General features: G+C 42.8%; 2 protein-coding genes across 3 annotated transcripts; one reads left to right on the forward strand and one right to left on the reverse strand.

Moving 5' to 3' along the window:
- Positions 1-14,127: 14,127 nt before the first annotated feature.
- LRRC63 (leucine rich repeat containing 63) lies at positions 14,128-65,040 on the reverse strand. Its single transcript, XM_073344530.1, has 10 exons — positions 64,806-65,040; positions 53,887-54,033; positions 45,575-46,324; positions 42,413-42,550; positions 41,393-41,553; positions 38,733-38,831; positions 32,045-32,181; positions 21,830-21,913; positions 18,653-18,892; positions 14,128-17,745 (listed from the first exon to the last, which is right to left on the reverse strand). Exons 2-10 carry the CDS (start codon positions 53,972-53,974, stop codon positions 17,580-17,582), a joined length of 1,863 nt encoding a protein of 620 aa, XP_073200631.1. The 5' UTR covers positions 53,975-54,033; positions 64,806-65,040; the 3' UTR covers positions 14,128-17,579.
- Positions 65,041-100,148: 35,108 nt separating this feature from the next.
- On the forward strand, positions 100,149-140,250 carry LCP1 (lymphocyte cytosolic protein 1). Of its 2 annotated transcripts, XR_012158976.1 has the most exons (17): positions 100,149-100,292; positions 115,435-115,524; positions 118,085-118,248; positions 118,782-118,911; positions 119,259-119,391; positions 121,367-121,448; positions 123,784-123,949; positions 125,723-125,865; positions 127,359-127,454; positions 128,033-128,228; positions 130,926-131,004; positions 131,210-131,324; positions 132,928-133,061; positions 133,888-134,011; positions 135,571-135,695; positions 137,414-137,694; positions 140,211-140,250. XR_012158976.1 is itself a non-coding variant. In XM_073344553.1 (16 exons), the coding sequence occupies exons 2-16, from the start codon at positions 115,458-115,460 to the stop codon at positions 137,544-137,546; spliced, it is 1,887 nt and encodes a 628-aa protein (XP_073200654.1). In that variant the 5' UTR covers positions 100,149-100,292; positions 115,435-115,457; the 3' UTR covers positions 137,547-138,941. The 2 variants fall into 2 exon arrangements, 1 of the variants encoding a protein (XP_073200654.1); XM_073344553.1 differs by lacking the exon at positions 140,211-140,250 and having other exon boundaries at positions 137,414-138,941.
- The last annotated feature ends 3,929 nt before the right edge of the window (positions 140,251-144,179 follow it).

Below are 144,179 nucleotides of genomic sequence, written 5' to 3' on the forward strand. Positions count from 1 at the left end.
ACTTGGATGCGACCGAGTCACAGCCTGCGACATTACATGCGCACACGCATAGCAACATAAATCTTGAACTATCTGTTGTAGAAACAGCTCTTTAACTGCTAAAATTCCACATCCCTTTGCATTTAAAGTTTATTTTGTACACTGTATTACAAGTCTTCATTAATTTAAGGTTTCCTGTGCCAGTTATAAATTTTATATTTACCTGAGCCCCCCACAGAACCCCAGAATGACAGCGGGCTAAGTGGGGCCAATAGCTGGGACCCCGTCTGGCAAGGGGCCAGCGGCCAGAACCCCAGACTCTGTCCGCCACCCTGCTCAGCCCGTCGCCGGACTGGAGTTCTGGCCGCTGGCCCCTTGCCAGCTGGGGTCCCAAGCAGGCAGCGTGCTGAGAGGGGCCAATGGCTGGGACCCCAGCTGGCAAGGGGCCAGAACTCCAGTCCAGAGGCGGGCTGAGCGGGGTGGCGGACAGAACCCCAGACCGGCAGTGGCTCACCCGCCACTGCTCTGGGGTTCTGGCCACCGGCTCCTGCCAGCCGGGGTCCCGGCTGCTAGCCCTGCTCAGTTCTGTTTACCCAGGCAGGCAGCAGGCTGAGTGGGGCCAGCGGACCCCGGCTGGCAGCAGCGTGCCAGTAAAACATCGGCTCGCCTGCTGCCTTTGGCAGGCATGCCACAGGTTGCCGACCCCTGCCCTATTATTTTCTACACCATTTTATAAGATTAAGATTATTCGTTTTAAGATCATTTTATAACATTTGTTTTCCTAACAATTTTTAACATCCAGTTCTAAAACTGCTTCAAAAGTTAGCAACTGGTTCCCAGGAACTGGTGCGAACCGGCTCCAGCTCACCACTGGACGCAGGGGCTTCCCTGCCAGCCTGGCGCTCCTGCCGTCGAGCAGGGTCAGGGTGGGGACACCCATTTTTCCAGGGCCCCCCATTGGTTGGGGCCCCTGGGCACAGGCCCCATCGGCCCAGTGGCTAATCTGCCACTGGTTATGATATATGGAGACATGGCAGCTATGTGTCTAAATAATCTGAGTAACGACCTTAGATGTGGAATTAGAAACCCTGGTCCTGTGAGTCTGCAAGTGTCCTCAGCACCTTGCAGGACTGAAGTTTAGAGACAAGTGGGGGGACATGGCTGCCCTCAGGATGCTATTTGTCTGACCAGCAAATTTCAAGAACTTTTATATGTTCTGTCTATGGCCATGAAAGCAGCTTTAAAGTGGTACACCACTGTACCAGGAAACCCCCAATCACTGCGGTCTCCTTGACAGGAGGAGTGCATTTTATCCATGGACGTGTCACTGTCCTACTTCAACAGCAGGTGGCAGCAAAACTTGCTTTCCACTGGTGCTGATCATGTTCATCTACTGCAATTTGTTTCACACTTCTGCCCTCAGATTAGTAATAATATTAGTCTGTTCATGCCAAACCTTCTCACTTCCTGCATGGCAAGGGCTGTTGTGCAAAAGACCCTTTGATTTACATAGGGGGCCTCTCCCACAGCTTCTGCTTAAGCCAGGTGAAGTAGGATCAAGAGGAAAGCAACAAGCTGAGATGAAATATTTTCCCCACAGCCAAATGTAATAGTTGTTGTGCGCTCTTTTACTTCTCTATAAGAGTGGCAGCTGGGGAAACAACTTCCTAGACCTTTGGTTACTTGGGTAAAGTTGTTTGTCCAGCTGGTATCACATTTTTATATCATCTTTCAGACAAATTGCACTCATATTTTGCGGACTTGAATTCTAGAAGGCAGCACACCAAATGTGGTGTCTAAGGAAGAGTTCTAAAACATTTGTGAAGTTATGTAACTTATTTGTGCATCCAATTACCTTACTGCCCATACAAATTGGGGGTTTGCACATGTAAATAGCCGCTGAAGCATCTAACTGTCCATTTTTGCAACCAAATGCACCTGTACAAGTTCAGTAAACACACATACGAATTAAGTGCACAGATTCTGAAGCTCTGACACTGATATAAATGACAGAAAACAAGACATTGTATCATCACTTATATTTGTGTCCTGTTCAGTACCAGGTATGTTAATGGTCCTTAACAAATAATAATGAAACACCCAATCAAAGTCAAATAATAGAAGAAGGGAGAACGATTAAGAGGAATAAGCAACAGAGAGATAATGGGCTTTCAGCTGCAATTTACAAAGAAGTGTAGAATCTTGCCTACACTGGAGATTTGCTCCGGATACAGCCATCAGTGGTCAGCAACCTGTATAGCTGCAGCAGTGCAAACCCCAAGTGCAAACCAGGAAAGCTTTGATTTGACATTGTGGGGGACTGCATAGTGCAGCAGGATAAACTTCACCAGGGCAATCTCCACCTTTCCTTGTCTACAAGAGGAATTTGCCCTGATGCAGCTACACTGGTTGCTGGACAAACATGGCTGAATTAAAAAGTCCTTACCATAGGCAAGGACGGCACGTTAGGCTGGGACACGTGTAGGCTGTTCCAGATAGCAATAACTGCTGAGGAACAGACTGTCACACTAAGGTCCTGTCTACATTACCCACAGGATCGAGGGGCAGCGATCGATTCAGCAGGAGTCGATTTATTGCGTCTAGTCTATCGACTCTGGTACTCCACTGGAGCGAGAGGTGCTCCCTCTCCCAGCAGGGGAGTGTCAGCTGCCGACTCACGGCAGTGAAGACACCGCGGTGAGTAGATCTAAGTGCGTCGACTTCAGCTACGTTATTCACATAGCTGAAGTTGCATAACTTCAATCGATTTCCCTCCCCTTCCCACCCGCAGTGTAGACCAGGCCTAAGAGTAGCGAAGTTGTGAGTAAGTACAGAAAGAAGGCTTGCATCTGATGAGCGAGAGAAAGTTTAATAGCTGCAGCAATTTTGTTGACAGTTTTATAAGCCAGCTCAGGCAAATGTGTAATATCATTAGCCATTAAGCATAGAGCTGTTGTAACTTTTCCTGTTTTAATTTTTTTCCCTCAGCAGCTTGCTTGCCCAATACGCACGTGCTTGTAACTGCACTGAGTTACAGTTTGCTCTGTCTGCACATTTGTAGAGGCCTACAGCAAATGATCACTCTCCAACAGAAGAGGTCTTAACTTCTGGGATGAGTTATAGGATGTACCAAGTAATCACTGTCTCAATTCTTCTTGACTGGAATATAAATGGTGTAAAATCTGCTAACAAACGAAAGAAATACACATTGGAGAGGAGCCTTTACTGCAGGGAAGTAGTTAGTTGTCAAGAGTCCAGATACAATCCAAACCTAAAACATTTCATTTCAGAATTAATGTTGCCAAGTCAAGACTATAGCATCAGGGAAAAGAGACCATGCACTTAAAAGCAGAAGAAGTGAAAAGATAGGAACATCATAAGACTCATGCAGCCCATTGGACATGCTTCTTTTGTATGTTGAGGCAGCTTTGCAAGCCAGTGTCAAAGTGTACCTGTATTAGGTGCAGAGCTGCAGCCTCCCGGCACAAGCAAACAGCCAGCACATGGTCCCAGAACACAGGCTTGTCCTATTTAAGGGAGGTAAATCTGTTATCTATTATCTATGGCCCAGATTTTCCCTCCCTTCTCCCCTCCCCACCAGATCTCCACATGGGAATGTGGGTCTTCCATGCGCAGATCTCCACCTCTGTGTGTAAAAGAAGAGGGTGGGGGGATTTCAAGTGCCTCCACAGTACAATTCCCCCTCCCTGCATCCTATGAAGGAACCTTACGTTCTTTCTAAACTACACTCAACCATTAGGGATGGGGATTGGGGCCATGCATGTTCATACGTGTGCGGAAGGGCCTTCTCACAGAGTCCCTCCTCATGCTCAGAATTGCTTCGGTTTGCCCACTGCAGACCATCCTCCCCAGACTGGCAAGGGACTTTGGCTGGAGTCCGCCCCTTCCAATGCAAATGTGCAACCAAAGCAAAGTTCAAACAGAAAGCAACAAAACCATCCTTCCCCATTGGTGACAGAGGTATTCACAGTCCTCCTGCCTCCCCAGGCTAAATTCTTTCCCCTCACAGGCCTACAGTGATTTACACAGTCTCCTTGTTCTAAGGTAACAGGGTGTCCTCACATCTTTTCACTCTTTGGTCATGGGATTTCACCACTGTTTTTAGGTGGCATCATAAGGGCGCCCGGGCCCTCTCTCTCTCCTTTGACCTTAGGACTCCATATGTCCAAACTGCCTCATTTTCTAGTCTCCAAGGTCACTTCCTACTATTGCCCGTTTCAGTCTGTATTTGGGGTATTTTCCCTGACCTCTTCCCAATTGTGCTCCACCAAACCTCTCCCAGACTCCATTCCTGGCTCCATCTCAACAAGCACCCATTGCTAACCTCAGTTCAAACGCTGGATCCCTATTGAGCTCTTCCTCCACAGCATTCAAGCCCCTCACAAAGACCTGCCTCATCCCTGGTCTCACCTAGTAAAAAAACTAGGTCCCTCTTATATAGGCCTGGGCCCTACCCTTTGGCCACAGCAGGCCATGCTTACAGTGCCCGCTCCTGCTCCCACTGAAGTCGATGGCAAAAACCTTTCATTGCTCGCTGTCAAAAGGAGCAGGGTTGGGCCCAAAACTAATCACACACAAAAAATCTCTCTATTAAATATAATTATTTGCTTGATCAGACCCTGTTTTCTTCAAATCGAACCACTGTGTGAGGAAACTGAGTTGTAAGTTTGAAGGGTCAATAGCAAGCCATTTTTGCGCTAGAGGGCAACAAAACATTAGAAAAGTGTCAAGATTTCAAATCAGGGTAATATTCTTAATGAGTTTTAGCTAACGAGGTTTCTTCAGCTTTCACAGAACAGTTTTCTTTGGCTTCAGGGTAAATGGGGCAATTTTAAAATCCGGAGTTATAGGGAAACTAAAATAGAGCCATATAATATAAGCTGGCTGGGCCCTTAACTCTCGTACCATCTGTCCATAATGACCTATGTAAAAATGAAATGTATCATCATGCACCAAAACTGCTGTATCAGCAAGGCTCCTGCTTTTTTAGGATTTATTCATTTCATTTTTCAGGGTTTATTTTTTTTTACCAATTTTTATATACTTTACTCATTACAGCAGTATATGTTGTCATCAGTAATCTCTTTGTAATGTCCCCTAGTGTGCTTTAACATAGTACTTTTCAAACAGCACTATGCTAAAGCACACTAGGAAACCTTCAGTGTGCACCAGCAGGGTCTACACGGACTAATTAATGCATAAGACATTAGCGCGCTTTAACCAGTCACACCCCGGTAGTCCGTGTTACTGTTCTGTGGAGAGAAGCCCTTAGATACAAGTAACCATTTCCAGTGTGTGTTGGATAAACACCAATTTCAATTTTTTTTTTGGTATTTTTTTTAAAGTCTGTGTTTATCACTTAAAAATAAAAAAAACCAGAAGCTCTATGCAGAAGTTCCTGAAGTAGGGACAATACAGTTAATACTGAAATAAATTAATCTAGCAAAGACATTGAACAGATTGGTCATTGTTGCCTTATTAGCATGGCATGGTCAAGTTTGAGCCTGATTTTCCTCTCATACCAGTTTGACACCTCTGTTACCTATTGGTTTGAATGGAGTTTCTCTGGAAGTACAGATGTATAAATACCCTACCAAATTCACGGTCCATTTTGGTCAATTTCACGGTCATAGGTTTTTTTAAAATAGTAAATTTCATGATTTCAGCTCTTTAAATCAGAAATTTCCCCATGTTGTAATTGTAGGGATCCTGACCCAAAAAGGAATTGTGTGCGGGGGGGGGGGGGAGAGGGGGGAGGGGAGGGGTTACAAGGTTATTGTGGGGGGGGGGGAGGGGAGGGGTTACAAGGTTATTGTAGGGGGGGTGGCGGTACGGCTACCCTTCCTTCTGCGCCGCTGCTGGCAGCACCGCTGCCTTCAGAGCTGGGCACTTCACCAACAACCACCGCTCTCTGGCTGCCCAGCTCTGAAGGCAACACAGAAGAGTGGCAATACCATTACCCACCTAGAGTAGCCTTGCAACCCCCCTGCAACTCCCATTTGAGTCAGGACCCCCAATTTGAGAAACGCTGGTCTCCCCTGTGAAATCTGTATAGTATAGGGTAAAAGCACAAAACAGACCAGATTTCACGGTGGGAGAACAGATTTCACGCTCCATGATGCATTTTTTATGGCCATGAATTTGTAGGGCCCTAGGTATAAATGAGAGGAGAATCAGACCTGAACGATTTAGCAGAGGCGGTTAGAAAAAGTAGTGTGATGTGAACAGGTGTCAGTGTTTATTCAGCTGAGACGCACCAGCTTTATTTTATATTTTGATTACATTTGTCAACTCACCTTGTCAGATAAACGATGTGGAGTTGCTCCTGCTACCTTGTTTTTTAAGACGAGAATGATAGCAAACAATACAGCTTCAGATCTTTTTTTAGTAAAAACTGTTCACATTGTTCTTTAAAAAAAATATCACAGGTGGTTAAAGCTCCAGCATAAAACATACCAGTAGGGGATGCTGGTACACAAGTAAAGATTGTCCTACATTAAAGGCTTAGGAACAGGTCCTTCCTTTCTCCTCGCACTGCCCCCCCCACTCCCTGTTTTCACAGTGAGTGGTCGGGAAGTAGATGTATGTAAGTGGGCGAGTAAAGCCCAAGTGGCACTGGTCTGAGCTTGGTCCTAGCTTCTGCAGAAAGAACAGCTGGATTTTTCATGCAAGCCCTGAGAACACTTCACATCAGCGCTCTACACTCTCCAATTTTCTTTACCTTTGTCCATCCTTAGACTATTTTTTTTAAAGTTTATTCATGCATAACAGACACCAAGCTTTTCGCAGTGTTAATGTAGCTGTGTTAGGCCCAGGATATTAGCAAGACAAGAGGGGTGAGGTAATAGCTTTCATTGGACCCAACTTCTGTTGGTGAAAGACACTTTGGCGCTTACATGGAGCTCACATAGAGCTCTTGTTCAGCTTTAACACTGTCCATTGCCACCAGGCTAAGTAATGCAAACGCTCAGTTTTCTGCCCCTTGGAACCTGGCAGATGTGACTAGAAGCTGGCCTTTATTCATATACTACAGAAATGCTGAGCAATGCAGCCTCTCATTTGGAATTCCGTTAGCCTAGAGTCTGTTGCTGAATTACCCAGAGGAAGCCTAATCACTGGTCGTAAAAAAAAAAAAACCCCAAAAAACCAATGCTAGAAAAACCTCCATGTCATCTGATGTTATCAAATGTTTGGTCTTTGGAAGAAATGGGAACACAAGTGCCTTAATGATCTTCAGTTGGCAGAAAATGCCCTTGTGACCATAGTTGTTTGCAGTGGTGGTGTAGCCGTATTGGTTCCAGGATATGAGAGAGTCCTGAAGAAGGGTGCTGTGTAGCACAAAAACTTGTCTCTTCCACCAACTGATGTAGGTCCATTAAAAGACATTTCTTCATCCACTGTGTCTCCCTTGTGACCATAGGCAGCCAGGCATAAGTAGGCGAAGCTTCAGGCTGCTCTAAGCTTTGATGGTGGTCAAGTTGGCCGTTGGACGGGAGACAATAGAGGTGGTTTAAACTGACTTTTGCTTCCCCATCTTTGATCCTGCAATATGTGTAGCATGATAGAACTAGAATATCAGGCCCCAAGAGCTTTAAACCGTTAAAGCTCCCTCCTCAATCACTGAGCTTTTTTCTCTTCACTATTGTGATGTCATAATCTCAATTCAAGATGCTCATGTGCCATCAAAATTTATTTACACACCACTTCTTGTGACCACATAGGTCCTCTCACACAGATGTAAATCAGGAGTAAATCTCTTGAAATCAGTGTGGGTTGGCAAAGCTAGTGTGAGAACACCATCTTAATATAGGTTTCTTGCTACACAGTCACAAAACATCATCATTTGCAATGGTGTTATCTCAGGCCAATCTTCATTAGACAAAGCACCGATGCTTGGGGTGCTCTGCCCTTCCTCATGTAATGAGCTCATTCTGTGGTTTGCCAAAAGCTAGAGCGTGGGTGTGTCGCAACAAATTTCTACAGTAATGAAAGTTTTCAGAGTAACAGCCGTGTTAGTCTGTATGAAGTGACCCAGAAATATGCAGCGATGGTGTCAAAATACAGCAACACCTTTGCTAAGTGACTAGAAATGTGGCTGTAACATGCAAGTCCTCTGCTGGGTAAGTTGCTGGGTGAGGCATTTCATTTCAAAGTTTGCACTTCTTAGCATATTGAAGCAATCCCTGCTACATGTACGAAACTGCACGTTGCTTTCCTGTGCTGCTGTGGTTTCCTGAGCAGAGTTCGCAGAAAAATGTGAGGGGCCTGCCTATCCCAGTACAGGCTACATTTCCTAAAGGTGATAGTACTAATACTTTAAACAAAAAGAGAAGAAAGAAAGAAAGAAAGAAAGAAAGCCTTTTCTGGAGATTATCCCCTCCCCCATTGTAATCAGTGCTGACATGCCTCAATTCCGGACCACAAAAATAACATCTCCTGCAGTAAACAGAGCAATCCATTTTCTACCCTGAAAGTTTTATGCAAATAAAGCTATGCCCTGTTTTGCATATCTGAAGAGTATGTATTCTTTCATTTGCATAAAGGCTCCACCCTCAAATCCTTCAGTTCCTTACTCCTCCTCCTCATAAAATCCATACATTTTTCTTGTCAAACCCATCAAGTCCCACTTTGTTTCCCCTCCCTTTCCTGCCATGCCCACATCTGGTTCTGCACTGGAATTTCCCTAGGTCCCTCCCAAGTCTTCCCCCTGCCCAGATCTCTGGTTCCCCGAGGCTGTCTCTTCACGAGGAAAAAGGTGTGCTCCTAACCTGAGTTAGCTAACTTGAGTCAATCTTAGGGGACAGAGCGCAGTCTGTAGGCTGTGCTGCACACAAGTCAGCAGGTCAAGTTAAAGACCAAGGCCCAGATCCTCAAATGTACGGGCCTAACTCCCATTGAATTGATTCAATTGAGTTCAACAGGAGTTCAACAGGTGCCTAAAAACCTTTAAGGATCTGCTAACCGCCTTCCCTTCACTGACAGGTTTCAGAGTAGCAGCCGTGTTAGTCTGTATTCGCAAAAAGAAAAGGAGTACTTGTGGCACCTTAGAGACTAACCAATTTATTTGAGCATCAGCTTTCGTGAGCTACAGCTCACTTCATTGGATGCATAAAGTGGAAAATGCATATAGTTATGGAATACCCCATTACACACCAAAAACAAGGTACCTTCAGCTGAAAACTGACAAAGTGCTAGCCTGCGGCTGGGACTAATGTGGCCATGCAGGGGACTAAGCTCCTCCCCCGCCCCGACCCCCTCTTCTGCATGGCCACCTTAGACCTGCCTTGATTCCACAGGGGAGGGGAGCAGAGACTATTTCTACTACTTCCCCCTACAAACAAGTAGGTGGCAGAATTGTGGTTTTTGACCTTCTAATGAACTGGTGAGCAGACCTGGCCGGACACAGGTAACAGGATTATGTTGCACCTGAAAGTACTGTAGCAGATTGTTCCCTGTTCCAGCACAAGAGATGATCACTGGAGAATCTGTGCCTCAGAGGGGCATCACTGAGGAGCAATGCCTTGCTAGGCTACTGTTGGGGCAGTACTTGTGGCACCTTAGAGACTAACCAATTTATTTGAGCATGAGCTTTCGTGAGCCACAGCTCACTTCATCGGATGCATACCGTGGAAACTGCAGAAGACATTATATACACACAGAGACCATGAAACAATACCTCCTCCCACCCCACTGTCCTGCTGGTAATAGCTTATCTAAAGTGATCATCAAGTTGAAATGGCCCAACTTGATGATTTACCAGCAGGAGAGTGAGTTTGTGTGTGTGGGGGGGGGTGGGGGGGGCGGAGGGTGAGAAAACCTGGATTTGTGCTGGAAATGGCCCAACTTGATGATCACTTTAGACTGTGTGTATATAATGTCTTCTGCAGTTTCCACGGTATGCATCTGATGAAGTGAGCTGTGGCTCACGAAAGCTCATGCTCAAATAAATTGGTTAGTCTCTAAGGTGCCACAAGTACTCCTTTTCTTTTTGCGAAGACAGACTAACACGGCTGTTACTCTGAAACCTGTTGGGGCAGTGAATCTTCTGCAGCCTACTCCTCCTAACACAGGAGTTAATAACAGATCTCACATTGTCTCAATGTGGGGAAGGGTCAGGTCCAAAGTTTGTCTGCAGGTGTTTGCTTGAAACCCTTGTGTATAAGGGCTTCTCAACCTTATGATACATTAAGTTTGTCCACTAACTGCTAAAAACTATCCTCATATTATCTCACCTCCCTTTGTCTCTCTAGTATCCTGGGACCCATGCGGCTACAACACCACTACAAAAACTATCCTGAGCAAATGGTAAGCTCTTCAGTATTCAGCTAATAGCATTTTAGTTACAGGGAGTTTGATCCCTGTACAGTCACTACCCCTCCTGTCAGTGAGCCAGTTAAAGGGGAAGTACTGTATATGCTAGGAGCATACCACTGCTTCTTTCTTCCACAAGCCAAGAGAACCACATAGAAATGCAAATTCAAGAATGTAGCAGGAGTTAACCCTACTCGGAAAACAAACAATTGAAAATAAAACTAAGGCTTTGATTCTGATGTTGGCTATCTGGGAACAAATGAGAGAATATTTGTTCCTGAGACTGGAACAAAGCCCTTGAAGTTTAATTGTAAAAGAATTTCAGATTCAATTTTTCTATTTAAAGGAAAATGCTAAAGAACGTTACTGTATTAGAGTGAAAAGCTCTGGGTAAGTCTTGTGAGCTAGTTCACATACAAGTCAGGGTTTTTTAAAAACACAAGTTTCACGTAGTTGTTGATTGTGTATTTCAACACTTGTGTTGAAACTGTGAGCAAAAATATACAATTAAAAACTCTGCATTGTTAAACAGCATTGTGGTTAAGATCCAAAACCAGAGGTAGGAGTTTTGGATTCTGATCTCAGCTCCATCACAGATTTCCTGCGTGATGTGAAGACAACTTACGTCAGCAGTGGATTTACCATGAAACAAACCGTGGAGTGGCACAGGGCCCCCAGTGACAGGGGGCCCCCCGAAATGCAGCACAAATATCTGGCAACCTGCCCCCGAGTCGTGGCCGGCAGTGCAGCAGGGCTCAGGCAAGCAGGCTGCTTGCATGCCATGGCCGGTGGCCCCACGCCACTCCCAGAAGCGGCTGGCTGCTGGCATGTCTCTGTGTGCCCCTGGCAGCGGAGTGGGGGAGGTGGTTGTGTGCTGCCTTCACCCCAGGCAGCCCACAGAGACCTGCTGCCCCCCTCCCTGCAAAGTGCACACAGAGACGTGCCAGCAGCGGGGCTAAGATGGCTCCCTGCCCGCTCTCTGCGCCACTTTGCTCCCAGAAGCGGCTGGCATGTCCCTGCGGCCACTGGGTGTGTGTGTGTGTCCACGTGCTGGCCCGCCCCGAGCACCAATTCTGCAGCTCCCATTGGCTGGAAACTGTGGCCAGGAGGAGCTGGGGGGTGGCACCTGCAGGCAGCGGCGCGTGGAGACCCCCCTGTTCCCACCCCCCGGCCTAGGAGCCACTGCACGAGGGGTATGTGTGCCGTAGCTTTGGGAGCCACGCTGCCCAAGTTTCAGAGTAGCAGCTGTGTTAGTCTGTATTCGCAAAAAGAAAAGGAGTACTTGTGGCACCTTAAAGACTAACAAATTTATTTGAGCATAAGCTTTCATGAGCTACAACTCGACAGCTTATGCTCAGATAAATTTGTTAGTCTCTAAGGTGTCACAAGTACTCCTTTTCTTTTTATGCTGCCCAAGGTAAGCGCTGCCCCCCCGCCCCAGCCTGCACCCTGCACCCCACCCCCTCCCACACTCTAACCCCCTGTCCCAGCCCAGAGCCCGCACCCAAACTTCCTGCCAGAGCCCGCACCCAAACTCCTGCCAGGGCCCTCACCCCTCCTCCCACATCCCAACCCCAACCCCCTGCCCCAACCCAGAGCCCGCCCCCGCACCCAAACTATCTCCCACAGCCTGTCCCCCATACCCCCTCCTGCACCCCAACCCCTTGCCCCAATCAAGGTACCTCACTTTATTTTCATTTACTTCCCCTTATTTAAAATATAGGAGGAGGATGAAGAAAAAAAGAATGAAAAACGGGAGTGGGGGAGATAAGAGAGAGCGTTATTTTTCTTGGCTGGGTCCCCGGTGGCGGGAGAGGAGGGCTGAAAATGAAGCTGCACATAGGGCCCCACTAACTCTAAATCCGCCACTGAGTTACATGGTCCAAACTTTTCAAAAAAAGAGGTATCAACAGTTGGCTCATTAAGTTTGGAGTATGAAAGTTAACTGACAACATTTTTTTCCCCCCATAAAAAAGGTCATTTTGCCAAAGCTGAAATGATTTTCAGAAACGTATCAATATGGTCTCAGGCCCAAAATAGAAATTTCTGATCAAAACAAGAAAGCCACTTCTCCAGAACAGTCACTAGCTGGGTGGATAAGGCATGCACCTGGAATGGGGAAGACCCAGGTTCAAGCTGCTGCTCTACCTGAGTCTGAATGCTGTAACCTCCAGGCTGTTCTGGGGTGCATTGGTCAGTCTCTCTTGAAAGATTTCAAGAGGGCTCGTTTTTGTTCTGTATCAGAATGAAAACAAATGTCAAAGCCTCAACATCTGGTGCAAAATGGAACTGTTGTCTAGCCTGCACTACTGGGTACCACACTTAAGTCCTCTCCGGCCTCTTTTTCAGTGGTATAAAACATTCCCAACTCCAAATGAAACCAATGGCAAAAATAGTTACCCTACACCTCTGAAAATCAGGATTTAGGTGTGTTAAATTGGGCACCCAAAAACAGGAGCACCCAAAGTCATTTGACATTTGAAAATGTTCCTTTTGGTTCATCACATCTTTTAAGGGCCCAGTTTAAGGGTGTGGCAGATCGTTTGCCACCTCTGAAAAAACAAACAAACTGGGCCATATCTTTAGCCGTTGTAAACTCTCATAGCTCCATTGACATTAATAAAGCTCACTGATTATCTGCAACTAGGGATCAGGCCCGCTTTGTTGAGTTGAATAGACTGCTCAAATAAGAAAGGCTGAAAAAGTATCTGGGGATATAGTGGGAGGGGAAGCCATTTGCTGAAGCACACTCTCACTGCTGGCGTGCCCCCTTGTGGCTGAGTGTGGTGTAACAAGCTTTTCCCCATCTGGTGCCCCCAGCTGACAGCTGCTTCAGTCCTGTGTTAGGCTCTCTTCCCATCCCTCGTCCCTCTGGCCATGTTTACTTCTGGAAGAATTCTGAGCCACTGCACACACATAGACTTCATGTCCCCCACAGATTTATTTTTTCTCCGCAGAAAATGCATTCTGCTTGAGAGGCACTGGAGTTACAACTTTCACCCAGCAGGGGCTGCTGTGGCACCAGAACAGAAAGCAGCTGGCTCACTGTAGCAGCCAGCAACCAATGGGAGGAGGAGTGGCTGTGTTCCTCAGAGCGCCCTGCCTGAAGGGCCAGGTGAGGAGGCATATGATATTGAGGGGGTGGGGGACACAGAGCAGGGCACACAGGGTTGCTGGGGTGGGTCACAAAGACTGGGGGGCTGAATGGGACTGGGGGTGCAGGGACACATGGAGATGGGGGGGCATAGAGGCAGGGCCACATAGGGATGGGGTGGTGGCTGAGGGGGGGTGCAGAGACACATGGGGAGAAAGGAAGCTTAGTGGGGGTGCAGGGACACATGGGGATGGAGGGAGGAAGGGTGGCTGAGATGGGGGTGCAGGGACACATGGGCACAGGAGCAGATGTGCCTGACTGCTAACCACTCCCATTCAGTCATTCAGGGTCTGCATGGGGGAGGCTCCCAACTCTCTGACAATGCCTCCCCCCAAAAAAAACCAAAACAAAACACTGTTCTATACTTCTCCCACCCCCACCCAACAACCCTCCAGGTTCACTCCCAGCACTTACTTCCCTCTCCCTCAGCTCCTCCATTATCCCTGACTCCCCCAAGCCTTTGCACTGCTTCTGAGGGGTTCTGGAAATACATTTCTATATTGCAGTTTAAATGAATTATTACTCAAAGGTCTGTATTAATAGGCCTAGTAAGGAATCTATCTGTCAAAACCACTTCCTGAATCTTTTTTGTTGTCTGTATTGTTAGACATACTTGTCGATAGGTATTTTGAAATAAATTACCAAAATAATTGAACGGGCATGATTATATTGTGTTATTTTGACAAATAAAATATACAGAATTTTGCAGAATTTTTAGGTGCAGAATTCCCCCGGTGTACAGGTCAGTTTAGTCTCACCCCTTTTGGGGTAACAACGTCCAACAAATACGAGTTCAAATATGCTGACAAAAAAATCTTCAGTCCTCAGAATCCTGTAGTCCTCACACCTTTCTTTCAGGGCTTTCCATCATCCCTGGCCCCTTCTTAGGGCTTCACACCATCTTACCAGTGGCTACTAGGGAAACCCAGCCCTCCTACTCCACTGGGCTCTAGTCCAGGGACCAAAGGACAGACTGGCAAAGTTCACAGCCCCAGACTTCTTGCTGTCACCTCCTTAGGGCATGTCTACACTTAAAATGCTGCATTGGTGCACTTGCGCTGCTGTAACACTTTAATCAAGATGCTGTAAGCTGACAGAAGAGAACTCTCTTGTGGGTGTAGTTAATCCACCTCCCTGAGAGGTGGTAGCTACATTGATGGAAGAAGCTCTCCCACCAACACTGTGTTGTCAACACAGGTGGTTAGGTCGGTATAACTATGTCGCTATATTTTTCACACCCCTGAGTGATGTAGTTATACCAACATAGGTCTTAGTGCAGACCAGACCTTAGATTTCTTCCTCCCATGTCTCACTCATGCTTTCTCCCCTACTACCTCTCTAGGTTATTCCTACTTTCAGGGCCCTCACCTGGAATCCCCCAACAAAATCCCAAACCCACAATTAAAATTTAATCCCACTTCTGCCTTCCTTGGGCTTGACTTTCATCCCTCTTTCAGTTACCCTGCTGTATTCCCTGATTGATTGACTCCCAGGACTCTCTTCTTAGAAGACCAGCTGCTGCTTTCTTTCATGGCATACCTCTAGAACCAGCTCCACCCCCGTGGCTGCTCCCTGTCTCTCTTGGCCACATACCAGCCTTCTCTACACACAGGCAAGGATCCCGGGGCTTACTCCTCAACTGTCCTAGTCTCTCTAATGCCAGAAAGTGACTGCAGACTTACTTTTTCTCCCCCTGCAGCATTCTTCTACTGTGGGTTCCTTCCCTTTCTAATAACCACAACCCAGCTCCTTCCCCAATTCGGCTTCTTCTCTAATTATGTCTGGCTCACTCTCCAGTTACAACCACGTGGGTTAAAATTGGTCTCAGGCCCACATTAATCCCTTCATGATTTGTGTGGGATAAACACACTATCACAACTTCAAACGAGCGAAATGCTGAACTATGAGCATTTCTGCTGTGACTATACTTCTCTGAAATAGAGGAGACTTGTTGGAAAGACATCAGCCATAAAAGATCTCTCTACAGATGCCACCAAAACCTTGTGTTCCTATTGGTGGCTGCTGCTGCTACTAGTCATTTTAAGGAGAGCAAGCCCAAGCCCATCAAATCAAAACTGGTGACTGAGGGTGAAGAAATTCAGACTTCCTACTTAGGAAATCTGATAAATAATCTTTTGAAATTTGCAGAGCAAATTTTTCTTCAGACCCCCAAGTTTAATTTTTTATTAAACATTTTCCACCAACCAATGTTTTGTATTTGACAATGTCACATTATATAATTAAAAGCAGACATAGCCCAAACATCCTTTAAATACAAATTACAGGGTTCCTTTGGAAAGCTCCTATCTTGGATTTTGACATTAAAAAAAATTAAGGACTATACAAAAGTATACATACCTATAATCAGCCAGACATTAGATTATTGGCGTCTGTCTCGTGTTCAAATAAATGAGAACACTATCTAGCAAACTTCACTTTAGCGTGAATTTCCTTTGTCAAAGCTATTTGTAATAAAATATGCACTACAGCTAAGATTTCCAAAAGCAACTAGTGATTTTGGGTGCCAACTTGAGACAATTTACCGAGGTCTGATTTTCAGAGTGACTGCTCAGCACTTTCAGAAAAATCAGGCCTCCTGGAGGTGTCTCCAGCTGGTTATCCAAAAAATCATTAGTTGTTTTTGAGAGTCTTAGCCCCCATATAAACTCTGCACCTGGATTATCAACAGTATATTAAGTCTGGGTTGAAGACATGTTCAAGAGGCACCTTTTTGTAGTTGTGCCGTTTAACAATTACTAATAGCCAAATTAGTGTTTTGTATGTGGCAGATAGTGTAGCACTTTAAACCACTTTTTATACCAGTGGAAAAAAGCAGTTTTGCTAGTATAGTTTAATCATGTTCAGTTCAAATCAAAACCAGGCTACTACAGCCAAACTACTCCTCTGGGAACTGTGGCTATGTCTACACAGCAGTTGGGATGGCGCTTCCCAGAACAGGTAGACAGACACGTTACCTCTGCTTGAGCTAGCAGGCTAAACATAGCAGTGTGGCTGCTATACAGCAGAAGGTGGCTCATGACAGCCACCTAAGTACAACCATCCCACCTACCCCCTCTGAGCAGACATTTCTGTCTACCAGTGCTGTGTAAATATACCCTGTGTCACAGCACAGTGACATGGTTCCTGGAAAGGTATGACCCACGCTAGAGCCTGAACTTGCAAATGCTTACTCCTGGACAAATGCAAATGCTTACTATCACAAGTAGTCCCGTGTATGTGAATGGAACTCTTTGCAGCAGTAAGTACTGAGGCTGAAAGTGACTTGTGCAGAGGACCAACACCAAGTCCTATGCATCATTTAAATCCTACTTAAGCTTTGTTTTGAGGGCTTAAGCAGATCTCAAGTGGTGCAAAGGGCTTGCACTGGCTCTCTGCACATGGGTCAATTTCACTCTAAGGCCAATGGCATGTGTTTGTGGAACTGAACACTGAATTAGAACCATGTTCGAGACTACTCCTCTAGCAGGGCTTGAACAAGGTTTTAGGACAACGTTATAGAATGGTGTTAACGTTGTGTTACAGGGATACAAACTTTGTTGTCCGATTTTAAACCATGTTAAGAACCAATTTATAATATGGTGTACTATTGGTAGGGTGAAAGAGGATTAAAAAATTCTTTTCTATGAATTATTACTCCAGGAAGTATGGGGCCAAAATCATCGGTGGTACAATTTATAAACTTCACTTGGCTTATACGGCAATGAATTTGGCCTGCTATATTGTTGATTCAATTATTCACTGGTGTCTAATGAAACATAAGCAAGTTATGAATTGTGGATTTAAGCTATTTGTATAGAACTTGTCATGTCTTAATAGCTAAGCATAAGCAGTTCTTAAAATCCTTCCGAGAAGGCTAGTGAGTGATCCCAAACAAACCTAAACAGGCAAAGACTCCTTTCCAAATAAAAATAGAACATTTAGGCCAGAAAGCACATTAAGGAGGATATGATAACTGCACAGAGAAAGTGATCCCAAACACTCCAGTATCACAAGCTATTTTCTTGTACAACATGACCTAAAAAACCTCATATTTCTTAACTGCATTATATCACCGGTTTCTCTGCTGCAACCCAGATCAATTTCCATAAAGCATTCAAGTCTGAGAGTCAGTCTGAGACATGTACCTGCTGTAACAGGATGGTGAGCAGGCATTAAAGAGAAAAGGAAGTTTGCGGAATCTAAATATGTTCCTGCAAGATCGAATGAGACGAAGTCCTTGACCATACAAGGGTCCTTTGCAGCAGTCACAGACTCTACAGCTAAGATGGAGAGAAAAATGAGTCAGAAACATTGCACATGACTATACACACACAGTACATTCCAGTTCACTTTCTGCATCTTCAACTAGAAATTAAGGGATCTAGCTGGCCTCAGATTGATTTTGAGACTGATGGTTGTGGAAGGTTCCTGCACTTCCAGAACTACATTGTGGTGTAGGCTGCTCTCTATTCCATGGGGGTAATGACTCTAGCCCTAAGGGTGTAGTTATACTTGTATGGCTCCAGTGGGGAAGGAGGACAAGTGGAAGTCTGAGGCAGACAAAGTGAAAATAGAGAGATGCAGTGCAGGGGTGGGGATAGCTCTGCCACTCCCAGAAATTGAGCTGGTATTTTTTTCAACTTAGATTGTTCTGAAGCTCACAGCTCTCTTGAACAGACTGGTTCAGTGCACAACCTCAACATGACGATGCAGCAAACATTTTTGGCTGGAATATACGATGGTAATAGGTGACAGTACAGAACTAGTTAAGCTATTTAAATGGATCAAAGCAATAATTTGCACATGTTTGATGAACTTGATTAAATGTACAGTTCCATATATTATCAAAAATACATAGGCCTGGTATGCATTCAGATACATAGCTGAGTATACCTGCATGAGAATTGTTATAAGTAACTGCACTATTATTGATCAGCATTATTTTAATGTGAAGATGTCAATAACTTCTCTTAACTTATTCTGTGGCTCACAATGCATGGCATGGAGTTCCTACAGTGGTGATCTACAGAGGTGGTTTCATGATGGAGAAAGTATACATTACCAGGTCTAAAGCCGGTGTCCTTCTGACATTGCCAGAATAAGTAATTAGGGGCCATTGGTACATTTCTTGTGTATCCAAAACTCCCATGGAAGCCAGAGTGTCATCTAGAGATTTCTGTCACTTACTTGTTTAATATTTCTTGAATATCCTTTGAGATCTCAGTATATCTTTGCCACATGTGGTTTCTGGAGAAGTAAAGGGCAGCCAGATCAGTAAGTCTCTGTGGCTGGTTCTGGCTGTTTTCTTTCCATAAAGAGGGATGCATCAAATTATTTTCTGTGTTAAGGAGTTTCACAGGAAGCTTCAAAACCCCACAAGGCAAAGCACACAGCTGATTTCCTTCAACATTCAGATATTCCAGTGCCCTGTAATTTTAAAGACCACCAAATTATGTACACAATTCATCTCAGCTATAATTGTATACATATCCTACTTCCCACTTGCTGAGTTACTGCACCTAGATGGCACATGTATCTGTATGTATAAAAGGCTAAGTTTTAAAAAATAATACATTTTAAGTGTTGATTCAATGATGCAATTATGTGCACAAAGAGAATTATTTTCTGAAGTACAATTTAAACAACTAGTGCAACTGGAAATAAGGGATTGTGTGTGTATCCAACTGAAAGCTTAAGACAGGTGTCCAAACACACACATAGGCCATCATCAGATTTCTCAAAAACTTAATGTTAAGTGTGTGTGTTCTCAACTTCACACTCTTGTTTATTAACATGTAAGTATACTTCTATATCTGCCCTCCTTCTGCTCATATAAACAGCTGCTGATATTCCGACAAACTTTCTCACCAAAAACAGCGACAGATTAACTCTTTGTGGGAAAAAAATTCCTCTTTCATAGTGTCACAGTTTAGGGCAACTGCACCTGTATTCCCCCTTTACAGTGCAGCAAGGGCAACCATTCTCAAGTTACCAGCTCCCCCAGTCATCACCTGTCCTGGGCAGAGACCCATATTTCTCTCCCTTCTGACTGGAGTATCTCCAGGCTGCACAGTTCCCTGCTTTCACTGTGTTACTACCAACACAGACAAGTTGCCCAATGGCACCTACATGCTTTCTCATTAGGGATGGTTAACAGGTATAATTGTTATAAGGCATCATACAGCATAAGTGCCGACTTCTGCTCTCGCAAATGGGTGTTCAACCCCCCGGCCTCATCCCGACTCCACTCCTGCCCTGCCTGCGCCCCGCCTCCATTCCAACCCCCTCCCCAAAGTCCCTGCCCCAACTCCGCCCCCTCCCTGCCCCTATTCTGACTTCTTCCCCAAATCCCCACCCTGGCCCCGCCTCTTCCCCAACTCCTCTGCTGAGCGCACCATGTTCCCACTCCTCCCCCTCCAGCTGTTTGGCAGCGGCAAGGCGGGAAGCGCTGGGAGGTAGGTGGAGGAGTAGGGACGCGGCGCGCTCAGGGGAGGGGGAGGAGGAGTAGGTCGGGTGTGGGGATGCGGGGGAGCTTGGCTGCTGGTGGGTGCAGAGCACCCACTAATTTTTCCCCATGGGTGCTCCAGCCCCGGAGCACCCACGGAGTCGGTGCCTATGTCATACAGCACTTCCTTCACAAACCTACTTTATCCTTCAGGTACAAAGCATTACAAAAAAAACCATATTAAAACAATAAAAGAATCTTACACACATACTAATAAACTGACTAGTCTTCACCCCAGCCCTAACATGGGCTCTGGAAGGAGCAGTCCTTCAACACCCCATACTAAGGGTTTCCTTTTAGAAACAAATTCATCACAGCTTCAGCTTAGACCATGCCAACAGTCATATAGGCCTCAGTGGGCCCTGCCCTTTCAACCTTTCCCTAGAGCAGTGGTTCTCAACCAAGGGTACGTATACCCTGGGGGTATGCAGTGGTATTCTAGGGGTACATCAACTCATCTTGATATTTGCTTAGTTTTACAACAGGCTACATAAAAACACTACCGAAATCAGTACAAATTAAAATTTCATACAGTGACTTATTTATACTGCTCTATATATTATATGCTGAAAAGTAAGTACAATATTTATATTCCAATTGATTTATTTTATAATTATATGGTAAAATGAGAAAATAAGTAATTGATCAGTAATAATGTGCTGTGACAGTTGTGTATTTTTACGTCTGATTTTATAGTCAAATAGATTTTAAGTGAGGTGAAATTTGCGGGTACAAAAGACAAATCAAACTCCTGAAAGCAGCACCATAGTCTGAAAAGGTTGAGAACCACTGCCCTAAAGGACTGGGGCCCTCCCTGGACCAATGGTCCTGTCCATTTGCTGGATCAGGAAGAAAGTCATGAGCCAGTTTAAAACCAGGCTGTTTATTCAAAAACCCTTTCTCTGTCTGTTGGTGCCTGAAGAATCCACTCTGAACTGGTATATGTGCACCTCTCCAGAGGGTGGCTTCAAAGGGTTTATAATGGAAGAAGTATATTAGCATCCCCATCCCTACTAGAGAAGGTACATGCAATGCCACAATAACACATATACAATTGCTTTTAATACAACATACCTCAAAGATGTTAACCGTCATTCTAAAAGGTACATTAATTCCATGTTTTTTTCAGAAAAACCTTTTCAGTCTATCACAAAATTTCTACTGTATCATTCCCTTAAGGCCAAAGTATTAACCTCCCCTGTCTACCACACACAAACACACTGAGGGTATGTCTACACTGCAAGTGAAGGTGTAAGTGTGGCATGGGTAGACATACCTGTGCTAGCTTTAACCTAGCTAATGTGTAATAATAGTAGTGAAGAAGTGGGAGAACAGGCTAGCAATTAGTGTACAAGGGGATCCCGGGTATGTCCTCTGGTGCCCATGCCAAATTCCCTGCTCCCACATCCTCACTGCCACTGTTACATGTGCTAGCCGGATTAAAGCTAGAGCAGGTATGCCTGCCCACACTGCAATCACACCTTCATTTGCACGTTCTGGGAATGACAATGTGGTTTACATGATTTGAGGGCATACAATTACAATGATCATGCGTGCAAATTAGGCAAGTGCGCATGCATATGGGCACAATTAACAAATGATCATAATTTGTGTGAAGTTACCTGATTTACAAGCATAATCATGATATTTAAGCAGTTGGACATGCATTTAATTTTTAAAATCAGACCCCCATTACAGGGCAGTGGGCCAGACTGTGATCTCTGTTATACCGGTGCAAATCCAGAGTAAATCCATGGACATCAGTGGCGTTACTCCAGATTTATTAACAATCGACTTCCTAATAGGCTCACAATATTTTACACATAGGTCTGGTTCCAGTGTATATTATATATCAATACCTGAGATTCCTGATTTCATGAGGGATAACACTAATATCATTGTAGGAAACATCCAGATAACTAAGATATGGTAATAAAAACAGCCTGAAAAAAAGAGAAAACACAGTACATTACAGAAGAACTATTTAAATACATTGATCTATGCTAACTGATGTATATATCTCATTTATATCCACCTATAAAATCTGTGATGGGGCAGCTGCTATCAGTGTTAACTGTTACGAGTTTTAAAAGACTGATTTACTCCCACTGGACAGACAGGTTTCTGGAAGGGAACAGGTCCTTTCAAGACCATCCATTTCTTAGGTTGATGTTGGCCAAAATGAGCAGAAAACAGAAAACATTCCACTAAGATATGGTGTCACCCCAAAATTAGAAATAGCTCCATGCACAGAAGCTAAAGTAGTGCTGACAATATAAAGCAATATTACGAATGAAATCGCTGCATTATGAATTTATTCCTAACAGGATTCCTCCCCCCGCCCATGCTTCCTTGGTGTGTGTGTTTGTGAGCCAAAATCCCCACCCAGAGAGAGCAAGAGAGAGAGAGAGAGGTTGAAATACTGGTAGGTTAAGAGTCCCAAAGTGTACTCAACTCCTATATTCTGCAAATCCTCAGAGGAGTCAGCTGAGTGAAGCCAGCAAATGGTACACAATAGCAGCAGACAATCAGCCAACTGTACTGCCACTGCTGGCAAGAGGTTCAAGGAGCCACACAGAGACAGACCTGATAGGATGTGCATTTGACAGGCCAATGCAAGAAGTAGAATAAGCCCAAGCAGTGGCTCCACTAGAGACCTCTAGAAATTGTGAAAATATTATCCTCCAGGACTATTCGTTACTAGTTGTGATGCTGGCAGACCAGGTGCCAGCTCATGCTAAGGCCCAGGGCCTCACTGAACACTAACAAATACATAGCTGGAAACCAGTCTGACTTACCTGGGTGCTCGTAGTGTTAAGATAAATATTAGAGTTGTAAGAATGTGTTTGGTGTTTAGCCCCTATGAACAGTGTAGGATGCTGCATGTATTGATCTCACTTATAACCTCTGTAGCCCATGGTATAAAATTAAATTGAGTGTTTGCACTGTAAACATCTGCTATTGTGTAACTCAGGGCAGGTCTACACTTAAAATGCTGCATCTCCCTTTTAAGCTCCCACGTTGACATAGCGCGCTGTACACAGGGGTTAAGGTCAGTATACTACATCACTCAAGGGTATGGATTTTTCACGTTCCTGAGTGATGCAGTTATATGGACATAGGTCTGTAGTGCAGAACTGGCCTCAAACAGGAAAGAAGTATTAACTCAGGAAAAGTGTGAGTCCTTCAAACAAGAGGCCTTTGAAACCAAATGAGCCATTGTAAGACATCAAAAGGACAAAGGTTGTTGATGGATGTCCCCACTCACATAAAGAGGAATCAGGCGCCGACACTTGTTCTATCAGTGTGGGCTCTGGGGAGAAGGGGATAAAAATCCCTGACAAGGAGAAACTGGATCTTTATGCATCTGGACTCTGAAAGGCAAGGATTCCTAAACATAAGCAAGCGATCCCCATGCTGCTTGGCATGGGTCAGTCCTAAAGCATATATAGAGCTGCTTATTATAGAAGCGTATATTACCTTATTAAATCCAAGACTGTATCTCATTTGTGTTTGTATGTTTCTTGTTTTAACCTTGTAAATAACTCTTTTTTTTTAATAAAACTTTGTTTTATTACAGGATTGGCTATTGCCTTGGTTTGAGATCGGAGTACAATTGACGTGGTCCTTTGAGTAAGAGACTGGTCCTTTGACATTGGAAGTAACCTGAATATTGTTGTGATTTTGGTGTAAAGTGACCATCTGTCACATAGTCCAACTTGCCTGCTTGGCAAGACAGATTGGAATGCCCCCGGCCACGGTCTTTGACTCCATGATAAGACTGTTATAGTGCTTTAGGAGTTCACACTTGTTACTGGGTTGGTGAAATCTAATTATAGAACAGACAATCAGTTTGGGGCGTCTGCCCTGCTTTTTGACAGTCTTCCCTGAGGTTGGCACTCTCGGTCAACAGTCACTCCAGCCAGTGCGACATGAGTACTAACATAGAACTGAGGCCTCAATCAAGGTCAGGCACTGTGCAACTACGTAGTGAGAGCTAGAGCTTACAAACCAGATATGAAAGATGAAGTGTAGAGGAAAAGGGGTACATACAACTAAAAAAGCAAAGTGAGCAGAGGAAGGTTGGGAAAGCCATGATCTGAAGTTTGGTTTATTGCCTATCTTATGGGGAAGGGCCCAAGGATGGTGGATATACAGAAGATCCACAGCTTTGTACATATCTTTATATAGCATAAATATAACAATGCATCCTTCCAATTTCAGTGAATGCACACTACTACTTTGCATCCAGTAAATATATTATTAAAATTCTCCAGCTCCTTGTCAGGCAATTAGGTTGCTTGGTTTCACTTCTACAGTAGTTCTTCCCATATTGTAATGCATCATTTGTTTTGCAAGATATCTAATGTTCTTTCCTTTCCCAGCCACCTGTAAGCTGTGTTTTAGGGAACTTAATGTTAAATGGTTTACAAAGCAATCATTTCAGGAGTAGAGAAGAGCATTATTTTTGACTATTGTTGATCAATGGAAATTAGTTGTGTGTCTTTCTTTCACTTTCTGTGCCCTGTCTTCTCAACTAAGCCCAATAAATACATTTGCCAGAAGAGTAGTGGTTGAGTTACAGAATTCCTTAAGATATATCCAGAACTAACAAGGACAATACCAAAGAAGGAAGAGCTACAGATCACTTAAAGAGGCCGTGCCAAGAGAAAAGAGGTTATATGTAAATATATAAAAATTTCAAGATCGTCATCTGGCTGTGGCCTGGCCTTCACTACAAAGCTAGATCAACCTTGCTTTGCATCGACCTAGTTGCACGTATGTCTACACTTAAATTTGTCTCCCACCGTGTGTAAGTGCCCCATTACAGGGATGTAGTAACACCACTTCCCCAAGCAGCATTGAGCCATGGTAACATACTGGGGTTGACAAATCACAAGCGTAGACACTGCATTACTTATGTCAACCCTAACAGTCCTCCTGCAGCTATCCCAGAATGCCTGACACTGACCACTCTGGTCACAATTGTGAACTCTACTGCTCAGGGGTCTGGAGACCTGAAGGCCTCCTGACCCTCTAAAGTCCTGTGAGTTTTTGAAATACCTTTTCATGATTGTCCAGCTTGGTAAGCACACCTACCAGCTCTCCATTGTTGTATGCAACTGCCCAACTGACCATGCCAGCTACACGCTCCAGAGATGCTCTGGCTTGGAGTAGACAGGAGGTATTGGATCTCCTGGGGCTGTAGGGAGAAGAGGCTATGCAGGCACAGCTACAGGCTAGCCATAAAAGTGTGGACACCTACAAGCAGATTGCACAGGGGATGCAGGAGAAGTGGTATGGCAGGGATCAGCAGCAGTGCTGCATGAAAGCAGAGTGTGGCAGGAATACCATAAGGCCAGGGAAGCCAACAGTTGATCCAGTGCCAAGCCTCAGACCTGCCGTTTTTACAAAGACCTGCATGCCATACTTGGTAGACACCCCATTACCCGTAGCCAACCTTGGATACCTTTGAGGAGCCCGTCACGGGTCTCTGGCGTGAGGAGAAGGGTGGGAGATATGCAACTGTGGGGGTGCAGCTGTGCCACGGTCCAGAACCTGTTTGAGATTTGATTGCAGACCAGTGAGTCCTGGCAGTTGAGCACAGGTAAGCCCAATGCAGGGGAAGGAACCTTGGATAAGTGTGTAAATGTATTTCCCATTACAGTGATGTATTAATGAAGTGCCCAACTTAACAGGACACAGCTATCGACTTTTCATTAAATTTACTCATACTAGAAGAGGTAGTGGTTCTACAAAGAGAAGTAGAATTGTTTATGTGCTTTTTTCATTTCCCTGTACAGTTAGGCAGGGTGGACCATGTGAAACAGTTTGTTTATGTACACAGGGGTGTCCCTTGAATCCTCCAGAGAGATCTTGATGAAACTTTCATGGAGGTACTCTGCAATCCTCTCCTGAAGATTTCTAGGAAGGCAGCCTTATTTCTTCCTCTGAGGTAGGATTTTTTTCCCAGGCCAGTCAGTGATTACTGCAATGGTGCCTGCCCAAGTTAACAGGCCAGCAGCATATGGCCCTGAGCAGCTTCGAGAAGTCAGCAGCAGCTGTGCTCTCTGTGCCTTTGTTACTCTCAGGAGTGAGATATCAGCTAAAATCACGACCACCTGTGGACAATGGTGCCACTGTTCAGTGCCATTGCCATATACTCTTTATACAACTGAGCAATTCCTGTCTCATTTCCCTCACCCCAGACGGGCCATGCTCACCCTGTTTGGTGCTGTGAGTGGTGCCATGCACAAGCACTCTGAAGCAGAAGTGGCGATAAGCATGTCTGGTTTAAAACTTTAGGGGAGCAAGGGAAGGGAGTTCTGAATCTTAATGTTCACTTTCTTTTGTGACTATATTGACACTAGTACCTCTGTGTGTTTTGTCTGTAGCTGCTGCCATTGTGGCTTTGAGGGGTTTCCCCCTCCACACTGATGGAATGCCTGAGTCAGACAAGAAGGAGAAAGAAAAGGACTCAGGATAACATGTTCAGTGAGATGCTGCAAGCCAGGGCTGCATCAGACTGTGAGCAGAGTGCCTGGAGGGTGAATATCACAGACTGTATGGAGAAGGAAAGAGCAGATAGGAGAAAGGCCCAGGAGTTGCAACAGGAAAAGGGAGATGCGCTAGGATATAATGGGGCTTCTCCAGCAGCAAACACAGATGCTGCAAACTCTTGTGGACCTACTGATTCAACAATCCCAGCTCACTTCCCTTTGCAGTGTCTGGAGAACTCAATTATAGCACCTCCCTATTTCTCTTTCCCCCAGCATTCCACGTGGCCTCTGTGGCCACATCCCTACCCTACCACTCCACCCCAGGAGACAAACAACCACAGCTTCACAAGCACTGACCTATGGAAGCTCCAGTTGCTGTATGTGTAGCTAAAATGGACATGAACATTCTTTCCCCGTTAAGTTCTGTTCTATTAATTTAGTAAGTTTTTAAAGTATTTGCTTTTAAATTGCACAGATTTTTCTTTGTACTGGTTTTGTTACTCAAATTCTGTTATTTGGAGAATGATTCATCTTTATTAGTTCAGAACATATGCAGAGTCCTTAGCAGTACTGAAAGCAACCACTTACTGGTTTCCGTACAGTGTGACACAAAACTCAGAATCAGTGACGAACAGTGTAATAATCATAAATGTACAGCAAGCACCCACAATTCCTAACAGGTCCCCACACTGCAGAGCCAGGCAGAGCACAGTATATCACAATGCATGACTGTGGCTCACTGTTAAAGTACTCTTTCAAAGCCACCCTGAGCCATATAGCTCCATTTGAGCTCTTGTAATCACCCTTGTGCCTGACTGTTCAAACTCAGCAGACTCTACCTCTTCCCTCCACCCCAAAGGCAACTTCCCCCCTTGGCATCACAGATATTATGAAAGACACAGCGGGCAGCTGTAACCACTAGGATATTTTTTTCACTGAAATCCAATCTTGTGAGTTAGCATTGCCAGCATCCATTCAATCTACCAAAAGCATACTCAACTGTCATTTTGCATTTGCTGAGTCAGTAGCTGAATCTTTCCTTGGTGCTGTCAAGATGGCTGGTGTATGGCTTCATGTCCAGAGGAGCAAGGTATAGGCTGGGTCCCCCAGGATCACTACTGGCATTTCAATATTGCTACTGGTAATCAGCCAGTGCTAAAAGAAAGTCCCTGCTTGTAGATTTATGAACAATCTTATGTTCTTAAAGATATGAGAATCATGCTCTTTCCTGACCAGCCAACACTGACGTTGGTGAAACGTCCCCAGTGATCCAGCAATACTTGCATAACCAGAAAAAAGTAGTCCTTTCAGTTGAGTGGCAAGGTGGTCTGGTGCCAAAATAGGGATATATGTGCTCTCTATTGCCCCACTGCAGTTCAGGACCCCCATTGCTGTAAATCCATGCACTATGTCCTGCACATTGCTGAGAGTCACAATCCTGCATAGCAAGAAGTAATGAATGGCCCTGCACACTTGCATGACAATTGCCCCGACAGTCAATTTTCTAACTCCAAAATGATTACCCACTGACTGGTGTTTGTGACTGCCGCTTGTTTCTTCGCTCTCAGTGTGGCACTCATTCTGGTGTCCCTGCGCTGGAGGGCTGGAGCAAGCTCAGCCCACAGATCCAGAAACGTGGCCTGGCACATCCGAAAGCTCTGCAGCCACTGCTCATCATCAGCCCGAATTACGATGCGATCCCACCAGTCAGTGCTTGTTTCTTGGGCCCAGAAGCAGTGCTCCACCATCTGCAGCTGCTCCATAAATGCCACCAAAACACTTGAACTGATTCTTGCTATGTCCCACAGCAATCTGTCCTCCATAAAATTGTGATGTTCCCTGCTGATTCAGTTCTTCTTGCAGCTCTGCAAATACTGGAGGATCGGCATCTGTTCTGTGATTGCAATGCTTACGACAATAGTGCAGAGATGTGCAGATTCCATGCTTCTGTCAGAGATGGTGGACAGTGAGGAGGGCTGTGCTGATTCATGGGATTTTTTTAAAAAGCTGTGAAAATTATGGGCTATGCGTGACATTATGGGATGGAGAAAATTGCACACTGGAAAGTTGACCCCTTGCTACCTGTTACCCCTCATGACTCATTTTTTCCCCACCATTCATTGACAAAACTTCCCAAAAGACAGTGCACGGGATGGTGGCGCGTTGCACACTGGGATACCTAGCTATGGTACACTACACTGTGCATTGACACAATATGCTTACAAGGTTGCTTCTTTCCTACAGAAATCTTTTCCTTAATTCCCTTCTCTGGGCCTCCCTCTAGGACACATCTCTCTATGCTCACTAGAGCAGGATCCAGCCTTTGTTCAGCTGCAAAGGGCTTGCAGCTAACAGCTGAAACAGTTCTGTCAGTGACAGGCACTCCACCCCCACTCTCTCCTTTCCTGATGAGGTGCTGCCTTCAGCTGCAGTGCAGGAGACAGTCTCAACTCCATCCACACTTGGAACCATGCTGCTTCCCTTTGCTGCAGAGGAATCAAAGAGAATTGCTCCCTTTCCTCCAGCACTTCCTGGGACTTTACTCTTTTCCTCTGGGGTCCCACCATAATATTCCTTCTTGAGAAACTACATGGAAAAAATCATTCCCAATAAGCATGTCAATGGGGATATTTTCATTCTCAACTGATACTCATAGTCTCTCTCTTTTTCTGCTACCTGCAGTCTGTACAGCTCTAACTTTGCAACTGCATCGCTCTCATCCATTTTTATGCCTTTCTGCTCCTATTTCCCTTTCCCAAAATAAGAAACAGAAAATAACAAAAGTGTAACTTTTTTTTTTTTTTTACTGTATTCAGCCAACCCACTTAAAATCTCGGCACCAGTGTATGAAGTGCAAATTTCATTCAGAACAACAAGCTGTGCATTTCAGTCTGCTTGCTGCACCACTATGACATGTCCCCGGGGTACAATCTAGACTGTGAAACCACTGTGTCCCCTTAAATTCCCCAGCCTGGGCTGACTCTCAATATGCTATGCTAGTGACAAGCAATAAACCTCTCCAGAGGCTATGATCACTCACCCATCAATATGTGGTGACACACCCAGTTGAGTTGTATGACTGCTCTCTAAGCCACTCATGAACTGTATAAAGAGACACCAGCAAATGTCCCAAGCCCCAAACCTTGCGCTCCAGTAATGTGCCATTTTACACTGCTCAAGACTCCCTAGGCAGTGCAAGCTCATTAATTAGTTAGCCACTTCGTCAAAGGAAAGCGACCATGCACCAATCTTTGTAATCTAAGCAGATTCCCCAAGCACTTCAACCCAAAACACACTGTTTTAGATCAAATATAAAAAAGAGATTTATTAACTATAGAAGGATAGATTTTGAATGATTATAAGGGGTAGGCATAGAGATCAAAGTTGGTTACATAAGAAATAAAAATAAAATCGCAGCCTAAATTCTACAGGCTAAGCAAGATTTGAATCAAGCACTTTCTCGCCCCTCTAGATGTTCCAGCAGTTTACATTTCTTATTACACAGGCTGAATTTCTTTCTTAGCCTGGGACCAATCTCCACAGTTCAAAGTCTTTGTCTTCCTAATTTCTTGTTGCCTTCAGAGTAGGTGCGGGAGGAGAGAGGCCAAGTGGTGATGTCATCGATCCTTGTTTATACTTTCTCTCTAACAACCTCACACTTGGTAAGGCAACTCACATCTTTTCACATATTTATAACTGCTCCTGTATTTTCCACTCCATGCATCTGATGAAGTGGGTTCTAGCCCACGAAAGCTTATGCCCAAATAAATTTGTTAGTCTCTAAAGTGCAACAAGGACTCCTCGTTGTTTTTGCTGATATAGACTAACACGGCTACCACTCTGAAACTTATAACAATAGAATACCAATTGAAATTTATTAAATATTTTTGGATGTTTTTCTACATTTTCAATATTGATTTCAATTACAACACAGAATATAAAGTGCACAGTGCTCACTTTATATTATTATTTTTTTATTACAAATATATGCACTGTAAAAATGATAAACAAAAGAAATAGTATTTTTTAATTCACCTCATACCAGTACTGAAGTGCAGTCTCTTTATCGTAAAAGTATAACTTACAAATGCAGATATTTTTGGGTTACATAACTGCACTCAAAAACAGTGTACAACTTTAGAGCTTACAAGTGCACTCAGTCCTACTTCTTATTCTACCAATCGCTAAGACGAACGAGTTTGTTTACATTGACTGGAGATATTACTGCCTGCTTCTTATTTACAATGTCACCTGAAAGAGAGAACAGGCATTCACATGGCACTTTTGTAGCCAGCACTGCAAGGTACTTACATGCCAGATATGCTAAACACTCGTATGCTCTTTCATGCTTTGGCCACCATTCCAGAAGACATGCTTCCATGCTGATGATGCTCATTAAAAAAATAATGCATCAATTAAATTTGTGACTGTACTCCTTGGGGGGATAATTGTATGTCTCCTGCTCTGTTTTACCTGTATTCTGCATATATCATGTTCTAGCAGTCTCAGATGGTGACCCAGCACATGTTCATTTTAAGAACACTTTCACAGCAGATTTGATAAAAGGCAAAGAAGGTACCAATGTGAGATTTCTAAATATAGCTACAGCACTCAACCCTAGGTTTAAGAATCTGAAGTGCCGTCCAAAATCTGAGCAGGACGAGGTGTGGAGCGTGCTTTTGAGAGTCTTGAAAGAGCAACACTCTGATGTGGAAACTACAGAACCCAAACCACCAAAAAAGAAAATCAACCTTCTGTTGGTGGCATCTGACCAGATGATGAAAATGAACAAGCGTTGGTCCGCACTGCTTTGGATCATTATCGAGCAGAATCCATCATCAGCATGGATGCATGTCCTCTGGAATGGTGATTGAAGCATGAAGGGACATATGACTCTTTAATGCATCTGGCACGTAAATATCTTGCAATGCCAGCTACAACAGTGCCATGCAAACGCCTGTTCTCACTTTCAGGTGACATCGTAAACAAGAAACAGGCAGCATTATCTCCTGTAAAATGTAACCAACCTTGTTTGTCTGAGTGATTGGCTGACCAAGAAGTAGGACTGAGTGGACTTGTAGGTTCTAAAGTTTTACATTGTTTTATTTTTGAATGCAGTTTTTTTTGTACATAATTTTACATTTGTAAGTTCAACTTTCATGATAAAGAGATTGCACTACAGTACTTGTATGAGGTGAATTGAAAAATACGTTTTTGTTTTTTACAGTGCAAATATTTGTAATAAAAATATAAAGTAAGCACTGTACACTTTGTATTCTGTTATAATTGAAATAAATATATTTGAAAATGTAGAAAACATCCACAAATATTTAAAATAAATAGTATTCTATTGTTCTTTAACAGTGCGATTAATCACGATAAATTTTTTTAATCGCTTGACAGCCCTACTATGTATATACATTCCTAGAAAGCCTTTCTGTAGGTGTAATTAACAAAGCCAGTATGGAAATGAATTAATGAATGAATATAATGTAGGTCACACAAAAAATTTAATCCTTGTTTGAGCATAGAAATAGTGTAATCCAATCTATTAATTAATAGTAAACACCTTACCCAGTGGGAAGGGCAGATAGTAAATTGAAGGACATGTTAAGTATTCTAAGTGTCTTGAGTTTGTGGACATCATCAGGGATCTCTTTGATGGGGTTGTTTCGGAGCTTCAGTACTTCTAAGTTTTTAATATTATATACCTTCGGGGGGGAAAAAAGTAATGGAAAAAAAGTTGTTTACCACAAAGATAATCTGATTCTTGTTATGGTAAGAGTTTCTACATTTCTAACATTAGTAAGTGACACTGTAATAACTAGAAACAAGGAAACTGTCCTAATATTGTATGAATCTTGCATTTAATGTACAGCAGTAGCTAATTAGTAATGTTATTTTAGTTAAAGTACCTTATAAAAATGTCATGTGGTTTCTGGGCCTGCTCCTGATCTCACTTACACTGCTGTAGTATTATAGGTTGGGCTGGTAGCACCATCTACTATTAAGGTTGCCCTACACTTCCCATTACAAAAACATGTTTCCAGTTGCTTATAACTTAACCAAACTAACTGTTTCGGCTGAAATTTTCCATGCTGGGTGTCTGCCACAGGCTGAATCTTTTTGGAAAATTTCAGCCAAAACAGTTCAGCCATTTTGAAGAATGGGGCTAGGGAAAAATACATTCTTTTGACCATGTTAAACATCTGATTAAAACCTTTTTTTTTTAAGTTCTAGCACCCTGATACTTTGGGATTTAAAATGTGGCAGAGGGGTGGCCTTTGTGTCTTGGATGTGTTTTTTGCTGTCCCTATGAAAATCAGCCCTAATTTGGCCAAGTTATAAGCCTTTGAAAAAAATCACAGGTCACATATGATCAGTAGAGACTTCTTTAGATTTTAGCAGTTAATTTCCCTAAAGATTCTGTCTGCACTGAGTATGCTCCAGCCCAGGTCAGAGCAGGACCTTTCCAGTGATTGAAGCTCTGGGCTGCTGCAACCCATACCATATCTGGGTCCAAGCACGTTAACTGAGAGATTGAGAACACAGGTGAGTTAATGACACACCCACACACACACACACCGCCTGGCCCATGCAGCATGGAGGAGACAGAGACTGGGAGCCAGGAGGGAGTTCGGGAACTGGTTGTGCACAGAAACTGGGACTTGGTTGGAAGGAAACTAGGAGACAGGAGGGGACAATGGGAATGGGGATGGGGAATCAGTATCACAGAATAGAATCATAAAATATCAGGGTTGGAAGAGACCTCAGGAGGTCATCTAGTCCAATCCCCTGCTCAAAGCGGGACCAACACCAACTAAATCATCCCAGCCAAGGCTTTGTCAAACCACGCCTTAAAAACCTTTAAGGATGGAGATTCCACCACTTCCCTAGGTAACCCATTCCAGTGCTTCACCACCCTCCTAGTGAAATAGTGTTTCCTAATATCCAACCTAGACCTCCTCCACTGCAACTTGAGACCATTGCTCCTTGTTCTGTCATCTGCCACCACTGAGAACAGCCGAGCTCCATCCTCTTTGGAACCCCCCTCCAGGTAATTGAAGGCTGCTATCAAATCTGCCCTCACTCTTCTCTTCTGTAGATTAAATAACCCCAGTTCCCTCAGCCTCTCCTCGTAAGCCATGTGCCCTAGCCATTTTCGTTACTCTCTGCTGGACTCTCTCCAATTTGTCCATATCTCTTCTGTATTGGGGGGACCAAAACTGGATGCAATACTCCTGGCATGGTCTCACCAGTGTCCAATAGAGGGGAATAATCACTTCCCTCGATCTGCTGGCAATGCTCCTATTAATATAGCCCAATATGCCATTGGCCTTCTTAGCAACAAGGGCACACTGCTGACTCATATCCAGCTTCTCATCCACTGTAATCCTCAAGTCCTTTTCTGGACAACTGCTGCTTAGCCAATCAGTCCCCAGCCTGTAGCGGTGCATGGGATTCTTTCTTCCTAAGTGCAGAACTCTGCACTTGTCCTTGTTGAACCTCACCAGATTTTTTTTGGCCCAATCCTCCAAACTGTCTGTGTCACTCTGGACCCTATCCCTATCCTCCATCGTATCTACCTCTCCCCTCAGCTTAGTGTCATCTGAAAACTTGCAGAGGGTGCAATTAATCCCATCATCCAGATCATTAATAAAGATGTTAAACAAAACCGGCTCCAGGATCGACCCCTGAGGCATGCCATTTGATACCGGCTGCCAACTAGACATCGAGCTGTTGATCACTACCCATTGAGCCCAACAATCTAGCCTGCTTTCTTTCCACTTTATAGTCCATTCATCCAATCCATACTTTTTTTAACTTGCTGGCAAGAATACTGTGGGAGACCGCATCAAAAGCTTTGCTAAAGTCAAGATATATCACATCTACTGCTTTCCCCATATCCACAGAGCCAGTTATCTCATCATAGAAGGCAATCGGGTTGGTCAGGCATGACTTGCCCTTGGTGAATCCATGTTGACTGTTCCTGATCATCCTCCTCTCCTCCAAGTTCTTCAAAATGGATTCCTTGAGGACCTGCTCTATGATTTTGCTGGAGACTGAAGTGAGGCAGACTGGTCTGTAGTTCCCTGGGTTCTCTTTTTTCCCCTTTTAAAAATATGGGCACTATATTTGCCTTTTTCCAATTGTCCGGGACCTCCCCCGATCGCCACAAATTTTCAAAGATAATGGCCAATGGCTCTGCAGTCACATCAGCCAACTCCCTCAGAACCCTTGGATGTATTAGATCTGGATCCACGGACTTGTGCATGTCCAACTTTTCTAAATAGTCCTTAACCTGTTCTTTCACCACTGAGGGCTGCTCACCTACTCCCCATGCTGTGTTGCCCAGTGCAGCAGTCTGGGAGCTGCCCTTGCCTGTGAAGTCTGAGGCAAAAAGAGCACTGAGTACTTTAGCTTTTTCCACATCATCTGCCACGATGTTGCCTCCCTCATTCAATAAGGGTTCCACACTTTCCCTGACCTTCTTCTTGTTGCTAACATACCGGTAGAAACCCTTCTTGTTACCCTTCACATCCTTTGGTAGCTGCAACTCCCATTGTGCCTTGGCCTTCCTGATTACATCCCTGCATGCTCTAGCAATATTTTATCCTCTTCCCTAGTCATCTGTCAAAATTTCCAGTTCTTGTAAGCTTCTTTTTTGAGTTTGAGCTCAGTAGGTGGGGGATGGGAGAGACAGAGATTGCATGAGGAGCTGTGGGGAGTGCGGGACTGACTAGGTAAAGAGACTTAAGATAAGAACCTGCTATGTGTGTGTGGGGGGGTGAACAACACTGAGATTGGATGAGGAGGCTGGGAAGAGAAATTGGAACTGGACTGAAAGCCAGTGGGGATGGGGAATGTGGATGATGAGACTAGACTGGAGGCCAGTCTGGGGGAGAGAGACAGCTTAGATGAAGGTCTGGGATGGACTGGCAATCTCTGGGCAAGGAGACTAGAACAGGAAGCTCCGAGGGGTGAGGTAGGGCTTGCTGGACAAGGATTTGGTGTTTAGATGAAAAGCCTAAGAAGTAGAGACTGGGAGTGGCTAGATAAGGAGAATGGGACTAAGATGAGAAGCCGGGGTGGGGAAGAGGCAGGACTGGGACACGGACCAGTGGGAGAGATGAGGTACTACAGATCACGCTTGGGGGAAATGGACAGACCAGTCTGGAATGAAAACCAATATTCCAGAGTCCCACCATTCCTCTCCTGTGAATAAGTACTGGTGTAACCCAATGGCAAAGTGTGCTGGCCTCCTCGAATACTGCTCCACAGCAGTTGTATATTATCATCTGTCAGTTACTCTGTTAGTTCAAATGGCAGAGGTTTTTGTGATGGATCCAAAGATTCCAACCCTGCTGATGACCCATTTGGGCCTCAGTACAATGTTTTTCAGTTTGCTTTTTCAAAAACCTAGGAAATTACACAAAAACTATGTTAAGCAAACATTATTTGGCTTGCACAGTCAAACACTCAACATTTGGAAATTCCAAAATTAAGATTGCCAGCACAACCTTAATTTGGCCCTTATGGGTATGTATTATGATCAGTCTAATTACACTATCACATACTATTTTCCCACAGGACCCCTACCTCTTTCAATGCACAGGATGAACCTGCTCTGGGGATGAATCAGGGTTGTGTAGTACAGGAGGCTGTGGTCTGCAGGCACCCTGCTTCATTTATTGCAGTTGGAAGGTGTGTGGTGAATGAGACAGGGGATTGTAGGAAGAGGAATGATGGTCTCATAGAATCATAGCAGTGTAGGAATGGAAGGGACCTCGAGAGGTCATCCAATCCAAACCCCTGCACTCAGGGCAGGACTATGTAATAACTAGACCATTCCTGACAGGTGTTTGTACAACCTGTTCTTAAAACCTCCAATGATGGAGATTCCACAACCTCCCTAAGCAATTTATTCCAGTGCTTAATTACAGTTAGGAAGCTTTTCCTAATGTCCAAACTAAAGTTCTCTTTCTGCAATTTAAGTCCACTGCTTCTTGTCCTATCCTCAGAGGTAAACAAGAACAATTTTTTCCCCTCGTCCTTAGAACCATATTTTATGTACTTGAAAATTGTTATCATGCCCCCACTCAGTCTTCTCTTCTCCAGACTAAACAAACCCTATTTTTTCCAATCTTCCTTCATATCTCATGTTTTCTAGACCTTTAGTAATTTTTGTTGCCCTTCTCTGGACTTTCTCCAATTTGTCCACATCTTTCCTGAAACGTGGCACCCAGAACTGTACACAATACTCCAGCTGAGGCCTTATCAGCACAGAATAGAGTGGAAGTGGAGAATTTGATTCTACTCCTACCTCTGCCATAGAGTTCCTATGTGATACTGGGCAAATCACTTAAACCAAACTTTTACCAGGTGGTCATTAATTGTGTGTTCCTCATTTTCTGGGTGCCCAGAGTGAGACCTTGGGGCTTTATGTGCAGAAGTGCTGAGCACTCACAGCTGCAACTGAAGTCAATGGAAGCTGTGCTTTGGACCTACATAGCCTACCAAATTCATGGCTATGAAAAACGCATCACAGACCGTGAAATCTGGTCTCTCGCCGTGAAATCTGGTCTTTTGTGTGCTTTTACCTATACTATGCCAATTTCATGGGGGGGGGGGGAGAAGGGGGAGGAGACCAGCATTTCTCAAACTGGGGGTCCTGACTCAGAAGGGAGTTATGGGGGGTGTCATAAGGTTATTTTAGGGGGGGCGTCACGGTATTACCACCCTTACTTTTGTGCTGCCTTCAGTGCTGGGCAACCAGAGAGTGGCGGCTGTTGGCCAGGCTCCCATTTCTGAAGGTAGCTCCCAGCCAGCAGCAGCACAAAAGTAAAGGTGGCATACCATACCATGCCACACTCCAGCTGCACAGCTCTGAAGGCAGCAGCGCAGAAGTGAGAGTGGTGGCTGCTGACTGAGGGCCCAGCTGTGCAGGCAGCAGCGCAGAAGTAAAGGTGGCAATACCATACCATGCCATCCTTACTTCTACGCTGCTGCTGGAGGCAGCTCTGCCTTCAGAGCTGGGCTCCCAGCCAGCATCCACCACTCTCCAGCTGCCCAGCTCTGAAGGCAGCACTGCTGCCAGCAGCACAGAAGTAAGGGTAGCAGTACTGCAACCACTCCTACAATAACCTTGTGACCCTCTCCCAAACTCCATCTTGGGTCAGTATCCCTACAATTACAACATAATGAAATTTCAGATTTAAATAGCTGAAGTCATGAAATTTATAATTTTTAAAATCCTATGACCATGAAATTGATCAGAATGGACCATGAATTTGGTAGGGCCCTAAACATACATATACTGTGCTATATAATGGTAAGTACTCTGAAAAATCAGGTTCCAGGATCACAAACTGGGCTCCCAAAATTAGTGGATAGTTTTGACTTTAATCTCTTTGTGCCTCAGCTCTCCATCTGCAAAAGAGGGATAATAAATACGCACTCATCTCACAGAAGTGTGGTGAAAATCAAATCACCAATGTTTGTGAAACACTCAGATACTATAGTTCTGAGCATTAATCAAAGCCCCTGAGAAAATTAATACTTCTGACTTCAGAGTAGGATCTGAATAATGTGCAGTAAGTAAAGCCTACAGTCACACACTGAACAATGAGGAAAAAAAATATTGACTAGCTGCTTATTAGTTGAGTACTGTCTGTCCTGTGCACTGAACGAGGCATGGATCCTGTGGAAAAAGTAGTATGTGATCATGTAATTGAGGACTGGATCATAGCATATGCACAAGAGAGTTGCATTAAGATTGCACAGGCAACTTTAATTCTGGAATTTCCTAACTTTTGCGTGCTTGACTTTGCAACCGGATTAAGGTTCTTTCAGCGTATTTTTTGTGCAGAATATTAGTATCAACCATAGATTGGTGCTCCATAAATGAGGATAAGTTTAAATCAGGAGTCACTTCCCATTGAAGTCAACTGAGTGACACTAGTATAAAGCAAGATCAGAATGGGACCTTCAGACACAGATGCAGAGATATTTCTAAATCTTGTTGGAATCTTTCCAGGCTCACATTGATTCTTACTATCCCATAAATAACCAGAAATGTAAAGGAATGATATTTTTCTAATATCTGAGCTATGCAATTTGCATCTCTTATTGCATCTCTTATTAAATCATTGTTGTTTGAAAGTTACATTTTTTTATGTTTAGTTTAATATTAAACTGTAAAAATTCAGACAGTCTTACAGTTTTACTCTTAATAACGATAAGGAAAATAACTGGTACATACCTCCCTGGGAAAGAAGTGTAAGTCATTGAATGATAGGTTAAGATACAACAAAGTGTCGACTAAAGGTGTCAGGTCTGGAAGGAGAGTCAGGAAATAACCCTAGAAGACATATTCAGTAGAAAGGATATATTAACTAAATTAAAAAATCAACATTTTTTATCAATGGGGTGGGGGAGGGGCAGAGCTAAGAACTGGCTCCATCAGGACGTAATTTAAAAGATTTAAAAAAAAATAGTTAGACAAAACACCAAAATGACTCCATTGATGGATACAAAGAATCATAGAAGTGTAGGACTGGAAGGGACCTCAGGTCATCTAGTCCAACCTCCTTCACTCAAGGCAGGACTAGGCAATTTATTCCAGTGTTTAACTATCCTGACAGTTTGGAAGTTTTTTCTAATGTCCAACCTAAACCTCCCTTGCTGCAATTTAAGCCCATTGCTTCTTGTCCTATCCTGAGAGGTTAACAAGAACAATTTTTCTCTCTCCTCCTTTTAGTAACTTTTTATGTACTTGAAAACTGTTATGTCCCCTCTCAGTCTTCTCTTCTCCAGACTAAACAAACCCCATTTTTTCCAATCTTTCTTCATAGTTCATATTTTCTAGAATTTTACTCATTTTTGTTGCTCTCCTCTAGACTTCCTCTAATTTGTCCACATCTTTCCTGAAATGTGGCACCCAGAACTGGACACAATACTCCAGCTGAGGCCTTATCAGTGTGTCTTGCTTACAATACTCCTGCTAATATATCCCAGAATTATGTTTGCTTTTTTGCAACAGTTTTACACCATTGACTCATATTTAACTTGTGATCCACTATAAACCTCAGATCCCTTTCCGCAGTTCTCCTTCCTATGCAGTCGTTTCCTGTTTTGTGAGTGTGTAACTGATTATTCCTTCATAAGTGGAGTACTTTGCATTTGTCCTCACTGAATTTCACCCTATTTACTTCAGGCTATTTCTCCAGTTTGTCCAGATCATTTTGAATTTTAATCATATCCTCCAATGCACTTGCAACCAACCCCTCCCAGCTTGGTATCGTCTGCAAACTTTATAAGTGTACTCTCTCTGCCACTTTCTAAATCACTGATGAAGATACTGAACCGACCCATTACCAATCCCTGTGAGTCCCCACTTGATATGCCTTTGCAGCTTGACTGTGATCCACTAATAACTACTCTCTGGGAATGGTTTTCCAACCAGTTATGCACCTACCTTATAACAGCTCAGTCTAGGTTGTATTTCCCTAGTTTGTTTATAAGAAAGTCATGTGAGACAGTATCAAATCATTATGCAAGGAGCATCAAAGGATTTGCCTAACTGAGGGCCACATTGCCTCTCACCTCCCACTTCATTGATCTCCTCTTTCCTCTTGCATCAAATTTAAGCTACTTGTTCCCACTTTCTATGCTCTGCATGGCCTAGTTACTACTTTTATCTTTTATTATGCCCTCTTTGTATGAAATGTACGGGGCTGTTTCCTGTGATCTTCCTAAGGTGCACGGGATGTGTACTCTGGAGCTGTCTAGCTAAATAGGTTCTGGAATGTACATGATGTTTGCAACTCAGAGATCCAGAGTCTTAGAAAGTGAAGCTTCCTCTTTTCATTTTTTAAAACCCCTTTCTTTCAAAGCTAGGAAACCCCATACAAAAAGCTATGGTAAAAAAATATGAATTCCTGATCAGGAAATTAAGTCACGATTGCATGCACAACCTTTGTCTACACCCTTGGGTATAAATAGTTGGATACAGTATTTAATTATATCATATATTATAATCTTAATACATTAATATACTTTTCTCTACAACCTTAGAGAAATTTATATGAAGTAACTATTTCCTTGTAAGCTAGAATTGTGAGTCATTTCTATGAAAGTTACTTAGTAAACTGTACGTTCCTAACAGATACTACAGATTGAATGTAAACAGGGAACAATAATAAATAGTTGAATAAATATTAAGCATTATTATACTGACAAACAGATCAATTGTCAATGCTTTGACTCAACAGATCCATGCATTACATGAAAACAGAAATAATTAAAAACAGCATCTACATAACAGGGCCAAATTAATGCCAGGCAGGGTTCCAGAAACTTTAGACTGTGAAGTCTCTGGCCTCCTAGAAAGAGGGTTGGGCACCTTATCCCACCTTCAGGATCTTGCCACTCCTGCTTGCATGGTGCTGAAGCAATCTGATGGCACTATATGGAGGAGAAGAAGTAGCAATGTGTCCAAACTCAGTCCAATACTGCAAGAGGTGCTAGGGCCAAGAGATGTCACATAAATCATGAGGTGCATCAGAAAAATGAGGAGAGACACACAATATAAGGGAAGAAGAGTGAGGGTGAAAAAGGAGAGGAAATAGATAATAAAGAGGGAGATCAAGGTGAGGCAAGAGAATTAAAAAGGCGCATCTAGAACAACCAAGCTTAAGACTAATCTAAAATTGGTAAACAAATCTTAAGTTATTTTAGCCATTTTTAATTTTTAAAAAGTGACCATATACTGACAATTTTAATACCAGGTTCTAGGTGAATGAAGTTAAGAAAGCCAAGTTATGAATCCCAGGGAAACTGTGTTTCTAATGAAAGCAGCAGTTGATCATTAAGGATAGCGATATGGAAAGTGGGTGCAGCTGTAATTTTTGAAAGGTATACCTTAAGATTAAGTTCAGTTCTTCTATGGATTGTGCAGTATAAAACTGCCATTCTGGACCTGGCCATCAGTTTTTCTTGTTCATCCTGATCTCTTAACAAATTCTGGTACCCGAATCCCTGGATACCCTTTATAGTATCATCATCAAGGGCACGATCAGGTTCTGCAATTAAAAATATATGTAGTCAAATAAAGAAATAATCATTGAGATTAGGAAATAAAGAACTAAAGCTTCATTATGTAGATCCCAAATTTATAGCCAAATCCTTCCATGCACTGTCAGGCCTTACTCAGGCAAAATTCCCTGTTACAAATCAGTATCTTAGCATTACCTGGATAAAGACTGCAGAATTTGACCCTTTAAAAGCATTCAAATTTATTCAACTTTTTTTTTTGAAGGGGGAGCAGCAGAATGGGTTTCAGCTATTGATAAAAGGGCCTGAGCAGTGATGTTTGGATTTGGAGCAGAACTTTCCTAAAGTTTGGGAGCATCTTGTTCAGGTCCATCTATAGCTTCAACCCACAACAGATGATGTTAAAGAGATTGAAGATTTTGATTTTGTTTAGATAAACCATTAAAGCCTAAATTTTCAGAAAGTGGCAATTGATTGAGGGCTTTAATTCTGGGTGGCTCAATCCATGGCACAAGCTTGCGATGAATTTCAGGTTTGGTTACAAAAGCTTTCTACCACTCTTACTGTTAATAGTCCAAATGGATTCCTCACTCACTGGTTTAAGACCCTACAATCCAAAAGCCCAACAGGGTGAGAGTGAAAAGCTTTGGCTCTGAATTTCCTTCCTGTCTTGGTTTTATTGTAATTGTACATTTCTATTATTTATTATGACAACATCCATTATAATTTATTATAACATCCATTTCATTCTCCCCTTAAAAATGGCATGCAGTATTGGGAGTTGATAGTAGGACTGTTCTTCATCTTTTATATTGCCATTACAAAATTCCCACTACAGTGCTGTACATAGTTTATTTCATAATTGTAATGTATATATCTTACCCCTACCTGAATAGGACACTTTTTTGCTCTGTCTATGAGCGTACAGCTTTAAACTGTCCATATAAGATTCTTCCCCTTCATCACCTTCTTCTAAAATCTGTTCCAATGAGTTAGATTTTCTTATTTTCTCCTCCAAAGCCATTTCTGAAAAAAGTTGGGAGTGGTGGTAGAAGAGGTATGTGAGAAATGTATTAACTTAGTCAGACTAGCCCATTTCTCATTTACCCAAAGGATCATTTACACAGCTCTGGCAGCATAAATGGACCATCAAGTCAACGCTTACTTTTAAGGCCTCTTTACATTACCAGAGCAGCATAAAGGGACATAGTATAAATGACCATCAGGGAACCAAATTTCTTATCATAGCTTGCATGTGTCATAGGACAGCTATCTGAAATTCCTGATACACTATTTCTCTAGTATTCTCAGCAGTCATTTAAAAAAAAACAACAAAAAACCACCACCACACCTATATTCCCACTAAAATGCAATATAGGCTTATCTTAGAGTTAAGATTGATGCACTTTATTTCCAGCCATGCAAACCATAAGAAGAAAGGAAATACGCATCTATGTCATTCAACAGCCCATCTGCACGCCACTCATCAGTTCCCTTTCTCAACCTCAGCTCCCTCCCTTCCACCAACCACAATCCACTTATCTCCACCCATTTTGAACAACCAATGTGCAGCCTCAACACCACAGCCACATTAATGGTTACGTGTTCATATGATTAATATAGAGTTGGTGTGGTTTCATGTTCCATTTTACATAATTCTGTAAATAGTTTTGTACTGGGGTGTGTAAATGAGATAGAGGGTAAGACTGCAAATGGTGGCTGCAAACCATGTTTTTATGTAACATTCAGGAAATGTTATGTAAATGGGTGATTTATTTGGTTGGTGATGGGCCCAAATTTGGAAGCAATTTTAATGTAAAAATCACAGAATTGAAATATGCATGTGTGTCAGCTGGTGTGTTATATTTACAGTGGGAGTTCAGTGCCTATTTGTTCAGGATGAGGGTGGAGATATATATTAACATTAACAGTTCTGAACTATAGATTGTGCAATCAATTTAACGACAAAATGCCATAACTATCTGGTTACAGTGTATACTCATTTTAACGTTCCATGCAACCCTTGAAATAAGTGTCTCTCTAAGAAATATTTTAAGAAAATAATGGGTGAATGTTGCCTACTCACTTTTTTCCACCCATCACCCTTCCCCAGAAAAAAATACATTAAAAATGTTTACAATGTTTCAGGTCATAAAAGGCCAAGCCTGTAAATTAGCACAGAGAAATAATAGAACTGGACTGTCTGACCAGTCCTAGAATCAGATTCTTAAATTTTCATTAGCAAACAAAAATTACATTTAGCAACAGTTAAGGCTTGCTTATTTCCCCTGTGTGAATCACTACTAACTTAGCTACAGGAATAATTGCTCACCCTTTTCTAGACCAGCCATCAGAGGAGACGACACACTTTCACAGTGGATTACCCACCTATTTAGTAGCTAATATAAAATTGGTGACTGGAAATCACCAGTTGATTCTATCCCTGGCTTTGGGAGTGAAGTGCAGTTTACAGTTTAAAGATAGGCTAACTAAAAGTAGGTTAGTTGCTCTGAAAGGTCATAGCACAGTGGCTAAACTTGGGATTGCTCATGCCATAAGCTTGGGTTCTAGGCCACCAGTGATTTCACATTAAGTCCTATCTCTTGGTACGTTATTTATTGTTGAATTAAAATTCAGTAGGTTTGCTTTGGCACACATTTTCTGTTACAGCTGAAGAGGTATAAAATATTGATAAACAATACCGATGTATAACTGATATTCTAGGAATCAGCACGTGAGGAGCAACAATCTGGACAAAAGATAGGTCCCAGAGAGTTGCAGAGTTTTTGCAAAAGGTATACAAAGAAGAGTGAAGCAATCCAGGGAGGCAGTGGAAGAAGGAATCATCAGAAAGAGAATAATAATAAAATTACCCTATCGATTCATTTTTCATCACACCATCATGGAAAATTCAAACAGTGCTCAAAGTTTATATTCTATGTTTTGATTTTTGCCTATTCAATGAGATATCAATATCTATAAATAAATAAATAAATAAGTAAAAGGTTAAAAGTTATGCTGTAACACAATCTTAACTGTAGTGTGGGCACTGCTACACCATAATTTTATCAAACCTGTTATTTACTTAGAGGTAAAAAATTGGAAGAAATATGGTTCACTAGTGCCTGTCTCTTCTGGGAGCAAAGGAAGTTGATTGTGAGATGTACACTCATCTTCTCCTAATCAAAGATCTCTGCTTAGTGCTTTAGACTTGGAGGAAAGTCATAAGAACCCAAGATCCCTGTTCAACTCTGTGCACATAAGCAAAAACCACTATGGTTAAAAAGCCCAATCCATTCTTTACCCAGAAATACCATCAGAGTCCTACTGAAGCCAGTGGGCCCAATTCACTGTTGTCCTGCACCTTATGTAGTCATTTAGACCTAGATTCTTATGGGTATTTAGATGCTGCTGTGCTCAGGAGCCTAAATCTTATTCTCACTTAAGAGCCAAAATCCTACTTACTGGCAATGGGATTTAGGCTCTTCAGTGCCTAAACCACTTCAGAAAATAAGATTAAGGCTAATTGATATAGGCAATGCAACACTAAGCTCAGCAACACCTAAATACCTTTACAAATCTGGACCTTACACTAGTGCAAAGTAATTGCAAAATGATAGTAAACCAGAATATTAGCATTTTACACTCATTTAAATGACTACACAAGATGCAGAGCTACAATGAACTGGGCCTAGAAGGACTCTGTGCAGGTGTTAGGACTATCTTTCATGGATCCCGTTGCAGGATTAGGGGCCAGTTTTCAAAGCCTCAAGCAATGGGGCTTTAAACATTTTCCTTATACTATTAAGTATTTTAAGATATTCTTAGTATAAATTGTTACCTGCTATTAATGTTTTTAAACATAAAGTTAGTTTAGTTATTACTAGCTACAATTTTGCCCTATCTAGTTCTTAAATAATGATGTAACATTCTCACAGACAAATGGCATAGTTTTTTCCTGTAAAGGAGGCCTATTTCGGAAATGCTTTCAGTAAAAATCATGCACAGACAAAAGTGAATTAGAACACTTGACAATATAAAATACAGTACCTATGATACTCTGTCTCTCAGGCTTTCTTCGTGAAATTACTGGGAACTCTTCATTATCAGACAATACTATTGTGTTAACTTCAGTCTGTATGCTCTTTCTCTCTTTATTGGTCAACTGGGTAGTGAGATTTTGATAGCCAGCTGTTTCTCGCTGTAACTTTCTAAAGGTTGCCATCACAGGTGATGGGTGAGAAGGGGACACGGCAGCTAAGCTCCCAAAGGTAAACTCTGGTGAAGTAAAATAAGCAGGCTCATCCTTCGGTAAACCAAGAAGCTGCCTGCGAAAGGATTTACGACGTTTGTGTAATGGGAAGCTGGCAGGACCACTAGGAGTTGGAGTTATAATAATATCTTTAAGAATTTGATCAGGAAAAAGATTTTGGACTTTGAGTTGGACTGATGTTCGACTGCTCGAATAATAGCCAGAAAGAGTAACTCTATCCTTGTCAGTTGTGCTTGCAGCAGCAGCAGAGTCTGGTAAAGACCAATAAACAGAGTCACTCTCCTCAGGGGGAGCTAGAACCTTCATGTCCAAGGATCTACCATCTTTCTGCAACGGGCAGTCAGGAGGTATACAACAATAAGGAGCAGTAAGAGTCAATTCCTTTTTTAGATTTTGATCAAGAAGGAAGTGTGTATCTTTGGGATGGACTTGTGTTTGACCACTGAAATAACTACTGGAAAAAATATTACTGTCTTCATCATTTGTGCTTCTGATCACTCCAGGTTGGTCTTTTTGAGGAATCCTGTCTGGAGAACACAAAAGCAAGAAAAGTGAAGATACATTTATACCTAGGCATACATTTCACATGTTTTTCAAGAAAATACTGTGATTGACTCAAACTGGATGCTTTAGAGAGAATTTCCCCTACACTGAGTAAACACACAAAAATAATCATTTAAAAAAAATCAACCCTACTGCATCACAAAATGTTTTGCTTTGTAAATTTATTTGACAAGTATAATTTAATTTTAAACAAAGTAAACAACACTGAATGATCTGTAGTAATTTGTAAACATGTAAGTGTTAGACATCTATATTTAGAATGACAGGTTTCAGAGTAACAGCCGTGTTAGTCCGTATTCGCAAAAAGAAAAGGAGTACTTGTGGCACCTTAGAGACTAACCAATTTATTAGAGCATAAGCTTTCGTGAGCTACAGCTCACTTCCTCAGATGCATATCGTGGAAACTGCAGCAGGCTTTATATATACACAGAGAATATGAAACAATACCTATTCCCACCCCACTGTCCTGCTGGTAATAGCTTATCTAAAGTGATTTCCAGCACAAATCCAGGTTTTCTCACCCTCCACCCCCCCACACAAATTCACTCTCCTGCTGGTGATAGCCCATCCAAAGTGACAACTCTTTACACAATGTGCATGACAATCAAGCTGGGCTATTTCCTGCATAAATCCAGGTTCTCACATCCCCCCCACCCCCATACACACACAAACTCACTCTCCTGCTGGTAATTGCTCATCCAAACTGACCACTCTTCAAGTTAAAATCCAAGTTAAACCAGAACATCTGGGGGGGGGGGGGTGTAGGAAAAAACAAGAGGAAACAGGCTACCTTGCATAATGACTAAGTCATTATGCAAGGTAGCCTGTTTCCTCTTGTTTTTTCCTACACCCCCCCCCCCCCAGATGTTCTGGTTTAACTTGGATTTTAACTTGAAGAGTGGTCAGTTTGGATGAGCAATTACCAGCAGGAGAGTGAGTTTGTGTGTGTATGGGGGTGGGGGGGATGTGAGAACCTGGATTTATGCAGGAAATAGCCCAGCTTGATTGTCATGCACATTGTGTAAAGAGTTGTCACTTTGGATGGGCTATCACCAGCAGGAGAGTGAATTTGTGTGGGGGGGTGGAGGGTGAGAAAACCTGGATTTGTGCTGGAAATCACTTTAGATAAGCTATTACCAGCAGGACAGTGGGGTGGGAATAGGTATTGTTTCATATTCTCTGTGTATATATAAAGCCTGCTGCAGTTTCCACGATATGCATCTGAGGAAGTGAGCTGTAGCTCACGAAAGCTTATGCTCTAATAAATTGGTTAGTCTCTAAGGTGCCACAAGTACTCCTTTTCTTTTTATATTTAGAATGCTTATGATGAGCCACACAGATTAGTGAAAAACTAATTACTGAGGTTCCAGTGCACATAAAACTTGATTACTGTGATAATGCTTAGAGTCCTGAATCAAGGATCAGGTCCCACTGTGTGAGGCACTGGAAACACATAACAAAAAGGCAGTCCTTGCTGCAAGAAGCTTGCAGGGGCTCTTTTTGGGGCAGTGTTCCTCCACAGATCCCCTACTCTGGGGCTGTGTCTGAGAGCCACAATTTAATCCCTTATGAAATGTGTTGCTCCAAACAACAATATATACCATCTTTAACAAGAAGCAGCAAATTAAACTTCCACTGGTTAAACTGCCAAATGGCTGATTTGTTAATTTACCAACAAATAATTTTAAACTATTAGCCAGTCATGAACTGACATATTTAGTTTCTAATAATGGTCACTTGGACTAACATCCATCCCATTACGCAGGACCCACATAAGGCTCTCTATACCATCTAGGCCCCATGATAGCCATGGTTGTGTGGAGTGGAGGCTCAGGCAGAAGCAACCATGCAGGGGGCTTCCACATCCCCTAAACACCGTGATGTGGGCTCTGTGCTGGCTTCAGCTAGGATGATGCAGATGCGACCAGTGTGATAAGCCTGTGAAAGGAAACTTAAATGGTGAATATATGGGTCCAGTGCCCAAAAATCTCCACAGAGGAGCTGCAGCCTTTTTTCTAGGCTACCAGCTAGAAGAGCAGCCACATAGGACTCCTGTGTATTGTCTGGATACGTTATATCACCCACTTAGTGCCCCACCTTCCTGGGAATAGGTTCATCTTATTCTAAAGGAATGAACTTGTTTCATACTTGATGAAACACAGAACAAGCGTGTACTCCAAGGTGATCATATTACCATTACTGAAAAGCTGGATTCTGATCAAGGGTCACTCCACTTTATAAACATCCATCAAATGTAATGGCTGCATTTTGTGGTGCGAAGTGATCCTTGAATGTACTTTATTGTACAGCACTTTGATTCTTGTCAGGGTACTGTATAAATCTATACATTCTAAATAGCATTCATCACTAATCATATGTTATACTAGAAAAAAAGCCATTGCAACAGAACACTGTCTCTGGATAAAAGGTTTATCATTTAAAATCATTTAAAATCAGTGGAGCAGAGCTCTGGTATTGAGCCAGAAATATTTAGATACATTTTGGATAGTGCCAGACTGGAAATGTGTTGACAGAGATGGAAAATTTCACCAACTAATCCCCTAATGGACTTAATAATATCAAGAGAACAAGAAATGCAACTTCTTACTTTTCAACTTTAATTCACTTGCTGAGATTTCCCTTCTTACTTATTTTTTACCATACCAGTATAATGTTATGAGTATTCTTTATCAATTAGTGAAATAATAAATGATAACTGGAATTGGTATAAATAACAAACACACCATAAGTGACACTATATTAATAAAACAATATCATAATATTAATGTTAAGAAATTTCAAATTAGTTATGCATATCAAATACTATGAAAAATTTGTTTCAGAACTTTTTCCTTTAGTTTACTTATTATGGTCAGATTTAATAGTTTTAGCTATTTAAATTGTTTTACATATAGGTCATAGAAAAGACCTATTAGGACATCTTTTCCATGCCAACGCAGGATTGTTCTTTTACAGTGCTAGTTTATTTTAACATATTGTCCAGTCTAAAGTACTGACCCTACATCAGAATCTGCACAGCAGCCTCTTGTGGGAGCACAAGTTTGACTGAAGTCAATGGGACAGTACAGAAGTAAGAGCCCTTCTGGTAGGATCAGAACCTAGTTTTTAAAAAGTCTCAAGCAGTGGAGTTTTCAGCTCTTTCTTTGAGCTATTATTGAGCTAATATTCCTACTATCAATTGTTATTGGCTGTTAACTCTATATTTAAAGTTAATATGTAATTATTAGTTATTAGTTGATTAATCGCAGTTAATCCACGCGATTAACTCAAAAAACTTAACTGCAATTTAAAAAATTAATCACTATTAATCGCACTGTTAAACAATAGAATACCAATTGAAATTTATTAAATATTTTGGATGTTTTCCTACATTTGCAAATATATTGATTTCTATTACAACACAGAATACAAAGTGTACAGTGACCACTTTATATGATTATTTTTTATTACAAACATTTGCACTGTAAAAATGATAAACAAAAGAAATAGTATTTTTCAATTCACCTCAGACAACTACTGAAGAGCAATCTCTTTATTGTGAAAGTGTAACTTACAAATGTAGATTTTTTTTGTTACATAACTGTACTCAAACCAAAACAATGTAAAACTTCAGAGCCTACAAATCCACTCAATCCTACTTCTTGTTCAGCCAATTGCTAAGACAAACAAGTTTGTTTACATTTACGGGAGATACTGCTGCCTGCTTCTTATTTACACTGTCACCTGAAAGTGAGAACAGGCATTCGCATGGCACTTTTGTAGCTGGCGTTGCAAGGTATCTGCGAACACCTGTTCTCACTTTCAGGTGACATTGTAAACATGACGTGGGCAGCATTATCTCCCGCAAATTATAACCAAACTTCTTTGTCTGAGCGAATGGCTGAAGAAGGACTGAGTGGACTTGTAGGTTCTAAAGTTTTACATTGTTTTATTTTTGAATACAGTTATTTTTTGTACATAATTCTACATTTGTAAGTTCAACTTTCATGATAAAGAGATTGCACTACAGTACTTGTATTAGGCGAACTGAAATATACTGGTTTCAGAGTAACAGCCGTGTTAGTCTGTATTCGCAAAAAGAAAAGGAGTACTTGTGGCACCTTAGAGACTAACCAATTTATTTGAGCATAAGCTTTCGTGAGCTCACGAAAGCTTATGCTCAAATAAATTGGTTAGTCTCTAAGGTGCCACAAGTACTCCTTTTGAAATACACTATTTCTTTTGTTTTTTACAGTGCAAATATTTCTATTAAAAAATATAAAGTGAGCATTGTACACTTTGTATTCTGTGTTGTAACTGAAATCAATATACTTGAAAATGTAGAAAACATCCAAAAATATTTAAATGGTATTTTATTATTGTTTAACAGCACAATTAATCACGATTAATTTTTTAAATTGCGATTAATTTTTTTAATCACTTGACAGCCCTAGTTACTAGCCATTGTTAAATAAATGGCGAAGAGCATTTTTGCATCTTCTAGGTCACCTATAGCATACAAAATGTACAGATATTTCTGAACTGTATTGTATCATCAGTGATATCAGTTTTTAAGCAGAACTCCCCATTGCCTTCAAAGGCAACATGACTCAACATGTATATATGTAAGTGTTTACTTATGCAGCTGTACACAGGAGGGATGGGACCATCCCCAAATGCCCTTAATTTTTTCATAATCACTAATCACAATTGTACTTCCCTGTATCTTTACTTGTGTTCCTGACAGGGGCAGCTCTACCAATTTTGCTGCCCCAAGCAGTCGCCACCAAATTGCCGCCGCCGAATTGCCGCTGTGGAGGGAAGAGCAGCCGAGCTGCCGCCGAATTGCCGTCGCGGGACACGGACTCCCACCCCATTCTAAATGCCGCCCCAAGCACCTGCTTGGAAAGCTGGTGCCTGGAGCCGGCCCTGGTTCCTGACTCCATCCTCTCTCATCTCTCCCAACACCTTTATCTCTTGCTACATCTTTTTGTTTGTCATTTTGTAACTCACCCACATAGTGACAGGCCTTGGTTGGATCATAACATAAGCATTCATTATGGTGTTAGGGAAATCAGTTATGGCCTGGTGTCTGATAATGATTACTTGTGGTCTATTCCTGATCCCACTGAAGTCAATGAGAGTTTTGCCATTAACTTTGATGCATGCAAGAAAGAGCCTTATATATCCTGAATTTTAATTATAAATTTATTTTTGATAACATTGGTTTGTTCTGGGATTGGAGGGGAGACCATGTGAAACCAAGCATTTATTCTGTCACAGATTAAAGATTTTTTTTTACATGTTATCTCAGCACTAACTGTAGTTTTGGGTCATCTCAACTAATGTATGAACTTATGATATGTTGAATGTATGAAACCATCAGCAAGTGTTTGAAGTTAAATCCACAAGCACGGGAGCAGTTTCCATTCCCCCACCCTGATGCTAATGGTGACTATAGGGCCAAACAAGCTTCAGCACAAAATGGAGCAGCCTAGGAACTGCTCTAACTTGCACCTGGTTTTAATGCCCCCAAGAGCCCATTACATAAGCAAGGACAGCTGAAACACAGCATGCTCTGGTCTTGCCTGCTCCAGTTCTTTTACAGCCTCCCCATTGTCTGTGTCATGGGACACCTGAAGCAAATGGCATAGAGCCAGCTACATTGGCTTTATGCCACCTGGCTTGTGGCAACTTCCCAACAAATTGGAATACTCAGGGGCAGCTGTCTGACTGTTCTGCACTGCCTGAGCAGTGCAAAGCAGTTGGAAGAAAAAGGAGTCCAAGCTACTGTCTCTTTAACTTTACCTTAAAATGGCTACCAATTTAAAGCCCTGATTCCAGGAAGAGCACTTGAGCCCATGCTTAATTTTAAGTGGGTACTTTAAGTCTCACTGAAGTCAATGGGACATAAGAACATGCTTTTAAGTTAAGTACTTTCCTTAATAGAAATGGAGGTAAGCATGTGCCTAGTACCTTCCTGAATTGAGGCCTAAGGTAGTTGCATGTAATGCCAAAAATGTAAATAACCAGGTAGAGATTAAAAAAATATAGGGGGGCACAATCTGATCACACATCAAACAGTGTAAATCCAGATCTACACCACTGAAGGCAACGGACTGGCTTTGGATCAGTAGCACTGAGAGATCTAAATCTGATTTAGAGAAATAAACCAATTAAAAAATAGCTGTACTTTACAATATATATCTGTTAGAAGATAGCAAAGATAATGAGGATAAGCACATTTTATACTCCTAATTTAAAACTCATTTGAGCATTGAGGTCAGGAAGGTTGAAATTCACACAGGGAGTTGAACATATCAGGTTTGAAATCTGCTTGGGAAAGTACACATGTATATACTTCAAATTCTCAATATTAAGGGCTAGAATTTGTCTTTGTGACACAGGTGTCCTTGGGCAAGGTCTACAGCAGCACAGACCCAGAGCAAGCTCAAAGAGGGATCACACCTTAGGTCCCTGGCACTTACAGGAAAAATGCCTTCTGCATCAATCAGTGGCCCATAATCAGGGCCGGCTCCAGGCACCAGCAAACCAAGCAGGAGCCTGGGACAGCAAATGTAAAGGGGCGGCAGGACGTCGGGCTCTGGGATGGCAATCAGTCCTCGGCAGCAATTCGGCGGCCGCTCCATCAGAGCACATTTTGCACTCGGCAGCAATTCGGCGGCGGGGACGCAACTCTTCGCCTCCGTGTTTGGCGGCAAGGTGTTTTGTTTTGTTTTTTGGGGGGCGGCAAAAACGCTGGAGTCAGCCCTACCCATAATGAAGGAAAGTAGCAAATGTCAAGAAAGCAACTGTAGCTTCTTTAGATATAGCTTTTACATTGTGTACAAGTTGATTCATCAAAAACCAGCCAACCAACCCCTCAGGATACTCATTACATTCTGCATTAGAACATGGAAATTAGGGGATTCCTGATTTAGTGCATAAATATTAGCTAATACATATTTTATTTTGCTAACTGTGGTATTTATGTTCTCTGGTTTAATGGCTATTCTGGGGCATTTGGCAGGGCCCTGAAGCGATCTTCTCTTGTTCTCCTTTATGCTGCTGCACAGGATGCTAATTAATCAATACTCTATTCTACAAGTTAAGTAGCTAGTAAACTTTTTGTACAGCTGCATCTTGAAGACAGTTCAGTAGGACAAGAGACTGTATGGGTCTTCTTCATACTTAATCCCACACTCTCATACAAAAACCAGTATAGCAATCTCAAATTTTATCAAGCGCTGGCTTTCCTTTGGGTTGTGAACATATGCAGTGATCATCTTCCAGTCATATTCACACTGCATTACACCTCCAACTCCAATACTTGTTGTCACAGTGCAGTTTCTTTGAGGAATTCTTCTGGTTTCATTTATTATTTGCTGAATAATGATAGCAACCATATGGTGTTTAAATTAATACTTAAATTGATTAATACACATTCCTTCAATATTGTCTCCAAAGAATATGTAAATCTTGGAACTATGCATTGTGAAGACTATCTGTTATTAGTACTGCTTACCTTTATAGGTGTTTTCCCTTGGCATAGACAGTTCAGGTAGCAGCTTTGGAGGCAGAGGCCTACGAAGTAGTTTTGGTTGCTCAAACATTTTCTGCCTAATAATTATTTTTGCTGGACAACTGAGGAGGATTCAGAAGTTTGAAAATTCTAGATATAAGGCAAAGAAAAGAAAATCATCTCTGGATTTATGTATTGAACTGTAAATGTCTGCCCAGAAACAGTTGCTGTTAGAAAACACCAGTATAAATGGATGAAAATGGTACTCTGTTTACTTAGTAACTAATTTGACATTTTGCTAATTATCAGTAGTGTTTTTGGAAACTAAAAGGTGACATTATTAAAAAATAATCTATCTGTTCTGTTAATTTAGGTTTGGAATGCTCATAATACAGAATGACGTATGACACCATTGTCATAAAAGTGAGGCAGTGGTTGGTTCTTCCTCTAAGAAGCAAATGGTGAAAAAAAGGAAACCTAATTTTCACGACATGAAACTTTTTGAAAGTTCACAAAAAGCAGCATTTCTAGCCATGGATAAATAGATTTATAGTTAATAATAAAAATTCAATTTTAAATTGGTATTTCTTAATGTTGTGGGTAACAGTTAATTCTTCTGATTTAGTGAAGCAGCTGGGCATAAGCATATTATACTTATGCTTAGAACTCCTCTACTTGCGCTATATTGATGACATCTTCATCATATGGACCCACGGGAAGGAGGCCCTTGAAGAATTCCACTTGGATTTCAACAATTTCCACCCCACCATCAACCTCAGCCTGGACCAGTCCACACAAGAGATCCACTTCCTGGACACTACAGTGCAAATAAGTGATGGTCACATAAACACCATCCTATACCGGAAACCTACTGACCACTATACTTACCTACATGCCTCCAGCTTCCATCCAGGACACATCACATGATCCATTGTCTACAGCCAAGCCCTAAGATACAACCAAATTTGCTCTAATCCCTCAGACAGAGACAAACACCTACAAGATCTTTATCAAGCATTCTTAAAACTACCCACCTGGGGAAGTGAGGAAACAGACTGACAGAGCGAGACGGGTACCCAGAAATCACCTACTACAGGACAGGCCCAACAAGGAAAATAACAGAACACCACGGGCCATCACGTACAGCCCCCAACTAAAACCTCTCCAGCGCATCATCGAAGATCTACAACCTATCCTGAAAAATGATCCCTCACTCTCATAGATCTTGGGAGACAGACCAGTCCTCGCTTACAGACAGCCCCCCAACCTGAAGCAAATACTCACCAGCAACTACACACCACACCACAGAAACACTAACCCAGGAACTTAAAAATTTAACTTTTATCTGTGCTTTAAGTGCACCGTGAATTGCTATTATAAAATATGTATGTGGTGGTGTACAGTACATGAAAACAGAGATAGCCTCTGTCCTAAGAAATGTGTCTATCTTGTAGATTTTCAGAGATGCAACACATTGGTGAGGATGATTTCATTTTTTTGTTTGTAATTTATAAACTCACTCTTTAGGGCCTAGTGGCAAAAGGGTATTATAAAAGGGACTTTAATGAAGAGAAAGTAGCAGCTTGGTACAGCAGCATGGGGATAGCATTCCATGCATAGGGGTATTCCTGGAAAAAGCCCACACAGATGGGATTGGGAGAAAGAAGGAAAGAAAGAAACAAGTAATTGAAACTGGCATCATTCACAGATTATAAGGCCAGAAGGGACCACTGTCATCATCTAGGTCTAGTCTGACCTCTTGTACAAGACAGACCATTGGACTTCCCTGAATTAATTCCTGCTTGAACTAGAGCACATCTTTTAGAAACACATCCAATCTTGATCTAAAAATTGTTAGTGATGGGGAATCTACAACAACCTTTGCTAAATTTTTCCAATGGTTAATTACAGTTACTGTTCAAAATTTTTTCTTTATTTCCAGACTAAATTGTCTAGCTTCAGCCTTCAGCCAGTAAATCTTCTTATACCTTTGTCTGCTATATCAAAGAGCCCACTATCAAATTTTTGGTCTCCATGAATTACTTATAAACTATGACTAAGTCACCCCTTAACCGTCTCTTTGTTAAGATAAATAAACTGAGCTCTTTGAGTCTATCACGATAAGGCAGGTTTTACATCCTTTAATACTTTTTTGGTCCTTCTCTGAACCCTCTCCAATTTATCAACATCCTTCTTGAATTGTTGGCACCGGAACTGGACACAGTATTCCAGTCACACCAGTCACACCAGTCCCAAATACAGAAGTAATATAACCTCCTTACTCCTACTAAAGATTCCCATTTTACTCCTGAGGGAATTCTGCGTCAAAAAATAAAAAAAAGTGCCTCCCCCCAAAAAAAATCAGCAGAATTTTGCAGTTTTTTAAAATATTGTGTGCACCATTTATTTGTCAATAAATGTGGCAGTTCTAGCATGGCAGTGGGGAGCACACGCCACTGGCTGCATGGAGGCGTGAGATCACCCTGCAGTCCCCCCACCCCCGGGACATGGACTCAGTGGTGGTGAGGCTGCACCCAACCCTGACACAGCACACGGGCCAGGCTTGCCCAAGAAACACCCGAGGCCCTGACTCCACACCAGGTGTGGGCAGGCAGGCTCAGCCCAGCAGGATCCAAGTGTGGAGTGGCTTAGTGTGGGAGGGTCCAGGTGTGGGTGACAGAGTTCTGTGTGAGGCAATCTGGGTGTGGGGGTTCAGTGGAGGGGGGCGCTGTGTGTGGCAGGGATCTGGATGCACAGCATCTTGTGCGGGAGGTTCAAGGCACAGGGGCTGGGGAGGGCTGGGTTCAGGAAGTAAGGTTTAGTACTGGGAGATTCGGATGCGGATGGCTCAGTGGGGGGGGATTATGGTTACGAAGGGGAGAGTAGGCTCAGCAGAGGGTCCAGGGGGGTCTGGATGCACAGGCATTGGGCAGATTGGGGGTGGGTCTGACTTGGCACCAGCCAGGGTGTCCCCAGACCTGCTTTTCCCCCATGCTTTACCTCTCTGCCAGCTGCTCCAGGTGCCTGAAATGACATGCCTAAGCTGCTGGGGAGGGGCACATGACCACTCTTGTGGCTTCTCTTCACTTCCTCATCAGAAAGTCATTATTCAGTGAGAAAGCAAAGAAATCTGCGGGGGCCATGAATTCTGCGCACAAACAATGGTGCAGAATTCTCCTAGGAGTACCACTTATACAACCAATGATTGCGTTAGCCTTTTTGGCCACACAATCACACTAGGTGTTCATGATCAGCTGATTATCCACTACTATTCCAAACCTTTCTCAGTGTCACTTGCTTCCAGTAAGTATGGGCTACAATTTTGTTCCTAGATGTACAATTTTATATTGGCCTTATTAAAACACATATTGTGTGCTTCCAAACAGCTTTCCAAACAATCCACATCACTCTGAATCCCTGACCTGACCTCTTCATTATTTACCACTCCCACAATCTTTGTGTCATCTGCAAACTTAATCAGTGATGATTTTACTTTTCTTCCACGTCATTGAGGAAAATGCTAAATACTGTGGGGCCAAAAATGGATTCCTGTAGGACCTCATTAGAAACACACCTGCTTGATGAAAATTTGCTGTTTAAAATTATATTGAGACCTATCAGTTAGGCATTTTTAATCCATTTAATGTGTGCAATATTAATTTTGTATTGTTCTCATTTTTTAAATCAAAATGTTGAGTGGTACTAAGTAAAATGGCTTACAGAAGTCTAAGTATATTACAACCAAGCTTGTAATCTCATGAAAAAAAGATATCAAGTTAATTTGACAGGATCTATTTTTCATAAATCCATGTTGATTGGCATTCATTATATTACCCTCCTTTAATTCATTATTAATCAAGTCCCATACCAGCTGTTCTGTTATTTTGCTCAGGACTGAGGTCAGGCTGACAGGCCTATAATTACCCAGGTTATCCCATTTACCCTTTTTAAACATTGGAACAATATAGCTTTCTTCCAGACTTCTGGAACTTCCCCAATATTCCAAGAGTAATTGAAAATCAAAATTAATGGTCCAGCGAGCCAGCTCTTTTAAAACTCTTGGATGCAAGTTATCTGGACATGCTGATTTAAAAATGTCTAACTTCAATAGCTGCTGTTTAACATCCTCTTGGGTTATTATTGGATTAGAAAGTGTTTTATTATCATCATGATAAAGCAGCTATTTTTTCCACCAAATAGAGAACAAATATTTATTGAACACTTCTGCCTTTTCTTCATTATTTTATTGACAATTCTACCATTTCTATCTAGTGATGCAGGGATCAGCAACCTTTGGCATGCAGCCCACCAGGGAAAGGCACTGGCGGGCTGGGATACTTTGTTTACCTGCAGCTTCCGCAGGTTTGGCCAATCACAGCTCCCACTGGCCGCGGTTCACTATTCCAGGCCAATGGGGGCTGCGGGAAGAGGCGCGGGCTGAGGGATGTGCTGGCTGCCACTTCCCGCAGCCCCCATTGGCCTATAACAGCAAATCGTGACCAGTGGGAACTGCGATCGGCTGAACCTGCTGACACTGCAGGTAAACAGACAGTCCTGGCCCACCAGCCACTTTTCCCTCTAAGCTGTGCGCGTGTGCACGCTCACACAGATCCTGAACCCCATGCACATGGTGAAACACCACGTGCACAAAAAATGAAATACAACATCAGGGCCAGGCTGAAATATCATTTACGGGTGACTTTTGACACTGTTCGCCTGCCATCTATCAACACAGCCAGATGCTACTAGCTGGCAAGGGGGGGAGGGCGGGAAGGAAAGGAGGGCAATGAATCATACCCCTCCACACCAGCATTCAGAACGTGAAATGTTGATCACATTGGGACGGTCAGGACCCACACATCTCCTTGTAGTCTGTTCATTTGGCTGTGTACAAACTCAAGTACGTGTGAATAGGTCAAAATGCCTGGCTGTAGTTGCTAAGGAACTGCAAAGATTTCACAGAAATGAACAAAGGTAAATGTTCTTTTCGTGACTGAAATCTTTCAAAGGCATTGGACTTCATACATTTACTCGTGATGTTTTACCATTTTCCCGCTTTTTTTGCAGCAGATAAATGGACGTTATCGGAGCTATGCACAAACTTCCAGTATCCTGATCTGAATGATCTCCCGTTTGCCCTTTTGTCGAGTCATGCTGTTAAGCACATTGAAGATAGTAGCCACATAATAAAAGTATTAATTTTAAATAAACCAATCCGGTAAAAAAATCAATTCCAAAATGTCACTGTCTAGAGGTCTAAAGCGTAAAAGAACAGCGACTTCATTTAAATCTGGATGGCTGGATAAGACTATAGAGATGGTTACACCAAAGTCACATAGTGTAATGCTTGTTAAACTTCGTGAAATATTCACATATGAGGACAATGGAGTGGTTTGTGTATATTGTCAAGATGCCAGAGCTTCGGGAGAATTTTCAACAGGAAGAATGTGGAACGACGTATGGAAATTGGATTTCTTAAAGCATCATCTGTCAAGTAAGTCTCACATAGATGGCGTAACAAGACTTAGAAACAACAACTCTTCCTTACGAAGCGGATTGCTTAGCATGATTCTTGAAAGTCCAGCTCAAAAGCAGAGGAGGCAAATTAATCTTGAACAAAAGCGCTCAAACCCAGAAGAAATCAAGGTACTTATTGACCGTGTGTTGTTGGCTATTAAAATTAACAGCTCAATGCTTTCTGTTCAGGATATTAGTGACCAAATGGAGAAGTATGTGCGCATACCAGCAAGCTGGAGAAGTAAAAATTATGCTTTTGAATTTCTTGACATTATCAACTGCATTGTCCAAAATGACCTCATGCATGAAATAGCATTGGCAATGTTTCAAACTCTAGCTGTTGATGAAAGCACTGAATATCCATTAACAGATACTTGATACTCTACTTTAAATATAGATCCATAAATTTTGCAGACTATAAAACTTTGTTTGGTGGACTATTACGATTGTAAGAATGTGATACTGTTTCAACAGTGGCTGCAATCAAAGAGTTTTATAAAAAACACCAACTTGATCTAATGAAAATGGTGATGTTCACATCTGATGGTGCCTCTGTGATGTTGGGCAAACCCAATGGCATGGCGGCTCAGCTGAAACGTGATATTCCTCACTTAGTCCAGCAACATTGCGTTGCACACCGGGAAGACTTGGGGATTTCCGATGCATGGAAAGAGGTCAAGCTGATAAGAGACATCGAAACCTTAATGAGAACTGTCTACACGGAGTTCTGTCGGTCATCCAGGAGAAAATGCAAATTTCAGGAAACAGTGGATGCTTCTGAATGTGAGTCAGTGGCTTTCAGGCCACTCAATGAAGTGCGCTGGTTATCTAGGCACTTTGCACTTCGAGCAATTATTCGCAACTATAATCCTCTTCTGGAATATTTTGAGCAAGACAAAGATACTGATCCAGTTTCTAAATATTGCCACAAAAAGCTGAATATCATGGAATGCCGAATAACATTAAAAGTTTTGAAAGATGTTTTATCGGAGCTGGCTTCACTATCCACACTGCTCCAGAAACGGGGCCTTACACCTCTTGAAGCATTTCACCTTGCCCAAGGTAAACTGAACAAAATCAGAAGACAATACCTTGGAGATTCAGTCTTATGGAGTGACAAAGTTAAGGCTCTCTTAGATATGAGCATGCAATAATGAAATTGAAACCAATTCCATAATAACTTTCACAAACATCTTGTGTGCACATTTGGCAGACAGGTTTCCAGAGGATGAAGTCCAGGTGTGGTCCGCTTTTGATTGTGCAGCAATAGTTAAGTGCAATTTCAATTTTGGAATTCATCAGGTCAAATCCTTATGTTCAAAATACAAAGACTTTCTTGCTGAAGAGATTGTTATAGTCAATCAGTACAATGACGTCAAGTTTGCAGTAGCCGAAAGAATCAAAAGCCAATAGGTTTTAAGTTTCCCAGATATGGTGACATTTGCTCACCAGAACGAACAGTTTTAGGATCTTGCAAAGTTGATGGATATTGGAGGAACATTCCTAGCATCAAGTGCAGACTGTGAGCGTGGCTTTAGCTTAATGAACACTCTAAAAAACAAACTACGGAATCGTTTAAGAGTAGATCATTTGGACATGCTGATGCGTATTAAGAGTTACCAGCTGATTGGAGGACTGATAGATCTGGACAGAGTTTATATTGAATGGGCAAATAAAAAAGATTGCAGGGAAAAACAGTAAGGTTAGTTTAGCAGTCTTTGACATTTTGACCAATAAGGAAATTAAAATGCATTTGTAAATACATATCTTATTCTTGGCTGATAATCATTTATTGATATGTTTTAGGAAAATTTTAAATTTAAAACACAAACTCTTGTTTTTCTTTTTTTACTTATGATGTCTCTATCTGAAAACCCATATAAATTGACATAATGGCATACTTATTAAATTGTCTTTATTATATGTTTATCAAAATCTTTTCGGACATTTGTATAGAATGAAAGGTGAAAGTGGACACCAACGGGTAGAAGCCTATGGACTGATAAAGATCATGATTAATATGTGCTTGATACATGCTCGTGATTGTCTATAAAAAAAGATCATAAAGCGTAATACTTAAAACTAACTTCTGCTTCATGAAGAATGGTTAAATTTCCTTTTTCTAAGTATTTAAAAATGACATTTATAAAATAACATAGTGTAAAACTATTATCACAAATTGAAAATTAAAACTTTTTAAATGTATAAGCATTTTACTCGCTTGGGCGCATTTGCCTGTTGGCCACAAATTTGAACTCTGCTTCAACAATTTGCACAGAAGAAATTTTTTGCGCACACAGCCTATCAAAAATCAGAGGGAACATTGCGCCAGCGGACTTCCCTGATGGGCTGCGTGCCAAAGGTTGCCAATCCCTGTAGTAATGGATCAATACCATTGTTAGGGTTAATTGATGGGGCAGAAATGTCAAGGGGAGACAGGATAGGAGACAAGGTCTATAATGTAGGCAGGGACACAGCTCTAGATTAAGTCACTGAAAGGCAGGACTAGAAGTTTAAGCTATATAGAGTGTGTAAAGAGGTTCATAGAAAGAAGTTTTCCTATGACTCTGGGCTTTCATGCGACTCTGTTGGTTTGCTTTCAAATAATGCAATATTCGGTTTTGAATGATTTCATATGAAATTAGCATCAATTTGTTGGTTTCATTTGGAAGTCATTTTGAGTTTCTTCAAACCTGATGCTGGACTACACACACTACACACTGGTTTAACTAAGTGTGACGTACCAATTTAGCTAAACAGGTGCAACTTTGTGTGTGAAGAAACCCTCAAAGTGAAACAACAATTAAGAGATGACTTGATCGTAGTCTGGAAAGTACCTACATGTGGAAGAGATTTCTGATAGTAGACTGTTCTTTAATCAAGCAGAAAAAAAAGTATTAACGAAATCCAGTGCACAGAAGCTATACCAATTCAGGCAAGAAATAAGGCACACATTTTTAACACAGAGTATTTAACCCCTGGAACAACTTACCTAAGGACAAGGTGGATTCTCTATCACTTAAACCTAGACTAGTTTTTTTTCTAACAGATAAGCTATAGCTCAAACCGAAGTTATGGGCTTGATGCACAAATTACTGGGTAAGGTTGTAGAGTAGCAGCTGTGTTAGTCTGTATCCGCAAAAAGAAAAGGAGTACTTGTGGCACCTTATAGACGAACAAATTTATTTGAGCATAAGCTTTCGTGAGCTACAGCTCACTTCACTGGATGCATCCGATGAAGTGAGCTGTAGCTCATGAAAGCTTATGCTCAAATAAATTGGTTAGTCTCTAAGGTGCCACAAGTACTCCTTTTCTTTTTGGGTAAGGTTGTATGGCCTTATGCAAATAGTCAGACTGGATTATCATAATGGTCCTGTCTCATCTTAAAAAACTACTAAGTTGGAGAAGAATATATAAACCCTTGCAAACAAAACTAAGTTTGACACAGCTGTAGCAACAAGACCTCTTTATCTATATCTAATTCTAGCACTCTTCTTCAATCATGTTATAAATTTGCACTGAAGGGCAAATACTTTCAATGTCTTTCACTCTAAATTTTCTCTCTTCATCTTTTGTGCCTAGTACAATATGGGACACAAATCAATGTAAAGTGTGAACCAGATTCTATTTGGCTTTAATAATTGCTAAATATCAGAACCACTATGCTCTGTGTATAGCAGAAATAGATTTATACCCACATTACGGTGACCAGATGTCCTGATTTTATAGGGACAGTCCCAATATTTGGGGCTTTTTCTTATACAGGACCCCGACCCCCTGTCCTGATTTTTCACACTTGCTATCTGGTCACCCTAACCCACATAGATTCATATTATTAACTGCCCAGGACAAAGCATCTGCTTTGCATGTTAAATAAAAAAGTAACTTTTTCATAAATGTGTACTTTGAAAAGAATATTGCAATTAGGGACAAATAAAGACTACTGAACAAAAACTACTGGTAATACACAACATTATACTTGCTTTTGTTTTATAACCAAGAATCCTCTCTGCCCCTCCTCCCCCCAATCTTGGACTCAACTTCAAAAAAAAATTCCTTCCTGTTAATTATCATACATTATTTCTACATGTCCTTTTAAAAAAGCACATTTTAGTACAGTAACATCCCTGCTATAGTCAAACTATATTTTAAGCCCCTGACCAAATGTTATTAAAGTGAAGATATATATATTTATGTATATATGTGTACACACACATAGATAAGAATATAATACTCTGCATGTCTATCCCTCCTTCCATGCAAGGATATCAAAACACTGTACAAAGAGTTGTGATATGTTGTGCTATTTTCTGACAGCCGCACACTTTGTTTCATCCAAAAACAGCACTGCTGACCACAAGTGGTAAAAAAAAATAAATTGTGAGACTGGCTTAAAAATCATGGGATTTTACAACAGCAATCGACTCGGGTTTGTTTCTATTGGTCTTCCAGCCGCGGAGGTGCACTCAGTCCAGGTGTTCTGATTCCACCACAACCAGGAGAGCTAGAAACGTTCATCACATCGAAGCAGGCTGAAGTGCTGAGCCAACACAGGCTTGCTGGGGCTCTGAGAACAACCCCTGCGGTCAGAAATCTGGCAGCATTACAGCCCCCAGGGGAAGTGTGTGTGTGGGGGGGGGAATCCAGGATCCCTTTGTCACACTGTTCTGCCCCCCGACACCAACCACCCCCAGCCCTCTAGAGGGTGAGGAGCCCCGGTGGGCCCGCCTATATTCCACCCTGGTCCTGAGGCCCGCCAGGGATATCAGTTGGCGGCTCCTTCACAGGGCAGCGAGCACGGACGTGTACTTGGCACAGTTCACCCCAATCCCGGACACCTGCCCCTTTTGCGGTGTGAGGGACACCCTGGCGCAAGTATACCTGGAGTGCGCGGGGCTGCAGCCCCTATTCCGGCTCCTCACAAATATTTTGTTAAGATTTTGGTTGCACTTTTCCCCTGACCTCCTTATCTGTGCACTCCCTGTCTGTGGCCCCACTAAGTCACGGGACCTCCTGGTCAACCTCTTCCTGGCCCTGGCTAAACATCTATAAAACCAGAGTGAGGAGGTTGGCCGATGGAGTCTCCTGTGACGGTGGGGCCTATTTCCGATCCTCCGTCCGTTCACGCCGCCGGGCAGAGTTCCTCTGGGCGGCGTCCACTGACTCCCTTGACACCTTCGAGGAGCAGTGGGCGCTGTCCGGGGTTCTCTGCTCCGCGTCCCCGTCCGGATCCCTTCGTTTGACCCTTTCACCGCACTCCTGTCCCCGTTGTTCATTACTTGTCCCCGGAATTATTTGGTTTTCCAGGTCCTGTGGACCCCCTCCTCTCCCCTCCCCTCCCCTAGGCTGGGGGGATCCTTTAGCACTTCCTGGCTCCCAAGAAGACCAACCACCCCCAGCCACACCTTACAGCCCAGGGCCTGGCATCGCCTCTGGCAGCGCTGCAGCGGCATGGGCCGGGCGCCCCGGCCTCTCCTCAGGTGGAGTCGGGCGAGCTCAGGGGCGGGGGCGGTGGGGGAGGGGCTCCTCTCCGCCCAGCAGCCGCCGCCGCCGCAGCCCCTCACATGCCTCCCAGGCGTCCCTGGAGACGGGCCCTCGCAACCCCCAGGGGAGCCTCGTTCTGGCAGCGGGCTCAGACGCCAGCCCCCGCGGCGAGAGAGAAAGAGCGCGCGAATGCGCGTCCCCGCCTTCTATTCCTCCCGGGCTGGTGGGAGGGAGAGAGGGAGAGAGGGAGGCCGGCGCGCTCCCGCCAGGGGTTCAGCCGCGGGGCGGCGCGCGCGCGCGCGCGCGCCTTGGCTTGGGCGTGGGCTGGGGTTGGGGCTGGTGGCTAGGCGTGGTGCAGCTCAGCTGCAAGGTGCTAGTGGCCAAGGTGGGGCGGCAAATAGGAGGCGGCGCTGGACCCCTGTGCAGCAGCATTGCACTGCAGGAGTGGTGAAGATTATTAATATGACACACTCGTAATTAGCATGGGCTCCTCTCGTTTCATTCGTTAGTGCAGTGATAGTCTTTCCTAGTCAGCATTTCCATAGTTATTGGTGTCTCTGAATAGTTATGGATGATGCTAGAATAGTCCTTATCACTACTGCTATAGGGTTAGCTTTATCATTATTAGTGATAAGTAATTATTGATGAGCTTATTATTGCTGTTACCTTTTTGTTTTACTTCCTTCATTACCATCTGCAGTTATTTATCAGCTGTGGTGTTACCATAGTCCTTATGACGTATGTTTCTCATTGCTATTTATTATTGTGATTTATTACTGGCATGTTACTTGAATTAGATTTTTCTGTACTGACGATTTTTTAATAATCTTTATTGCTGTTTAATATTGTTCTTTGTCCATGAGGGGACTTATTGAGCGTGCTGCTTGCTAGTTAATGACTCAGGAGTACTTACCCTTTTTCTCATCCTTTCCTTTCAGCGCAGGATTCCAATGCCTGTTTGTGTGCCTAGGAACGAAAACCACTGGCTGAACGGTAGCAGTACCAGTTAAAAAGAAAACAAAGCAAACAGTGAGTTTTGAAACCATTATCTCCTGTCACATTCATCTTATGTTTGTTGCTCTGGATGTTGTGTCTGGTTTTCCCCATGTTTCTTGTTGTGTGTTAAGTTATCAGCCTTAAGACAGTTGACAAAATAGTTTTTGTCTAAGTGTAGTCTGGAAAGGTGTAGAGTAAAAGGGAATTCACCTTAGCAGTGATTTAAAAAAAAAAATCAAAGAAACTTCAAATTTAGCTTAGTTGTATTCGTTTAACCTTGACTCATTATCTACTGGACGTAGCGTTACCAATTGTATTTAATAACAGTACAGGTTTCTTAGTGGATTTTATTTCCAAATTGACTCAAGCTCCCTTCAGATAACATTAGATTTCAGCAGGGTCACCAATACTGCAGTCCTGATTCAAGCAAAACTCCTATTGATTGATTGCGCTAGAAATGTTGCCTGAGAAAAGACTACACTGGGTCCATTCCAGACTATTTATAAAGGGGAAGGAGTGAGAGAGAAAGCAGAGATGGAGTTGCTTTTCATATCTCTGTTAGGTGAAAACATTAAGTTCAGTGACATGTTTAGGAGTAGCAGGAAGATAGTATCTTTGTTGTGTGAATAGTGATGGCTCTTGTTTTTTGTTTCAGTGATTCAACTAATCTTAGTTTTTTAAAGGGGCATATTAGAGCAAACTTCTTTATATTTGTAATTGTTTTCATAAACCCTGAAGGTCATTTTCTCTAACTCGGGGGTGGGCAAACTTTTTGGCCCGAGGGCCTCATCTAGGTGAGGAAATTGCATACAGGGCCATGAATGTAGGGCTGGGGCAGGTGGTTGGGGTGTGGGAGAGAGTGTGGGGTTTGGGAGGGGGTGTGGGGTGCAGAAAGGGGCTCAGGGCAGTGGGTTGGGGCGGAGGAGGGGTGCGGTGTGTATGAGGGGCCTCGGGGCAGGGGTTTGGGGCGCAGGAGGCGGTGCGGAGTGTGGGAGGTGGCTCAGGGCGGGGATGCGGAGTGTGGGAGGTGGCTCATGGCGGGGGGTTGAGGTGTAGGGGCGGTGTGGCAGGAGGCTCAGGGCAGGGGGTTGGGGTGCAGGAGTACTTAGCTTGAGCGGCTCCAGGGTGGTAACGCCACTCAGCGGGGCTAAGGCAGGCTCCCTGCCTGCCCTGGATCTGCACCACTCCCAGAAGCAGCCAGCACCATGTCCCTGCAGCCCCTGGGGGAGGAGGGGCAGAGGGCTCTGTGTGCTGCCCCTCCCTCCCCCAGGGGCTGCAGGGACATGGTGCTGGCTGCTTCTGGGAGTGGCGCGGGGCCCACGGCGCCACAGGGGTGGCAATCCCCCGGGCCAGATCCAAAGCCCTGATGGGCCGGATCCGGCCCATGGGCCATAGTTTGCCCACCCCTGCTCTAACTTAGTATGGAAATAAAGAAAGTGTTTTGCATGTTGCTGATTTTAATATGTTGTTTGTCCTTTATCTGCAAGGTTAATGTTTTTCAACTGTACTGTCATCAAAGCAATTGTTCTGTCTTGTGCTTTTTTTAACGTACAAATTCAGCTACATGGAAGATTACAGATCAGGAATGGGAGGAGGGGAGATTTTGGTTTGCTTTTGTATAAAAAAAAAACGGATATTGAATGTAAGATAAATAATAGAAAATTGAAGGGGGGTAATTTGCTAAATTACATCAGTATGTTCAGATTTTTCCATATAAGTATCACTCCTTAATCAATAACAACGTGATATTTGGTCTACAACTCATATACTTCTGAATGTTATGTCTAAGATGTGTTCTCACGGTAATGTAATGTGAAATGATGAACTCTAGATTAGACTGTAAATTCTTTTGGGCAGGCACCACATCCGCAACTCAATTTGTACAGCATGTAGCATAACAGGACCCGCATCCTGATTAAGACTTTTAAAGAAATCCTCTTGTTTAAACAGATCTCAAGAAAACTGTAGTGCTGAAACTAATTCACATTTTCACATTGTCCACAGTGACGTATTTGGTTGGGATCCTTGTCTTTGACTCTGAATGGACAATTTTGTGACTCGTGTATAGTGAAATCATACAAACCCATACTGAAATTAATACTTCTTCCTCATGTAAGCAATGCCATTGAGCTCAATAAAACCAACAGTCTGAGTAAGGACTGCACATGAGAAGAAGTGTTTGAAGCATTGAGCATTATATAGTTGTAGGAAAGGTAGATTATTGTATTTAAATATTAAACAGTATTAGCCTTCCAACTCTTTAGGAAGTCAAAACCAAATAGTAGGCCTGATCCTTCATTACTTGCGTATGGAATGCAGGGTTGGGCTCCAAATTTTAAGGCCCTGATTTTGCAAACCTTACGGGTATGTCTACCCTGGAGCTGGATTTCCAGCCTGAGTAGACATACCCGCACTAACTAGGTCTGATTGAGACCGCACACTAAAAATAGAATAGCTGCAAGTGGTTGGATGGGTTCCCTCTGATGCCATCCAAGACCATAAGTACATACTCAGGTAGCTAGCCCCTTCTGCCACTCATGCTGCCTTGGCCACACTTCTCTGTGTAGCATGCTAGCTGAATCAGATCTAGCGTGGGTATGTCTACATGAGCTGGAAATTACTCCTCCAGATCCAGTGTAGACCTACCATTTGGGATGAAATTTTGGCCCCATTGACATCACTGGTAAAATTCCCATTAGCTTCCAAAGGGCAAGGATTTCACCCTTAGTGTTTGTGAGTAAAGTTAAGCTTCTGCCTAAGTGTTTGTAGGATCAGGGCTTATGTTTTGCATTTCAGCATATAAAGCAGGGATAAGAGCTCTCTTAAAAAACCCAAACTTGCTGAGTTTGAAGTTAGTAGACTGTACTGTAATTGTGACACACGGATACAATACTGTAAACACATTTGTTAAAATCCACAAATTCATGACATCATCATGAGCCTGCTTGGGGACTTTAATTCCCTAAATTCTTCGATATTCAGCACAAGGAAGAAATCTGCTGCTGCTTCTTCAATATTGTGCTTGTAGGGGCAAATCCAGCTCCCTCCTCTGTAGCCACAGAAGTCCCCTAAGCAATGAAACTGGTGCAATTCTGCTGTGGAAAATGGAAAAGCTGGGGGCACTACAGCCGGTGCACGCTCCAAGAGGCAGTGGAAGTGGCTGGGCTGTCATCGAGGGGTCACAGAGTAGCTCTGCACGCTGTACTCGAGGATTCCCCTCCTGTTTGTCGTCTTGTTCAGTTTCTCATGCTGGGCACTGGGATTTGGGTTTGATTCTTAATGTTTGAAGAACATGAATTTCTTCCACAATAATATAGTGGGTGGAGTACAAGTTGTTAATACATTTGATTGCTCTTTTGGAATATAACAACTTCTGTTTTTAATGATTACCTGTTGTGATCCTTCTTATACATTTTTTAAAAAATTGCTTTATTTTTTAATGATATGTAACAACTTTCTCTAAATATGATTAATTTTATCCCTAGCTTTACATTGCTTTGCTTTTGTTCCTTTTAGTGACTGAAGCTTTAATACAGTATTTAATCTTTCTTTCCTGTTGTGATATATTATTGCCAGAGTACGCTTTGAAGGTATGTCCTTGACAAAAACAATGAGGAGTCCGGTGGCACCTTAAAGACTAACAGTTTTATTTGGGCATAAGTTTTCATGGCATGTCTCTGAAGAATGGGTTTTTTACCCACAAAAGCTTATGCCCAAATAAAACTGTTAGTCTTTAAGGTGCCACCGGACTCCTCATTGTCTTTGTGGATACAGACTAACATGGCTAACCCTCTGATACTTGTCCTTGACAATTACTGTTTTAAAAAATAGTTAAGTAGATGTTTCTGTATTTTTCTGTCATTTCTTACTGTAAAGGCAAATGCCATAATAAGATTATCCTGTTTCATTTTGTCCTCTAAGGCCCTGATCCTGCAAGCGCTTAATTGACTTTAATGAGACTAGAGAGATAAGGTGGGTGAGGTAATATCTTTTATTGGCCCAACTTCTGTTGGTGAGAGAGAAGAGCTTTTGAGTCACATAGAGCTCTTCTCAGGTCTGCGAAAAGTACTTTGAGCTCTGTGAGGCTTGAAAGCTTGTCTCTTTCGCCAACAGAAGTTGGTCCAATAAAAGATATTACCTCACCCTCCTTGTCTCTTTAATATCTTGGGACTGACACAGCTACCACAGCACTGCATACATTTAGTGGGACTACTCATAGTCATTGCTATTACATTCTAGTTTTATACCAGTGAAACGCCATGGATTTCCCTGAAGTACTCTGATATAAAACTGCAATAATGAAGCTGTGAATCAGGTCCTTTTAAAACCTTTTTGTTCCCATAAACAATCACCATTTTTAGGAAAGGGAAGTTTCTTCACTTTTTCCTATCCCCACATTGTTATGTTTTCTAATCTTGAAATGTTACATGAAAATTTTAAAAGTGCTTATTGCCTTGCTTGGGTTGAGTTGCCTGTCCCTTACTTTTATTGACAGGAGAGACTCAGAAACAATTTAGTACCCCTGTCTATTTTGGTAAAATGAATCTATTTCTGGGTACAGTATGAATTGAGAGCCATCACTTTGGAAATAGAGGGAAGAGTGCACTCCAAGTATAATACAGACAGTTGTTGCTACTTATTTTTTAATGTCAACAAAGCAATTTATAAAGCTTGTGATGTTCACTCTATGCAAAAAACAAACATACAAAAAAACACAATATGCTAGCAGTTCTTAAGCAGAAGTCTCAGATGAAATCACTGTCTAAAATGATATACTTAAGAAACAGATCTACATTTTAAGATTGTGAAATAATACATGAGAACATCCTTTAATGTATGTGAATATAAGTCTCCAGAAGATTAGCTACAATAGGATGCCAGCAAGTTCTTTTTGTAATGCTCCTGGGGAGAACTGAAGCACGATATCTCAGTGCATCTTGTAGACCAGTGCTTCCTTGAAAGTAGGAGAAGATAAATCATTTAAACGCCACGTATTGTCTGCCTATACAACCTCAGCTCTATTGCTGTATTTGGAATCTTTAAATCTTCTGAGTGTGTTTCAACAAAGTTTTTAAGTTCTAAGCATTTGTAATTCTCTGCTGTTCATACACAGTCTTTGATCACTGATGTCTTTTTTTTTTAAACAGAACATCTGTGAGATTTTTATCATGAAATGTCTATATAAAATATTGAAAATTTAATTTGATGTTAGTAGTTTAGACTTGACAAGGTATTTTCCCTTTCCCACTCCCATTTCATACATTTGTTGGCTGAATACCAGCAGGTCTCCTGGCTGACCTTTGCCCTCAAACTGTTTTGATTATATACTCGAGCCAAAATTTTGAAAAGTCATTAGTAATGTTGGGTACCTTGGTTTTGGGTACCCAATTTCCATGAAGTGCTGAGCACTGTCCCCTCTTAAGACAAGGCTCTGTTAAAGGTATCAGACATGCAAAAACTGAGGGTATGTCTACATTGCGATTAAAAACCCTTGGCTGGACCACACTAGTGGACTCAGGCTCAAGGGGCTTGGGTTAAGAGGCTGTTTAATTGTGGTATAGACTAAGCTCTAGGACCCTCCCACCTTGCAAGGTCCCAGAGCCAAGGCTTCATCCTGAGCCTGAATGTCTATACTGCAATTAAACAGCCCCTTAGTCCAAGTCCAAGTCAGCTAGCAGAGGTCAGCCGCAGATTTTTAGTAGCAGAGTAGACATACCCTTAGGCATCCATCCTCAGTAGTCACTGTTGAAGATCTTGGGATCTAGTTCCTGGGATTCTCTGAACTCCATTCATTGTTGTTTAGGGTTAAACCTGTCCAAGAAGAGCATTATTGGATTGTATTACATTTTGCAGGTTACAGTGAAATCATGTATGTATACAAGTCAATCAGAACTGTAGTTCTGGGCACACAAGCAATTAGAAGCGCTAATGGGGATGAGAGAAGATATAATAAAGCCTTTTTTAACCTATACATTAAAATGAACTAATTTTAAGTATTTTTAAAACTAGGTTAACTTCCCCCAAAATCTGTTTATTTTAAAATGGCCTGATTGTCTTTTCTCAGCCAAACTTCTCTTCCACTAACTTGGACTTTGATTATTGGGCAGAAGTGTGGTGTCACCTAAGGTGTATCACTTTAGGAAAAAGGAGAATAATTCCTAGAACCAAAAAATGTTCCAGAAAGGAGAAGTTCAAGCAGCTATGGAGCTCCCTGCAATACCGCTTAATTGGCCCGTGCAACTAAAAGGTCCAAACATCAGTGAGAAATCTTCTACCCTACTCAACTAGCCCAAACTCCTTTGCCATGCTAACTGGTGAGGTTAAGTCTCACTGAAGTGCAGTGACAACTGTGGATGTGTTTGAAACTGATATGAGTGGGAGAAGATTTCCTGTTAAGCAGGCGAGGAGAGAACCTGCTATGTGCCCAAGCCAGGCAGAGATACATTGAGGGATGTTTGTATTCAAGGGATTCAAGTTGTTAGGACCACTGCGCTCTCAGTCAGCACAAAGCAGCTTATGCCCCTCATTACATGGAACTGGAGCATAAGAGTAAACATCACCCTAGCATTGCAATCTGTCCTTGGTGAGGTGAGGCCTCAGAATCTGTGGGCCTCCTTTGGCTCAGGTTGGGTTGTATTCTCTGAAGCAGTCCTGATGCCAGAGAGACAGTTTCTCAAATGATTCTTATTTTTAAATACAGTATGTCTGAAACTGGGGAATTTAGTGCTTGTGAAAGGTTCTGGATTGGCAGTGTTTTTATATTGTGCCATAGGTGAGAATGGGACTTTATCAGCAAATAAAAAAGGTCTGCAGAGTGAGTGTGTGTGTGTGTGTGTGTTGGATTGAGGTTCACTTACTCAGCAGAGGAGTCTAACAAATATTTATTACAGCAAATTGTTCAGAATAATGATCAGTTTCTTACAAGTGGGAAGCTTATCAGGACAATCTCATCATAGTTGCCTCCAGCATCGGACAGTACAGCTTCAACCTCCATTTGATACACAAACTTATTTATAACTTTTTGTTCTCTTTTCTTATACATTTTGTATTAGTTTCTCATTTCCATGTTAACTTTCCTCCCCCATCAGTACAGGTTTAGTGTTAGTTCAAACCAGTCTTATCTAGCTTGTTAGTTATTTTATCTTTTCCTGTTCTCACAAACATGATTACTCTGCCATTACTTAAACTGCATAAGTAGAACTGTGTATGTGTATCAGAACAGACTCTTAAAATCCACTGCAGGCTTCTGTCAGATCTAAATATGCTTTTGCTCCCGATGGTGGGGAAGAAGAGTAGGTTTGTACTTTTTGCTCCTTTATGATTGATAAAGGCTTGAAAGTTTTTAATTTCTTCTTTATATTACATCAGAAATTCAGCTCTTGTCTATCCTGTTTATCCTCAATGACTTCATGGATAGACTATGACATTATAAGCAGCAAAGAAGTGATACTGAAGTAACTGAAGGGGAAAGCAGTTTTAGTCAGTCTGCAAGAAAATATGTTCTTGTTAAAGATTCATCATGTCCACCCTGGTCCTCCAGTAAGAACAGGACAGAAAAGATTATATAGACCTCATATGTAACGGCAGAAGAACCCGTTTTTTTGTTTTTTTTTAAACACACAGAATTAAAAGTAAAATCTCTTTTTTGTCTTTTCAGGTATTTCTTAAAAAAAAAAAAAAAAAGTCTGAGGCTGAATTCACAGACCCTATAAAGTTCCAGTGCAGGCTAAAGCCATCGGCTACTGACGTGCCTCAACTCAGTTCTTCGGGGACCAAGGCTAGGTGTGTGAGGGAAATTCACTTTTCAAGCCATTTCAAATCTGATTTCTCTACCAAGGCTGCCTATTAGGGCCAAATTTCAATTAGCCTCACAGGAAAAGCTGTGACCACAAACACCTGCATCTTCATGCACAATACTGACTGGCATGTGTAACCTGCAACATTTGCTTTTGCAGTTTCCTATTAAGCAGTACACAGATAGAAGGTTATGTGCAGACAAACAGATTCCCCAGGAGAGGAACCTGGTCCAGTGGTTAGAGCGCTAGTTTAGGCCATCTGAAACTTGGAGTCAATTCCTACTCTGCTATAGATATCATGGGCAAGTAACTTATTCTCTAAGTGCCGCAGTTCTCAATCTGTCAAAGGGGGATAATAGTATGACCCTCCCTCCTGGAGGTAGTGTGAGGATAAGTACATCAAAGATTTTGAGGCACTCAGATGCTACACTAATGGGGGCCATATAAGTATCTAAGATATTTGTAAATTTTGAAACTGTAGATAAGGAGATCGGCTAGAAATTTGGCCCTTAGTAGAAGTTTCTTTTTGTATTGTGGATACCTGTCTACCGGGAATGAAGTGAGACCACCAATTCATGGCCACAGAACATCTATTAGATGGCAATTATTTACAGTCGCTACCAGCCTGGGCTGGATTTGAACTGTTGATCAAGAGGGTTTATAGCCTGTTATTTATGCTACATTTCTAATGTACCCATCACGGTGTGGGCAAGGCAACGATATTACTAATGGGAAAATAACTGCTAATTCTTTGAGTCCTCTAGCCACCCAACATGATGTTAAGTGAGCATTGAGCACACAGGAGAGAGAGTCTCCCTCTCTCATTTCTGGTGCCCAGCACCACAGTAGCCCCAGGGGGCTGGAAGGAACAAATGCAGGGAAAGTCTTGCTCAGCCCTGCAACCCCAGAATAGTGCACGCTTGGGTGCAGAGAGAATTTTCAGAGACCTTAGTGGCCAAACTCTGACAAGTGTTTACTGAGCATGTGTGAAATGAGATTTTTCAAAGGTTTATAACTTGGCAAAATTTGGGTAAATTTTTACAGGGATGGCAGAAGGCACATCCCTGATACAAAGCATGCCCCATGCCAGATTTCAGGTCTCTTCTCTGAAGCACAGAAGCACTAAAGCTTATCCATGAAATGGATGGGAAAAAATTTAACAGGGGGGGAAACAATATTTTTGTTTTCTCTAACCTAGTTTTCAGAAACAGGTAAACTGTTTTGGCTAAAACTTTGCAGAAAGATTCACCATGAGAAGACACTCAGCATGGAAAATTTCAGCTTGAATGGCCGGCTGTATTTTGGTAAAGTTAGAAGTTACAGAAAACAAGATCTTATAATGGGAAGTGTAGGTTAACCTTAACCACTGGAGGTCTATTTGCTCAGCCTATAATAAGTAATTAACTGAATTTCCAAAGTGTGCACGTGCTTTAAGCAGAGTAACTGAATGATAGACTACACTTGGATCACTTATTCATTACTGAAGTGCAGCCACCTCCGACATGACAGATGACCACTGTTCACCAGGAGAGGAAGTGAAGAATACAGTATCCAGTGAAAACTTCAGAGGTAGGCAGAATTTCCAAAACTACAATTTTGCCAGGACACCAAGGTGTAACTATAATGACATCAATTTTATGTATGAGGTACAAGAAAGAATCTCCCAGTTGTGATTGAAAGATGGCACCTCTGACAGCACAGTGCCCCCGAACGGCATGCTAGGACTTTGCTGCCACACTGAGGGGAAAAGTGTTTGGTTCCTGGGAGACCGCTGAAGCCCAACAATGGGATCCCAGTCAATTTCTTCCCTTTCCTATAGCTGTTCAGGGATAACTCTCAGCTGAGGGGAGAAAGGGACCAGGACTAGTACAGAGTTTCTTGGGCAGGGGATGTGAGAGCTTTGCCTGACTGCTATAATTTGATTATCCAATGATTCTGCATGGTAGTAATGATTTCCTATGTATGCACGTCACTTGAGATGTGGGACATTTGGCAGTCCTCAGACACTTATGAACTGTTTTTCAGGAATGTTGTTTATCCACAATTCCAGCTGATGGCAATGAGAGCTGTGAATTCTGAAAGTCAGGTGTCTCATGCTGGGAACTCAAAAGAGGAGATACCCAGAATCAATGGTCACTTTTGAAAGTTTGGCTACCAGGGGCAAATACTGGTCATCATTGAAGCCAATGGGGAGTTTGGCCATGGACTTATATTTGAGGGTGCTGAGGGAGTTGGGTGATGTGGTTACAGAGCCATTGACCATTATATTGGAAAACTCGTGGTGATTGGGGGAGGTCCCAGATGATTGGAAAAAGGCAAATATAATGCCCATCTTTAACAAAGGGAAGGAGAATCCGGGGAACTGCGGATGGGTCAGCCTCACCTCAGACCCTGGAAAAATCATGAAGCAGCTTCTGAAGGAATTCATTTTGGAGGAAAGGAAGGTGATCAGGAACACTCAACATGGATTCACCAAGGGCAAGTCATGCCTGACCAACCTGATTGTCTTCTATGAATAACTGGCTCTGTGGATATGGGGAAAGTGGTGGACGCGATATATCTTGACTTTAACAAAGCTTTTGATGTGGTCTCCCACAGTATTCTTGCCAGCAAGTTAAAAAAGTATGGATTGGATGAATGGACTATAAGGTGGATAGAAAGTTGGCTAGATCATTGGGGGTCAATGGTTAATGATCAACAGCTCCATGTCTAGTTGGCAGCTGGTATGAAGCGGAGTGCCTCAGGGTTCAGTCCTAGGGCCGGTTTTGTTCAACATCTTTATTAATGATCTGGATGATGGGATGGATTGCACCCTCAGCAAGTTCGCAGATGGCACTAAGCTTGGGGAGAGAGAGAGATGCTGGAGGGTAGGGATAGGGTCCAGAGTGACCTAGACAAATTGGAGGATTGGGCCAAAAGAAATCTGAGGTTCAACAAGGACAAGTGCAGAGTCCTGCACTTAGGACGGAAGAATCCCAGGCACTACTACAGGCTGGGGACAGACTGGCTAAGTGGAAGTTCTGCGGAAAAGGACCTGGGGATTACAGTGGACAAGAAGGTGGATATGAGTCAACAGTTTTCCCTTCTTGCTAAGAAGGCTAATGGTATATTGGGCTGCATTAGTAGGAGCATTACCAGCAGATCGAGGGAAGTGATTATTCCCCTCTATTTGGCACTGGTGAGGCCACATCTGGAGTATTGCATCCAGTTTTGGGCCCCCACTACAGAAAGGATGTGGACAAATTGGAGAGTCCAGTGGAGGGCAACAAAAATGATTAGGGGCTGGTGCACATGACTTATGAGGGAACTGGGCTTATTTAGTCTGCAGAAGAGAAGAGTGAGGTGGGATTTGATAGCGGCCTTCAACTACCTGAAGGAGGTTCCAAAGAGGATGGAGCTAGGCTGTTGTCAGTGGTGGTAGATGACAGAACAAGGAGCAATGGTCTCAAGTTGCAGTGTGGGAGGTCTAGGTGGGATATTAGGAAAAACTGTTTCACTAGGAGGGTGGTGAAGCACTGGAATGGGTTATTTAGGGAGGTGATGGAATCTCCATCCTTAGAGGTTTTTAAGACCCTGTGATGTTGCACTCCATATATTTTATGAAAATATGCTTATGAATGTGAATATAACGTAACTGGAATATGCTTTATGCAAAAGGTCTCTTGTAAGGTATCATCACGAGGCTTATAATCTACTGAGTGTGTTCATCCTATTTGTATGCATGTATCATCCTTGTATCTGAAGCTAGAAATATGAAGTATAACTCTGAGGTCCTATGCAAAGTGTGAGTCTTTAATGGTGGTTTAGAATCTTGATGACTCCCATTGACTAGGACAACTGGTTGTAGATGGTTTACTTACCTGCAAGCCTGACTGTGTACACGTGGGCCAGCCTGTGGGTAATGAAGAAAGAAGTCTCACAAGACGTGACCATGTCACATGATACTGGAATCCATCTTAAATCTGGTACTTTTCCATTTAAAAGGAGGGGTGGGGACCCAGAGAGACAAAAGATTCCCGCCTTGTGCCAAAGCTATAAAAGGGGTCAGTCATGAGAACACTCCTACTTTCCACCTAAGATGTCTGCTGGAACTGTATAAGCTTTATACAGAGTAAAACAGATTTATTTGGGATTTGGATCCCATTGGGAGCTGGGTGTCTGAGTGCTGGAGGCAGGTTGCCTGCTAAGCTGTTTTCAGTTAAGTGTGCAGCTTTGTGGGCATGGACCCAGACCTGCAGCAGGCTAGCGTGTCTGGCTCAACAAGGCAGAGTTCTGGAGTCCCAAGCTGGCAGGGAAAATGGGCTTAGAGGCCCAACTTGGCAAATCCCTGTCTGGGATGATTTAGTTGGGGTTGGTGCTGCTTTGACCAGGGGGTTGGACTAGATGACCTCCTGAGGTCTCTTCCAACCCTAATCTTCTATGATTCTATAACTTCAGTAAAACCAGAGTGCAAGTCTGAATCCTTCATTTTATACAATTACTATGCAGAGTTATATAAAAAAAATAACTAGTCAAAGATGTGCATTCAAAAGTTCACTCATAATTCCTGATGTTTATCATAGCTGAACAGGCATAAAAACATTTAGGGATCCAGGCCCAGATCCACGAAGATACTTGGGTGTCTAAACCCCAGACTTCAGGTCAAAATTTTAGGCTCCGTTGTGATCCACAAAATTCCTGCTCTGCTATCACCTAACTCTGTAGGTGCCTAAGTTTTCAGGGTAGAAGTTCCCTAGGTGCTTAAGCCCTTGATAAGCAGGCTGCTGCCTCCCTCTACCCATTGTATGCTTTTACCACATAAGCTCCAATGTGATCTACAAACTGTGGAAAGATAGGCATCTGCATGTCTACCTTGCCTGCAGGGCCTGATCTGGTAGGCATGCTCAGAGGCCACCTACTAGATCAGGTCCTGTTCAACACCTCACTGTAGGTGGTGCCACCCACCTTATAACCTTTAGCCTGGTGGTTAGGACACTCACTTGGAATGTCAGAAATGTAGGTCCATTTCCTACTCTATCTTAGCAGGAGAAAGGATTTGAACAGGGGTTTCCTTCACCTCTCAGAGGAGTGCTCTAACCACTGACATATGGGATATTCTGATGTTGGTCTTCCTCAGTCTCCTCTCTTGAAGCTGTTCCACTGTGTATAAAGACTTAGAGTTGCTGGGCCACAGAGAGAGCGTGAGAGTGACTCTGTACCCTGGTGGAGATGCCAAGTCTAATCCCCTGGCTCCCATGACTCTCTAATTATTTAGAAAAAGTGGAATAGCTTCATGAGATGAGACTGTGGGAGTCTGAATAGCCTATAGCTCAGCGGCCAGAGCACTCTTGTGAGAGTTATAGGAGATCCCTGATCATATCCTTTCTCCCCTGCAGGGAGAAGAGGGAATTGAATGGGGATCTCCCACCTCCCAAGTGAGTGTTCTGACCACTGGGCTAAACTTCTAAAATTAATAGCAGCTCCTCCTCCTCCTCCTCCAGCTGTTGTGTGTGGAATGAGGCAGGTGCTTAATTCTTTCTCATGAGAAACCACTTATCACCTAAGCCAGTGTTTCTCAACCTTTGTGATAACAGGGACCGGCTTGCTGCCTCCCAAAACTGTGTCAGGGACCAGGACCAGTCCATAAACTGGTAGTTGAGAAACACTGACCTAAACCGCCTGATTCCAGGAATGAATCTGGTTGTAGATGATTAGTGGAGATAAGCACTCATCTCCATGAGATGGGGTGGCCTTAGCATACCCCTGGTTCTTTGGCATCTCTCATTAGCTAGTATGCTGGCTTTTGTGGATCTCATTCTTGGGTGCCTGTCTCTCACCATTCATTGTGCAGGGAGCCGATGTGCCTAACTTTGTGGATCATCAGTGTTGATACTGTGATTTTCTAGGTGACTAAAAGTTAGGCATTCCACTGCCTAAGTCCCTGTGTGGTTCAGGCCACAGTCTGGAAGTGCAGTCTTGTACACAAGAGCACAGAACCAGGAAAAGACTCCTGTATCCTGCTACCGGCTCTGCCACCAACTCACTATGAGATCTTGAATACAAGGCCATAGTTAAGTTTTTAGGGTGTGTGGCAATAGACCACTCCCTCCCCTACCAACTTCCCCCTCTGCTGTTTCTCTTTTATAGATTCTTTTCTCCCAGTGCTGTTTTTTCAAACAACTTACTGTGTTTTTAGAAACTTGCTGAATTACTGAGACACTAGAGTGGGTGGGCAAACCATTCTGTAACCAGTGGTGTCTTTTCTACATCCTCATTGATTTCCAGGCCAGGTGACCACGGCAGGGGCGGTCAGCATCGGCATTCCGGTAAACAATTGCTGAAAGAAAATGTTGCGTAGTAGTACTTTCTCACTCCGCCTCTGTGACTCTCTCTCCTCCAACTCCCCACTTCCTGTCCCCCAACTTCTTTCCAAATGCTGTGGCCATCTCATACACTGTGGGAACTCTATCATACCAGCTGTGTTTAAACAAAACTCCCCCAATGATGGCAGTGCGTACAGCACGGAGTTTCACTTAAAGCGGGATGTGAAACTAGGACTCCAAAAATGCAAATTATTATGATTGGTTTATCTTGAATTATGTTGCTCAAAAATTATCGCCGTTTGCTATTTCCCTCGTAGAACTGTGTACAGATCTCGGAAACCATGACAGTTGCACAAGAGGGGGTTATACAAGGGTTATGCTCAAACGGGGTGTGAAACAGAGAGGAAAAAGAAGAGGAAGGAAGAAACTCAATTAAGCATATTAAATATTTTCTTGTCAAGAGTGTTTTCTTAAACATTGGAAAATCTGAGTATGTAAGTTAAAGCTGCCTGGGCAGACTGTGCTTACTCACTGGATTCCATAGATCACACTGATGTTACCAGCATATTTTGTTTCAATGATTTCTCTAATTCATTCATCACATGCTGGTGTTGGACTTGATGAGCTAATATTTTCCATCTCTAATTTGTGTGGGACAGATCCTTCAGTCCTCACTCAGGTACGAGTCCTGATTATTTTACTCATGCAAATAGTTATCTTCAAAAGGACTAACTGCATGGGTAAAGTAAGCAAGATTTGGCCTTCAGTCCACATATAGATAAAACTCCGACTGCAGTCTAAGGAGGTTTTGCCTAAGTAAGGACTGCAGGATTTGACTCAATACCATGACTGTGTTCAACTCATACTTATTTTAACAGCAGAAAACAAAATTCCACTATGATTTATATTACCATATTGTATATGTCAATTGTTTAAGCCCCCCTATGTTCTTTGGTATTATCTCAGGATAGTGATGAATACAGAATCTTGATTCAGACTTGTCTGTCTTTTAGATAAGACTCTAGTTTTAGTGCTTATTGCTCTTTTTCAGGAATAGGGCTAGGGTTTTTTGGGAAAGCGTTTGAGAGCCATAATTCTCATTTTACCATTTGAAAACACGTGGGGTCTCTTTGTCTCATTTCTTCCCAGTGTGCAATGGCCCTAGCTGCAGAGAATGTGAAGCAGCAGCTTATGGTATTGGAAAGATCACTAGGAAAGAGAATGTGTTCTGGTTGTTCTAGCTCATATTTTCTGTGCATCCAAGCAGCTTCTGTATATTACCCATTAGTGGAGAGCAAATCTGAGACCTGCAGCCAAATTTTCATGTGGTCTTGCATTCTGGATGACTGTATTTTTGAGTGTCCAGCCTTCAACACCCTGCACACAAGACTCAGGGTGTCCCAGGATCAGCACTCAGAAATGGAGGCACCCCCAAATTAGAGGGCACATTTGAATATTTTGGCCTTAAGGTGTAGGTTGGGCTACTTCCTTATTTATATAGTGTGACAGGATTGGGCCAGATGGCTATAGGAGAGTAATTTTTTTTTATAGTTAATAAATCTTTGTTTATTCTACCTGAAGCAGTGTAATTGGTTTGAAGCATGTCAGAGACTCGCCTTGGGATAACAAGCTGTGACAGGGTCGGGCCAGATGGCTATAGGAGAGTAATAGAAGGCAGATATATTAGCCCCAGGCTAAGTAGGTCCCTTTTCCCTGCGTAAGGTAACGGAAGGTTCCAGAACAATCAGGAACCTTCTGGAGACCATTAAGACAGGCTGATTAGAACACCTGCAGCCAATCAAGAAGCTGCTAGAATCAATTAAGGAAGGCTAATCAGGGCATCTGGGTTTTAAAAAGGAGCTCACTTCAGTTTGTGGTGTGCATGTGAGGAGCTGGGAGCAAGAGGCACTAGGAGCTGAGAGTGAGAACGCGGACTGTTGGAGGACTGAGGTGTACGAGTATTATCAGACACCAGGAGGAAGGTCCTGTGGTGAGGATAAAGAAGGTGTTGGGAGGAGGCCATGGGGAAGTAGCCCAGGGAGTTGTGGCTGTCGCACAGCTGTGCCAGGAGGCACTCTAGACGGCTGCATTCCACAGGGCCCTGGGCTGGAACCCGGAGTAGAGGGCGGGCCCACGTTCCCCCCAAATCCTCCCAACTCCTGGTCAGACACAGGAGGAGTCAACCTGGACTGTGGGTTCAGAAAAACGGCTAAGCTGAGGGCTGCCGTGAAGCTCCAAGGCAAGCAAATCCGCCTATAAGTGCCAGTCCCACCAACGTAGAGCAGGAACTTTGTCACAATAGTCAATAAGGAAATTATCTAGGCCTACATTTTAAGTATTTAAATACACCATTAGCTAACTTTGTCCAAACCTACTCATTGTCTTCCCCTGTGCTCAATATCTAATAAAAAACAAAAAGAAAAACCAATAGTCATGGGCACTGCTACTGCCTAGTCACCCAACAGCAGCTGAAGATCTAGCTAGATCACCAAATTTTGAACTTTAGAAACAAACAGTGAACAAACACCCACAATACAAGATGCACATATAATCCTCAGTGGATTTTCTGTTTGCTTCCACAACTTATCAACATAACCTTAGTTTTATTTCAGTTGAACCTCAGAAACCTAGATCTCATCCATGCTACAGTGTCAACCAGTCACTCAGGCTTGGTCTATATTACAAAGTTAGGTCGATGTAAGCCGATTGCATAGACCCAGTTGTGCGTGTGTCTACATGTAAAATTGTCTCCCAATGATGTAAATGCCTGTTATGGTCACACTGTAACACCACCTCCCTAAATGGTGTTGAGCCATGGTCAATGTACTGAGGTTGATGTGGTGTGAGTATAGACGCTGTGTTACCTACGTCAACCATAACATCCTCCAGCAGCTATCCCACAATACCCGACACTGACTGTTCTGATCACAGTTGTGAACTCCCCTGTCCAGAGATCTCAGATACTGGAAGCCCTCCCTCCTTCCCACGTTTCCCTTAAAACCCTGCAAATTTTGGAAATGCCTTTTCCTGATTATCCAGCTTGGTGAGCAGATTAGCAGCTTTCCATTGTTGTGTGCAGCTGCCCAGCCAGCCATGCCAACTACATGCTCCACATGTGCTCCAGCCTGGAGAAGACAGGAGATATGGGATCTCCTGGACCTATGGACAGAATAAGCTGTGCAGGCACTGCTGCGGACCAGCCATACAAATGTGGACATATAGGAGAAGATTGCACGGGGAATGCAGGAGAAGGGGAATGCAGGAGAAGGGGTACGACAGGGATCAGCAGCAGTGCTGTATGAAAGCGAAGGAATTGTGGCAGGAATACCAGAAGGCCAGGAAGGCCCACAGTCAATCTGGTGAGGAGCCTCAGACCTCTTGCTTTTACAATGAGCTGCATGCCATACTTGGCAAATACCCTACCATCACCCTCCAGACCACCTCTGAGGAACCCAAGACACAGACCCCTGCTGTGAACAGCCAGGAGGAGGAAGAGGAGGTGAATGGGGGACATGCAACTGGGGGATCCAGCTATACTGAGGGCCAAAACCTGTTTGAGACTCCACTGCAGTGCAGTCAGTCCTGGCAGCTGAGCATAGGGGAACCTGATGCCGGAGAAGGAACCTGGGGTAAGTGTGTCAATGTACTTCTCATTAAAATGATGTACTGATGGTACCTCCAACTCAGCAGGGCACAGCTATCGACTTTTCATTCCTTTAGTCATACTAGAAGAGGTAGAGTACAACAAAGACAAGAAGACTTGGTATCTGCTGTTCATTCCCCTGTACAGTGAGGCAAGGGGGCATGTGAAGCAGTTTGTTTACGTACACAGGGATGTCCCTTGAATCCTCTGGAGAGATCTCGATGAAATTTTCACGGAGGTACTCTGCAATCCTCTCCTGAAAGTTTCTAGGGACGGCAGCCTTGTTTTTTCCTCCCCAGTACGACACTTTGCCACACCAGTCAGTGATGACTTGGGCGGGCACCACTGCAGTAAAGACTAGCAGCATTCGGGCGTGGGCAGCTTCAGGATGCCAGCAGCTGCTGTGCTCTCTGTGCCTTTATTACCCTCAGGAGTGAGATATCAGCTAAAATCACCACCACCTGTTGAAAATGGTGCCAGTATTGAGTGCCATTGCCTTATAGTTTCATGCAGCTGAGCCATTCCATCCTCATTTCCCTCACCCCAGCAGGCCATGCTCACCATGTTTGGCGCTGTGAGTGGCGCTGTGTACAAGCACCCTGAAGTGCTAATAAGCATGTCTTGTTCAAAACTTTAGGGAGAAAAGGAAGGCAGTTCTGAACCTTAATTTTTGCTTTCTGTTGTGACTATCCTGACAACTGTACTTCTGTGTGTTTTATTGTAACTACTGTTGTCGTGGCCTTGGGGTTCACTCTGTACACTCATGGAATGCCTGAGTCACATAAGGAAGAGAAAGAAGAGGACTCAGGATGATCTATTCAATGAGATCCTGCAAGCCAGTGCTGCATCAGATCATGAGCATAGGACCTGGAGGGTGAATATTGCAGACTGTATGGAGAAAGCAAGAGTGGACAGGAGAAGGAGAGGGAGATGCACCAGGACATAATGGGGCTTCTCGGGCAGCAAACATGGATGCTGAGGACTCTTATGAATGTGCAGGTTCAACAATCACGGGCTTGCTTCCCACTGCAGTCCATGGAGAACTCCATTATAGCACCTCCCTACACTCATCCTCAACATTCCACATGGCATCTGAGGCTGGAACCTTACTCCTACCACTCCACACCGGGGGACATTATGGACAATTGTAGCTTTGCATACACTGACCTGTATCAGAGCCACTGCTGTATGCGTAGACAAAATGGATGTGAATGTTCTTTCCCCTTGTTAAGTTCTGTTCCATTAATTTGATAAGTTTTTAATGTATTTGCTTTTAAACTACACAGATTTTTCTTTACATTGGTTTTGTTACTGAAAAAAATCGATTATTTGGAAAATATTTCATCTTTATTAGATCAGAACATTTGCTGCAGAGTGTCTAGCGGTTTCTGGTTACTGTACAATTTGACACAACTCACAGGATCAGTGGCAAACATGATGTAATTATACAGCAACCACAACAAAATTAATAGGTGCATTGACAGTAAGATAAGAGATGTATACCAAGAGATGTAAGAAATGTATACCAAGAACTACAAAATTTCTAACAAGCCCCAAAACATCAAGGCCAGCTCGAGTATAGTATATCACAATGCTCACTGTTAAAGGCTTGTTAAAAGACCTCCCTGAGCCATATATCTCCACTTTGGGGGTCTTCTAATATCTCTTGTATCTGGCTTATCAAACTGAGCAGACAATTGATCCACCTCTGCCTTTCATCTTTGTGACAACTTTCCCCCCCTTTGCCTCACAGATATGATGCAGGACATAGCAATCAGCTATAATCATTGGGATATTTTTCACACTGAGATCCAATCTTGTGAGTAAACAACACCATTGTTAGTATATAGATATTCAGGCCTGTCTGTAAAGGCCTATAGGCTAAGAATTTAGGTGTATTCTTATCACTTGGATAGTTAGAGGTATAAAAGAATCAAAATCACTGTCTGCCAGGGTAAGGTCCTTCTCTTACTGTGACTGTTTGGCTAAGCAACAGAGCCTCAGACTGCACAGTAAGAGAAGGACCTTTCAAAATCACTGTCTGCCAGGGTAAGGTCCTTCTCCTACTGTGCAGTCTGAGGCTCTGTTGCTTAGCCAAACAGTCACAGTAAGAGAAGGACCTTACCCTGGCAGACAGTGATTTTGATTCTACGCAACAGAGCCTCAGACTGCACAGTAAGAGAAGGACCTTACCCTGGCAGACAGTGATTTTGATTCTACGCAACAGAGCCTCAGACTGCACAGTAAGAGAAGGACCTTACCCTGGCAGACAGTGATTTTGATTCTACGTAACAGAGCCTCAGACTGCACAGTAAGAGAAGGACCTTACCCTGGCAGACAGTGATTTTGATTCTTTCTTTTATACCTCTAACTATCCAAGTGATAAGAATACACCTAAATTCTTAGAGTATAGGCCTTTACAGACAGGCCTGAATATCTATATCCTAACAACCATCGTCCCTTTAATATACCAAAAGCACATTCAACTGTCATTCTCCACCTACTAAGATAGTAGTTAAATCTTTCCATGGTGCTGCCAAGGTGGCTCGAGTAAGGTTTCATGAGCAAGGGATAGGTTGGGTACCCCAGGATCACTATTAGCATTTCAACATCACAAGTGGTAATCAGCTGGCTGGGAAAGAAAGTCCTTCCTTGCAGCATTCTGAACAGCCCTGTGTTCTTAAAGATATGAGCATCATACTCCTTCCCTGACCAGCCAGTGTTGATGTCAATGAAGCATCTTTGGTGATCCACCAATGCTTTCATAACCATAGAAAAGTAGCCCTTTCTGTTGATGTACATTGTGGCAAGGTGATCTGGTGCAAAAGTAGGGATATGCATGCTATCTATCATTCCATAGCAGTTTGGGAATACCGTTGCTGCAAATCCATCCACTCTGCCCTGCACATTTCCAAGAGTCTCTGTTGTGCATAGCAAGAGACAATTAATGGCCCTGTGTACTTGCATGACAATGACCCTACTGTGGATTTTTCAACTCCAAAATTATTTCCCACTCACCGGTAGCAATTCAGTTGCAAGATTCTACATTGTGATCACCACCTACTTTCAGTGCAGCTCTCATTCTGGTGTCCATGCAATGGACTTCTAGGGCAAACTCAGCATACAGATCCAGGAATCTGGCTTTTTGCATCTGAAAGTTCTGCAGCCACTGCTCATCATCCAAAACGTGCATTAAAGCGCAATCCCACCAGTGAGTGCTTGTTTCTCGGCCCAAAAGTGGCACTCCATTGTCAAACCTGTGAATGCCACCAACAACCTTGAATTGGTTTTTGTTCACTATGTCCCACAGCAACCTGTCTTCCACCAAATCATGATGTGGTTCTTTTTGTGGGTGTGCCAATATCAGAGGATCATGTGTCCTGCACTTGCAACACTCATGATAATAGCACAGAGCTGTGTAATTTCCATGCTTCTGTTAGAGCTGGTGGACAGTGAGGAGGGTTGTATGGCTTCATGGGATTTTTAAAAAAGGTATGAAAATTATGGGATAGGGCTCACGTTATGGGCTGGAGAAAGTCACATGCAGGGAACTTGACCCCTTCTCCTAATAATGCCTCTATGACTTGTTTCTGTCCCACCATGTGTTGCCAAAACTTCCCAAAACAGTGCTCTGGTTGGTGGTGGGTTGCTCACTGGAATATCTACCCCGGTGCGCCTCACTGTGCATTGACACAAACATTGCTGGTGAGTATTCTCAGCGCTGATGGCAAGGAGCCAAGTATACACGTGCATGAGCAATATACTAAGTGTGGTGGCTTTATGCCAATGTAACATGCTTCGGCCAAAGTTTACAGTGCAAACGTGGCCTCAGTAAGGCATTTAACCAACAAGGTAAAAAGAAAATCCTACTGCCATTCCTGCAAACTTAGTTTGATCTCAGTAAGTCAAGTTGGGTTCAATAATAAAGGTTCTGCCGGCCAAATTAGGTCTTCATTTACCCCTGAGCAGCCCCCTTATCTTCAGATTATGCTGTCAACAGCACCAGTACGAACTGGTGCCTTCCGTGCTAGATTACCTGTTGGTGATGCATAAAAAGGAATAGAATCCAGCTCCCACTCTTAGCTGGATAAGCTCTGTGGGACTAACAGAAGTAAACATTAATTTTTGTTACTGAGGTCAGCAGATATGACTCAGTACACACAGGGGGGTGATCTGTCAGGTAAGATGACAGCATTTTTACAGTAATTTTTCAGGGTAGGGCTGAATTGAATGGGGATTGCTAGCTCAAACCATTCAGACATTCCCTGCTATGGTCCTTATATTTCATTCTTGCAGGATATTTCAGTAAAGTTATTAGCTTCATTTCTTTACCAACTCCATCCCTCATCCACCACCTCATATCCCTCTATATTTTTCTGTCCTTCTACAGCATCCCTTTCAGTCAGTGCCGGTGTTAGACATAAACAGACTAAACAATTGTTTAGGGCCCAGAGCAGTTCCAGAGGCCCCCCTATTCACTTTCTTAGTATGTGTTGTGTGTGAAAAGGGCCAACAGTCCTGCATAGGGCTCCCAATAGGCAGCACCGCCTCTGCTTTCAGTCTAACAATGAGGTGCACAGGCAGCTCTGTGACAACTGTCATTGCTTTTTTTGCTGCAAAAAAATGGAGCCTATGACCTACAAAACAACTATGGAAATGTTGAGAATAACACTTCTGTATTCATCCAGTCCTTCACTTTTGGCATTTACTACCCCAATTCTATGCAAATATTTTTATGTGCTGTGGAAGAGTAGCAAGTTCCTTATGGGGCAGGCCTTGTTCCTTTCCTCACAGAGAACTGATAATTTTTACAGTCTCCTGGCTGCAAAATGCTACAGAACTGCTGAGCTGTATGAGCGATAGGCTAGAATGGAGAAGCCAAGTGCTGGGGCATTCTTGGCAGGGTGATTCAGAGATAAGCAGGGAGTAAGGCTGGGTGCTGCAAAGAGAAGTAGGAAGGAAAACAGGGCTGGAAGAGACCACATGACTGGGTGAGGGCAGGCAGAAAGAGAATTAGGGGAAGAGTCAGAAAAGGGTAGTTAGAGAGAGAAAGTGGAAAGTGAAAGAGATTAAAGAGAAGTAAGGTGAAATAAAAAGAACCAGTGGAAAGAGGGAGAGAATGCATTATATGAAAGAGAGGGAGAAGTGGAAATAAGGGAGATACTGAAAGACAGAGGAAGAGACACAGGGATATAATTTTCAAAAAAGATGAGTGAAGGAGATGAAGAGAATAAACTAAGAGCAAAATGAACAGAGATTGGCAAGTTAGAATGTTAACATTTTAAAGCCAAAATGTGACAAAGTACACCAATTATTTTAGTTTGCAAGTGTTTATATGTACAAATACAATTACACATGCATGTGTGTGCAATTTTCTGAGTGCAATCCAAAAGCAAAACAAATTAAATTCTGTTTATTAGGGCTGTCAAGCAATTAAAAAAATTAATCATGATTAATTGCACAATTAAAAAAATTAATCATGTTGTTAAACAATAATAGAATACTATTTATGTAAATACTTTTGGATGTTTTCCACATGTTCAAATATATTGATTTCAGTTACAACATAGAATACAAAGTATGCAGTGCTCCCTTTATATTTTTTATTATAAACATTTGCACTGTAAAAATAAAAGAAATAGTATTTTTCAATTCACTTAATACAAGTGCTGAAGTGCAATCTCTTTATCATGAAAGTTGAACTTACAAATGTAGAATTATGTACAAAAAATAACTGCATTCAAAAATAAAACAATGTCAAACTTTAGAGCCTACAAGTCTACTCAGTCCTACTTCTTGTTCAGCCAATTGCTCACACAAACAAGTTTGTTTACATTCGAAGGAAATAATGCTGCCCACGTCATGTTTAAAATGTCACCTGAAAGAGAGAACAGGCGTGCGCATGGCACTGTTATAGCTTTCTCCAATTTGTCCACATCTTTCCTGAAATGTGGTGCCCAGAACTGGACACAATACTCCAGTTCAAGCCTAATCAGAGTGGAGAATAGCGGAAGAATTACTTCTGAGGTCTTGCTTACAACATTCCTGCTAATACATCCCAGAATGATGTTCGCTTTTTTTGCATCAGTGTTACACTGTTGAATCATATTTAGCTTGTGATCCACTATGACCCCCAGATCTCTTTCCACAGTACTCCTTCCTAGGCAGTCATTTCCCATTTTCTGTGTGTGCAACTGATTGTTCCTTCCTAAGTGGAGTACTTGGTATTTGTCCTTATTGAATTTCATACTATTTATTTCAGATCATTTCTCCAGTTTGTCCAGATCATTTTAAATTATAATCCTATCCTCCAAAGCAATCCCTCCCAGCTTGTAATCATCCACAAACTTTATATGTGTACTCTGTATGCCATTATCTAAATAATTGATGAAGATATTGAACAGAACTGGACCCAGAACTGATCCCTGTGGGACCCCACTCATTATGCCCTATCAGCATGACTGTGAACCACTGATTACTCTCTGGGACTAGTTCTACACCCACCTTGTAGTAGCTCCATCTAGGTTGCATTTCCCTAGGTTGTTTATGAGAAGGTCATGCGAGACAGTATCAAAAGCTTCACTAAAGTCAAGATATACCATGTGTACTTCTTTCATCCTATCCACAAGGCTTGTTACCCTGTCAAAGAAAGCTATCAGGTTAGTTTGACATGATTTGTTCTTGACAAATCCATGCTGACTGTTACTTATCACCTTATTATCTTCTAGATGTTTGCAAATTGATTGCTTAATTATTTGCTCCATTATCTTTCTGGGTACAGAAGTTAAGCTGACTGGTCTTTGATTCCCCAGATTGTCCTTATTTACTTTCTTATAGGTTTTTTTTATTAGTATTTAGCCACTTGAGCTGCTGAGATCACATTTTCATGCTTTTCCCCCATAGTCATGAGGGTTTGAAACGTACTTTTTAAAAAATGAAAGCTGAGATTCTTACATAATCACTCGTCTCCAGGAGCTCAGGCTTTAAGAGGTACACCAGTTTTCATGAGACTTGTGATAAAATCATGAGTGTTGGCGTCGCTATAAAACTTTTTGCGAACCACTGGTGTAACTCATGCCCTTTTGGAAATATTTGTGCGTTCAGCATAAGACTCTATTTGAGACATAGTGTGATCCAGCAAGATTAAAAAAATTTTTCATTACAGCCAAAATAAGCACTTCTGTATTTCACAGCCACTATTTTACCTTAGTTGTATAAGTAGAGTGCCAAGAGGCTAGTTGTCTAACAAAAAAAGATACACCACAGCTGTTCTGTTTCACTTAATAGTAGGCAGAGACTCCTCTAAACTGGCCTACTTCCACCTAGCTATACCTAAAAGGGGCTCATATTGTATCAGTCATACTTACTCAGAACTCCCTATTGCAACCAGTGCAGGGATCTGCTTAATAACAGATGGTAGAATATGGCCTATTAAATCTGCATTAAAGTGTATCTTTTATTTCACTTATTTATCATTGCTTTGATTTTACACTGTTGTTTAGCCAATCATTTTTCATCTTCTTATACATCCGTTCTCCCCCTGCTTTCCTCCCAAAAATTAGAATTATTCACAGGGAATCTATGAGGCTGCTTGTTCCTTTTAAGTCAGGTTATAGTTCTCTTGATGTCAATTGGATTTTTGCCTCTGGGTAAGATTTTCAAAAGCAACTAGTGATTTAGGCACCTAAGTCCTATTTTCAAAAATGACTTGGGCACTTAGAAGTCTAAGTCCTATTGACTTCCAATGAGATTTAGGTGCCTAAGTGCCCACATTACCTTTGAAAATGGCACCTAAATTGCTAGTTGCTTTTGAAAATTTTATGCACTGACTTCAATGGGAGCAGCAGCAGGCTCTCACTGAATAAGGTCCTGATTCAATTCCCATTGAACTCATAGAGACACCCTCCCCCCTTCACCCTGTTAGGGTTGGGGAAGTGAAGGCAGGCAGAGATTTCCCCCTTGGAGAACAGGCCAAATGGTCACCCCCAAACAAAACAAATCCCCAAAAGTCATGAGAGGTCAGGTCCAAATGATCCCCATTGCTTCCATGGGCCGAGGGAATGAAAATTTGATGGACTCAAGCAGGCAGTGCAGAAGATGGAAGTTCAGTCTCCTTAGCATTGCTTCCAGTTTCCTCCAAACCGGCAGAAGCCCCCTACTGGGATTCATTTGAGATCATGATTCATGCTGTGGAATGAGGTTAGCTATTTTCTGAGGTATTGTCTCTTCCCTAAAGCCCACTGGAATTCCCCCACCTAAATCAATGCTGACTGAATCAAGAATAATGTAGTTGACTTCTCCAAAATCCTTGGGGGGACCCCAGCTAGTCCATGCACCAAAGAGCATGGGGGCATGAAATGGGGAAGGAAAACTTTGTTAGGCTCCCCTGCAAGTTAGTTGGCAATTGTATTGTTATAGAAGAGGGGATCCTAGGAAGGGTGAACAGGAGGCCAGGGCCATTTGCACAGAGGATCTGTGTTTGTGCACCGATTCTGCTCCTAGAAGCCCCCCGCTGCATGCTCTCTGGTAAAACAGGTCCCGCTCACTCACAGAAATGGGGATTTTTCAGCAGAGGTGAGGAGGGATTTGAATAAAGAGAGCAAGGGGCTTTGTAAGCCAAGACTGGGCACGGGGAAATCATTCCATGGCGGGGGGGGAAGCCCAGAAAAAGGTGTGGAGATGGGAGTAGGAAACTGTGGCAGGCCAAACCAACAGGTGATACCCATGCAGTTCTCTTCCAGAAATGCAAACAAGGGGGCTTTACTTCCCCAGTCCTTTTGAAGAAAGCATGCTCCCTCCCTCCCCCTGGCCCACGGTCCCTCCTCCCCAGAGGGGTCTGCCTTGAAGCTTTTTGAAACAGTAACCATGTCAAACAGCAATGGGCAGCTCACCCCTCCTGAGACAGGTGCCTCAGTGTTATACCAATAAAATAAAAACCAGCAGGATCTTATTAAAGGGGAAAGGGCAAAATACCACATTTATTGTGAATACAGAAAGAATCATAGTAAGCAGTTAGTTATAGCTATAACATTCCATTCAATCTCATATTTATTCACACATTCATTCATACACACACACACACACACAGGTTCTGCAAGGTTGTTATCATAGTTACCAGCCTTAGAGTTGCTCATGCCAAGCCACTGGCCAGGTGGCCTGGACATGAGGAGGGAGCGGGGCCTTGTCAGATGCACATCTGACGCTCCTGGAAATTGGTTTGCAGAATCAGACCCCAAAGTTCTCACTTTTTAGAGTCCATTTTTATAGGAATTTCTTCCTATGCCAGTCTATGGGAATTGCTTCATCATGCTGTCGCTAAATCTATCAGCAGATAGCACATTCCTGACGGTTCCGTGCTGCTAGATGTTATCTTGTTCTTTGGTTCTCCCATTCTTGAGGCTGTTGGGTGGATTCCCTTTTGCCCTCCGGGGGTCCTCTGGTTATTTCCACTTGACGCCTTCTTCAGCCAATAGACACTGCATCCTTAGGCTGGCACCTCCCTGATCATTCAGTTATTATCCACACCAAGCATCCATCCACATACGTCCTCTATCTCTATTTTAATCACAATTGTTAACAAAGCGAGATGAATACAACAAAAGGGCGGGGAGTCTCTGGGTGCTGTTTCTATTGTTACAGAGTATTGCTTTGAGTCTCTCTCTGTGTGAGTAGTTGTTGTTACAAAGAACTGCTTTGAGAACAGACTCTGTCTTAGAATGTACTAACACAATTAGCAGCTTGCAAGTTTCACACATAATGGGAGAGAAGCAGTACCAAAAACCAAGAGACCTCTTAATTAGTAATACCCTGGAATTTAAACTATGAGGAATCAGACTCATTTGTGATTTTAATACAGAACTTCTTTAATATGATCCAACATAATCCCCCTTTTGACACTAAGATTTATAATCGTCAGTGTCACTTTCTGTGTAGCCTATTCAAGATAAGGTACTGTGAGGCAATTTGAGTTTGTGATTCCAATTCATCCCACATACATGATCCTAGTGATGTATCTTTACTACAAGGTTCTGGGGCAACAGGCAAGGTGAGGCACACCCACTTTTGAGGAGTCCATTTGGTACAAGCTCTAGTGTCCAATAGCTTCCCTCCCTCCCCAGCCCACTGGCTCGAGGTCCAGGGTATCCAGAAGGATCCCATGTGTAATATGGGGAGTGGGCTAACCTTCAATACCTTTGCCTCCAGGGACTGTTGGTGTACAATTTTGACAACAATTTCTCCCATTAAAAAGTCTGGTTTTACAATACTGGAAACGTATTGCATCCATTCATATTGATAAGTGTCAAACAATGATCTCTTTCTTTGTTTTAACAAATGCATCAAACCCTTAATATTTCCCAATATGACCCAGAACATTTCGTGTTCCAAAGTAGCTAGGGCAAGTATCTGCATTTCAGTGCATCCCATAGCTATGGTTGTGTAGTTTCCTATTTCTAATTTTTTTTCTTTTGCGTAAGCCATGTGGTAGTATTAAGCCATTGCCAAAGATTCCATCGGGCTTTTAGGTTACCCAGACCAATTTGGACCAAGTCTACATTGGCATGTACTTGTTTTTCTTTCAGGCTGTCCTGTAGCTAGGACAGAGAGCTTAATTTATTTTTAAGTACCTGCAGGTCTGCAGTATTTTTTTCTTTTTTAAACACACAACAGTGCTAGCAACAAGACAAAACATAGAACACAAAACACAATTTCTGTTGTGACAGTAGATTCATGGTAGTGGGTTGCTCTTCAGTTGGGCATCAGCTTTTCCTGATTTTCTGAAAGACAAAAAAAAACATGTTTCTACCCCTTTTTGGGGTGGCAGATTATTGCTTAAAATATTTCTTTTACAAATACCCTTGCTGATTACAGGCAAAACAGAGGAATTACCCCCATATTTTCATGTTTTTTGTTCTATAGGCAGGCCAGGTTTCAATGGTGTCTATCTTTTAAGGGTTATGGGGAAATTATCCCACTGTTTAGACATTAAATCCCTGAGGTGGGGTACCTCAGTTTTCCTTCTTATACAGCAGACCAAGTTAATAATGTTTTTCCTGATGTGTTAAGCTTTAAGTTTATTTACGGGTAATAGCTGAGAAGCATCATTACCATATGACCTTAAAGGATTTTTCCAAAAATCATACACACTATACATTGTTACAGGGGTACTTATTATCATTAAATTTATTAAAATTATCTTGTTATACCATGCCTTTGTTTGCTGACCAGGTATGTCCTTTATCTGCAGCTCCTTTGTGCTGCTGCATTTTCACAGACGCTTCCTGCTTTTGGATTTAAAGCCATCAGCAGTTCAGAGACTCTATTTTAAAAGGGACACAATCAACTTTCACCAGAGTTTTGATTACTTTTAACTTCTGCTTCCAAAACACACAGCAATCTGAAAAAGAAAACCCAACCTATTCTGGGTCCCTTTGGAGCCCTAATAGCATTTTAATTAAGTAGCATGGAATGTTTGCATTTCTTTTGCCCCTTCTACAATATACCATGCACATGTTCTGGGGAAAATGCACATTCCTTCCATAGTTTAACTTCTATAACATTATCCATATCAATTTTTACATAAGGTGTAACTATTTCTTTCTTTCTTTTTTTTTTTTTTGGTTACAGAGTTTTCATGTACCTTTATCACAGTGACAGTCTGATCACTCAGAGCCATTTTAAGGCTCAGTGTTTCTAACATTACTTCTTTTTGTTTTGTGCACCTCACCCCTGCTGTTGCTTCAGAGGGGCATTGTCTTTTTTAATTTCTTATTTATTTACTTTTTTACTACAGCACTCATCTGCTATTTTGTTACAAAAACAAACAAACAAACAAAAACCAACCAACCAACCAAAAAGAATCCAGAATTTTTTTTTCTAGTCTCCTGATTTTGACTGCCTTATTGTAGCCACAACTTAAAAACATTTTAAATTTTGTAAAGCATTGAGTTACCTTTTAAGGGTTAAATGCCAAATCCCAAAGCCAAACAACACTAATTACCCGTGTCTAGCAAAAAGGTCTGTCAGTTTTGCAACTTTGAATTAAAGAGTCAAATGAATTTTCCCTGCTACCTTTCTGGAGGCCAGCAGGTCCCCTGCTACCTTCCCAGAGCCCAGCAGGTCTGGTTAACCTAATAGAAATGCCTAGCTCAATAGAGCTGGCAGTGTGCACACCAATATTTACAATAACTGAGGTTTTTTACCAATATTCTCCCTTTCGCAATTCTCCACCAAAATTTAAACTATGGGGAATCAAACTCATTTGTGATTTTAATACAGAACTTCTTTAATATGATCCAACATCAGCTGGGCGGAGCCTTTCCTGATCCCACAGGAACCAGCGCTGGCATCACTGGTGGTTTTATCACCAGGAACATGGTGCGGGCTACTGCTGAAGCCAACCTCTGGAGGATGCCAGAGGCGCCAGCCTTCACCCATTTCCAGTCCTGACCAGGGCCAGCCCCCTCTGATTGGCTGCCTTCCGCACTGCCTGCCTTCTGGTATACAGCAACCAATCAGGGCTGCTTTAGGAGCCAGGTGGAGCTCTTCTCCCTCCCATCATGAACCCAGAAAAGGTTTTGGGGAGAGGAGGAAGGAAGCAGCTGACACCATTTGAGGGGAGGAGGGGATGGCTGAAAGAGCCCAGCATCTCAGAGGGGGGGAAGTGAATAATAGATCAGTTTGCTCTCTGCCCCTTCCCTCCAGTTCTTGCCTACCACACCAAGCCTAGGAAGAGGGAGAAGAGGAACCCATTGCAGCTGCCCCCCAAGGCTTGGGAGAGAAGGATGAAGGACCCTTGTGCTTGGAGCAGAAGTATGCTAAGGGGCAAAAGTGATATGTGGGGTGGATGGTGCAATTGGTGGGGAGGACATGGACAGATATAGGGCTGAGGGCAGAACTGATATGGGGGATGGGTGGTCCACAATTAATTGCTGAGCAGGGGATGGGCAGATGTGGGGGCAGAAAGGCACAGAATGAATGGCTTAGAGTGTTGGATCTGGGTGGGAGGCTGGAAGCTCCGTACCTTCAGGCAGCCAGCAGGAACTCCTGCACTGGGGTCCAGATTCACTTTACTCTGTGAATTTGGGATAGTTGACAAACTGTAGTTGCCACACGCACTTCAGGGGGAGGGGGGAGTTTGAAAATCAACACACACACCAAAACCACAACATCATCTTTACTAAAACCAACCACTTCATGAGTCGTAGACCAATCTCATGACTTACTGGCATCTGACTCAATTTTTGACTTTTAGGGTTGGTAATACTGTAGAAGGAAGCTGCTTTTATGCCCAACCCCCTCCTCATCCAGTCTTGCTAATGCACTGAATTGCTCACTGGGTCCCAGGGAGATTGGCTGGGTGGAAGCTCACAGCCCCAGTTTGACCCTCAGCACTGAGGGGTGAGAGGCCCACTCTGACACTGGAACTCTAGTCCGAGGCCCTAAACAAAGGGAGCAGCCTGGGATTTTGTGCCAAACTACTGCCACAACACCACTTCCTCCTGCTCATCATCTACATCCCCTGTCCCACAGGTTTGTCTAGTTCCAGACAAAATCTGGAACAGGATCATACTGTCTCCAGAGACTTCCCCCACCAACCTTAAATGGCTAGTAGGCCCTCTTACAAAAATGAACAGGGGATCAACCCTGGGAGAAGGGAAAGATTGCTAAAGGATGTAGTGAGAGGTAAGGTCCCAGATCTATCCAGCCAAGGTGGAGTTGAGGGAGAGGATGAGAAGTTCCAGCTCAGTGCAGCATGCAAGGGGAAGCCAATGCAGGGATTCTGAGTTGGAATGGCCTTATCTGATTGACAGGCACAGAAGAGTGGCTGTGTGTTGGGCAGATAGGTGGGGGACAATGTCAGTGCTGAGAGGTTAGACATGAAAAGGCACCGTTTGAGGTGCTGTGTTATTTAATGTATTTATTAATGATCTTCAAAGAGGAGTGAGTAGCTAAGTAGCAAAATTTGCAGATGATACAAAGTTATTTATTTTAGTCAGGACTAGAGAGGACTGGGAGAGGCTTCAGAGACACCTAAACAAGAATGAATGGATGGTAGATGAATGGGCTACTTGATGGCTAATGAAGCTCGGTGTTGTTAAATACAAAGTAATGACTACTGGAGGGAAAATAATTAGCTACTCGTACACTTTACAAGGTTCTCAATTGACTATCAACTCAGGTAAGGGACCTGGGTGTCACTGTAGACAGTCAATGAAAATCTCTGCTTAATGCAGAGCTGTGGTAAAAACAAACAAACAAAAACACACTGAACAAGTTGTTGAGATGCATCAGGAATTTGATGAAGAATACAGAAAATATGATAATGTCATTATCTAAATTCCCTGGGGTGACCTCATCTAAACTACTGTCTATAGAACTGACCAGCCCTGGGTTTGAGATGGGGGACACTGGACTCACTGTTTGTGTACCTGTGCAAAGGCCCAGTACAATAAGGTTCCAGTTTTGTCCCCTAACTAGTACTAATAAGTAGCATGCTGCAGTCATAGCACATGAAATGAGCTGGTGTTCTGAGCATAGGGCTGGGCTCTAGGAATTCCTGCATTCGAATCTCAGCTCTAGCACTATGTGGCTTTGAATGAGTCCCTTAACTTCTCTGCTTCAGGTTCCCTATCTGGAATATGGGGATAGTAATACTTATATACATCACAGGAAGACCGTGAGGATTAATTCATGTCTGCAAAACACTTTAAAAATGAAAAACATGATATAAATGCTAAGGAAAATCAGGTATTATATACAATGAAACCTGCCTTCAGCAGCCACATCTTCTTCAACATCTCCACTACTGGAGGTTTGCAACTAATTGTAGCCCATGCTGTATGATTCTCTGCTCATCTCTTTTTGGCTATAGCCAAGATACCACATTATCCATCCATGATCTTCTTTTTCTGTTTCGTTTTCTTCTGTCATTAACTTTCCCTTCCAGTGCTTGTAAATATGCATCGACTGCTGAACGTCGCAAAATGTGCCCTGCAAATTGAATCTTTCTTTTTCATAAGATCTCTGATGAGTGTTTGCTGAGTTCCAGTCATTTCTAATACTTTTTTGATGATTACACAAGCACATCAGGGACCACCAGAAATCTGTTGTTTATAAGATGTAATCTACTCATAACAGTTGAGCAGAATTCATAGAATCATAGGACTGGAAGGGACCTCGAGAGCACATCTAGTCCAGTCCCCTGCACTCATGGCAGGACTAAGTATTATCTAGACCACCCCTGACGGGGTTTGTCTAACCTGCTCTTAAAAATCTCCAATGATGGAGATTCCACAACCTCCAGAGACAATTTATTCCAGTGCTTAACCACCCCGACAGCTACAAAGTTTTTCCTAATGTCCAACTTAAACCTCCCTTGCTGCAATTTAAGCCCATTGCTTCTTGTCCTATCCTCAGAGGTTAAGAAGAACAACTTTTCTCCCTCATCTTTCCTGAAATGTGATGCCCAGAACTGGACACAATACTCCAGTTGAGGCCTAATCAGGGCAGAGTAGAGCGGAAGAATTACTTCTCATGTCTTGCTTATAACACGCCTGCTAATACATCCCAGAATGATGTTCGCTTTTTTTGCAACAGTGTTACACTGTTGACTCATATGTAGTTTATGGTCCACTATGACCACTAGATCTGTTTCCTCAGTACTCCTTCCTAGGCAATCATTTCCCATGAATTGGGGTGGTCTCCTAAAACAGGAAGTTGCCTACTGTGGAGAGAACTCCTGTGCAAGTTTCACTGTAATACCATACCTTCATATGATAACATCCACCCCGAGATCGCTGTATTTGCATCAGTGATGGGATCTTAACCAGGGGGTTTATAATTCAGGTGTGCGGGGTTCCAAAGCACTCTACATCTTCAGGTGTAGGGTGGTCCAGTTAGTCAGTTTGTCTGATGGCTGGTGCTCTATTTGTTTTTGATTAAGGGTCTTTTTTCCTCCCCAGGAGTAACCTCACTGAAGTTAAAACAGTAAGAAACACTGCTCAAAAGAGTCAAAAGAGAAAGGGTGAAATCCCGTCCCCATGGAAATTAATGGGAGTTTTGCCATTGACTTCCATGGGGCCAGGATTTCACCCCAAGTTCCCATAGTACTGAAGATTCATTTTTACATACCAAGAGCCTAATTTTCAGTTACTTTAAGGCCCCTCTACAGTACTCTGGCAGTGTAGAGGTGGATTAAAGTAGGTGTAAATTACATTCACACCCACTTTAAAGCACCTTTTACATTGAGCCTTAGTGTGACTGTGAACTGTGACCTGAAACTGTAATTGCTTAATTTAGAAAAAGAAGAGGCATAAATAGTGTGTATTAGTGTATGTATATATAGGGAGAGAGAGAGACAGGAGAGAGAGAGAGAGAGACATAAGAGACATAAAGAGGAAGTGGAAAGAACTCTACATTTCAATGTGACCTGCTCTGTGTGAGTAATCAGGTGATGGGGGGGGGGGAGGGGAGGGTTGCCCAAAGTAAGCAATATTTCCTTATAAAGACAAAATCTATCTCACTGCCAGATGACGTTTAATCACTCTAGTCACTTCCTTCACTGGGGTCACATACTGAAGGTTGACAAGTCGCACTTCGGATCAGAAAGGAGGGTTTTCCTAGGCACACTCCAACCTGCTTCTACTTATTTTTTTACAGCTTTCAAACAAGGTAATTTTACAAAAAATCTTATCTTTCAGTTTGAGTTGGACCACAGCATTAGATTTCTGGTATGCTTACAGCACCTGTTGTTTTTCCGTGCACCTACCCTCAATGCGCACTCTAGCAGTTTAACTGCACAGGAAGCCTGTGGTCACCAGGAGCAAGAACATAGGATCAGTAACAGCATGAATCATTTTCCAGTCTGGTGCAGATTATTTCTATAAACCTTTGGGAGTACATGTGGTGCGTTATTCTGGTATATTGCCGTTCGTTCGGTTTGTATCGGAGTTATCATCTGTATTTGATCCATTTGAAAATGTTGGGAGAATAAGAGTGGATTGATGTGGTGGCGTAGTTTTAATTTTCGTTCCAGTGGTCTGAAAAAGGCCGACATTTGCTAGCTGATTTACTTTTTCTGATACGGCTTAAAATTGTTGCTTGTTAGGAAGTCATACAAGCTAACCTATTATCTATCTAATTTCACTGTGCTGTCCCTTCCCCGATAATGGGAGCCATATTGGGTTATCAATTTTAAGGCAGAACTTATCACTAATTTCAGTAGAGACTTCTGCTTAAAAACATGTGGGACGGCCCCAGAATAAAACTTGCTTTTTAAAAGCCCCAGCCAATGTGCATTTAAGTCATTTAAAGTATTGCCATTGACTTGAATCGGCTTTGATTTAGACTCTAAATTTATTGTGTGTTCCAAGTCTCTGGATTCTCCGGGTGGCTTTATCTCTTCTGAGCATTCAGGTGATGTTTGCACAAACAAGGACCTATCTGCTGATCCTTCCATTCCATAATTTCCATATACTTTCCTGCCACCCTCAGCCAGGCAGGTGTGGATTCACCATGAAGTTAATTCAAGTTTAATTAAGCATTGGCTGTATAGCATTGGGGAACATTATGTCTCTGGATGACTTTGATTTCCAAACCATAAATGAAATGAGATGTCAGGTTCTGAATACATGACACTAAAATTTCAGGAAAGAATAACAAATATATATTAACCAAGATACAAAATCTTGGTTAATGTGACACAAAACTAATGGCCAAATCCTGTAGTCTTTAGTCCTCATTTGGGCAAAAGTCCACTGACATCAAGGGGAGTTTGTCTTAATTCAGGATTTGTCCACTAGTTCCTGCGAACATCAAGTGAAGATCATCTTAAAAACAAATTACAAATGAGGCTACTTCTTTAGGGATGCAGATGGATTGTTGACAAATGGAGTTTTGATCATTTTGGTGAAATCTCAGGGCCACATGTATGTAGAGGGGATCCTCCATACACATATCTCCCCCTCTTTATGTTGAAGGGGTGGGTCAGACCTCCATGGTGTCAGATGACCTGAAAGTAGAGAATGAGTGGAAGGGGAAGGCAAGGAAGGACCCAGGCAGTCTCCCCCTGCATTGAGTAGAAACAGAAAACCCCCTTCTTACTGGAAAATCCCATTAAAAGTGGGAACTACCAGCATGAGCCATTTGGGAAATTCCTGATAGCACAGCGAGGTATTTCTGCATAATGCGTGATTTGGCTGATAGAAAGTTCTGCTCTCTTGATATAGTGTCAAAATTTATTTACTATAATCCCAGAAGCTGAAGTAAATGATAATACATTCTTCCCCACCCCAGAAAAAATCATATAGTCAGTTTTTAATCAGACGCCTCCATTGAAATAAATTAAGAGTTCTGCCTAAACATGGATGATGTAATATGGCTCTAGAATTTTTAAGATACTTTTCAAAAATAACTGACTGTAAGCATATGCAGAATGGCATTCACTGAGTATAGTCTCCTCTCTTCTGCCCACAGAATTAGCATGAAACAGATAGTGTTATACCATGCCATTGATTTTTAAGGCCTAGTACTGGTATTAGAGAGAAGAGCTTAAAATTCAGTGGCACAATATGACTCCATGGAAATGATGACCTTAATACAAAGATTTTGATGGAGGTCTTACAGCTATGGTTATCACAAAGATTTTATTAAAATATGTGCTTACTTTGGAAAGTGTGTGTATATAGGAAATGGGTGGCGAAACAGGGAGATAAATTAAAATTAAACAGTGACTTGCCTTCAAAAAAACAGTTGACTAATTCATCTACTTATCTGTTTCATACACAGCTGCAGAATCTAGTCAAATTCTGATGATGTTATGCAATATGTTTAGCAAATCAAACCACATTTAGCATACTAAATCCTATCTTGTTATCATACAGTCATAGGCTCATCATTGGTCATTGGTACTAAATCAGGCCCTTTATGATTAACAAAAAGGAAAATGGGTGCTGAGGATACAGAATAAATTGATGCTGAGGGAAAGAGAAGATGATGATGATTTTCATCAGTTAAATTATTATTATTAATGATTCTTATTTCTAGTAGTTACCTATTACTGTGAGGATGACTAGATTGTGGTAGCAACCTAATATGGTAGGCATTTTCTGAACACATGAAGACACGGCCCCGAGGTAAAGAGTGTGCATGCAATCTTAAAGACGAACACAGGTGATCGGTGGGAGGGGGAAAAGGATGAAACACACAAACAGAATGATCATCAGGGTGGTAATGGGCACATGACTTCTTAGATAGGTGTTTGTCATTTTTGTTCTCTTTTTTCAAAGTTAGACACACTAAACTCCCCTTACCCCAGCTTCCCTCCATAATTTAACCCTCCCATCTTTCTCTCATGCTGAATCCCAGATTTAGTTCTGGGGTCCTTAGGCCTCTCTTCCCCAACATTTCACCTCCCTCCCCCCATGCAGAGGAGCAGTTCATTCATGAATCAAAGAAACAGGAAAGTGGATGATTTAGTCAGATAGTTTCTTGAAGGAATCACAGCAGTGAGTTTTCTTGAGGGAAGGTGCAGAGGCAGTTGTGGGAGAAGCAGACAAACGGCACTGGCAGAGTAGAGAGGCTGGGTGAGGTGATAAGATACAAGGGCAGGTAGGTAAGGAGAGGCAGAATTATGTAGGGTCTGAACAGGTTTAGAACAGCAGGCTTAAGGAAACTTTAGTTTACTTGGAAAATAATAACTAATGGGAAGGACATCCTAAGCAAGGTTGTGGAAGCAAAGATAAAGGGACAATTAAACAGAAGTCATTCAAGAGCCTATAGGCAAGCAGTACACAACAGCCAAACAACAGTAGGATACACAGAGTTTTTTTCCATTTCTAGTATTCTGGGCATAGCTGAATGACTTTGGGCCATATCATGACCTCAATTTAAAAGCAGAACTCCCCACTGAAATCAATAAGAATTTCTGCATAACTGATAATACAATATAACCCTTAGTATGCCCCAGGAAGAAATCTACCTGCAGATTTTCATATGGGGGGAAAAAGCAAAAAGGACTGGAGACTATGAGAAAAAATCCTTCATAAATCCAGTTGGAACACCAAACTCAAATAAATATTAATAGTTTATACATAAACATATTTTGGCAGCTCTTTGTTTTACCTTCTGAATATATTTTGAAAGTTTAGCTGGTTATGATTATTTTACATGCACCATGTTATTGGTTACATACTAATTCGCTTGAAATATGTACAGTAATTTTCTTCTATGAATTTATATAAAATAGATTTATTATACTGCATACATATGCAGCATACTTTAATTGAGTAAACACTCTGAGTTATGTCTAACAACCCACCACCAGGTGTCATGCCACCACATTTTGCAGAACCCCCGTGACTGTATTGCATAGGGGTGGGGGATCGATTGGAGAGAGGCTGTCCCCTATTTACCTAAGATTTCTTTTGCAGTCCCTCTCTGCACTCAGTAGGTGCTGAACATGTAGATTAAGTCTGCTTGCTAATAGACAAAGTGGGCTTTGCTGGGAATTCTGCTCATTCCCCTTCTCAGGTTCTAAGAAGTGTTGTGTCAGCTATTTCTACAGCAGGAAAAATCTGAAGGATTTAATGCACAGAGTGGCAGGGCTAGTGGTTCCACAACTCTGCATAGCCACTGGCCAAAAGTCCCTGCAGGATTAGCAGTCACTACTACAGCCCAGTAGTGGCTGGGCTGGTTCGTGGCAAGGAGGATTCCATTCCCCTACAGTCTCTCTGGAGCTCCCTTGCATAAAGTCTGTTTACTTAAGCTTGGTCTAGGACCCAAGATTTGGCCTTAAGGACTTAATAAGTTATACTGAGAAACAATGTCCTTTCTTGAAAGCTTATGAAACTAAGACTTGTGTAGCACCAACATGTTGTCCTTCAAGTAGAGATAACTATGTTGTTTTACTACAGTCTCTTCAAATTCTCACTGTCTGAAATAGATGCATGAAGGGATCAGATGCAACATCTTTATCATTCAGCAGCTATATTAGGGATGGTTATAGCCTTTGGGGGGAAGGTATTATCATTTACTATGGACCAATTGTGAACCCCTTATTCACACTGGGGAGCAGTTACTCACGGAAGTAATCCCACCAACTTCATGAGGGTTTCACAATCCTACTCTGTAGTTCTGTACAATGCCTTGCATAGTGGGGTCCCAACCTGGTTGAAACCTCTAGGTGCTACCGTAATAGAAATGTTACATATTGTTAATGGAGTCGGGTACATTTTTGGCTGTTTGGGATTCAGAATTTAATTCAACACCCTTGAGAAAATTAGAATGAAACATTTAACTTTATTGTGTATGTGTAGCCATTTAAGTAGGCCGATGGACAAACTACAAAGAATATATACCTAGAAAAAGAGCATTTTCTTAAATGCAGCATATTCAAAATACATTAGTTGGTCTATGCCCTTCAGTGATTTTGGAAGTCATTTTACTAAGAATTACATTTTAATCTGATATTTTGCTCAGAAATCGTTGATGTTTCCTAATGCAGTCAACCACAGTGGCCTAAGAAGGAGTACTGTGGAAAGGGATCTGGGGGTCATAGTGGACCACAAGCTAAATATGAGCCAACAGTGTAACACTGTTGCAAGAAAAGCAAGCATCATTCTGGGATGTATTAGCAAGAGTGTTGTAAGCAAGACCTGAGAAGTAATTCTTCCACTCTACTCCACGCTGATAAGGCCTTAGCTGGAGTATTGTGTCCAGTTCTGGGCGCCACATTTCTGGAAAGATGTGGACAAATTGGTAAAAAGTCCAAAGAAGAGCAACAAAAATGACTAAAGGTCTAGAAAACGTGACCTATGAGGGAAGATTGAAAAAATAGAGTTTGTTTAGTCTGGAAAAGAAGGCTGAGAGGGGACATGCTAACAATTTTCAAGTACATGAAAAGCTGTTACAAGGAGGAGGGAGAAAAATTGTTCTCCTTAACGTCTGAGGATAGGACAAGAAGCAAAGGGCTTAAATGGCAGCAAGGGAGGTTTAGGTTGGGCATTAGGAAAAACTTCCTAACTGTCAGAGTAGTTAAGCACTGGGACAAATTGCCCAGGGAGGTTGTGGAATCTCCGTCATTGGAGGTTTTTAAGACCAGGTTAGACAAACACCTGTCAGATGTTTATTATTTAGTCCTGCCTTGAGTGCAGGGGACTGGACTAGATGATCTATTGAGGTCCCTTCCAGTCCTACATTTCTATGATTCTATGATGATAAATAACCACTGACAGACAAGGTGTTGTAGTGGGTCCTTTCACCTTGGGAGATGTGGGTTCAAATTTTGCCTTAGACTGCTAGGGAAAAATCATTAAACCACATAACTAAACCACCACACAAATGGGAAGGATCGCCAGTCTGTTCAAGAACCTCCAGACTGAAAAAGTAGGAGTGTTGTAGATTAGCACTGAGGAGCATTGATGGCTCTATCTAGCTGCCTAAGGCATTACTGTCAGCTAGATTCCTTTAGACCCCCCACCTATAAATTAATCCTGCCCCGACTCTGGCAGAAACTTTGAAGGAAGGTTGACATGCTAACACTGCTTGTCCTCCCGGGCTGTGAATCCATCCTGAGTTTCCTTCTTGGCACAGAGAAGTGCAATTTACCTCTGACAACACTAGAGAATCTAGGGTTGTATGTACATTACAGCTTAAAATAACAAAAATAGAATATAAAATGTGTCCTGAGGAATGAGAGGGAGGAAATTTTAGACTATGCTGTAACAGCATTACATTTGTTTTGCTGAGCATCAGCAACATTATTTTTCTCTCTCCATTTAGTGCCTTTATGGATGCTGATTTTAAAGAAGTTAGGACTTTTTTTCTTCTTTTTTGGCCAGTGAACGGAAGCCTAAAGTTGAGCAACTTTTAAGCCACAATGTTGTGGTTTATAGCATTGATTCTTCTTTTCGCATGAGATCAACTGAATAATTTCTCTTTTTCTCTCTCCTTGTGTGTGAGAGCAAAAAAGGAAGAAAATATTATGTGCCCTCCCGGCAAGACTACTTGCAGTTGTCAAAAATGTTTATGGCCCAAAACATAAATGCCGTACAAAATATACTAGTTGGACACATAGTCTGACCAGGAAGCCTTTTGCATGGGGGCTGTAGCTCGGTCAGAGGATGTATGGGCAAAACCATGGAGACTATGCGTGCTAGTCTCCATAGAGAGATAGAGAAATATTCCAGGAGAAGAATGTCCTAGCAGAGACATTCTGATCACCATCAGTTACATGCACATGGATGAGGAGGGGGATTTAAGAAACATTGACTGGAGGAAGGATTTAGTGAGGAAAATCCCCCAAAGATACCAAGTACTCCCATAGGTGTTGGAAATAGGGTTGGTGGGGGTGCTCCCACACCTCCTGGCTTGAAGTGGTTTCCATTATAGACAGGGTTTACAGTTTGGCTCAACGGTTCTCAGCACCCCCACTATAAAAATTGTTCCAGCACCCTTGCCTATTCCCGTATACCTTTGTGATATTCAAGTACACTTGGGGTACATCAGAAGATGCAGAACTCCTTGTCACTTTCTGGAGGCTCCTTCTCATTTGCTGTTGCTTATCTCATTGCCCGGATGTGCTGTAGGTAAGGAGAATTTTCCTGATGTATTTTGGGTCAAAAACTCTCCTTAAAATTAATCAGAAAGAAATGCTAATTCAGAAAAGTGGAAAACTATTCTATAATCCTGATGAAAAATCCTGCACAAAGAAATCTGGTCTCAGATAACTGACAGCTTGGATAGGGCAAGGAAGAGTAAAGAAAAAAAAAAGGCATTAAAGGGGATCCAGCTCTGCCCAAGTAAACAGTACTGTGTTGTTGGGGAGGGGGAGACCTCTGTCTTGTGTTTTTCCTCGACTGCTCTAAATGCTCTATTTCGCGGGGACGACATGCTTCTTGTTCCAGCAGCCTAAGTGAAAATAAACCATTTAGAAGAGGGTGGCTGCGGGAGTTGAAAAGTTATGAGACAAGGGACACACCCAATTCGCCCCTCCCAGTTCCCCACAATACTCTAGAAAAAAACATACTATTAACAAGGTAATGCCCCAATGGGTAAAGAGTGTGTGGAAAATTTTTATTTCTTCAGCTATTCCAGCACTTTAAGTCATTGCTGAGTTGATAATGACTATTCCAATATGTGTTCATGAAATGTAATGTTGCCACATAAAATTTGCCATTTTGCTCTGGGCAAAAAGTGCAACTTTACTTAAGGTGCACTGATATATCTTCACAGTTTTCATTCTAGTGCCTGTGAGAAACCGTAAAATGGAGCTTATGAAACAAGAGCTTCTTGTAACTAATTTAGTACAAATTGTGAAAGAATTCAGTATTTAATGATTTTACTATTTAACATTTATATTGCACCCTGAGTGCACACTTACTTTGCTGAGTAATATGTAATAATTCATGAGATTACAGTACTTTTCAGATTTTTTTAACTATGGCCTCATAATCAGAAGACATGAAAGAACATTAATGCTGAAGCGCATCAGTTTAGTGGTGACATTTCATTCCTCAGTTTTGAGAGTGTTGTTTTTGTTCTTCCATTATGTCCTAGGCAGAAAATAGTTTGTCATTAGATCTCTTAAAACATCCATGGTATAGCTGTTCCTTTTGAGGATGAGGTCAACTAAAAACCAGACAAATTACACTGTTGTATTATTTTAAATATACAACAATAAGGGTAGTGGCTTTACAGAAGCTATTTCAGTGTAATTTGTCAGCATTCTCAGCACACAGGATGAGAATAATTTTTAAATAAAGAAACACACAAAACAACATTCAGATACGGTTAAGAAGCTGGAACAAGAATGCATTTGCACACTTTGCTCCTAGATTGCAACATTGGTGTCAGTGGTGCTTTGAAGGTAAATAAAAAGACAAGGCCCCAGAGCAAAGTTACACACAGTCTGGATGTCCCATTACAATCTTAAATTCAATCTATCCAAAACGCAGCTTTGTACCTCTCCTTTTAATCTGTTTCCATTTACTTCTGCCTCTTTCTCGCTGTTGACAACTCCACTATTTTCCCCATCTCTCCGGCATATTGGTCGTTGTCAGCTCCTTCCTTTGCATTCAAGTTCTTGCTAAGTCCTCTCTTTTCATTCTCTATAATGGCCGCCAAATCTGCCGTTTATTCTGCTATAACCCTTGACCATACCTTGCTCATTCTTCACTTTGATTAACCTTGTCCTTCCTGGCACCCCTGCCTCTCCCCTCTCCCCTCTATCCAAAACAACTGCTGCTAATGCTATTTTCTTTCCCACGGTTCCAGTCACGACAACCCCTCCTTAAATCTCCACACAAAACAACAACAATGAGGAGTCCTTTGGCACCTTAAAGACTAACAGATTTATTTGGGCATAAGCTTTCATGGTTAAAAAAACAACTTCTTCAGATGCATCCATGGGCGGTGAATTCTATGGGCCCATGGTGCCTGGGCACCAGGAATATTCCTGGCCTGGGGCCCAGCTCCAGCAATGTTTGAGGCCAGGTCTAACCCTCTGCCCCGCCTTCCACCCCTGGGTGCTCGCCTCCCCCCCCCATCTTCTGGGTGATTTAAAGCGGCCTGGGGCACCGCACCCCCCCACCCCTTCCCAGAGCCTGCACCCCCACCACTTTCCCACACACCCCCTCCCACTCCCAAACTCCCTCCCAAAGCCTGCACCCTCTTCCCACCCACCCCCTCCTGCCCCCAAACTCCCCTGCACCCCCACCCCCAGACCAGAGCCTGCAACCAAATACCATCTCAGAGCCTGCACCCCTCACCCCCTCCTGCATCCCCACCCCGTTCCCCAGCCTGGAGCCTGCACCCAGCACCCAAACTCCTTCTCAGAGCCTGCACCCCCACCCGCTTTCCACACACTCTCTCCTGCGCCCAAACTCCCTCCCAGAGCCTGCACCCGGCATCCCTCCTGCACCCCAATCACCTCCCCCAGCCCAGGGCCTGCACCCCAGACCTCCTCCCCCCACCCTAACTCCCTCCCAGGGCCTTAGGCAGGTGGGGGGCAGGCTCTGGGCGTTCTGGGCACCACCAAAATTGATACAAATCTGCCGCCCTGAATGCATCTGAAGAAGTGGGGGTTTTTTACCCACAAAAGCTTATGCCCAAATAAATCTGTTAGTCTTTAAGGTGCCACCGGACTCCTCGTTGTCTTTCCACCTTGTTCACCTTACTAGTAATCTCCTGACCCCCTCCTTTGCCTGAACTACTGTCTTACCTTTGTTTGTCCTCTCCTGTCTTCTCTGCCATACGCAGCAAACTCTTTGGAGCAGGGAACGTGTCTTACTGTAAGTTTTATAAAGTGTAGCATACATTTTTTACAGTGCATTGTGAATGACAAGTTACAAGGTTGTTCAGATTCAGATGGAGTTGCTGGACTCCCAACAATCCCAATATCTGGGGACTTTTTGCTAGAGTCCAAGCCAGTGTCACTCAGTGAAGTTCTGGAAGCACTTGGGTAGCTTTGGGATACTGTACATTGCCTTTTTAAATAGATCAGCAAGTTGAGACACCAGCTGCTGCCAGCAAGCTGCCTCCGTCCTGAGCCCTGTTTTATGTCCCCCTGCTCTGTGGAGATGGGGTATAGGAGCGGGGGGCAGAAGCAGGGAGAGGGGGACACCCTGACATCAGCACCCCACTTCCCCCCCACCCTCCGCACAGCAAGCAGGTGGCTCCTGGAAGCAGCTCCAAGGCAGAGGGCAGGAGCAGCACATGGCAGTGGGGGGAGGGACAGCTAAACTGCCGGCATGGCAGTCGATAGCCTGCTGGGCGGCTGCTGCACAGGGAACTTAGGGCAGCGGGGAGCTGAAAAGGGGGCTGCCGGTCCACCCTGGTTCCAAGCCCCCACCTGCTGGCTCCACCAGGCTGCTCTTCCTGCAAGCAGTGGACAAAACAGGAGGCTGCCAAACAACATTATAAGGAAGCATTGCACAACTTTAAACGAGCATGTTCCCTAATTGATCAGCAACGTAACAACGAAACAACATTAACCAGGATGACATTAAGTGAGGAGTTACTGTGTGTGTGTGTGTATATAAAATGTCTTTTGTCTGGTGAAAAAATTTTCCCTGGAATTTAACGCCCTATTTACATTAATTTTTATGGGGAAATTGGATTCGCTTAACATCATTTTGCTTAAAGTAGCATTGTTCAGGAACATAAATACAATGTTAAGCGAGGAATTACTGTACCGGATGATCTTATTTTTAAACAATATCTAAGTATTCAATTAGCTAAACAACACATGCAATTACTGTACAACAAGACAGTCATTAGCAAGTTTCTTTATTCCATTAAACAAGTAGAAAACATTTATCCTTATTGGGAGGGTCCCCAACTTTGGAATTGCAGAAAACCAAACACCCTTGCCCTGCCCCTTCCCTGAGGCCCTGAATCTTCTCTGATGCCTCACCTCCTGCTCACTTCACCCCCCTCCCTCCATTGCTCACTCTCCCCACTCTCGCTCACTCGCTCATTTTCACCAGGCTGGGGCAGGGGGTTGAGGTGTGAAAGGGGGTGAGGGCTCTGGCTGGGGGTGTGGGGTTTGGGGTACTGGAGGGGGCTCTGGGCTGGGACCATGGGGTTCAGAGTGCGGGGGCGGGGTCTCTGGGTTGGGGCAGGGAGTTGTGGTGAGGGAGGGGGTTCAGGCTCTGAGAAGGAGTTTGGGTGAAGGGAGGGGGCTCAGATTTGTGGTGCAAGAGGAGGCTCTGGGATGGGGGGTGGGCCAAGGGGTTTGGAGTGTGGAAGGAGGCTCAGGGCTGGGGCAGGGGATTGGGGTGTGGGAGGGGGTAAGGGCTCCAGCTGGGGGTGAAGGCTCTGGGATGGGGCTAGGAATGAGGAGTTTGGGGTGCAGGAGCGGGCTCTGGACTGGGGGGTGGAGCCAAGGGGTTTGGTGTGTGGGAGGGGGCTCCAGGCTGGGCCAGAAGGTTGGGGTGCGGGAGGGAGTGTGGGGTGTTGGCTCCGGGAGGGAGTTTGGGTACAGGAGGGGTTCCAAGCTGGGGCAGAAGTTTGGGGTGTCGGAGTGGGTTTGGGGTGTGGGCTCTGAACAGCAATTTCCCCAGGTGGTTCCTGGAGGCGGCGACATGTCCCTCGGGTCCTAGGCAGAGGTGCGGCCAGGTGGCTCTGCGTGTTGCCCCTCCCTGCAGGAGCAGCCCCCGCAGCTCCCATTGGCTGCAGTTCCTGGCCAATGGGAGGTGCAGAGCTGGCGGTTGGAGCAAGGGCAGTGTGCAGAGCTCCTGTGGCCACCCTTGGGCCTAGGAGCTGAGGGACATGTTGCCACTTCCAGGAGACAAGTAGGGAGACTGCCAACCCCGTTGCACCACCAACCAGACTTTTACCGGCCCGGTCTGTGGTGCTGACTGGAGCCGCCAGTGTCCCTTTTTGACCAGATTGTCTGGTCGAAAACTGGACACCTTGACAACCCTACCTATTGGTTAAGGTACATGAGGCACCTGGCCCTTAACAGCTCTCTTGTTTCTCAGTGCATTTGATTTAACCACCTCAGATAATTTCAGAAAAGTGATAGTAAGTCATAAGTATAAATTAATGCACAGAAAAACTCCCTTGGCAACCCCAACAAATCAAACTCTCAAGCACCATCTTTCCAGAATAAATCACATTGACATTAACAAAATTTGTTTCTCTTACTCTGAAAACTTTCTGGACAAGATTCTTCTCTCAGTTCTTGCAATATACATTTGCGGGACCTTCACTGACTTTATTGAGCAAATCTGGCCAAATATGAGACTATAAATATTAAAAATAAAGACTTAGTTCTTTCGCTCCCTTTACTGCAATCTCTTGCCAAATTGGGGTTAAAGGTAATCTTGAAACAGTGTAGGAGCGGTGTTCCACTAGGGACTTTGCTGCTGATGTTATGTGGATATTATGTACCTGTGATGAGGTACTAAGGTGCCCAACTTTACAACTTAAACAGTTATGTGACTTGCAAAGTCCCACGATAGAATTGTGCCAATGGCAATTTAGGGTTAACTGACAAAATCAGAATTTGAGGATCCCATTTTGATCGCACCCCAGGGTAAATAGGGAGTAACTCCATTGAAGTTGGTGGCACAAGAGGATATTAGGTACTAGGATTAATTGGGTGAAATTAAAAGGTACGGTTAGACTGAGAATATAGAATAATTCCAACTAATGTGTGTGTGCTGGAGGGGAGGAGACATCAGGGTACTTTAGTGGTATGAATACCGCAGCACCTTGGCAGTTCCAATCTCAGCTCTGACACTGACTCTGTAGCCTTGGGCAAAACATTTAACTTTTCTGCTCAGTTTCCCCATCCATAAAATGGGGCTGATAACATTGACCTCACAGGAGTATGTGAGGATTAATAAGAGTGAAACCTGTGCCTTTGCTGGCCATTATTATCAGGTTGCATTGTACTTCATGGACCAAATTCTCCACCAGCATATGTCCATTGGTTTCAGTGGGACCATTTATGCAGGTGGTGAATTTGACCCAATATCTGTAATTGAATTGTGTGATAGTCTGTATGTGCTATTATTGTTGTTTACAGTATCTATTGTACTGTGGAATAATCTTCCTGGAGCAGTGTTAGACATCCTTTTGCTTGATAAAGGATCTAGACTGGACAGTATAAACCTGCACTGGAAAATGGATTAATGAGATGCCTTAATAAGTCTTTTCCATGATTTCCTCTCCAGTAGGTCCCTAAAAGTAATACTTCTTAATACTGCTAAAAATATTATTTGTTTTACATAGCACCTGGAGGCCCAATTGTACGAAGTACTATACAAACACAGACACACAATCCCTGCCTTTAAAAAGATTACAATCTTATTTATGTATTGTGTTATTCTTCTCTACGGGCAATGCTTCAAGAAAGTCTGAGCAAGATGAACCAGCTTTCTCTCCTGATGAAGAAGTCTTTTAGTTCTGATCCAGAGCTTGCAGAGATTAGGCAGCTAAACTGTGCTACTGTAGGGACAGACAGGATGAAAGAACCCACCACAATGTATTGCCTTTGGCTTATTTTTAATCCATTTCCATAAAGAGTTCTCCTTCTACGCCACACTTACTGACATTATAAATCAATGCATAAATTCAGGAAGGCATTAAACCTGAAATCCAGATAAATGGTGCTTAACTGTTATACTCAAATTATTCTAGCAAATGTGTTAAGTATCATCTTCCATTTTTCAAATCTACCCTAAATATCTTTTACAAAATGATATAAATGTTTGCAATCTGGGCCTTCTCACTGAAGTTATGGGGGTTTTTTTAGGTCTGAAGTAGTTTTAGTGCATTCTCTTTTGATTCTTTCCTAAACAAGGGCACTGCAACTGCAGCAGCCACCCTCAAACCCTCTAACTAGGGCCCATATAGTATTCTAGTCTAGTCTAGTCCTTTTATTATGTTGTAAATCGTATTTATCACACTAGTGCCTAAGGACCAACCAAAAGTGGGGCCCCATTGTGCTAGGTACCATACGAAGCTAGAACTGTAGACAGTCTCTGCCCCAAAGAGCTTACACTATAAATAGATAAGACGGGGCAGGGCAGGACAATCCCGCTCCCATTACCATGGTACGGGAGCACCCTTCAGCAGTGCATGCAGCGATGTGACAAGCATCTGTCACAAGTGGAACTGAATCTTCCACCCCTGTGCAGCATTCTCAATGACATCAGAGCGAAGGCACAGTCGCTATAGAACCTAATCCTTCTTTGAGTTGCATGGGTGTACTGAGAGGGAGAGGGCACAAAATGCCTCTTTCTCCCACCGGGTGCCCATAAAACAATAGAACTACAGTTTGAACCGCGAGCTGAGGAGAGCATGAAGATGAAGGCCCTGTTACGACACCTGACAGTGTATCCCACTCCAAGGGAATACGTGGAAGACCCAAGCAGGCCCTGAGGACGTATGCTGCAATGTGAAGCGTTTGCTAACTGGTGATCCAAGCTGCCCGCCATGGCAGCAGCAGCAAAGTGCTCCCAATCATGTGTTTGCCCCCAAACATCCTGAGCCATCCTGACCCCCACTTGCAGGCTGGCTTTGAGGATTCCTGAGTGTCCAGCATAATTCTGTTCTGTCCCTCCACAGAGTAATTAAGGCAAGTGAGGACAGGATTTAGGTATCAAAAGTATTCACCAGCCTTGATAAGCATTTTGGGCAGGACTTATCAAAACAGCACAGTTTGGTAACAAATCAATATGGATTTACATCTATAGCAGGGGTGGCCAACCTGACACTGAGAAGGAGCCAGAATTTACCAATGTACATTGCCAAAGAGCCACAGTAATATGTCAGGAGCCCCCCAGTGAGCTCCCCGCACCCCGCTCCCAGCGCCTCCCGCCCACCAGCAGCCCCGCCAATCAGCGCCTCCCCCTCTTTCCCCGCACCTCCCGATCAGCTGTTTCATGGCATGCAGGAGGCTCGGAGGGGGAGTGGGAGAAGCGAGGGCATGGCAGGCTCAAGGGAGGGGGCAGGAAGGGGTGGAATGCAGGCAAGGCCTGTGGCAGAGCCAGGGGTTGAGCAGTGAGCCCCCCTGGCACATTGGAAAGTTGGCACCTGTAGCTCCAGCCCCGGAGTCGGTGCCTCTACAAGGAGCCGCATGTGGCTCCGGAGCCACAGGTTGGCCACCTCTGATCTATAGGATCGAAAAAGGTTACCTCTTAGTTACACTCCTGGATACAGATGGAAACCGTGTTGTAAATTATGAAGAATGATGCAGTGACTTTGTGTCATGCTGTTCATTGTAACTTCTAAGTGAAATTGCTTTGAACTTCTGACTCCTAAAAATAAAAGACACAAACTAATAACATGCATTTTCCTGCAGACTTCTGATTCAAAGAAGTAAAAATGGCGTCAACAACACACATCTCAGAGGAAGAGATGACAGACTTAAGAGAGGCTTTCAACAAAGTCGGTGAGTACAGTTAGCATGTAACATACGACACGAGGTAAAGTTGTATTCTATCCCGCTGTACTGGCCAGCTTCAGTTAATGAGCCATGCTTCAGTACTGTCATACTGTGAAATGGAAACTATATGAAGTAATGTTCATACAACTGCAGTCCTTTTCAAATAAAACCACTTTAGCCTGCAGTAGCTTTCTGGAAGTATAGTATTGGCATTCCTTTGCTGGATGAAGACAGCAGAAGGTTGCGAAACTGGTTTTATGAAATAATTTGAAAACATGAAGTATTTTAAAGCATTTTCACCCAAACATTTATTCAAGGCAAATTACTGAGAAGACAAAACAAGGATTTTTGATATAACATAATACATTCCCTAGGGAAACTGAAACAAAGGCAAATTAAAAAAACCTCAAATGTACAGCCCCTTTTCCTTGATCCTTTTGTGCTCTAGGTGTGTTTTTAAATTCATATCCCCTTTTCTACTTTTAAGCCCCATTCTGTTTTTCTCTACTTACACCGGACCATCTCTCTCCCCTGATTCTAAGGATATGCATTTCTGTCTCTCACAGCTCACTTATTCTCAGCCATTAAGTCCTTTCATTGCTACGAAGCATTTTCCCTTTCTCAGTCCTGATCCTCTCTCTAGGTCCTCTTCTCTCTACTAGTTTCTGTTTTCACTGTGAAACAGACATTGAAAGGACACTTTTCACAATCCCATATTAATCCATACTTCTGTTGCTAAGAATTATAGAATCATAGAATATCAGGGTTGGAAGGGACCTCAGGAGGTCATAGTCAAAGCAGGACCAATCCCCAACTAAATCATCCCAGCCAGGGCTTTGTCAAGCCTGACCTTAAAAACCTCAAAGGAAGGAGATTCCACTGCTTTCCTAGGTAACCCATTCCAGTGCTTCACCACCCTCCTAGTGAAAAAGTTTTTCCTAATATCCAACCTAAACCTCCCCCACTGCAACTTGAGGCCATTACTCCTTGTTTTGTCATCTGGTACCACTGAGAACAGTCTAGATCCCTCCTCTTTGGAACCTCCTTTCAGGTAGTTGAAAGCAGCTATCAAATTCCCCCTCATTCTTCTCTTCTGCAGACTAAATAATCCCAGTTCCCTCAGCCTCTCCTCATAAATCACGTGCTCCAGTCCCCTAATTATTTTTGTTGCCCTTCGCTGGACTCTTTCCAATTTTTCTACATCCTTCTTGTAGTGTGGGACCCAAAACTGGACACAGTACTCCAGATGAGGGAATGATCACGTCCCTCAATTTGCTGGCAATGCTCCTACTTATACAGCCCAAAATGCCATTAGCCTTCTTGGCAACAAGGGCACACTGTTGACTCATATCCAGCTTCTCATTCACTGTAACCCTAGGTCCTTTTCTGCAGAACTGCTGCCTAGACGCTCAGTCCCCAGCCTGTAGTAGTGCCTGGGATTCTTCCGTCCTAAGTGCAGGACTCTGCACTTGTCCTTGTTGAACCTCATCAGATTTCTTTTGGCCCAATCCTCTAATTTGTCTAGGTCCAATCCTCTAATTTGTCTAAGAAGCAGCCTCAAATGTAAATCCTATGTGGCTTTGCTGCACATGACATGGTCAATTTCCAGCTCAACTCAGGAAATCACAACATATACTTCTTTGAAATCTCTCTTTGGGCAAATGAAGACTACAAAACAACATTTGGGACAATAATATATATACTGAGAGTATAGGAGAGTTTATTACAAATAACAAGTTGCTAGCATTTTCATATGTCAAAGAAAAAATCTGTCTACATGACATCTAAATAGTTTCAAAATATAAATCCCCTCATTAAAAATCTTTACAAATCACAATAGGCAACTGAGGTAGAATGTTTCATTTTAAATTCCATACAGTTCTGCATTTTGATGCTATGGGTTGCTGATAGCTAAACATTTGTATGTACAGGACTCTCACCAATATCCAAAGCAAAATGAGAAGCAATGAAATAATGGGACAATATTGGAATAATCATACTTCTGTTATTATTTGCCTACTACTGTTACATGTAACATGCAAGGATACTGTCATGGAAAGAGATTAGAGAAATAAAATGATTTTACTAATTTTTTCTCATTTGCGTAATTTGCACATTTGAGAGCAATTTGTGAATAGTCATTTTGCGTATTTTCAGAAATGCTCCTACAGACAGGGTAATCTCTGCCTAACTCACACTCTCATTTTAGCCCTTAATAAAAGAATGCAGTAGGAGAAGGCTAATAACTTTTGGTTTTGAGTTTGTTTTTGTTTATTTTGTAAAACCATTAATTCAGTGTAAATTTAATAAATTCAAACTATGAATACATCCACATATCGCGCTGCTACTGTAACATATATCCAACTAACATACAGATTCTTCCTTCTTTTTTTGTTTCATGGTCATTATAAACTTTCCTTGGGATTGAAAAGGTCACTGCAATTGTTAAAAACAATTTACTATATTTTTGTTATAAGATTAAAAAAATCATTACACATAATTCATATTTCCTGAAAAAAACCTTTTCTGTGCAGACAGGTTCATTAAGCTGTTTTTTCCTTTACAGACATTGATGGAAATGGTTTCATAAGCAGTTGTGAATTAACAGAGCTGTTCAAAGCAGCCAATCTGCCTCTGCCAGGATATAAAATCAGAGAAATCACTCAGAATTTGATGGCCACGGGAGATCAAAACAATGATGGCAAAATCAGCTTTGATGAATTTATTGCAGTGAGTAAAATGTTATTTTGGAGAATATCCTCTAAAAAGAAATTCAGAAAAAAAAACAGTCTAACTTGCAAAACTAGAGCTGGTCAGAAATTTTCTGTCAAAATGATTTTTCAGTGGTAAATGCAGTTTCCGCAAGCTGGGACAAAAACAAATGTTGAAGTATTGGAATTTCCTGCAGGATGGAAATTTCAGAATTGCACTTACCTCTGTTCAAAATTTAAACTTCTAAGGGCTTGTCTCCAGAATACAAAGACTCTGTAGATTCCTAATACTCTTTAACTTCCTATTTATTAGTTAAAATATAAAAAAATTATAAGGTCCAATTCTGCTAAGGCAGCCACAAGTGTGAACTCTTGCTGAGAGTGCCCATTCAAATAATTGTTAGTATTACAGATTATTTATTTATTCGATGCCCACATTGTTTTCAGCTCTGAAAAAGACATAGAGGACAGCATGGTCCCAAGAAATTTACAACCTAAAAGCTCATAGTTTTATAGCTTGCAATTTTAAAATCACTCTCTGTATTTTGAAAGGTATTCCACGGCCTGAAGAGCACAGATGTGGCTAAAACCTTTCGAAAAGCAATCAATAAAAAGGAGGGGATTTGTGCTATCGGTGGAACTTCAGAACAGTCCAGTGTTGGAACCCAACATTCTTATTCGGGTATGTAGAGTCAATTGATATAGGTAGTAATTGCAACTAAATGGTCCCTTGGAGATCATTTCGCAACTGTCAGTGTGAAAAGCCTTAGGAAATTGCCGTATCGATAAGGGAGACTTAGAACAGGCATATTTTGGACAAACTGTAATAAAGCTGAGGAGAAGTAAGAGCAGTATTTTGGCCAAAAATGCAACCTCCCTAATTTTAAATAATTGTTCGGTTCTCAGGTGGAATAGATAAGTGTCAGAAAAGGTACCAAATCACTTTTAATAAGAACTGAGATTTTCATGTCAAGAGAATTGGTAAAAGTTTTAGGCTCCAAATTGATAGATCTGACCTTTTGCTTGCAGAAGAAGAAAAGTACGCCTTTGTGAATTGGATTAACAAAGCCCTAGAGAATGACCCTGATTGCCGACACGTGCTCCCAATGAATCCAGACACTGATGACCTCTTCCTGGCGGTTGGTGATGGCATCGTGCTGTGGTAAATACCACCTATGTTTCCCTACACAGTTAGGCCCTGACCCTGTGAAAACTGATGCGTGTGCTTACCTTGAAGTACACAAGCAGTTGCGTTGCCTTTAGAGTTAGGCATGTGCGTAATTCTTGCAGGATCAGGGCCCTAGTGATTCTCTTTCTCACACATCTTTTCTCTTAAGAGATTATAAGGTTTTTTCAAACTATTGTTTATCATTGAAAAATAGATATTTTATATGTTAAAAGTGATTGTCTCTGTCCATTAGAATCAGGGGAGAAATAACGAAGCCAACAGGAATGAGCCTGAGTAGAAAATGAATAAAAACTGGGTAAGGACCTCAGAATATAGAACCCAGTGAGTTTTATATACTTATTTGCATATCTGAAATGTCCTGCATTACACAACATGGGCCAAATCCTGAAGTTCTCACTCAGTCCTTACTCATATACAATTCTTATGTAGGATTAGTTGGAGATTTAGATGAATAAGGACTTCAAGACTTGGCACAATGGGCATTTTGCTGAAGATAAGAATGGAATAACTTAGTAAGGGCTTCAGGAGATGGTTCTACCTTTTCTATTAAATGAGACTGAAACACAACCAACCTGCCTAAATGTGAAGGACTCTGAGCAGCCCAAGACTTTACAACTTACTATGAAAGAACTATATTGTTAGATACAAAGAGAAAATTCCATGTCAGGCATGCCCAGTAAACACATGAACGTGTAGGTCTTTTTCTTATGTACTATGTTTTGTAATAGTAATAAGAAACTTGAGACAGGGCATTTCTAGGGGGTTCCTATCTAGATGCATGCAAAATATTTGTGATGCAAAAATTATGGTTTTCATATTTTATTATGAACGTGAAATTCTGCTGAAGTCTGCCTATTTTTTGAGCAAAATTGAGACCATTTTTGTACAGACTGGTTCATTTTTGAGTGAAGATGGATGGCTTTGTGTCAAAAATGTGTGTAAATCTGAGGATTTGTTTGCAGTTGTGGACAATGAAAATAGCTATTTTTTCAAATTTTGCATGAAGTCTTTGGAGGTAGAGGGTGAAAAGCAATGTGAAACAGTGAATCTTTTGACATGAATTTCCACAAAATTAACATTTTGAATTTCACACAGGTTTACTTTATTGCTCTTTTTGGCCATTATTCAATATATCTGTCTGTCACCTTCCATTCCTCCACTGGTTAGGAAAAAGCTGTGCTAAAATATTGCAGTACATGTGTGTATGTGTCTGTGTCTGTCTGTGGGGGGGCGGGGAGGAGACTATCTACTGGTGTTCCTGGACTTTTTAATGCACTAAGCAAGGTCCTGTGGTCAATTCAGTCTCTGGATATTTGATCAACATGCCACACTTTGCACTGATTAGATCTCAGCTGGAGTATTGTGTCCAGTTCCAGGTGCCACATTTCAGGAAAGATGTGGACAAATTGGAGAAAGTCCAGAGAAGAGCAACAAAAATGATTAAAGGTCTTGAAAACATGACCTATGAAGGAAGATTGAAAAAATTGGGTTTGTTTAGTCTGGAGAAGAGAAGACTGAGAGGGGACATAACAGTTTTCAAGTACATAAAAGGTTATTACAAGGAAGAGAGAGAAAAATTTGTTCTCCTTAATCTCTGAATATAGGACAAGAAGCAATGGGCTTAAATTGCAGCAAGGGAGGTTTAGGTTCAACATCACGAAAAATGTCCTAGCTGTCAGGGTGGTTAAGCACTGGAATAAATTGCCCAGGGAGGTTGTGGAGTTTCCATCATTGGAGATTTTTAAGAGCAGGTTGGACAAACACCTGTCAGGGATGGTCTAGAATAGATAATACTTAGTCCTGCCCTGAGTGCAGGGGACTGGATTAGATGACCTCTTCAGGTCCCTTTCACTCCTACAATTCTATGATATTATGATGAAGGTTCAAAATGACTTTGGTGTAGGCATAATGACGTATTTCTCACTTGTGTTTATTCTTTAATTTACAGTAAAATGATCAACTTTTCAGTGCCAGATACAATTGATGAAAGAACAATCAACAAAAAGAAGCTCACTCCATTCACTATACAGGTACTGAAACATCAAGTATAAATGCTGAGTCGCTGTTATGTAATTAATTAGGTGTAATACTATACATTTCATAGCTCTGCACAATGCAGCCAGACACAGTTTGTGGCAAAGTAGGGTACTCAGGCTGCAATTCTGCAAATATTTACAACCATGCTTAATTTTGAACTTGAGAATCATCCCATTGAAATCAATGGGACTACTCATGTGCTTATAATTAAGCCAGGGTATAAATCTTAGGATCTAAGTGATAGGTGCCTAATGAATCTCCTTCCTTAGAAGTTTTTAAGGTCAGGCTTGACAAAGCCCTGGCTGGGATGATTTAATTGGGGATTGGTCCTGCTTTGAGCAGGGGGTTGGACTAGATGACCTCCTGAGGTCCCTTCCAACCCTGATATTCTATGATTCTATGAATACTACAGATGGGATGAGATGAAGACAATGACAAATTCAAATGTGGGTTAACTGCTAGAATACTAAATGCAGGTGAAAGTAAACACTTACCGGTATGGTAGGGGCAGGACCTCGGGCGGAAGGGGCGGGGCTAGGGAGTCAGCCTCCCCCAGCCAGCCCATCCATGCTGCCTGGCCTGCACCGCCCGGGGCTCCCGTGGAGGGGGGAGGGGGAGCAAAAGGGGCAACAAGATTAAAGCGCGGCCATGGCCGCGCTTTAAGCAGCGTCCTTTGCTGCGGCAGCACTTTAGCGTTGCTGACCCTTTTGTGCCACCCACCCCGTCGTCAGCCCTGCCGGTAGGGTCCATAACAGTTTGTTACAGCAGGACCCCTGACGGGGGGGGTGGGGAAAGGGGCAGCGATGTTAAAGCGCTACCCCAGCAGTGCTTTAATGTCAGCTGCGTACAGGCCAGTCCTGGCAGCCACTTTTTACTGGTACGCCGTACAGACCCATACTGTCTGACTTTCACCCCTGACTAAATAACAGCTGAGTACTGAGATTAAGTGACTTGCCCATGGGTCACACAGGAATTCTGTGGCAGAGCCAGAAACTGAACCCACATCTCTTGAGTTCCAGTCTAGTGCCTTAATCAAAAGGCCATCCTTGCTCTAGAAAATACCACATATGTGAAAGATGGCTGAGTTAACGCCGTTGGGCCCTTAGCGTTTGCATTTTCTTTTGTGATTTTTATCTGTTCAACCGGCATGTTGGATTCATTTTGTAATGTACATTGCGTGCGTGTGTGCACACCTTCATTATTTAAAGATGAACTGGAAAACAAAATTCTACCTGCCAAGATCTAAATTCAAGTTTATTCTGTTTCCCTTACAACAGTATGTAGAGATACATCGTTCTATACAGTGTATATATGTACCTCTGTACCAGTATATAAATAGATATCTACTATATATGTACACATAACCCACTGTAGCCTTCAGTTACTCTGATTAAATGGAACATTAGCCAGGCTCAAGTAAGCTTAGAAGCCATTAAATTGGGTTTCTGGGCTGCAGTCCACATTTTTTCAGTTTTAATCCTCTTGGTCAGCAGCACATCTTACTGATGCAGCACAGATCAATCCCTGTCAGATTTAGATATGATTTAATCAATATAACGTATGCTTTAACTTAACCCTTTTACAACTGTCAAATAAAGAGAGGGGGATTCTTTTTAAATGCTATAAATTTTTCAGTTTATGACAATTTACGCTTTGTGTCCCCGTGTATTTTCTACCTAATTGAATGTACCTCTCACACTCATGGTGGTGAAATCCATATGATAAATTGCAGAGCCAGAAAACAAATGGCATTTGTCATGCACCTTTGCCTGCCTCACCTGCCCTCTGCCCACTAGTCCATCTCCCCAGGGACTTATTTGAACAACCCAAACCGTTGAGCAGATTCAAACTGCCCCTTTGAAAAAAGAAAAGAAAAAAAAGCCACCTGCCTGAAATGTTTCTTCTTTTCACCCCACCATCTTGATATATGGAAGCTCCTTTTTCCACCCCACATGCCTCAAAATATGGATTTTCTCTCTCATCCCATATTCCACCGGTGTAAACACCAGAATGAGCAATATCCAGAACAGGACAAGTGTGGGGCTTAAGGTCCAATGTCTTGTAATACTTCAGGAGAAGAAATGGAAGCTTTTCCATGTTGCAAAGGAGAGGTTCCCTGTTCTGCAGAAGGGCACAGGACTTGCTTTTACTCCTGGGAGTTCTGAGCTATCACACCCTAAGCCCTGATCTGAAAATTGTTATATCTAATTTTGCTCACTGTATTTCCACTGAGATCCCCTCACCACCTGCTCTTTAGTTCTCCTCCTCCCTCCCCTCCACTATTTAGTTATTGCCAAATAAGAAACCTCTCTCTCTCTCTTTCTTCAGGAAAATTTGAACCTTGCCTTGAACTCTGCCTCAGCCATCGGGTGCCATGTTGTTAACATTGGGGCTGAAGACTTAAAAGAGGGGAAACCTTACCTGGTCTTGGGCCTCTTATGGCAAGTTATCAAAATTGGCTTGTTTGCCGACATTGAGCTCAGCAGAAATGAAGGTACATGCGGTGCACTCTCTCAAACCACTGCTCTCATCTTTAGAAGAGTTATTTCAACGAGTCCTGTGGACTCTTAGGGCTTGTCTCCACTTACTGGGGGAATCGACACACGGTGATCGATCCACCGGGGGTCAATTTAGTGGGTCTTACCTGCTAAATCGACCACCGATCACTCTCCTGTCGACTCTGGTACTCCACCAGAATAAGAAGCATAAGGTACTCCGGTCAATCCAGCAGGTATAGACACTGCAATAACTCGACCTAAGGTACGTTGACTCCAGCTACACTGTTCACGTAGCTGGAGTTGTGTAACTTAAGTCGACTTAGCCCTGTAGTGTAGACCTGCCCTTAGTCAAGTCTTCATTGCCTCTCTTCTTCACTACTCTGCTTCCCCCAGTTCTAGTCTCCATAAGCCCAGAGGCCCCATACTTTCAGTCCAACCAAAATGTGCATCCTTGTCTCCTTACCTACACCTGGAATCAGGAGCACATCATGCCACACTCAGGAAGCCTTGCTGGTTTCCTGTACTTCTCAGAATCCAGAGCCAAATCTCCCTTCTCTTAAAAATTCTGTGTGAACTTGCCTCAGCATGACACATGCACACTGCTCTCCAACCATATTTTTTCCTGCTGCTTCTTTCCCTTCTCCCCTGGATGTGTTGCCCAGTTATCAGCACTTCTTATAGCCCCCCTCCCCCTCACCGCCTCTGCCGTCTCCCTTGAACATATTGCTCGCCTTCTTCATTCTCCCCTGCACACTGCTGTCCTGCTGAGTGCTGGCAGCCCCACTGACATCTCCAGTTGCAGAGAATGGCTCCATTTTCCTCTCTTTCACTTATTATATATAGTGATGGTATCTAGAAAAGGCAGCAAAGCTCACTCCTCTTCCTTGTTCCCAGCTGTTTTTAAAGGCCTCCAGGCTCTCCTGGCAATGAAGAACCTGGCCACTTGTAGAAACAGCTGGAAACAAGGAGGGAGCCAGCCCCAGGTGACCAGCCAGCTCTGTAAATCACCAGCCATTGCTCCAGGAACTATCAGTGACCCATAAACCACAGCTGGGAACTGCTGGAGTATTCATTCCCTACTTTCTAAACTGCCTTGCTCTCCATACTGATGCTCTTCATTCTTCCTGAAGCTTAGCCTTTGACAACAGTTCACCGCTTCACCGCTGACTGGCCACATCTGTAGATGTTACATACATGAGACAATACACTGTAAGCTACAGATGTTACTTTTCTTTGCACTTTTAGTGTGTAAAAAGCTGGAAACCATTCTGTATCACTTGTGAATGAACAATGCTCTAATACATTGTGTTGTATTTTTTGTCTATGTAAAATGTAGCTCCTTAACATAAAATGAAAACCAAACGCATTTGAGAATGTATGGCATGTGAAATAGAAAAACAAAATTAAAAATCCAAAATGTAACTCTGCCAGTAGAATAACATTTTTTATTTGAGCACGGCAGGAGGAAGCTGGGTTTGCAATTCTGCGATGCTGCAGTTATGCAAAACACTGCCCAGAACAGAGCAAAATGGCTGTAACATCTCTAACATCAAATTAAATCCTTAACAATAAAATAACTGCAGACTCAGGTGACAGCTTTCGTTTTACTTGAGCCTCTCAAATATATAAACACACTGATCTCCCACATTTTCTTCGGTGGGAGAAGGATCAGGCCCTTGCTCAGTAAAGGCAGTTAAGAAGGATAAGTTAAGAGCACAGATATTCCTGTGCATGGTGTTTATTTTTCTTTCAATTTTGTGCTTGCCCAGCTCTGATTGCCCTTCTGCGTGAAGGAGAGAGTCTAGAGGATCTGATGAAATTATCCCCAGAGGAACTGCTGCTGAGGTGGGCTAACTATCACCTGGAGAACGCTGGGTGCAACAAAATCAATAACTTCAGCTCAGACATCAAGGTATGAGAAACACTGATCAGCTACAGCAAAAATAACAACCCCAAACTTCAGTTTTCTCCTCTGGATGAGCTTTTTCACCTGGAGGTGATGGCTTAAGCCCCAATCCTGAAAACACATATGTGTGTGCTTAACTTTAAGCTTGTAAATAGTCCCATTCAATTCAATAGGACTACTCACATGATTAAAGTTAACCATGTAGGTAGGGTGTTTCCAGGGTTAGGGCCTTAGGGTATGTCTACACTGCAGCTGGGGATGAGCCTCCCAGTCTGGGGTAGACAGAGTTGTGTTGGCAGCACTCGTATTAGCATGCGAAAAATAACAATCTGGCTGTTGAAACACAGATGGAGGCTTGGGCTAGCCACCCAATAACAAATAAGAGTGGGAAGAAAATATGAAAGATTTTGAGCCCAATTCTGCAGTCACCTCAGGCATAAAATTTCCACTGAACTTAATAGATTTTTTTGAACTCAATAGATATTTTGCCTGGAGAAGGGCTGTGGGATCCTTACATAGGCAGGCTGGAGAGTTATAGAATGTAGCTAATTAAATCTAAACTATGATTTATGTCACATCAATGTTGGAAAATATAAAGTAACATTGACTTCAACAGGGCCAGGATTTCAGCCGATGTAATTATTTACTACTTCTAATCAGCTTTGCCTCTTTTGTAAATACATATGTATACAATGAATGTATGCTTACAAGGAAGCATTTGGGTAGAAATCTGGAAACTTCAATGGAATCACTTGTGCAAATGAAGACAAATCTCGGCAGTAAAGGTTTGCATGATATCACCTGGAGCCTTTTCCCATGTATCTAAATAGTAACAATTTCTTGGGTTTTTTTTTTTTTTAAATCTGAATCTTTATTTGAAGGGTTGTATTTATGTTTAAGATGATTTCTGACGTGAGGTTAATTTTTTGTACACATGGAACCAACACTATGCTTTATAAAACATGAAAGTAAACAGTATGTGAAATCTTTGTCTTGTTCTAGCCTTTTTCTGGAAAAATACTTGTTAACTGGTGTCAGCTTTAATATCTGTCCTTGAAAACTTTACTTTCTACTTTGTGACCAATTCAATGTTTCTTTAAACTCTGCTTTAAACTTCTGTCTGTTCTTTTACTAAACCTTTAGCTGACTGACTTCTACAGCCTTATAAAGGTATATTTTTCATATCTCTAATTTAATATGTTCATATTAAATCCATTCTATCCTTTTTTCATAAATGCAACATGTAGTATTGTGTTTAATGCTTCCAGCTTTTCCATATTTCACATTTGAATTATTTTATAAAACAAACAGATATGCAAACCAGAAGGCATACATGGAAACTGTTAAATGCTTTCAGTTTGTTTAATTTAATTATGTTGTCAAATGGTTGATGTAATAAAAACAAAGCATGCTTGCTCATTGTTCATGGGAAGTATTGGCATGCAAAACCTGGCTTTCGATGTAACTTTCCACCCCTTTAATTTCTTGGTCTGTTGCAGGACTCCAAAGCTTATTACCATTTGCTGGACCAAGTTGCCCCAAAGGGAAATGAAGAAGGTATTCCAGCTATTGCTATTGACATGACAGGATTAAGGGTAAGATGATATACACTAACATTTTTATGACGGTTATCTATAGAACCTAGGAAACATTGAGATGCACTGTAATACCTAAACAAGCAAACGAGATTTACCATTGGAGTGTAATCCTCCATTCAAAAACCAAAAATGCAGAATTAAATTGATATGTTTTAGGTTAGATTGTACTAATGATAACAAACTATCATCCAGCATGAGTTATCACAGAAGCTTTAAAAGCCAACGAACCAGTTAGACACATTAGCAATACTTAACCAATATATGTTTACGGACATTTTTCTGGGTTATTTCTCAAGCTTATCCTATGTGATAAGATTTATCTTAAACATGCATTTTAATGTTGCATAGTGTAGCACATTGATGTTAGGTAAAAGCAAATTTGCAGATATTGACGTGATTTATAATGTGGAAAAGGAAAATGTTATGGATTTAAACAAGAATGTGTTGTAGTTTTTATAGCAGCAGTATGCAAAGAGACAGTACGTACATGTGTATTATGAGTGTGATATTTCAATGCTATTGGATGTCAACATATTTTCATGTTTTTGCTGACTGAGGTGTTTGATATCTCTTAGGAGAAGGATGACATCCAGAGGGCAGAGTGCATGTTGCAGCAAGCAGAGAGATTGGGCTGCCGGCAGTTTGTTACTGCTACAGATGTAGTCCGTGGCAACCCCAAATTAAACTTGGCTTTCATTGCCAACCTATTTAACAGATATCCTGCCCTCCAAAAACCAGAGAACCAGGACATTGACTGGAGTTCTATTGAAGGTAAGGAAAATACAAATAAGAAGTGGCATCCAACTGAGTCCTCTGACTTTTAACATGTAACTGAGACCTGGTTGGGTAATTCAGATGTTAGCTCAACTTTCTTGTGACATGTACTTAGTGCAACATTAGCCAAGGCAGGTTTGAGGATGGGATATTGCAGTATGTTACTTGCATGTGGCTTCAGAATATAGTTGATTCCCTTCACTGTAGGTGGATTTGTTTGAATGCATTATGGCTTTATGTCTCCTTCGTTTGTCTAGACTAGGATTCATAGTCCTGTTTAAATTAGAGTTAATTGACTAGGGAGGTTGTGGAATCTCCATCATTGGAGATTTTTAAGAGCAGGTTAGACAAACACCTGTCAGGGATGGTCTAGATCAGGGATCTCAAACTCAAATGACCACAAGGGCCACATGAGGACTAGTACATAGGCCCGAGGGCCGTATCACTGACACCCCCCACCGCTGCCCCCGGCCCTGTCCCCACTCCACCCTTTCTATGAGGCCCCGCCCCTGCCCCACCTCTTCCCACCCCTTCCCCACCCCCATTCCAACCCCTTCCCCAAAGTCCCCACCTGAACTCCACCCCCTCCCTGTCCCTATTCCAACCCCTTCCCCAAATCCCTGCCCTGCCCCCCTCTTCTCCGCCTCCTCCCCTGAGTGCACGGCTCCCTGCTCCTCCCCACTCCCTCCTAGAAAATGCTAAGTGCCGCCAAACAGCTGTTTGGTGGTGGGAAGCGCCTGGAGGTAGGCAGAGGAGCCGGGACACAGCGCGCTGGGAAGGACGGGGATGGCGGGTGAGGGGAGCTTGGTGGCCGCAGGAAATAACTCAGGGTGGGAGGGGCAGTGAGCTTGGCGGGCCGCAGCAAATAACTCCGCGGGCCGAGTGTTTGAGACCCCTTGTCTAGAAAATACTTAGTCCTGCCATGAGTGCAGGCGACTGGACTAGATGACCTCTCAAGGTCCCTTCCAGTCCTATGAGTCTATGATTACCAGTTAACCCAAGTTAACAAACACAATTGCAAATGCTACTCTAGGCACTCCACAAATGATTGTTCCAGTTTTGTGTCCTGGAACAAACATTTATGGGATGTCTGGACTAGCATTTACAATTATATTTGTCAATTAACTTGATTTAACTAACAAACAGTTAAGTTAAAACAAGAGCAAAAACTCTAGTCTAGACAAATCTCTTATGGAGTTATTATAAGAAAGGCACAGTTCGCTTTGTTGCACATCATGCCTCCTTTCTGAGCTAAGTGAGTTCTTGTCTTCTGTGGCACTTGAGCCACCTAAGCTTATTGACTTGAATGACTTCAATATCTGTGTGGCTTATAGTTATTGTGAGCTGACCTTAGTTATTTTATCCACTATGACAACTTGGAAATGCCCATTATAAACTTATTTCCTTTGTATTTAAACCTCCTAAAAAATTGTGTTTGGACTGAAACTTCCTGCTTGGTCTCAGCCCAAAGTTGAATTTTTTTGGGAAGAGGTTCTGCTTGGACATTTTTAAGTTAAATGAGCAGAAAAAAAGTATAATTTTCCCTCTTTGCTAATATTTTAGAGACGTTTTCTGTGCACAAATAACTCTCAAACCTCTGAATGCAAAACTTTAAACTTTGCGTGTGTCTAGACATCAATCAGCAACAGTCACTGATAGCTTTCTGAAGAATTCTAAAATATGGGTAAATTATAATCAATGAAAAGCAGGCTTTTGCACATGCTTAGTGTGACACTTCTATTAAATATTGTTGTGTAGCTGACAACAACAACAACTAAGGAGTCCTTAAATGCAATTTCACCAGTCTACAGTAGCAGCGTGGTTTTGCAAAGTGCTCGTCTTTCTAGCCCAATGCAGCAAAATAAATCATGTGCTCAAAACTAAGCATAAGTATATGCATTTCTTCACACACTGCACAGTCAACCTGTGGAATTCTTTGACGGAGGATGCTGTGAAGGCCAAGACAATAACAGGTTAAAAAAAGAACTAGATAAATTCATGGAGGATAGGTCCATCAATGGCTATTAGCCAGGATGGGCAGGGATTCAAAACCATGTTCTGAAGTGTTCCTAGCCTCTGTTTGCCAGAAGCTGGGAATGGGCAACATGGGATGGATCACTTGATGATAACCTGTTTTGTTCATTCCCTCGGAAGCACCTGGCATTGGCCAATGTCGGAAGACAGGACGCTGAGCTAGATGGACCATTGGTCTGACCCAGTATGGCCGTCTCTTATGTTCTTATGAATAGTCCTATTGAAGTCAGTGAGATTTTTGTGTGTGCTTAAAGTTAAGTAAATGCTTTGCTGGATTGAGGAAGAATGCTCAGCTCCATACAAGATAAATCTCTTAGGTGGTGTGACTGCAGATGGCAACCCTTCATAAATCTGTATTTTTGATTGCTTCTAACTTTCTCACAAAGCTCATGCTGAAATGTCTCATGACTCAACACAGACTAAAGTTGAATTTCTTAAGTAAGTTTGAGAACAATCTGCTCGAATATGACAATGCATATAGTATGTACAGAACATTACCTACTGTTTTGTATTTTTGTATTTCACTGCCTGTTGATATCTCATGCTACATGTCATTTTAGTATACAGTAAAATCTGTGTTTATATTTTCCTTGTTGTAAAAAGTTTGTTTCACTGAAGTCTTGTCTTGAGGATCTGTTGATTGATATTTTATTATTTTAGGTGAAACAAGGGAAGAGAGGACATTTAGGAACTGGATGAACTCCTTGGGTGTTAGTCCCCGTGTCAATCATTTATATAGGTAAGGAAAGTTATCCTTCCTTTAGATGACTAATGTGATCTACGTCTTAAGAAAAAAATGTTTCTAGAAAACATGAACACATTGCTAGTCCTTATGAAAACAGACGCCTCCGTTTCATTCTTTAGGAAAATGTGATCGTTCTAGTAATGGTTAAATAGGATACCTTGCTCACATTATAAGGCACAATATGTTTCCATTGTTTCAGTGACCTGTCAGATGCCATGGTTATCTTCCAGCTTTATGAAAAGATTAAAGTGCCGGTAGACTGGAACAGAGTGAACAAACCACCATACCCTAAGCTGGGTGGTAACATGAAGAAGGTAAAAAAAATGGCATGGTTCTTATGAGGATATCTATTCCATTTCAGAGTAACAGCCGTGTTAGTCTGTATTCGCAAAAAGAAAAGGAGTACTTGTGGCACCTTAGAGACTAACCAATTTATTTGAGCATAAGCTTTCATGAGTATCTGATGAAGTGAGCTGTAGCTCACGAAAGCTTATGCTCAAATAAATTGGTTAGTCTCTAAGGTGCCACAAGTACTCCTTTTCTTATTCCATTTCATCTACACTACTGCTTAAGTTGATGTAAGTTACATTGCTGGGGGGGGTGTGAAAAAAGTGTACATCAACCTAATGCTTCCACCTCTCGGGGAGGTGGAGTACTAAAGTCGATGGGAGAGCGATCTTCCATTGACTTATCACGTCTTCACCAGACTCACAAAATTGACGCCACTGCATTGATTTAGTGGGCCAGTGTAGACAAGCCCATAGAGAGAAATGGAACCATACATCCCTCCACTCATTACATATTGACTATGCACATGTTCGAAAATGAAACTGAGTCCTTAATCAACAAATTACAAAGTGTAAAGTATGATTTGCCTTTGTTACTGTGAGTTACATTTTCAAAGTCTTCTCAATCTGACCTCCTTTTGTGTGTATGTAATTTTGCACCTGCAGACACGAGCATTTGTATTCTTTCAAATGCAAACAATAGCATGTAGCATCTGCATGTGACAGATGATTGTGCTTAAAAATGTCTGTGTAGGGACTTGCATGTGCCAGCAGACATTGTTCTCAAGTCATAAGTAGATCCAACCAAATTATAGTTTTATAGTCTAATCAGTGTCTATTTTCCATGAGTTGTCTAATAAACTCAACAATGTTTCACCAGCTGGATGGATGGTCAAACATTATTTTTGATATCAAGATACTTGACATTTTTCTATCAATCTTTAAAAATGTATTAGTGAATAATTTTTCCCACTATCCAATTCGCTCTAATCACAAGTCCCGATTTATGTCCATGATGAGTCATGTGACACCCACATTCATTCCAGCCCTCCAGATCACCTCCTACCACATGTAAGAAATAAGCAGATTTTAAACATTCCTGACATAGATACCTGACAAGCTGGCTAAGAGTTTCCCTCTGAATCTCCACTAACTACCCAGCTTTCTCCCAGCTACCTCAGTGAGGAATTTTGGTCTGGAACATTCCCATACTATTTTTGCGTGAAACAGCACAAGGTGATTAAAAGACCTGAAACATTAAGTCTTAGGGGCTGAAAACCACAGTTATTGTCCCACACAATCACTCTGCGCTGCTGGAGGTGGGCATGATTGCACAGTGCTGTACACTGTGTCTCCATATTTCCTGGTCTGTGTGATGGCATTTAGGCTCTGATGATATACAATAGCATTTCTATGTTAGATTTGTCTAAGGTGCCTATCCCCATAGTATCTAAGGGCCAGATGCTAAATATGGCCAAACCCCTGTACCCACATTGGATGGAGCTGCCTGCCTGGATCCATTGGCAGGATCTGGCCTAAGTTCCCTGTAACAATTAAAGATAGCAGGAATGCCCTGAACAGCAACTTTGTCACATTTCCGAAGCACACTAATTGACTCTGTCATTAACAGCTTGAAAACTGCAACTACGCAGTGGATCTGGGAAAGAATCAAGCCAAGTTTTCCCTCGTTGGAATTGCTGGGCAGGATCTCAATGAAGGAAATCGCACACTAACCCTTGCCTTGATCTGGCAGTTAATGAGAAGGTACGCTCGTTGAACATATACAGACTGCTGTTCTGGTACGGAGAGATTCCATGGAAATGGAGTGCCAGCACTCACCAGTGAACAGGAGGATCAATACCATTATTATTATTATTATTCCTATTGTCTGTATCGCACCATAAGTGTTCATTGCCCTTCACAGACAATAATTAAAAGGCAGGTCTTTGCACCAAGAAAGGAGAGATAGAAAACATTGGAAGGTCAAGGGCTGAAACAGTAGTTAGAAGTCCTGATCTTTGCTTTCTGTTATGGAAACACCTTGTTAGATCCTTTAGGGATGTCGTGGATTTTCCATCCCTTACAGTTTGTAAGTCAAGACTGGGTGTCTTTCTAAAAGGTAGGCTCTAGCTCAAACTGAAGCATTTGGCTTGATGCAGGAATCTCAGGGTGAGATTCTACGGCCTGTGTTATGTAGCAAGTCAGACTAGATGATCACAATGGTCCTTTCTGGCCTCAAAGTCTACACATCTATTATTATTTTTAGATACTGTGGGCCTGAGTCTCCTTTACGCTACGGCCCCTTTGCACCACTCAAGCCATATAAAAGGGCCTTAACGTGGTAGTGAATGTAATTTGTACCTATTCTGAAGCCCCTTGATGCTGCCGGAGCACTGTTAAGGGGCCTTAGTGTAAATGAGACTCAGCCCTGTAGTTTGTATAAGTTAACATAACATGAGAGAACAGAATCAGTTGTGAGTGAAGACTGCAGCATTTGGCCCTAGTCAGGTTTTACAGGTACACCATGCTACAATGTCAAGCTTTTTATAAAGCATGAAGTAGTAATCAGCATTTTGTCCTCTGTGTTAAGGTACACGCTGAGTATCCTGGAAGATATTGGTGGTGGACAGAAAGTCAATGACGACATCATTGTCAACTGGGTAAACGAAACACTGACTGAAGCTGGAAAAAGTTCCGTCATCAGTAGTTTCAAGGTACAGTTTTTCATGATAAGTCTCTGTTTTGGGACCCCGGCTGGTTACATGTGTGTACTGTTGTTTATTTTTCACTGCATTTTCAAGGGATGTTCAGATCTGGGGGTTCGGTTCAGGCTCATCTCTAGTTCAAGTAGAAAAAGACTTTTTTTAAAATTACTGTGTTTATGACATTCAAAAGCTGAAGCCTTATAACCTGCTTGGATCCATCCTGAAGGGACCTTTATGCCAAGTGAGGTGACAATGAGAGTTTTAATCTCTGACCGTTATTGTCAGCCTCGCACAGCTGGAAAGTCACTTCATCAGTGAATGGGGCGGTAGTGAGCCAGTGAATGGCACAGTAATGTCTTATATAGCGCAGTTGTAGCCATGTTAGTGCCAGGATATTACAGAGACAAGTGGGTGAGGAAACATCTTTTATTGGGCCAACTTCTGTTGGTGAGAGAGAAGAGCTTTTGAGCCACACAGAGCTCTTCTTCAGGTCTGGGAGAGCAGCCTGGTGAAGCTGGGAGTTCCTTTCCCAGACCTAAAGAAGAGCTTTGTGTGGCTCAAAAGCTTGTCTCTCTCACCAACAGAAGTTGGTCCAATAAAAGATGATACCTCACACAATGTCCTGGTATTCTGTGGTCATCATAGTTGTTCACGGCATTCAATTTTTGTGACACAAAATCATTGCCTGTAGATCAGGGGTGATGGATTCTTCCTAAAAGTGTGTGTGTGTGGCGGGGGGACAAATCCCCGCGCCCTCCATGGCCTCACCCCTCCTTTTGCCTCTGAGCCCGCGCGCCCCCCCCCCAGCCAAGCCAAAAGCTGTAGCTGAGTCAGAAAGCCCGGGCCCCTCCACCTGCCCAAGGTGGGGGGCCCAAAAGCAACCCCCAATCCATGTCCCTTCCCCCTGGGCCCTCTGTCCAGGACTTGTGGAGGTTCTGTGGCTTCCCACAGCTGCCTGTGTGGCTCTTATCCTGACTCAGCTCCCGCTTATGGGCTGGCCTGGGGGTGGGGCCTTGGGGGCTGAAGAGCTGCAGCCAGGCCATGGTAAGAGCCACCGGGGCAGCTGCGGGGAGCTGCGGACCTTCCATCTGCCCTGGGCGGACACGGGTCAGGGGCTGCTCTCGGGCCCCTCCACCTAGGGCAGATGGAGGGTCCATGGCTCCCCCCACAGCTGCCTGGGCTCCCCAGGAAGCTCTTATCCAGGCCAGGCTCCAGCTTCTGGCCAGCTGGGGGCGGGGCCTCAGGGGGAAGATGAAGGGCAGAGGTCTTACCCCCCATTCTGGCGCCCCTGCTATAGATACAATAACATTGTGACATGTATATTGAAATGGAGCGCCAAGATAACCATGCCGGGGTTATTGTGTGGCCATTGCAGCTACTTTTGACTCCATCTCACCTTTCTCTTCTTCTGCCCAACTCCTGCTGGACAGAATTCCTGCTGCTTGTTGCAAAGTTCTAAACAGTATGTCGTTTGAATGACCCATCCACTGTCCTTGAGCCATGATTATGGCTTTGTAGGACATATGTCAATCTGTGTTTGTGTCTAACTGTATTTTCCCTCTGTGCAGGACAGCAAAATCAGCACAAGCATGCCAGTCCTGGATCTCATTGATGCCATTCAGCCAGGTTCCATCAAATATGACCTTCTGAAAACAGAGGACTTGAATGAGGAAGAGAAACTTAATAATGCTAAGTATGTGCATGCCATGGGACACTAGGGGTTGCATTACACTATGTTTGTTCTTCTTGAAAAAAAGATACTCACACTGTCTGTTTTTAATCTGTATTTCATCTCCCCCTCCCAGCTGTTCTGTTCCTTTCACTGCGTCCTACACTTGTGTCTCTTCACATGGCCCCTTTCTCCCCCTCTCCTCATGTTCATGTTTCCCTGTTACCTACTTCTCTTCTCCTTCACATGCGTCCTTGCTATTTAGTTCTGTTCTCCTCTGCTTCCCTCAGCATGTTGCCCCAGCCCTTTCTCACTCTGGTGGATGGCAGCTCCAGTCCCACTGGTGAATCCAGGCCCTGAGGGCCACTCCTGTTGGCTATCCCCCTCCTCTGTAGCAGCACCCCCTGTAAAGGTAGCCAGGCTGGCTCTTCCTTCTTGCTTCCAGCTGAGTTACAGGTTTATGTTCTTTGTGGTGAAGTGCCTAGACACCAGTAGAAGTGACTGGAAAGACAGTGGAGAGCCACCACCATCTGACCAGCCTGTTCTCTGCAGGTCACCAGTGCTCCCATGGGCCTCAGGATGGGAACTGCTATACTACAGGAGTGGAATTAATCACAGATATATTTCCATTTTAAAACAAAATACTTGAAATTCAGCACTTCCTTCCCCTACCTGTCAAGTCTCTTCACCAAAGGAAAACTCCAGCTGGCAATAAAGGACCAAATTCTGCCTATGCAGCCTCACTGAAGTCAAAGTGATTGCAGCCGACATAAATCAGGGAAGAGATTGGCTGACAGTTTTTCTCTTTATGTAGCATTAATAAACTGTACTTATGTAAAACAGGAACCAAAAAGTATTCTAGGAATACCACCCTCACCTCTGACTCCTTCATCTCACAATAGATGTATGCTCTGCTGTCTCCTGTCCTTTAATCCCACCTATAACTACTGCCTAATGGATTCACTTCTTCTCTAGTGTTTGGAGGCACTCAGATATGATCGTGATGGGGGGCCATAAAAGTCCGTAGATAGAAGCTTATTGAATACTCTGCAGTTGTTGCCTCACGTACCTCTAACTCCATCTTCAGTCCCTTCTGGTTTGGCTTCCAACCTCTCTGCTCCACTGAAACTGCTCACACTAAGGTCTCTAACCTGATCCTGGCCAGATCTCAGGGTCCCTAAGCTATTCTCATCTTCTTTGACCTTTCCTTCTGCTTTTGACACTGCAGATCACTCCCTCCTGCTTCCCAGATTATCCTCCCTAGACTTTTCCCAACACTCGTTCTCCCTGGCCATTCTTTTTGCATGTCTTCTGATGTATCATCCTCCTCCCTTCTGCTATGTCCCATGTGAGTCCTACAGGTCTCTGTTCCCTCCTCTTCTCACTCTACCTCCTATATCTGGGTGAACTCATCAACTCACAAAACTTTAACTACTACTATCCATATGCCAACTACTCACAAATCTACCTTTCTACTTCTGGTCTGTCTCCCTCCGTCTAATCTTGAATCTTGGCTTCACTCTCCGACATCTGCATCTAGACATCTTGCCACCACCTTAAATTTAATATAGTTCAAACCAAACTCATGATCTTTCATCTGAAACCTTGTGCACTCTCCTGTTCTCTGTCACTGTTGAACTCACCTCCATTCTACTGTTTATATGTATGAAGCACAAGAAGTTGTTAAATAAATTGATTACTAAGGTTGCTTCTTACATTTCTTTTAATTTTTTCCACCATAGATATGCCATCTCCATGGCAAGAAAAATTGGAGCAAGAGTCTATGCCCTTCCAGAAGACCTGGTTGAAGTAAAACCCAAAATGGTCATGACTGTGTTTGCTTGCCTTATGGGAAAAGGAATGAAGAAAGTTTAAGCCATAAAAGACTGATACTCATGACTGGTATATGCCCCCTGACTCCCTCAGACTGAATGTTCCTCATAGACTCAGATATCAAGGAAATATGCAGACTCGGTGCTTTCCAAAGCATGAATGCTAGACAAGGTTCCAAATCATATAAAAGGTGACATGCATATTCAGCAAAGCAATCTACGATGTTCTGTATGGAACAGCAATGTGCTTGATTTCTTTGCCACATTATCCCCTTTGCTAGATGTAGCCTTTTCTGCTTCCTGAATATGTTTCCAAACAACACAAGCTTTACATATGCTGATATTAATGGCTGTTAAGGCATTGTCTGGAGGTCACCTGGCATTTTTGTTTTGGGAGCAGGATCAGGTTTACAGCTTTTTCAGGATTGTGAAATATTACATTAACTCTGTTATGGGTGTTCATGCTTGTGACAAATACTATATGCTTTCCTTCAGCTTGTACCTGGAACTACAAAAGAGATTTCCTTAAGCCAATGCAGGTACTGCATAGTGTCCTTATCAGTGTTTATTTTTCTGCGATAGTAAAATCCACTTAGTTGGGAAACTCTTCTGGCAACACAAGTGCTAATTAAGGGCCCTATTGTGGTGTACTTATCCAGACTAAGTAGTACTTTACACAGTGAGTAGTCCCAGTGATATCAGTGGCATTACTTGCAGAATATAACATTAATCATTGAATAAAAGTCTGGCCCTCAGAGCATCCTAATTCTGTGAGACCTTCACAGCCCATGTTGTGCAAGATGATCATTCATTTTTATTTCATGACATGCTTTAAAAATAAGCACGTTACGAAGCAAGAACATCCTTAAAAATGAATTCTGTGCTAAAGAACTTAAGGAGAGGTCTACTCAAGTAGCAGCTGGGACCAGAGTGAAGTGAACATAAGGCCACATAGTGACAGATTTATTTATCAAACAATAATTCAGCCCTGCTAACAACTTCGAACAGGCTTGCAGACAATAAAAGGTATGCTACTGAACACACAAGGGGCCAGGGTCCTGATTAAGCAAGGCAGTTCAGCATGTACGTATCTTAATTAGGCACACGTTTAAGTGCTTTACTGAATTGGGGCCCATTTCCTCAACTGGGGTAAAAAAGCATAGCTCCCATTGACTTCAACAAAGCTCTGTCAGTTTATTCTAGCTGGGGATCTAGCCCTATCTGTTTCGAATAAATGAAATACATTGCACTGAATCTATTCTTTGGCATGTGGTATTCATGGTTATGCTCATTAAGTGCATTCTACTGTAGTTCAAATGCAAAAGAAGAGAGTTTTGCCTTAATGCACATTCTTTCCCCCTGCGAAATTGCCTTAATGGAAAATAAATATACAGTGATGTGAAAAGCCTCTCTAAATAAAACATTCTACAAGTCAAAATGTAAGGCTTTTCCTTTCAGTGATGTATGTGCTAATGGTGTGATAAGTACTGTATGCTTGTGCAACTGAAACATACAGATTTTTAAACAAACTCTTGGAACTCAATATATGTAGACTTGCACCCTGGACTTGTACAGCATTATATAATTCACCACTCAGTACCTTCCCACCTTATGGACACTAGCCATCAACATTAACTTTACTTCTTTGTTTGTTTTGTAATGGAAATATGCTGTTGGGTGTACAATATTGATTAGAAAGGTTAGTTTCTGCCACCGGTATTCATCTGGAGTAGTAACTTGCTCCTGACCAGATTCTGCTCCCTTGCTCATATTGAGTACTACCTTACTCTCTGAGTGGGCCTAATGACTTAAGTGAGATGGTTTGCCTGGTAAGGCATGGCAAAAGGATAGCAGAATCTGGTTCTTTGTGTTTAGTTCTTTTGATTGAAAAGGGAATGCTGATGGAATCAAGTGCAACTCAGTGTGGGTAAGGGTTGCAGAATATGGCCCTAACTGTATAGTAAAGATTTTGAAAGGTACATTTCATTACGTCATTATATATCCCATCATGTGATGTGCTGGTAGAGCAGAAGAACATTTTTTAATGAAGCGTTTAGGTATGATTGACATTATGAAAAACAGACCTCATCCCAGCCACTTCTGAGCAGGGAGGACAGTATTGGTCCACAACCCCACCTCAGGCCCCTAGTTCCCATGCAGGGAGTCAACAGAGGGTCTTATCCCACCCCCTTATTCCTCTGCACAGAAGCATAATTTGGGGAATCACCGGTTCTCAAACCCAGGTCCACAGGCAACCCTGGTAGCCCAGCTGTCATCCAGCAGCATGCTAGTAGCAGCTAGTCTGAGTGATTAATGGAACCTAGACCCACCAGAGGCACCACCCACAGGAGTCCTGACTGGAGGAGTGTGCACTCCCACTGATGGGTCTGGCTGTGCTACTTAAGCCAGAAAGAGGCACAGAAAATTGTCTGTGCAACTGGGTGAGTTCCTGGCTGGCTGCTACACTGGACCCTGCCTTCTCACCTGACTCCCAAGCCCTGATTCCCTGTCTGGTGCCTGCTTTCTTGCTGTGTTCCTGATCCCTGCCTCTGTTCTTACACTCCAGCTCTGAACCTTGGCCCTGGTATTCAGCCTCTGACTCCAATTCTGACCTTTGGCTCTGATTCCTGGTTCTGATTCCAGCTTGATCCTTGACTCTGGCATCTGGTGTCTGCCTCTGGTTCTGACCCTAGGCTCTGTTTTCCAGCTCCTGACTCCTGCTCTGACCACTAGGTCAGACTGTCTACCTCCCGATCCCTAACAGTTTGCATGGACCTCTAGCCTCCCAGAGTCGACTCTGCTGGGAAAGATGCAAGCAGAAGAGCTCCCCCACTACATGGGTGCCAGAATCACCAAAGCAGGTAGCCTGCCATCAGGCAGACAACCAAGTGATGCAGGCCCAAATTACACAGCTGACAACCGAGAACCAGATGTTACAGGAACAAGTACTTCAGCTTTGTACTGAGAAGTCTGCACTTTGGACCTGGCCTGCAGCATTGCTCTTTGATCCAGGACCTGTGATTCCCCTGTCAGAACCATCAGAGAGTCCAAGGTTTCATGAACCACTGCTGCTTCTTGTTCCTACTTCACCTGCAAGTTTACTTTTCCAATAGGCCAAGGTAGGGCTGGTAATTAGCCTGTTGACTGGGGAAGCATTGGCCTAGGCCTTCCATTTATGAGAGGAGACAGTCCAGTATTAGCCAATTGGAATGCCTTCCTAGGGTCGAGCCTGACTATCTTTGACAAGCCCTATCGTGCTTCCTAGGCCAAGGCTGCCCTATGGAAACTCAAGTGGGGGCAAGGCATAGCTGCCTCTTACATGGTGCATTTCTGTCAACTCCTATCAGACACTGAGTGGAACAAAGTGGCCCAGCTGTAACAAATCCGATGAGGCCTACAGGAGGAGGTTAAGGACAAGCCGGCCCAAGTAGAAACCCAACAGGTGTGGATGCCTTCATTGACCTTGCTATTTAGATAGACAATTGTTTGTGTGAGCGGCAGGAAAAGAGGGTTGTCACAGCCACCTAGCCCATGGCCCCTGCTGTCAAACCCTGCTCAGCACACTGTGCTGATGCCAGTAGACCAGACTTGTTGGTAACTTACCCCTGAGGGAAAGGAACAATGACGACACCTCAACTTTTGCTTCTAGGCCACCCCATCTCAGAGACTCCTAGACTTTTAGGCCAGAAGGGACCATCATGATCATCTAATCTAACGTCCTGCACATTGCAGCCACAGAACCTCACCCACCCACTCCTGCAATAGGCCTATAATCTCTGGCTGAGTTACCTGAAGTCTTCAAAACTTGATTTAAAGATTTCATGGTACAGAGAATACACCATTTACTCTAGTTCAAAGCATGGCCCATGCAGCAGAGGACAGTGGCCCTCTCCCTCCCTTCCTTCCCAGGTCTCTCCATCTGCCTTATGCAGAACCCAGCCCAAAATGAGACAGGAAATGAGCCGGCCCAGGCTTGGTAAGTGAGGGCTGGCTTGGGCATCACAACACACCACCAAATCTCCAGCCGCAGTCTTGATCAGAACACACCCTGGGTCCCACCAGCTGACTCTATGCCTTCAAGTACTGACCTGATTACATATTCCTGGACAGTCCAGATGACTTCCTGTGCAGTGGGCCCTCACTGACACAGGTGCAGCTGATAACTGTATGGATATGGTGATAACCTGCAACCTGCGAATCCCCCTATAGACCCAGTCTGCCCTGGACCTGGGAGACATAACTGATGGGTGCCACATATCCTCAGGGCTGGTGACCATAGAAACTGTATCTTTGGAGGTTCAGCACCGGGAAATGCTGCAATTTCATGTGATCCACTCCTGAGCCTAGGCATCTCCTGGCCGACCCTCCACAACCCTCTTGTCCATTGGCAGGAACAAAGGGTCAGTTTTCCCGAGGAACTTTGCCAACAGCATTGCTTGTTAAAGCCAGTGTGGGGGCATGCACCTGTCCTTGGTGGGACTCCAATGGAGGTGACTGGCCTGCCAGGGCTGTCGCTGATTCTGCACCCTAACTCCCTTTTAAATATGGTGACTTTGCTGATGTATTCAAAAAGAAAAATGCTGATTCCCTGTCTCCACAAGTGCCTTTGTGACTTGCAACCAGGGGTGATGATTCCGTTTGACCACGTTTATGCCATGTCAGAGCCTGAGTTGGTTATTCTATGCAGGTATCTCCAGCAGAACTTGGCTAAAGGATTTGTTTGTCAATCCACCTTGCTCACCAGGCATCTGTTCTCTTTTTAAAAAAAACAAAAGCAAACATAAAGATGGTTGTTTCTGCCTCTGTTTTGATAACCAAGCCCTGAACCAGATAACTATAAGGAATAGATTCCCCTCTAGCCCTGCACCCCAAACTGTTGGATCATCTGGGGGCCCCTTGAATATTCATGAAACTGGACCTCCAGAGAGCGTATAACCTCATATGCATCAGAGTGGGAGGGGGTGGAAGACCTCCTTTTGGAACTGCTACAGCCATTTCAAGTATCTCATAATGCCATTCAGTCTAAAGAACTCCCCTGCCACATTCCAAAATCTCATCATGTATTTCGGGACATCCTGGACCAGTATGTGGTAGTGTGTCATGATGATATACTTGTTTTCTTGGACTGTCCTGAGCAATATACCATACTTGTCTGAACCCTTCTGGAGAGACTTTGCCAACGTGCCCTATATGCCTCTTTGGAGAAGTGTGCTTTTGACCACGCCTCTATAGAATTTCTGGGGATTAGTCTGTCTCCAGAGAGTTTCAAAATGGACCTATAAAAAGGAAGAAGTGGTTCGCAACTGTGCAACACCAACGGTTCTTGGGCTTTGTGAACTTTTACCATAGTTTATTCCAAGGTTCACTGTGCAAATCTCACCCCTTCTCAATCTGTTCCATAAGAACACCAAGTTCCTTTGGTCTCTGGAGGCTCAGCATGCTTTTGAGAAACTAAAGCTCGCATTCACTACCGCTCCTGTATTGGTCCACCCTGATACCACATAAGCTTATGCCTCTAATGTGACCATCAGAGCGGTGCTCTCCCACTGGCACAGTCCCCAGAAGGTGCTACATCTATGCACCTTCTATTCTAGGAAGCTTACTCCTAGGGAGAAAAATTCTGGCAATTAAAATAAACTTTGAGGAGTGGTACCACTACCTTGAAGGAGTTTGGTGTCTAGTTCAGGTTTATGCCAATGATAACAACTTGGAGTACTTACACAGGGCCAAAACCCTCAACCAGTGACAGCTTCAGTGGATTCTATACTTTTCCCATTTTGACTTTATCTCCTTCTGCCTGGGATCGTGGAATAGCAAGGCTGACATGCTGTCCTATAAAGGGGAGTACTGTGTTGATCCAAAGAGGCCTAATCAGGAAACCTCCTGCATCCTTAAGCCCCATAACTTTCTTGGCGCAATAGTCAGCCACGATTTGCTTGTCCTAATCCAGGTTGCTGCTATCACAGGGACTCCCACTGACAAACATGAAGCTATAAACTAGGAATCACACGACACCTGGAATGGACTAACTTTCACAAAGGAATACATATACCTTTCCGCTGGACTTCCACAAGTTGCAACTGTGCCACAATTCCCCCTGGGTGGGGCATTTCACTCGCTCTAAGACCCAGTATTTAGCATCTTGTTCCTTTTGGTGCCCTGAATGAGAGCAGTGACAAGGGAATGTGTTGCCTCCTGCAATGTATGCACCCACACCAAGATGCTGTGCAGTAAACCCCTCGGATTCTTTCAACCCTCTAGAGACTCCCCCTGGATTCTGCAGGGCATTTTCTCTATACTTCATCATGGAGCTACTTGAGTCCAAGGGGTATATGACAATTTTGACAGCTGCGGATCATTTCACAAAGATGGCTCACTTTATTCCCTGCACCCACCTGCCCTCTCTTCCAAGGAAGCCCCCAGCTATGGGTTAACCAGGTTGTCCACTTTCATGGGCTCCTGGATCACATCCCTTCCAATCACAATCCACTGTTTCTGGCCTCAAGCCCTCCAAATATTAGGGCCTCACTCTTGCTACTCTTTTGCCTACTACCCTCAAGTGAACTTGAGGAGAGAGTAAATCAAATACTAGAGTAGTCCCTATGGTGTTACATAAATCATCAACAGAATGTCTGGTCCTCACAGTTACCCTAATGTGGAGTTCACACATAACAAT

Source organism: Lepidochelys kempii, chromosome 1 (genome assembly GCF_965140265.1).
Source record: "Lepidochelys kempii isolate rLepKem1 chromosome 1, rLepKem1.hap2, whole genome shotgun sequence".
In the NCBI taxonomy this organism is placed as follows: Eukaryota; Metazoa; Chordata; order Testudines; family Cheloniidae; genus Lepidochelys; species Lepidochelys kempii.

What these genes read in the sequence shown, in the direction of transcription:
- LRRC63 (XM_073344530.1), bottom strand. Translation starts at nt 53,974, where the DNA reads ATGTTTGAGCAACCAAAACTACTTCGTAGGCCTCTGCCTCCAAAGCTG. An exon ending in CTATCTGCCCTTCCCACTGG is followed by an intron (nt 21,914 to 32,044) that starts GTAAGGTGTTTA and finishes TCTTTTTTTCAG; the next exon opens with GCTGTTTTTATTACCATATC. An exon ending in CATGAAATCAGGAATCTCAG is followed by an intron (nt 18,893 to 21,829) that starts GTATTGATATAT and finishes TTAAAATTACAG; the next exon opens with GGCACTGGAATATCTGAATG.
- LCP1 (XM_073344553.1), top strand. Translation starts at nt 115,458, where the DNA reads ATGGCGTCAACAACACACATCTCAGAGGAAGAGATGACAGACTTAAGA. An exon ending in GGTGATGGCATCGTGCTGTG is followed by an intron (nt 119,392 to 121,366) that starts GTAAATACCACC and finishes TTTAATTTACAG; the next exon opens with TAAAATGATCAACTTTTCAG. An exon ending in TGACTGGAGTTCTATTGAAG is followed by an intron (nt 128,229 to 130,925) that starts GTAAGGAAAATA and finishes TTATTATTTTAG; the next exon opens with GTGAAACAAGGGAAGAGAGG.